At 41.8% G+C, this 123,289-nt stretch overlaps 2 protein-coding genes across 7 annotated transcripts; one reads left to right on the forward strand and one right to left on the reverse strand.

Moving 5' to 3' along the window:
- Nucleotides 1-32,392: 32,392 nt before the first annotated feature.
- Nucleotides 32,393-66,163, reverse strand: ATP6V1H (ATPase H+ transporting V1 subunit H). The gene is made up of 14 exons (XM_082233905.1): nt 66,030-66,163; nt 62,741-62,864; nt 59,315-59,417; nt 56,980-57,069; nt 53,726-53,839; nt 51,373-51,477; nt 50,412-50,453; nt 44,008-44,105; nt 42,183-42,375; nt 41,515-41,693; nt 40,341-40,466; nt 38,737-38,838; nt 37,398-37,511; nt 32,393-32,729 (listed from the first exon to the last, which is right to left on the reverse strand). Exons 2-14 carry the CDS (start codon nt 62,842-62,844, stop codon nt 32,669-32,671), a joined length of 1,431 nt encoding a protein of 476 aa, XP_082090031.1. The 5' UTR covers nt 62,845-62,864; nt 66,030-66,163; the 3' UTR covers nt 32,393-32,668.
- Nucleotides 66,053-117,418, forward strand: RGS20 (regulator of G protein signaling 20; the record flags this gene model as incomplete). 6 transcript variants are annotated; one of them, XM_082233992.1, is made up of 6 exons in its annotated part: nt 66,053-66,276; nt 72,123-72,183; nt 108,539-108,687; nt 113,858-113,935; nt 115,791-116,025; nt 116,967-117,418. In XM_082233992.1, 6 exons carry the CDS (start codon nt 66,053-66,055, stop codon nt 117,153-117,155), a joined length of 936 nt encoding a protein of 311 aa, XP_082090118.1. In that variant the 3' UTR covers nt 117,156-117,418. The 6 variants fall into 6 exon arrangements, with proteins under 6 accessions (XP_082090118.1, XP_082090119.1, XP_082090123.1 ...); XM_082233993.1 differs by having other exon boundaries at nt 66,194-66,276; nt 71,774-72,183; XM_082233997.1 differs by lacking the exons at nt 66,053-66,276; nt 72,123-72,183 and adding an exon at nt 93,964-95,278.
- Between the last annotated feature and the right edge of the window lie 5,871 nt (nt 117,419-123,289).

The raw sequence follows: 123,289 nt of genomic DNA on the forward strand, positions 1-123,289 counted from the left end.
TTCTCAATCCGGCCCGCGGACGGTATGGGAATCAGTGTGTTTTTTCATGAGTAGAATGTGTCCTTTTATTTAAAATGCATCTCTGGGTTATTTGTGGGGCCTGCCTGGTATTTTTACATGAGTATAATGTGTGCTTTTATTTAAAATGCATTTCTGGGTTATTTGTGGGGCATAGGAATTCGTTCATTTCCCCCAAAAAAATACAGTCCGGTCCAGCACATGGTCTGAGGGATGGTGGACCAGCCCATGGATGAAAAAAGTTGCTGACCCCTGGTCTAATAAGCTTTTGTACATGACATGAGGAGCAGAAAGCTATTTTGTCCTTTGTTTTGAGTAGTAAATTGTTTTGGCATGTCCCTGGTGCGGTTGAAAGGTTGGATAAATGCCTCCCATATCAATGAATGCTTTGATCCATTGATTAAACAAGTATCCTGCCTCTGAGCTCTCTGCATTTATTGAGCCTATAAATCTAAGGGCTAGTATTCATTTCACTTTATTACTTTTACCCCATTTTCTACAAAAGATATCCAAAGCAGCTCACCAATAGAAGATCAAACATATCACCAGGTGAAAACAATGTTAAAAACAAGCAATAAAAAGGTAAAGGGGCGTTTGTCCGCAGACAGCTTCTGGGTCATGTGGTTTAGACCACAGGGCCACCCGCCTCCCTTAAAACAAGCAATAGTTACCAATAAATAATAATAAAATATTCCAACCATATATTAATCAAAGCAATTAAAACAAGCACACACCTTTAAACCCCAGTAGTGAATGAAAACCTGGATCATACTCTTAAGGTCAACCAGAAGAAAAGGCTTTTCACTACTCATCTAAAAGTAAGTAAAGGAACCACCAGCAGATGGTTGCATACTCTTGGCAACACCAAGGTGGTTCAGTAGGTGACATAGAGCCTTGGAATAAGAAACTGAAGTTCAGATCCTAACTCAGCCATGGTTTGGCTAGCTTAGCCTTAGTTCAGTCCTGCAGGGTGGGGTGGGGAGACCAAGTTTTCTATAGAGTTGCTTTGAAGATGAATAATCTGAATCATAAAGCACTTTGCACACTCATCGTGCTATTGAAAGTATAACTAATGAGCTTCCCCATAAATATGTCATACGGGGCCTAATGTCTTGACCTGAGCGCTATATATGTGAAGTAAAAAAACTCAAGTAAAAATTTCGGTACTTGGCAGATCACTCCATTATTGTTAATTATTAGCTCTGTTCATATAAATGTCTTCAGACTAACATTAGCCAAAATTCATTTTGTCTGTTTTATGAGCTTTTAAGTAATAGTGAAGCAGCATTCTCAAGTGATAAATGAAGCATTATAATGCAACAATAAATAATGCTGAGAAAGGAGAAAGCTAATTAATAATGCAGCTGGTTTGCTGTTCTGGTTAGTAACAAAATCCAAGGCTGTGCAAGTTGTTTCCTTGCGTTCAGCTTGAGTTCACCCTCTTCTGCCCTTTTCTGTGCAGTGCCTCCACTTCTGAGAGGGAAGGTATACGGCTGGTAGACAGACTCCTTTTTCAAAAGGGGTAAAATCACATTGGTGGCAATTATTTTAGTATAGAGACAATGGTTGCTTCTGATGTAGAAATTCGGGGGGGGGGGGAATCATTATCAGTGGGACCAGTATCATGTACACAAGGGTATGGCCTGACCACAAAAGGATTAAGAACCCATTTGGAAGGAACCTAACTGAATGTTAGAGTGAAAAACAACTCCAGATAACATTCAAGGAGGGCTCTTATAGGACAGATGGAAAAAATGGGTTGGGTGCCTTTCCAAGTACTGTGGTTAGAAGAGAAATGGTGGAATAATGGGGTGGCCGAAGATGGCTGGGGAGAAGATGGAACAGTTTAGGTGACACATTCCCCCATATAAAACATGTATCATAATGGAAAGCTCTTACAGACTCTCTGGACTCTGGTAAACAGACTTAGGGGTTGTTCACATTGTATACTTAAAAGGCAGTGAAGTCATTCCCACATCTGCTGCAGTGTGGTGTAGTGGTTAAGTGTGGTAGTCTCGTAATCTGGGGAACCGGGTTCGCGTCTCCGCTCCTCCACATGCAGCTGCTGGGTGACCTTGGGCCAGTCACACATCTCTGAAGTCTCTCAGCCCCACTCACCTCACAGAGTGTTTGTTGTGGGGAAGGAAAGGAAAGGAGAATGTCAGCCGCTTTGAGACTCCTTCAGGTAGTGATAAAGCAGGATGTCAAATCCAAAACTCTACTTCTCTTCTTTCAAGCTATAATAATAATATTGATTGATTGATTGATTGATTGATTGATTGATTGATTGATTTATACATACATACATACCCCGCCCATCTGGCTGGGTTTCCCCAGCCTCTCTGGGCGATTTCCAACAGAATATTAAAAGCACAATAAAACACCAGACATTAAAAACTTCCCTAAACATGGCTGCCTTCAGATGTCTTTTAAAAGTAAGATACAGTGGTACCTTGGGTTAAGTACTTAATTCGTTCCGGAGGTCCGTTCTTAACCTGAAACTGTTCTTAACCTGAAGCACCACTTTAGCTAATGGGGCCTCCTGCTTGCCGCCGCACCACCGAAGAACAATTTCTGTTCTCATCCTGAAGCAAAGTTCTTAACCCAAGGTACTATTTCTGGGTTAGCAGAGTCTGTAACATGAAGCGTATGTAACCTGAAGCGTATGTAACCTGAGGTACCACTGTAGTTGCTTATTTTCTTGACATCTGATGGGAGGGCATTCCACAGGGTGGGTGCCACTACCAAGAAGGCCCAGTGTTGTGAACATCAGGGAGCAGTCAGAGAATGTCTTCACTAGATGGACATGATCTTAGTAGTTGTCCACTACCCCAGCAACCCCAGAACTATAAAGCTGTCATCTGCACAAGTGTCTTGGTTACCTCAAATGTATGTGCCATTCTTAAGTATGAAGGGAATGTGGCTTAAGTTTTCTAGTGCAACTACTGGATTAATATGGATTGTGGTGAGTGTCGTGTGAACTGGCTTCGAAACCTAGCAGTGGGAGCACACCAGATGAGGAGGAAGCAGTAATGTGAACATACCTTTCTTCTCAAGGCTGTACCCCACTAGCTGTAGTGCTGAAATCCAAAAAGTGGCTGTTTCAGTATCCTCTCCCCATGTTCCTCCAAAATGGATGGCGTGTCTGCCAGTTGGCTCCTTCTGTAGTAATAAGCAGTAAATTTAGATGGTGTAATAACTCATGCTGGCCAAAAATCTATAATTCCAGCTAGCTGCCTTTGCCTGCAATCCTAGCAGAGATGAGGGAGCTGATAAAGTAATAAGGCTTGCTCATATTTGTTTCATACCAAATCCATATGTTACATGCACAAAAATTGTCCTTTATGGCTCTAATCCTATGCACACTTATCTGAAGTAAATCCCATTGAACTCAGTGTGGCTTACTTCAGAGTAGACATGCATGAAATTGTACTGCCTATGCTTGTCCATTTTAAAATGCAAATCACTTGAAAATCAGTATCTAGATTTATAGCATCTTCAGTCTTTCCACTAACAACAGGACTATAATTATGCTAGCAACTGTTTCATATGAAACATATCCAGTAAATGAAGCCACTTTGCTTTGGTAGATATAAATATATATTCAGAAGTGACATTTGGTATACTGTAGAGATCATTAAATTTGGATCCACAGGCAGATTTGTTTCCTTCCAGATTTATTGTAAACTGTAATGCCAAAAGACTTGTGCACTATGTCATACAACACTGGAAATGGATTCTATCTGGGTGCTGGTAGCTCAGTTTTTCACAACCACTGTGTATTATTATTGTTTAGAAAAGCACCAAATGTTCACCTGTTGTGGACCAATACATGGCAATCATTTTTTTATATAGAGTCACATGAGACTACACATCTGTGCATAAGTACAGTTGCTTGAACATGGTTGCCCTGATGCGCTATGCACATGAAAAGCAGTGTGGAAGTTCTGGGTCAGTGTGTAGATATCCTTCAGCGTTAAGGTAAAAATAACCCTCTATACAACCGTCAAGAATCGTTAAAAAGGGAAGTCATCCAAAAATGTTTCATTTCGTATTGGATAATTGGCTCTTTTAATTGCATTATGATTTGGTATTGTATTAATGTGGCTTACATTGGATTGTTATTAATTAAAAATTAATAAAAAATATTTTTTTAAAAAAGCATTCCCCTGTAACTAAAGGAAATTCTAAAGCCTAAGAATTAGCCCATTAGGCTCAAGCTTCTCTTGAAGCAAAATCATATACAGAATTTACAGGCTTTTGAAGAGTAGGATGGAGAAAATGGGTCTTAAAATATACAGAGAAGTATAGCCTCGTGGTAATTTAACTATTATGTCCTGTAAATTCCTGTGCTGAACAAGATACCCTAGACCAACCTTTTTAAATGTATAGAGTTAGCTCTCTACAGGGAAGCACAAATATGAAGGCACCTCTGAGCCTAGCCTTAATCCTGGTTTCCAAAGTGACAGCTGTCATCAGAAGAACTTGGGACCACTTCAGGCTTGGTCACTGACTACACACCTTTCCAAAGAACAAGAATCAGCATGACTTAGTGTGTGTTACTTCTCCCACACAATTTCTGTTTTGGAAAGTCTATAAATCACCCTGCACCAACCTAGTGCCCTCCACATGTTTTGAACTACAATTTCTATCAGCCCCAGCTGGCATGGCTGCATGATGCTGGACCCTGGAGAGACCAGGCTGGCAAAGACTGCCATAAATGGTGCCATTTGCTGGGTCTCAAATGAGATCTACCACAATTAATCATTGGGCTACTTCCTGCTACTTCCTGTGATGCTGCTTCAGTTACTGAACTTCCTCTCCCATTGGAGAAACCATACAATCTCCCTCTTTTTTGCTATTAGCTTCTATCTGCTTTTAAATTCAACTTTTTGTGTAAAACTGCATATCATTTATGTCAATTTCTTAAATGTAATAAAGTCTAAACGCAGGCTCTGCCAGGGGCTAAGAACAACTATTTGCAGCATTGGCACAATATCTTCAAGCAGATGTGTTTGTACTTTACTGACATTAAACAAAAGTGTTGTTTTTTCTTGTTGCTTGAAGCATGCCATATTGACAGGAATCACGATTCGGCGTGGTATTAAACATTTGCAGCTTTCAAGGAGATCCATCGAATACCTGTTAAAAACATATGGTTATAACTGGTGGGACGTAGTGAGGAATAAACAGCACAATTACACCACAAGGGAGATAGGGAGGGAAAAATACAGAAAACATCCCAGAAAGGCTTCATGGAGCTTATTGTCTTGCTCAGGACTAAATGAATACAGCAGAGAATTTCTATAAAGCAATAAAGTGCCCATGAAACATTGCATTGTGGAATTCTTATTACATTTCTAAGATTAAAGAGTGCAAATAAAAACAAACCTGAAATTTTCACAGCTAGCCAAAACACAGTACTGTGGCTTTTATTTGTTCATTACAGCTGAATCTACAATATGAATCCCATGAAACAAGGGACCCATCAGTAATAAATGGCGTGTTTTTCCCAACAGCTTTGTACCTTTCTTTTTCCTCTTTTTTGTTTTGAATAGTGTTTTGAATTCAGCAGAGCAGATAGAAAAGTGAACAAGAGATCCCCCCCCAAAAAAACTAGACTCTTCAGATCCTCAAATTTATATCAATTAAAACACTTGGCATTCATTCCTGCTTAAACTTTTGTCCTTCATGATGATGATGTTATTTATCCTTAACATTTCAGTGTTCATGTGGGTGATCTGGCTTTTAAATTCAGTCAGAGAGGACTGCCAATATTTTTAAAAGTCACAGTTCATAGAATAATTTGAGGTGGGATCTTGAAGCTTCTTTCACTCCGCTGTCCTCTCTCTCTGTTACAGTGTATATAATAATAATAATAATAATAATAATAATAATAATAATAATAATAATTTATTTATACCCCGCCCATCTGGCTGGGCCTCCCCAGCCACTCTGGGCGGCTTCCATAGAAACCAAAACTACACTAAAATATCACACGTTAAAAACTTCCCTGAACAGGGCGGCCTTAAGATATCTTCTGAATGTCAGGTAGTTGTTTATCACTTTGACATCTGCTGGAAGGGCGTTCCACAGGGCAGGCGCCACTACCGAGAAGGCCCTCTGCAGAACAAAACTAAAAACAAAGGTAAAGCTGTCCTAGTACTACAGCAGTCCTATGTGTTTTAGATTTAGACATCCCTGTGGAGTCCATGGGGAAATCCTACAGGTGACATTGCGCAAGCAGATTTCTGCTAGTACAAAGTGACTTTCCCTTTCTCTCCTCCCCAAAGCCCCTGTGCCCCTCCCACACACACACCTGCGTGGAGTGGGGGTATCCCTTAACTCTTCAGAGAAAATTTGAGAACTAAGCAATGGGCTGTTTCAGGAGCAGAGGAAAAGGAAAATTCCAGCATGCAAGCAAAATCCATTCCACTGGTGGATGCTGGTCATCGTTACATTTGATCCTAGGTAAATATCTAAGAACTGAGTATAACTTTTATTATAAATATATAAAAAGTTCAGCTAGTTACTTGGAAGGTGTATAGATATGTAGATCCTTTTGCAAACTCCTTTGCCACTATTGGTCCTGGCAGTTGCTCTTAACCTTTCCCCCCAGTATGATATGCACTATCTCCTTCATACATAGCACTTCTACACCATGTGTTCAGATTCTTCACGTAGCTTTGTGATTTTTGTCTCACCATTCCTTCATCAACATCAAACAGCTGGGTTGTTTGCTAAATCCATTTGGAGCAGCCTTTGAGGTTGTCTTCACCTGTATCCTTCTGTCCTAGAATTTTTCCCATAGGACAGTTGGTGGTAGATGGCCACCAGAGATAAACAATTATATGACTTCATGTTGACCCCCCAAAATGTAGTGAGTAGCCTTGGTTACATATCTTAATTTTGAACCAAAATCTATCCTTTGTACAGGTTTTATATGCTAGGAATCCTTCCCAAGCCCATTTTTAGCAGCTTGGGGGGCTGGAGTGGCCTGTTCAGAAGTTTTTGACTCAGTTGCAGAGCTGTGCCTCTGAGCTGTCCATTTCTATAAGCAATGATAGCCAATTTCCCTGTCATAGGAGCTGCAGAATTCCCACCAGTTATCATGTAATTGCTTGATCTGGTGGTATGAAGATTCAATCATCAGGGGACACTGAGTACAGGAGACAAAAGGAGAAGGAAAGCCTAGTGGAGTAACTAGACTGGCTTTAAGCATGATGATGCTCAAAGAATCTTTAACTTACCTTCTTGCTTACCTGAGAAGTGAGTTATGATGCTGTCATGGTGGAAGCGAGCTCGGTGGAACAGGCCAAATGGAAACAATGAGCCCAGGCCCAATGACACAAGAGGAAAAAATTCTGTATAGCTGAATCTGTCTGTGGACCACCACAGATTGGGTTTTCCTGGCCTAGGACATACATCCAAACATAAATATTTGGAAGGGGCCAGTTACCTATATAGTTGCTCTTAATTTTTTCCAGAGCAGCCACTAAACAGAATCATCAACTATATCAACAGGCAAGTAGTAATGCAAATATTAGAGCTCTAAACACAACCTCTAGTCCCCATGCACAATCCAGGCATCCACAATCCAAGAAGAAAGTGAACCCAAAGTGAACCCAATGAATGGTCTGGTAGCACCTGCTGTTGCTGAAACTAAGTGGGTTACACACTTGATCAGCAACATGGGCAGATAACCCACTGGAATCCTCACTTAAGAGTGCGATATGGTGAATATGGTTTTCTTTTTTTACAAGCATATCCAAGCTGAAAGGCAGAACACTCTTTCAAATCATGTGAATCTGCCAGATAGGAAAGAGGGCAGTTAGGCCTCCTGTTTCTCATAAAATTAGTAACTTATCCATTCTTTTTCCATGCTCTCCATCTATTTCACACCTGGAATCCTAAGTGACTAATACTGATTGATGCCTTTGAATTCTCAGTCCATTCCTGACTGCATTCAAACTCCCTAATGCACACTTTCTGCAGTAGAAGAGTTCAGCCTATTGTATTGCACCAGAGTAATTTTCAAAAACTCTGTAGCAAGGTCCATCTGATAGATAATCCTACCCCCTAATGTGGGTATTTGGGCAAGAAAATGGCTGAGTATGGTAACTACTGTTCTTCATGCTGTGATCATTAAAGCAATTTTCACTTCAGAAAGTTCCAAGTGATGCAGAATTTAATAAAAACTTAGCTTTGTATCCCAAAACTCTACCTGCACAAAAAATAGCCTAAGGACTCCATCAGGTTTTGCATGCAGTAAAGCACATTTGAACAGCTCTAATTTGTCATCAAAATGCAATATGCTAGCACTTGTATAGAAAATTGCCTTAATCTCCCAGGAACAGGACAATAGTGTTAACAGTAGGACTAAATTCTTGGCTCTACGCTTTCAGCCCTCCTGTGAGACATTTTGTAAAATCTTTTTTTAACCAACACTTTATAACACACCCAGAAACCAACCTGATTTTACACATTATGCACATTATCAATGCACATGTTTATGAGGTAATTGCTCTACTACCAAGCCAGGTTCAAGGCCCATGTATTAATTTACAAAGCCCTAAACAGCTTAGGACCAGGGTACCTCAAGGGCTTTCTGAACCCTTATATCCCAGCTTGATGATTAATACCATCTGCAGGAACACCAATGGTTGTTCCTCAAGTTGGCAAAGCTCATTTGAGAACAAGAAACTGAACCTTTAGTGTCTTCAGCCCAGTCTCAACACCACGGGTCACTCAGCACCATAGCAACCCACATGTAATTGCTTCGGGACCCTGTGGTGTTCTTGGAGCACACACTTTATTTGTGCAGGTGGCCACTCTGAGTTCTGGAATAGCAATATCTCTAGAAATAAGTGCCCTGGCTTTCTGGAAATCATGTCCACTCCATCTATTGGAGAAGCCAGTAAACATAAATGACCTAAAATTCACCGCAAAGTTCAAGTTCCATCACCTGCCTATCTTTAACATGACTGAGTGGCCAATAACTTAAAAATTCTCTTTCCTGATGGTTGTTCTCACTAAAATAAGAAAATAATATACAAAGATCCCTGCCCCCCCCCAGTTTATTTTTTCTGTACACTGCAAACAGCCTACATGTTTGTTAGACCTGATGCTGCCAAACCTTTTTTTTATTTGTTTGTAAAAATGCCATTTACAGTAAAGTCCAGAGCTCTCTTGACTGATAACTGGCATTAGCATAGATGTAACTCTTCTGCTTTTGCCAGCTTCTCTACTGCCCTTTCTGTAGAAATGAAAAAGGTCAAGGTTTGAAACATGCCTGTCACTTAAAACTTTTCACTGCCACATCTGCTTCCATGGAAACCGTGAAAGGCTGCTGTTAGCAATAGCAGAAAAGCTAGAACTTTCATCAGTGCCTCCTATGACAATCAGCCAAGAGAGAAGCTTTTTATGGCTCACAGCGGTCCATAGCTTTAGATAATCATGCATGGCCTTGTTGGTGCACATAATTAGAGGTCACAGACAGGGATTTGGGATGCATGTGACCCAGAGAATGTGGGCTCAATGTCCACTAGCATCAGTGGTGAAGACCAGGGTTTCATAAAACCTAGATTTTTGTAGCAGATTTTGGCACCTGGGTAGAGTCTGCCGCAGAACAAATTCCCCCCAAATTCCAGGGAATGGGGCTACCCAGCAGCAATTGCAAGCAGAGCTCCTAGTCTGCACACTAAATAAATAAAATTTATTATTATTACCACACATGTACTGGCCAACAATGCAGTTCTAATGACTCCAGCCCAATACCCAAGCTTTGAAACATTGGGGTGAGGCTAGAATCAGTAGTATCTAAGAAGTAGCATCATCAACATAGTAGTGCCAGTCTACACATGTGCCATAGTAGCCCAGAACTTTTCTCAGCATAACCACAACCCGGCTGAGAAATTCAACTGTGATCGTAGGGCAGGTAGCTCATTGGCAGTGATAGGATGTCCGGGCTCCCACCCTCAGACTCTCAGCTTGAGGAAACCTGGAAGCTTTATTCAAGAAATGAGCGTACACTGTCTCAGCATACACACACACACACACACACACACACAAAATGACCTATGCTAACAACCCAAAAGTGCAGTAAGGTTGTGTTACATCATTCCATATACAAAGGAAGCAAACAAAACATAACAGAAGAAAGAAATGGTAACATACCAATAAAAATGAAGGCATTGATGGTGAATGTTGAGCATCTAAAGTTGAGGAAATAAAATCCCACCAAACGCACTCTGGATCCTCCATCCCTGTAGAGACACACAATTCATGTGTTATTTTTTTCCCCCTCAGCATAAGTTCAAAGTACAGGACACATGATTCATCAGTCTATAAACAGAGCTCTAAGATTCGTGGCTAAGCTCTAAGATTCATTTGACTTTTGAAGAGTGTGTCTGGGCCAGTCATTTGCACAGTTAAGCCAAGCCTAAAGACTGTACTTGCATGCACGCAGTCCTGCAGGTGGGCCAGGTCTGTTGGCAACAGGACCTGACTCACTCACTTCAACTGTCTTTCCACCTCTGACTCAACTGGCGCTGTCAATTGGGCAGTTGTGTCCTTGGCTACCATAGGAACTTCATTCTCAAAAGATGGAGTGAAGGCTGTTTCTAACTGCTCCCCTATCCCTTCTGAAATGAGGCAGAAACCTCTGCCAACTCACCACTTGGCCTCTCCCCACCTCCAAACTCATCCTCCAGATCTTGCTCTCACTGCCCCGTCCCACTTGGCTCCACAGCACTCCTGACATTGCGATGCTCAGGTGGCAAGTGCTGAGGGAAAGCTGGGAAAGGCCCCTCTCCTTGGCTGGCGCTCCTGAGCTTCCTTCTTGGAGGATCCTAACCCTGTCTTGCACCCTTGCAAGTAGCCTGCTGCCCTTGGGAGCAGTGGAGGACACTGTCTCACATTGAAGATTGATCAACTGCTAGTCCAGTAAGCTTCTAGATGCGAAATTGGGTATGGAGGTTACTATCTTGTCCTTAAACACTGACAACGAAATGTCTTGGGCCAGTCTTGCTGAGGACTCTTGAGAGTCTCATGTTGGTTCCTCCAAGCTATATGCTGGGCCCACAAACAACATTCAGATGAAAAAGCCATCTCCAGATTCACATTATTTTTACTTTCTTCTTTGTTTTCATTTTGTTATACTTTGGGGTTAAGTCCCAGAAACCCCAGCTCAAATAAAATCCTCTGTGTGGGCTTTCAAATGTAAGTGCCTGAAGGAAGAGCCCTAATTGTGAAGTTACTGATGGCCGTTGTGGTGATAACTAAATTACCAGTAGAGAAAGAACAGAGATGGGGGTTTGTGGGCAAAGAAAATGACGTTATTATCCGTTCTCACCACAAAGAGAAAATTTGACTTCTGCTGTTTGTTAGGACTTTCTTCCACTGAAAGGGCAATGGTTTCCTGATTAAAAGCTCATTTATCCAGTCGTCCTTGCTACTTTTCTAGAGTGATTTAATCAGGCCTGCTGAACTCCTGCTTCCAGTCCAGCTATTGATTCAGAAACACTGGTATCCAAGAGATAATTCTTTATGTTTGTTGCCTAGGGATCAAGCTTACACTACTAGGCAGGAATAGTTTTTTCTTTCTCTTACTTGGCAACCATGTTTAAAATGATACGTTTCAGAGAAGCTTCTTCATGAAAGAATTCCAGTGGAGATGCTTTTGGTGCAGGAACTGAAGAAACTTCACATAGATTTACAGTGTGAATGGGGGGAAAGTTGTGCTCCTTAGTTCCACTACCATTCTTGACCAAGAGGAACCAAGGTCACCAAGCTAGGAAATCATGTGTATACACCCAGAAATGGTTCTGTGGGGACTTACCTTCCTGCTTTGTGCACCTCATCTATGGTGCAAAGTAGGTTAAAGGATAGTGTCATAGAGAGTTGTGCACAAAGGAGCATCAAGAAAAAACATGGGCATGATGTACATGATCAACATTTTCTTCTACATCCCATTAAATGTGCCTGTTCTGTTCCTTTCTACCTTTTACCACATGCTTTGGGAAAGGATATGAAAGTCTTCTCAGAGTGGTTTCTAACCTCTTCAAAAATGGAAGAACTGTTTTTGGTTGGTTCATCCTTGGCACCAGTTGGATCAAATGGCTTTTGAATGGCTTTTGGAGATTTTTTTTGTTTCTGCTGGCATTTTCCTGCCATTTTCTGGACTGCTGTTTTACAGTCCTTACATGGATGGGGGTGTTCAACAAAATTGCATTGCACTTTAAATTAAAGTGCTACCAAAGAAAATACAGTCAGGAGCTAAGCAGATCCTACTTATTCTGCTTCTTTGAAAAGGATAGGTCTTATATTGTTGCTGCAAGGGGCGGGGCAGGGTGGTGAGCAGTTCCTTTGGGCATTGCTGAGTTATCTTCATTAGCTCAGGGGATGTCATGACAACTATTAGCTTAAATTGATAATTTCAATTTATGAAGGCTTTCTTCCTTTCAACTCTCTTGTGGTGAGGTTTTGCTAAAATTAGGGTCAGAGATTGTTGTGTTATCTAGAAATGCAACAATTAGTGTTGTTGATGGTTCTTCACCTTCACTAGGAAACCTAATGCTCTTTCATTGGGAAGAGCACTGGGGTCCAACAACATTTTTTCTTAAATTCCCTTTATGCACAGTTAAATAAAAGAAATAAACTGCTCACGTACTGGGATTTTGAATTTCTATTGCTGCAACTGGTTTTATTTGTAACCTAAAGTCTGTGGATTGTATCTAAGCTAAAAGATGACCTCCATACACACTGGGCAGTGGCTGTCAATTTGCTACCAAACTAAGCTCGAGGTGGCACCAAGATGACTGAAAAAGTTGTCTCATCCCCGATATGCTGATCAGTCACTGAAAGTGAAGGCTTCCTGCAAACACCGTCTTATCTGGAAGTCCATTCCACACAAAATAGGAATCAGCCTTTACTGTTGGAAAGACTCCACTTAGCTATAAAATAAAGGATTGGTTGATTAATTACCTAGTATTTTCCAGGCAGAATCAGTGCAGCCCCACCCCTCAACCTTATTATGTACAGTGGTGCCCCGCAAAACGAATGCCTTGCAAGACGGAAAACTCGCTAGACGAAAGAGTTTTCCGTTTTGGAGGTGCTTCGCAAAACGAATTTCCTATGGGCTTGCTTCGCAAGACGACAATGTCTTGCGAGTTCCTACTGGTTTTTTTTCCTCCCCCCCCCTTTTCTAAGCCGCTAAACTGCTTATCAGCTGATCCGATCAGCAGATAAGCCGCTAAAAGCCGCTAATAGTGCTAATCCGCTAATTCGTCAATGGGCTTGCTTCGCAAGACGAAAAAACCGCTAGACGAAGAGAATCACAGAACGGATTCTTTTCGTCTTGCGAGGCACCACTGTATACAGCTATCAAATCTTTACTCCGAATGGCTATTATTCCCAAAGCTTTATTGTCAACATACTGCTGTTATATTTCTTCTCTACAGCACATTGGCTCTCACTCCTGTGCATTTTTATATGCAAAGATAAGGTTTCTAAGCTTTTGTTAAGTGAGTGAGTCAGTCATAGACATACGATTATTGCATATTACAAGGGCACAGGTCTAAACATGATTCCAAAGCTAAAAGTTCACATGCTCCTGAAACACCAAAACAAAATCTCAGTTATGTTCCATCAGAAAGTCTGTCTACTGTTATCTGATGCGGTAATCCTTTTTCCTGATGAATACCACAGAATGTCACTGCTTTCGTGCAGATTACATTTTCTTTAACCGCTAATCATCTGTCAGTACTTTAAACTCAAGAGTTGCAAAGAATAGATTGTGGCACTGCAGCCACAGTGCTTTTCTATGATTGAGAGGGTGTTCTTAATATTTATTTTTATTTTTGCTACTGATACATTTCCATGTCAAAGATATGAATGGAAATAATGCAAAGGGCACAAAAAACCATCTGAAGTAGAAAAGAAATAAGTTTTAGAATATTGAAAAATAAAAATAAAACCAGAAAGCATTCCTCCACCGACTTCCCATCCTCTCCTTCCATGGTACCTTTTGTCTCCTCTTTTTCTCGCGGTTTCTTGGTTCACCCCATTATATACACTTTAGTTTTTTCCTACACTGCTGAAAATCTTACCATCCTGACTGGGAGGGTATTCTGTGAATCAGAGGGTTTTTGTGGTTCTCCCTCTCTATGGATGGAGAGAATATTCCACTCCTGGGGAAGGAGGTCCACCTTTGGAAGATCCCTCCTAGCTGTGGCAGAAAGGACTGCTATCATTGCCCCTGAAGTTGGTACCCAGCAGTGGAGAGGGAAAAAGGGAGCATTCTGGGAAAGGGAAGATTCCCCAACATGTCCCTGGATAAGAGGAAAAACACCAACTCTGGTACTGGCATATTATTTTCTCCCCATTCACCTATGAGTGTGTTAAGGGTAGCTGGATGGTGAAGAGATGAAGGATAGGCTGTGCATTGTATACACCATTGTATCCTTCTTCATTGTCTCATTGGCACTCTTCACCCACAAACATCTGACACTGGAAATAGCCTAATGGTAGAGCCTGTTGGAAGAACTGGACATGGAGGAAAGGGTTAACTTCTTTCATGGGGACAAATCACCCATGTATGAGATAAGTCAATAGGCAGGGGCGGAGGAAGGGGGCAGTGGGGGCAGTCTACCTCAGGTGTCATCACTGGGGGGGGTGACATTTGGTGTGCTGCCTGCCTGCGACTCTCAAGCCTACCCCGAGCCGTTGGGGGAAGGGGCGGAGCTGCACCACCTTGACAGCAGCCTTCCCCCTTCATTTTGACAGCTGGGAGGAGGCTGGGGACTTGTGGATGGGTGGCACGCTGTTGCCCCCCACTCCCAGGCTGCTTCTGGCGGTGGGACAAGCCTCTCCTGAGCTGTCAAAAGGAAGAGGGAGAAGAGAGGGAGGCTGCTGGCAAAGCAGTGTGCCCCCCCCCGCACCCAGGAAGCAGCCCGCCATGGACGGCTCACTCCACCCCCATGGGCGTCTTGCCCCCCAGGACACTCGCCCCACCCACATGCCCCCGTCCCTGGGTGCACAGCATGTGCATCACTCCGGGCGCCGGAGCAGCTAGCTCCGCCTCTGTCAGCAGGAGAAAGGTCAGCAAAGCAAGTTGTTGTGGCAATGTCCCAGCGTTGTCTATATAAGTGATTAAGGCATGTCAGTCATAGGTGCCAATCCCTTCGGACCCTGGGTGCCCGAGCACCCACAAAATTCTCCATAAAGGGGCCAGGCACCTGCAAATTTCAGGGCCAGGGCCATGCATGCTGCATGGCACCTACAGTTGCAGGGCCAAGCTGGCACTCCGGATGTCAGCTCATTAGTCAGTCAGTGTGTGCTGTTCATGAGCTGGAGTCTGTGTTACATCCTGAACTGCTGGAGCAACATAAATGTTTTATAATTGGGTGCATATATCTGCAAAGCCTACAAGCTGTATGTATATATCAGCATCTGAAACTGTATTACTGAAGCCTTATCTTCTGCTGCAGTAAGCTATTTTTGGACTTAAGCTGCCTCTGTGTTGTGACTGGAACTGGGGACAACATCCACTATGTGGGTATGTCACCTCAGATTCCCAACAGAGCCAGCCCTGGACAATTGAATGGGCTCATGAATCCTTTTTGTTCGTTTGTTTGGTCATCCAATTAGCTCTTCCCTTTCTGTTCTTTTAGGTCTCTGCTATATTTTGTAAAGCTTTTATTCTATTGTTTTTGTTGTTAGCATCCTGTATATGGTTTTGCTTTACATTGTTAACAACCTTGGGAGTCTTGGACTGAAATAATCTGTGTGATGCTGACTGATCCCAAAGCATCTTTCCACACGCAGCCATTTTCTCCATCTTCGGGTGGTGTTGAAGATCCGCAATTTCTTCAGTGAGGTTTTTACACAGATAACAAAAACCTGCCAAGCAAACTTTGTACCTTTGAAAGCTCCCTGTTCAGTTTATTGTTTATTAGTCTTGGTTTTTAAAAGATTTTTATCACTAATTGTTTGCAAACCTTTCAAGGACTTGTTTTTTAACTATTTGGATCAAGTCAGCATGAATAATTGCCATTTAACCACATTCTCCTTGCATATTGCTTCATTTTAATTAATTAGACATATGCTTGTTTGCTGTTATTTCCGATATGAATCTGCAACCCAGTTGAGCTCAGCCATTTGGAAAAGACCCCATTTGGGACTCACTAAAGTCAATAAAGCTGAAGCATAACCCTTGCATCCTAATACTCTATCTTAATAAGGTTGTGGAATGAAATGTTGATTTGCAGGTGTGCTTGGGGTTTTTTTGCTTGGTTTTAGGTGTTAATCTTCCTCTCATTAAGGTATCCCCAAATGAAAATGTCTGTCATAGCGCATGACAGATTAGGAAAAGACATGATGCTGTGCAACTAAGAAATAGCAAGCTAAGAGCCACAAACTATAAGCTCTATCAGTTTATTCAAACTACAGATGAAGTACCAGGCAAGGATATTAATCAGTTTAAAGCAATTTTCAACTCTGCTTCAAAGAGCATTCTCCAGAAATTTTCTAAGATTCATTGACATGCTTGGGGGGGGGAATTAATATGGAGCATTCTACAGAGGGGTGGGGAGATGTCAGGGAAAAGCTGAAAGATGCTTCAGGCAGAGGAGACATGCCCTACAGAATGAAACCAGTGTTAGTTTATGGAATCAGGGGCCTCCTGAAACTTTCTGATGACAAAACAGCCAATTGACATGGCTTCAGCTTCTATAAAACCACATGAATTCATTCATGCATGCATGCATATGTATATTGCTTAATCATTAGCATACCTGAGTGATATATCCCCCAGAGATCTCAGTGGCTGGGCTTGAATATGAGGGGCCACATGGTTCTTAAGTTATCCTGGACCCAAGATGTTAAGAGCCTTGAAAATTAATCCAACCTTGAACCTCACTCAGTAACACATGGGCAGCCAGTGCAAGATTTTAAGCACTGGGGCTATGTGCTGGCAATAGTCTGTGTCCATCAACAGTCCAGCTTTAGCATTTTGTAACAGCTGGAGGTTGTGGACCAAGTGCATGGGTAGACCACTTGCCATGATTCTATGTCTGAAACAGCACAAGATCAAGGTAGCCCACTGAAACAGACCAGCACCTCAAAGGGCAAAAGAGACTTGCAACTCATATGTTCATCTTGTTAGCAAAAAGCAGGCATGGCAGACAGGTAAGGCAAATCAGGACCCCAGCACTGTAAGAGCCATTTTCCTAATGAAAATTTTCACACCAAAACTGCTGTTTGCCTCACTGTATGTGTTAGGTTTCCCCAACAGGCAATAGGTGCTTCTGAGCAACAGCTTTGATTGGAAGAATAACATGATAAACCCAAAAAACCCTTCCCACAGCAAATAGCTACAGGATCAGAACTTCTCCTCTAGTTAGACACTGTGGCTAGTTATTTTTGTTTTGCTCATTTGCCATTCCATGAGGCTACCTTGAAGGCCAGAATGTAGTACTTTGGAATGGAATTTTAAACTCCTTCCTCCCATGCTTTTTCTCCAAAGTAACTTCCCATCCTAAGCTACATTTAGCTCCATCGTAGCAGGTGGAGGAGAGACAGATGTTCCTCTCTGCCAGCCTCCTTGAAGAGCTTGTTGCAGCTTTGTGGAGATGGTTTTACATTAGAGAAAAGGAATGGAAGGGAGAGTTGAACGCCTTCTTCCAGGGGACTTCCCTTTCTGCAGCCTGCTCTGCTTCAGCTAATATAATTAGCAAAACCAAATACACGATGAACATCCAACTGTGGACATATCCAGTGCCACCAACTTCATCATTAGTAGCCACACCTGATTTGGCCCCTCAGTGAAGGGGGTGGGGTGATTTACATTGATAACAATGTTGCTGTTGAAAAGCAAAGTGAAAGGAAGGAGTTGCAAACTGGGTACTATAAAAAAGTGAACTGCCAAGGTGGCTGGTCCACATTATGGAGACAAGGAAGCACCCGACTGAAAGAAAATTGATTTATCTCTTTCCTAAACCCAAGAAAGAAATTAGTGCTCTAGAAAGTCCCAGACGCAGCAAATATGAACTATAACGTCTTGCCACGGAGGAGATTTGAACTACTACTACGTAAACCTTCTCAGCACAGCTTTGGTAATAAGATCATTCATCACAATGTTCTTTCCACATCTCCCAAAGTGTGGTCTTCTGAAACAATGAGATAAGACCTCTCCAAATATGCTGATGTATAATTTCTAGAAACTGCCTAGGCAAAGAAAACATCACTTACTAAAAGATGATTAACATTACCCATTTTCCCATTCAGTGACCCACATGAACATCAGGTTCTCTTTTGTGATTATTATCTTCCTCCGCCACCAAGGAAACTTGAGGCAGCTAGCAGATTAAATAATAATAGATTATAAAACAAGCAACATTTTAAACGAAACTCAACACACGCACACACAAAAACAAATTAGAAAATCCAGCAGTCATTAAAATAAACACAACCTACACCAGCACAAGCTTTTATTTAATCAGTCAAAGGCCTGGTTAAAAGCCATCTCTGCACACAGTACATGGAAGAATAGAATGAAGGAGCCTCACTGACAGGGCATTGCATAGGGTGGGAGACCATGACAGAAATAGCCCTAAACCTGCTTGACACTTGCATCAACCCATAAGGTTGCAGGCAGCGGTGGCATGTCCTGTTTTGCCACTTGAGGTGTAACAGGAAGTGCTGGCCTGTGCTGCTGCTTCTGATTTTAGGTCTGTTTGGAGTAATTTCCTTTTTATAAGAAGTTGAATCTTTGCTGGACATGCACATTATATTATACAGCCATTTGGTTGTATCATTATTTGTTTTCTGTAACTGTTTTTAGAACAAGTTCTGTCAGGAAAGCTTTTAAACCATATTTTGGGTCTGGACAATTTTTATTCCAAGAGGAGTCAGGTTTTTTTATTCATCCTATTACTTCAAGCTGTGCAATATTAATCTCTGCAATAAAGGTCTCATGAACCATGAAATCTTAGTACCATCCCCAAAGCAGGAAAACAGAAATACAATTTGAGGACAATATACACAAATCCACAAATTTCACTCATTTGCATTAACTAAAGCATGAAAGCTTCCCTTTCTCCTCAGCTGGCATGTTACTGGATCATCAGAATGACTTATTGACTATAGATATATTGCTTTTCCCCTTCATGGATCACTATCTTGCTGTGGCGAAGGGACTTGAATAACTCAGAGAAGCTATGAGCTATGCCGTGCAGGGCCACCCAAGATGGACAGGTCATAGTGGAGAGTTTTGACCAAACGTGATCCACCTGGAGCAGGAACCGGCAAGCCACTTCAGTATTCCTGCCAAGAAAACTCCATGGACAAAGACAACAGGAATATAAAAGTTATGACACTGGAAGATGAGCCCCTCAGGTCGGAAGGCGTCCAACATGCTACTGAGGAAGAGCGGAGGACAAGTACAAGTAGATTCAGAGCTGATGAAGTGGCTGGGCCAAAGCCGAAAGGACGCTCAGTTGCAGATATGCCTGGAAGCGAAAGGAAAGTCCAATGCTGTAAAGAAAAATATTGCATAGGAACCTGGAATGTAAGAACCATGAACCTTGGTAAGTTGGATGTGGTCAAAAATGAGATGGCAAAAATAAATATTGACATCCTGGGCATCAGTGAACTAAAATGGACGGGAATGGGCGAATTCAGTTCGGATGACCATCATATCTACTACTCCCAGTAGTGATGTATGGAAGTGAGAGCTGGACCATAAAGAAGGCTGACCGCCGAAGAATTGATGCTTTTGAATTATGGTGTTGGAGGAGACTCTTGAGAGTCCCATGGACTGCAAGATCAAACCTATCCATTCTTAAGGAAATCAACCCTGAGTGCTCACTGGAAGGACAGATCGTGAAGCTGAGGATCCAATACTTTGGCCACCTCGTGAGAAGAGAAGACTCCCAGGAAAAGACCCTGATGTTGAGAAAGATTGAGGGCACAAGGAGAAGGGGACGACAGAGGACGAGATGGTTGGACAGTGTTCTCGAAGCTACTAACATGAGTTTGACCAAACTGCGGGAGGCAGTGGAAGACAGGCGTGCTCTGGTCCATGGGGTCACGAAGAGTCAGACACGACTAAACAACAACAGCAACAATATTGCTTTTATATATTACCTTAGCTAAATATACTACACTATTTTTATTCTCTGAAAGTCTAATGATATTGGAATAAAGGACTTAGTCACCTGTTTATCTGATCTCACAATGCTTTCAGTGGTGGAAATGCTTCTACAGCCCGAGTCCATTGTCCTTGCTGCCCTGATAACAAGAGAAATGCAACTTAATTTCATTGTTGGAATCTGCCAGAGCTCAACAGTTCTTCTGTATTGCATTTTGGTTTCAATATGCAGGCTGCAACACACACACATTTTTAAATGTCACATATGCATGCCTTAGCATTTCATTATCTAACCTAATAAAACCACAGTTTCAGAAGAATATCATTTTAGGTTTGGCAACTGCTTTCAACAAATGAACGGGTCTTCTTAAACAAAGCAAAAGTGGTGATAAATGAGCCACTTCATCATTATTGAAAGAAATAAGACTGTTATTATTAGTTATTTGAATGATTGAGTCATTCTGCATGCACAGATGAAGGTAATGTTATTTTCACAGAATGAATGCATCACAGAAATTTTAATTAGACTATTAGACACATCCTAGGTGATAGCAATTTGCCACACTAATGATGTTTAACACAATTATTCCTGGAGCCACAATGGCCCATTTGATCTCTGTATTTTTATTATTTTTAAAAGGGATAATCAAGTTTGCATTTTATAATATTTGGATTAATGGTTTCTTTTCTGAAACAACTAAAAGTAATGTTACTCTTCAAATCAGTTTTGTAATGATAGAAACTAAGGGGAGGAATGAATGTGTCACAAGAGTAGTTGTAGGTAGGAGAAACAGCTCTGCAGAATGAATAAAGGATAACAACCATGCACAGCAGCAGACATCTTCATAGCCATTGTAAGAACTGACTGCACAATTCTAGCCAAGTTCCTTTATGCCTGCTCCAATCTCTTGTTGGTATTGTTTCTTAAGTTTGCAACAATGAACACTGCAGTTTCAACTGAATACATGCTTATGATTAACCCTGCACGAATGACTAATCTGTGGATAACGCAATGCATGAAGGAAAGTAAGTAAGAGGATTGCGCTTCCTGGTCCCAACTCCGAGGGCTCCCCTCCAAAAATAATGTGAATTTATGCACAAAGTCTATGCATGTTGAAGGCTCCTTGCACATAGGCACCTTCCACATGATCGATACCTTGCAAAAATGTTTTTCACCAAGTTTGTGAGTTCAGGGTGTTGGTCCTATGTGCAAAGAGCATCCTAGAGAGGGAGCACTGCCCACATGGGCATAGCCATGATTTATATTGTGCAGGGGCATAAATGAGTTAACTGCAATGTGATTGGTCAGTTAGTTAAGTATTTTTATTTATTTGCTTGATTTGGGGCAGGGGAGCTGCACCCCTGCACCCCCCCTGGCTGCACCCATGACTACCCATCTGCCGTATGTGTGCACTGAAAATGTCATTAGACTTTTTGAAAGCACATATGAGGTAAGCAAAATCTACTAAGTACCTTTGAAATCCACTGTAAGTCAAGCCTCTGTATGGAACCACATGAGAAACAATTTTATTTAAGCTGTATCTCTGCTTCTAGTCTGTCTCTGTATTAGAATTGTTTTTAAATGTTTTTACTGTTTATCATTTCTTGTTTGCCACCCTAGGCCCTTGGGAGGAAGGGTAAGATAGAAAGATAATAAATACTATATATTGGCTAATGTTGCCATAAGGAGACAGAGTGGGGGAAAGGCAGGAGAAAATCAAAGTCATATAATGGTGCACAGGATAGATGATGCTGGTCTTATAATTAATGAGACAAAAAGCAATCAGTAACTGTTAGAACAAATGAATGTTTCCTCGTGTGCCGATGAATTAGAGGTGTAAGGATAATTGAACTCCTTGTTACTACATTATGGCAGATTCCCACAGTCTGTTCTGAATAAATTATCTTTGTTTTTGGTTACAAGACATCTCCCTGTAGTGCATGCAAAAGGTGGCTTCAAAACTCTCTAACTGTCCTTCTGGTTTCTGTGTTTTGGCATCTGGTACAGCACAGCAGTGATTTCAGGATTACATTCACATGGCATTTCCTTTTTGAGGCCTGGGATATATGCTGTGTGGGATAAGGGTACAATCTTTCCCTGTTTAACTGGTTTAATCAGAGCCCATCATGTTGACATGCCTTTACGATGTGTATTTGCCCTTCTATGTGTTGCAATAACATGTCAGTGACCAGCAGACAGGGAGATGTCATGTTTCTACTACATCTTTCATGGACTGGCTGGATGCAGAGGCATGGTGGGAGACAGCAGCTGGGGAACCCCCAAGGGAACCCCCAGGGGAAGAAGGCTCAGAGCCAGGGAATTGGTGGTGGGATGACGACAAGTGGTCAGAGGGAGAAGAGGGAGCAGACTGGGAAGAGGAGGGGTCAGAAACTGAAGACATAACAGGGTTTAGTGAGCAGGAAGAGACTGTGGCAGAGAGCAGTCTAGAATCAGAGGCAGAAGTGGTAGTCTTCCCCTCCTGCTGTGAGCAGCTCCCCTCCCCCCAGTGTTCCAGAACATGAAGAGGAATGCTTCAAAGAGCTAGCATGTTACATGTGATCACATAATAATAATAATAATTTATTATTTGTACTCCGCCCATCTGGCTGGGTTTCCCCAGCCACTCTGGGCGGCTTCCATAGAAACCAAAAATACACTAAAATATCACACGTTAAAAACTTCCCTGAACAGGGCTGCCTTAAGATGTCTTCTGAATGTCAAGTAGTTTCTGCTGTCTCCTATGTTGTTTTTTCTGCGTAAACATCATATATAAATTGGGCCTGAACTCTACTCTAAAACATGCCTTGCAAGCAAAAGATGCCAAGCTCAGTCTCCGCCATCTCCAGATAGCGAAAGCCCCAAATGAAACCCCAGCAAACTATAACCAGTGTAAGACACCACAGAGTTCAAAGGCTGGGTTTTTGTTTCTGTTGTTGCTTTTGGTTTGTTTGGTTTTTGAAACAGTACAAGGCGGTTTCCTAAATTCCCAAATGACTGGCATTTCTGGTTTTGTGTTTTCCACGCTGACTGGCAGCAGCAGTCTAGCCTTTCAGAAAGGTGTCCTGATGCCAGAGACTGAACCCAGAACCTTTGGCATGGTGGTTGCTCTACTGCTGGGTTACAGGAGCCCTTATGTAATTTCCAGCAGCAGGCTGCTCCTTGCCAGTATGGCATAGCATCCAGCACCCTGCCAATCAAAATCTACACTGTGTTTTATTCCAGGGCTATGACCTTTTGATAGCTTTAGGCCAGTTTCCAGTTTAATAACACAGTAACAGCAAACAGATATTTAATACCCACAGGACCACTCTCAAAGTTCACACTGGCGTGTGATTGTACAGGGGAAAGGGCAGGGGAACTTTACATACCTAATTTCAAAAGCTGCCTTCACCCATATTACATCTGAAATGTTGGCTCAGTCACTTCTCAGAGCTCATTTCCCCTAGCTGGCAACTTTAGTTCCAACTGGTGAAACATTTCTAGCTTTTTCTCCTTGAAAGATGGTAGCCTCAGTTTTGCTGGCATTCATCTGTCTCGAGAAACAATAGAGTGCACCTCTGGGGATGAAGTCAAACCACAGTGCCTGCTGCTGCTGCAGAGACTGGTAACTCGTAGCTGCTGTCTCCTATGTTGTTTTTTCTGTGTTAACACCACCAAAGAGACCTCTCTGGGGCGCATGCCTGCCCAGTGTGTATGGAGGTCCTGGGCTGCCCAGACAAGACTGCCCACCCCCTTGTTCATGTGGTCCAAAGGAGAGCAGAGCAATACATTTGGCATCAGCTTGGCTGCAGGAGTTGCCACAAGGAAGGGTACCATTCAATCATGTTATGGATTCTACTCTGGGTTAAAGGTGATCCTGGGTCTGAAATACTACTGCCATGGTCTGGTTGGATGCAGAGGAATGGTGGGAGGAACCAGCTGGGGAACCACTAAAGGAAGAATGTTCAGAGTCCAGGGATTGGTGGTGGAACAATGATGAGTGGTCAGAGGGAAAAGAAGGAGAAGCTGGGGAGGAGGAGGTGTCAGAAGCTGAAGAGAGTTTTGTGAGCAGGGAGAGTCTATAATGGGGAAAAGTCCAGAATCAGAAGCTGAAGCTGGCAAGTGGGAGGAGGGAGGTCAAGAGGCAGAGATGAGTTAGGCTAGTGAAAAAGCCCAAGTGTCCCTCCCTCTTGCTGTGGCAAGCTGCCCTCTCCCCTGGTCTCCCAGGACCAGGAGAGGCATGAAAAGGGCAGAGGAGAGATTGTTGTTGTTTAGTCGTTTAGTCGTGTCAGACTCTTCGTGACCCCATGGACCAGAGCACGCCAGGCACATCTGTCTTCCATTGCCTCCCGCAGTTTGGTCAAACTCATGCTGGTAGCTTCGAGAACACTATCCAACCATCTCGGCCTCTGTCATCCCCTTCTCCTTGTGCCCTCCATCTTTCCCAACATCAGGGTTTTTTCCAGGGAGTCTTCTCTTCTCATGAGGTGGCCAAAGTATTGGAGCCTCAGCTTCAGGATCTGTCCTTCCACTGAGCACCCAGGGCTGATTTCCTTAAGAATGGATAGGTTTGTTCTTCTAGCAGTCCATGGGACTCTCAAGAGTCTCCTCCAGCACCATAATTCAAAAGCATCAATTCTTCGGCGGAGAAGAGGAGAGATTAGCAGCATGCAAATGCAGTCTCCAATTGCTTGGGAAAAGCCCTGGAGAGAAGGAGACCTAGACAGTTGTGGAGAGGCGAGGACCTTCAGCCTCAGCAACTGATTTCTTGGAGGAAGATCCACCAGGAAGGAGCTGCTGTGCTCATTAGGCCTGATACTCAGACATGTCTGTGGAGATCATGCATTTGGTAATAAAGAGTTAACTCCAACTTTGGACTGACCGGCACATTGTGTGACAACTACTGACTTAGCTCATAAACTAGAAAAATGTTAGTGATAGGGAAATGATTGAGAGCCGATCCCTTACGTTTTCTGAATGCAGAAAACCTGGCTTCCTGCTCACAGTCCTGGATGAATTTGCATTAAAAAACAACTAAAATGCTCTGTTGATGCCAGCACTGACTTAATAGCTTTCCTAGGGGTCTCTTCTATTGCTTTCCCCCACCAAAACACAGCAGTCCTCTTTTATCAGCCATACAGCTGTGATTTCCCTTCTAGTACCCTGAAATCAAATTAAGCTGGTTTGCCTTTGGAAACCTTGGCTCATAGAACCCAAACAAGGTTAATGCAGGGGTCTGGGACAAGCTGTTAAAACTAGAGCGAAGGAAAGTAAGAGTGTTTTAGGTCTGGAGGCTAAGCTGTCACTTGCAATAGAATTCAGAGCTATAATCCTTGAATCAACTATTCCGTCGGTGAGCAAAGTAAAACCAGATTGACTTCACAGACAGTATAATTAATGACGAGAGAGAGATCACATGGCACAGCGGTAACATCTGGCAGCATCTTTTTACAAAACCATGGGAACAATCAGGCTTTGATTTCTGCATTGATTTTCCAAAAAACAACCACCCTTCAGCTCTGATTTCTAACAAAAGAAAATAGATTACAACAATATAACTCGAAAGAGGGTGGGTAGCTGTAACTCTGAAAACTGCACTCAGTTTTATGCAGCTGCGAACCACAACTATTATATGGATATTAAGGAAATGGGAAAGCATGCAGAGGACTAAACCTTGTTTCGAAATAAATAAATAAATAAATAATCTTACATTTACATAGAATTTTTTAAGATCAAGGAAAGCATAAGGAACTGATTTGCCTCTGCATGACTGCCACTTTATTTGCTTTAATTGTTGATTTCAGTGGAGTTTCAGCAGCCTGCAATTAGTGTGCCACTGTGGTGCCTTAACACACCATGCCAGCTGAAGGGCAAATATTGGGCACAAGCTAGTAAACAAACCATGAAATGGTTCTCATTGCGTATCTGTCCCCTTTTCTCCATGTGGGACTGAGAGGCTATTGGAATGACAAGTAGTCTCTAAAAGTTAACGCAAGCTGTCAGAGATAGCTCTTTTTTCCATGAAAAAGCATAGCATCATAGCAAGTCACCCTGATCATTCTGGAATGCTCCCAGTTTCTGTTGTCTTGCCAACTTTTTTGCTGGGCGCGCACCACAACCTGGTGGCTTTGCTGCAGGTTAAAGCAAACTCCACAAAAAGCAAATGTTATGCATTAATACATGGCAGAATATGCTGTTTGCACACTTTTTATTAAACATTAGCTGCAATGAACATTTAATGGTGAATGAACCATAGTGAGGCTGTTATCAAGCTGTTTAAAACAACATATTCACATTTCCACAATTAATAATTTCTTCGCTTCTTTCATGTTCGGCATTATCTTCTGGCATTTAAAGCTAAACCACAGAAATACATTAACTGCTAGTTCAGAAGATTCATTAATTGTTAAAGGAAACAGTGCATGAGTACGGCCATGCTTTTGTTTTGAGAACAACTGCCTTGTGCATACTATGGTTGTGCCATGTTGCCATTCTAGTTTCATCTTGATCCCAGCTGCATTAATGCTGAATATTCAAATGAAAATAACTACATTTATAGGGTAGCTTATAAGAGTTCTGTAGCATAAGAGGACAATCAATATAGAACAGATGAGAATCTAAAGTTATTTGCATTTTAGTTTTTTTAGCCAATATATTCCCCATATTCCCTGTAAAATTGAATAAACCAGATTATTAATTTATATTAAAGAGAATCATTACCCCAGATCACTGATCTCTGGGCATCTCATCTGTTTTTGTTTTTTTTTAGGTTCAAAGCAGCTGATGGAAGAGAACTGGATAAGGTAAGTGATGCTGGAGATTTCCAAACAATCACCCACACCACCTTTCAGTTCTAAGTTCCTTCCCCTTCCTAAAGCTGCTATGTGCATTACAGGGAAACATGTGGCCACCTGTATGATGTCTATATGGTTTTCTGCCATAGGTTAAATAGCTTCAGGGGGACTTTTAGACCAGGAAAACATCACTGAAGGGGAGGTTAAGCGCCATTCCATTGATTTAATGGAAGAGGCCCGCTTTAAGTTTAGCATACAAAAGCACAAGCTCAATCAGAAATTTCCAGTGTATGATCTAGCTTTTCCCTTACACTTTAAACAGATGTCATGTTGATTTCAGAGTGATGTTAAGTACCTCCTATGGGAACATTAGCACAGAGTTTTATTGGGTCCTGTGAAAGGAATGAGAGAACTAAAATATGGCTCGAATCACAGATGGAAGTAACTGAAGCATCTATTCAAGGTATTTCAATTGCCACATTTACTGTATCTAGTAGACATATTGATTTCAGATAATGCAATATGGAACTGGAGGATGGCACCAAAACACAGCATTACCATACCAAATACCAGGCATCTGTTCTAAGCAGCAGTCGATTTATAAATATAAGCACCCAGTGGAGAATGTTTAAGGTTGGCTCTTTCTGACATCTGTTTCACCAATATTGTTCAAAATCATCATTCTAGATCCCATCTATGGAGGATGGAACACAGCAGTAGATGAGATTTCATTGTTCTTCTTCATTATGTCTTGGTTTCAAACTATGAGCAGATGGAGAAAGTTATTACCAGGGCTCTGTGGACTTTTGTGCAAGTGTTACCATAAGAATTCTTGTAGTGCAGTGCCACAATATAATCTGGGGTTGTGCTCTATCACAGCATGAGAAACACACTAGATAAGGAAGGATATAGCACAGAAGCTGCAGTGGGTAATAAAATGGTTTCGAGAGAGATATAGAAAAAAGTATTTCAGAAGAGCTTGCAGAAACAGAAGCATTTCTCTGGATTTGGGGTCACTTTTCCCCAGACCACTGTTTCACTAAGCTCAGAAACTGCCTTTCTGTGAGAGGTAGAGGGACACTTTGGGATCCAACTCAAAGCATTCCCATCAAGGCCTATTCCAGCCTTGAAATGATCATTGTTAATAAATTTACCAAGCCTACATGCAAAAACAATACATAAATAAATGTACTGATATATAAACTCAGCTCATGGCTATTGTGTCTGCTTTAACAATAGAAAGGGGTCGTTTGCTTGCAACTAACTAATCTTTCCCAAAAGGAAACCATGTAGATCCTTTAATACATATTTCTTTGGCCTGGTTCACAAGAATTGGCTCATTACTCTGAGAGAGAAATGGACTAGTTTTCCACACAGGCAGGGAGGTCATGTCATGGAAGAGCATTTACCAGGAAAAACACACAAAAGGAATATGAACTTAACACAAATCAGTGTATTCTCAACATCCTCAGAGTTAAAGCAATGCAGTAGAGTATTTAATTGCTTCAATAATATGTCCGTAACTATGATTATAGCACCATATAAACTCAATTGTCCCAAACAAATATTTTGAGCTACATGCAAGCATTTAATATATGAGCTCATAGCTGCATTCAGAAGAGGTACAATATGAGAGTTGTGCCACAAGTATACCGCTAGGCAAAGTACGATACATAGTAGACCTTCATTGATTTTCAAACCAACTTCTAGGGTGGATTACAAAGAATTATAGAAGTATTTTAAGTACCCCAAGGCTATTAGGAAATGAAAAGACAAAGGGCCTGTTTGAAAAGGGGGTTGAAATTCATTTTAAATAGTGAAAGTTCTGCCACCCTTGTGGCTACTCTGGTCTCTTATTTATAACTGCCAAGTTGGACAAGTGCAATACATCTGCTTGACATGGGCTCTGGCAACCCCAGAAGCTCTTTACAGCAGCATAAAATTCCTAGGCTGTGCATCAGCCACTGCAATATCTATCCAAAAGTAAAGTCTCAAAGTTATAGGTCTTTTTTTCATTTCTTCTGCTGCGTAACCTGTTTTTCAAGATCTATTTAGTGGTAGTATTTGTCTCATTTATGAATCATTTGCCATGAGGCATCCCAAAGTGATTTACAATATAATAGAAAATATATAAAATACATAAAAAGTTGACACAATTGCACATGGAAGCAACTTAAAAACAAAAACAGTACATGCATAAAATCAATTCAAATACGCCACTGATGCCAACTGGAATAAAGGTATACTGCTTGGACTACTGCAATGCGCTCTACGCGGGGCTACCTTTGAAGGTGACTCGGAAACAACTAATCCAGAATGCGGCAGCTAGACTGGTGACTGGGGGCGGCCGCCGAGACCACATAACACCGGTCTTGAAAGACCTACATTGGCTCCCAGTACGTTTCCGAGCACAATTCAAAGTGCTGGTGTTGACCTTTAATGCCCTAAACGGCCTCGGCCCAGTATACCTGGAGGAGCGTCTCCACCCCCATCGTTCTGCCCGGACGCTGAGGTCCAGCACCGAGGGCCTTCTGGCGGTTCCCTCATTGCGAGAAGCAAAGCTACAGGGAACCAGGCAGAGGGCCTTCTCAGTAGTGGCGCCCGCCCTGTGGAACGCCCTCCCATCAGATGTCAAAGCGATAAATAACTACCTGACATTTAGAAGACATCTTAAGGCAGCCCTGTTCAGGGAAGTTTTTAATCTGTGATATTTTACTGTATTTTGGTTTCTATGGAAGCTGCCCAGAGTGGCTGGGGAAACCCAGCCAGATGGGCGGGGTACAAATAATAAATTATTATTATTATTATTATATTCAAACTTCTCATGGACACTAACTTAGGTATATTTAAATCTTAATATGTGTACTTAATCTTGTTGTTGTTGTTGTTTAGTCATTTACTTGTGTCCGACTCTTTGTGACCCCATGGACCAGAGCACGCCAGGCACTCCTGTCTTCCATTGCCTCCCGCAGTTTGGTCTAAACTCATGTTGGTAGCTTCAAGTTCAGTCAAACTCATATTGGTACTTAAATCTTAATAAATCTTAAATGTACTTAATACAAAGCACAATGATTAACATCCCCTGACACCAGCCAGCTACAAACGCCAAAATAAATTATAAAGGTCTGTATCAATTCATTAATTCACTAAGCAACCATTAAGCTATACAATTAGATAGCCACTGATTGTTCACTTTTGCTACTGAAAATTTTGTCAGTTTGACTTCAGCTATGTCTATGCAGAGGTGATCTCTTAAACAATGGATAGCTCAGTGTATGTGTGTGGCTGGTGCAAGCATGTCCACTTTGCTTTCCTGACCCCAAAACAATGTCTTCTGTCTACACTGGTGTTCCTTTATTCCAAAGTGGGTGGTCCTTGATAGGATGATATCTGCATGGTGTGTGCATGTTCTCTCCCCTCTGTTATTACATATCCACCCTCCGTTACTGGTTTTTTTTCTTCAAACTGGGCATGCACACAGATATTTGTTTACCAATGTGCACACTTTTCATATATCCATATATCCCCAGGAAGTATACAAGAGTAACCATTATGAACATATTTCACATAATGCAAAATGAGACATTAATTTGGGAGGGGGTGAGAGATACACAAAAAATAAATTTATAGTACGTCTCTTTTTGTGAAGATGACAATTCTTGGATCTAATAATAATATTATTATTTCACAATTCTAAATATATTATACCACCCAGTGTTACCAGTTCAGCTAGTCACGTGCACCCATACACTCATTCAGATGAGCTCTTAATACTTGCATTCACTAAAATGCTGTTTTTGGGAAATAAGCAATACTACTCTTGGGATCTTTACTGAAGACAGTTGAACTCATACATATGGCATTGCTCTTGCTTTGATTACCTTGTTTATTTGGGGAAAATTAGCACTGACCTCTATTAGCATGCTTGATCCAGAGAGCCAGCAATGACCACAACATTGTTGCAATTATAGCAATTTATTTATAACTCAATAAAGGTACTATGTCAATATACAGTGATATAGAGGCAACAACAATGGCTTTGTGCCTTGGAATGCCACTAGAGAAAACACAGAAGAGAAAATTCATTACACAGGCTAATTCAGCCATGCATTGCCTAGACCATACACTTAGTTACCATTACAGTGATAGAGGGAGGAGACCAGAGGTGGAAAGTCACCTAATGCAGAACTATGAGGCAACGTCTTAAACACCCAGTTTTGCTATGGGGAAAATGAAAGAATCCATTAAGTGGAAAATGTTAACATGCAAAATAAAGGCTTCCCCATCTCACTGGAGTCAGAGAAAACACAGAAGTTGCAGAAAAGTCAGGAAAGTGAGATGCAATAGATGCATTTCTTCCTGAGGAAGGTGAGTGGCATTGCTGAGACCCAAAGCTCTGAATTTCTGACAAGCACAGATACATGATCATAGCTGGGATTACACGCTTTGGCAAAGGAGGAGTAATTCATTAAAAACAATCCTTATGCCTATCAGAAACATGGTATTAAGTGGGGTGGGCTGATAGTTCAACCTCATTGTAAATCCCTTTCCACAACCATCTATCTCCAGGTTCCTGGCGAGCCCACCCAAATTTGGTTGAAAAACTGAAAGGTTTTCCTCTCACAAAAGACCCTACTGGATGTCTTTCCAGTCCTGAAACAAACAACAAGCAGAGGGCAAGGGAACCCATGGAGGGAAGAGGCAAGGAAAGAGTCTAGATAAACCTTAAGCAGAGGGAATAAAGAAGGCATCTCCCATGGTCTATCACAGGAGTACAGCATCTGAAAAGAAGTGGTGTGGGAGCATATTCCAAAAAGGAGAATGAATGGAAGATGTACCTTGTAAGGCCTCTCCCTGAATTCGATCCCGCCCCCCCAAAAAGGCTTGACCTAAGAGTCCAAGGTACAAAAGAGATTCCAAGGACATCCTAGGTCAAGTTAATGGTCATACCACATGAGAAAGTCCTCAATTTATTGTTATCTTTAGCATGATGCTCTTTGCCTTCATTGAAACTAGGTAATTTTGGGAGTTCTCTGAAAATGCAATAGGATAGTGCAGGATATGCTTATCAGGTAGAAGCTATTTACTCACAAAAGGAGACTAATGACCAAATTAAGGGTGTTTGTTGCATTTGATTTCTGGAGTTAATTGGGTGATTGGCGCGTGCCTACAGCTCACATGAGTGTGGTTCACATTGATGGCCACGACAATGTTTTCATTGCTCAGAATATGTACGTACAGAGTCCCAGCTTCTTGGTAACACCAGTGGGGATGAAGAATTGGTCTTTTACTGTTTTCATATGTAGCTTTAATAATCATTCTGTCAACCAAATTAATTGAAATGTTGCTTTCCGAACAATACTATTCATAGCCAAGTGAAGAACAGGCAACACAGAGACAATTAATGATATGGAATGATTATTCTTTAATGCTTTGTGTTCTTTTTCCCCCTCTTATTTAGAGACAATAAATACATAAAATAAAGGCAACATATATCAGCTATATTTCTTGTATATTTTTGCAATGTTAAAGGGCTTCAGCTAGCAAACTGCCAGAAACTGTTTACTAGATTAGTTTTTACCCCTGGCAACAATACTGGAAGAATAACAGGGAAGAAATCTACACAATAGCAGGGTAGGCAGTGAAGAAACTGCAATCACATCATTTTCTTACTCGCACTTCAAAATAGCAATTGTTACTCCAGTTATTTCCCGCCAAAGGACAGACTCAGCTTCGTGCTGTGGCAGTTTGAGGCTGCTCTGACTGTAGCTGTTTTCCAAGATACTCCCTGAAAGACAACAAGGGGTGGGCGAGACATTTTTAAAGGGACCAATGATGAATACTTCATGAGAGTTTTCTGAAGGAAATAAGTAGCGGTTACTGTTTTCAAAAGAAGTAGGCAATTTCTTGCCTCAACTAGCCCACAGCAGTTCCACTGAGATGTCAGTTTTGCTAAATGCCTCAGGTCTGAATTTTACATTAAAAAAGAACAAATATATATTCTGAACATTAGCCATGCTAGTTTATACCAGCAGAGTGTTTCATTGTGATAGTTTCAGATTTTACTGCTTATGTTAAATCTCAGAACATGTGCAACCATTTCCCAGAATTAGACAAACAGATCAGCTTAGGCTGGAGAATTCAGACATACTGTACAACTTCTTCTAGCAAAATGGCAACAATACAGCCTGCCTCAAACTGATGAGATGGTACTGTTCTGCTTGTGCTGCTCATGTAATTTGCCTACTCAGAGCTAGCTTTTTATTTGTGCTTTTTATTCCAGCTACCACCTTTCAAAAGATCTTGAAACACACCGTTCTGCTGCTCATCACTTAGTAGCTTTCCTTCCATCCAGTTTATGTAAAAGCATGGGAACATCAGAAGATGCCTTCTACAGAGTTAAAACCTTCACATACAATCCTGAGCTAGATGGACTGGGAACATCTCTCCAGATTATCAAAAAGATGTCTTTCCCATTCCTTCTTGGATATGCCAGTGATTGAACCTAATAACTTCTGCATGCTAAGCAGATGCTGTACTACCGAGATGCAGCCCAATGACCTTGAGAGAATTACCGTATTTTTTCGCCCTATAGGACGCACTTTTTCTCCTCCAAAAATGAAGGGGAAATGTGTGTGCGCCCTATGGGGCGAATGCAGGCTTTCGCTGAAGCCTGGAGAGCGAGAAGGGTCGGTGCGCACTGACCCCTCTTGCTCTCCAGGCTTCAGGAAGCTATCCGCAAGCCTTGGGAGCCCATGGGAGTTCCCGCCAGGCTCCCAAGGCTTGCGGATAGCAGCCTGTTCTGGGGGCTAGGGTCGGGGGAAGCTAGGGCTTCCCCCGCCCCAGCCCCGTGCCTGGGGGGGGGGGAAATATTTTTTTTCCCTTTATTTCCCCCCCAAAAAACTAGGTGCGCCCTATGGGCCAGTGCGCCCTATAGGGTGAAAAATACGGTAAATATGCACACTGAAATTTCAGTTGCTCACATCTCTCTGTACCAAGATTCTTCTACAACTAATTTGATACGCAAGTTTTCGGTTTTCGAAAGCATATCAGTACACATTTGCCCAGTCCGATTAAGAGAGGGGCAAAACTTTCAAAGGTATAAATGGGGGAGAAAGTTAGGAATGTCCCATTGATTTAGTGTAAAAACACATTCTTAACACTCTCTTCCATTTAAATCAGCATATAACAAAATTTGGCTGGTGTTGGACTTTGGCTCAATCATATCTAGGTTTTTATTTGTAAAGTGCTGTTAAGGTCTTCACTTATATTGCAATGCTAGATTAAAGATGTCTTCTAAATTAAACCTATCTCCTCACTAATTTAAATTTGACTTGATGCTTTATTTGCTTCAGTAATCCAATATGAATCTGCATGAATCAAGACACATTTACCAAGCTGAACAGAAAACAAATTTGTGCAGTTTTACACATAGCAACATACTTTTAAGAACCTGAAATAAATTGTGACTGACTGAACCTTAATTAAACTTTGCTTGAGACAGTCTAAAGTACCATTTCCTTCAATACAGAAATCTGAAAATAAATTACTGTCATTGGCAAACAAATGCCGTTTCAGTTCCCCTGTATGAAATTCTGGGATACTGAGACTGAAAAACAAACATTAATTAAACAAGAGGTGTAGAGCAGTAGCCCAAAATGAAACCCCAGAAACAGTGAAGTACAAGATGCATTTTTCAGCAGGGGAAATACAGGGATGTATTGAGAAACTCACAGGGGAAGATAGAGTACAGAATATTCATTTCAAACATAAAAATATTTTATGTGGCTTCACATGGCTGCAGAGCTAATTATGAGCCGCATAGCAGACATTCACACACTTGTTAATTTAGAAACAGCTTCATCATCGATGTCATATTGCTTCAGAATCCTATTTAAAAGCAATAGTACCTAAATTACTTGACTTTTCAAAACCAGTTAAATATATAGTCAATTGTTCATTTTATCGGTTCAGTTATTAAAGCATCACAGATAAATTACATAACTGTACCAGGTTTGGATGTATTTGCTGTACTTTCCACACTCAGAGGGTTGTGTTTTTTATAGAACCATCAATTGCTACAAAAGTAAATTTTTAACAGTGCAGACCTATACATGTCTGCTCAGATGTAAATCCTGTTGAACCTCATAGGGCCTTAAAAGGTAAGTAGAGTGCAGAATTGAAACCTAAGTGAAACACAGCTTGATGATCCAGCTGACCACAACCAAACAGATGCAACTCTTGGTGGGACATATATTGGCAAAGAGCTAACCACAACGTTCAACTCATTTTATGTTCCAATTTTCTATGATAGAATGGATTGAATTATGTAGCCGTCTCCCATGTGGATGAGAGATTCGAGACAAAAAATGTGACACAGTAATAGGCCTTCTTAGTAACAATCCACAAAGTTTTATTTCCAAACAGTGGGTATTTTCATTTTAAAAACTGGAGTGGATGGAAAGGAATATGGGGCTACAAGAGAAACAACTACTATGGGAGAAATGCTGGGTGCTGAAGTTTACTGGGGGGGGACTATTACTTGGAAGGGAAAGATCAGAGGCCACAGAAAGTGATTCTTTCTATATTGAGCCTTGCTCTTTGCCTGTGGTCTAAAAGGTCCATCCTCAAAATGGGATTGGGCCATAAATTGTACCTTAGTATGAATGTGGGCTGTTGGTCAATTAATTTTCTGTTTTTACGTGATGCTGAGGATAAAAACCAGGATGTGGGCTCTGCTCTTTGTCATTGCAGTGCTACCTCCGGTTGTGGACGGGATCCGTTCTGGAGGTCTGGTCGGATCCTGAGGTTTCCACAACCTGAGAACCGCTTCTGCTTATGCGCACGGGGCAAAACCTGGTAAAATACTTCCGGGTTTGCCGCGCACATCCCAAAGTTTACGTAACCAGAGGATTACATAAACGGAGGTACAACTGTATTCCTTGCACTTTCAATTGCACAGAAAGAGTACAGAGGTAAAAGCCTTGCAGGTCTTCTGAAAGGCCATGACAGGTAACGGAAACTAATGAAAAGGAGGGATGCAACACTACAAAGTTAGATATACCATGCTAAACTTCTCTTCTGCATAAGTTTCTAGCGTATACACAGGCCAGAAGCAGTTGATTATAGTGGTTAGGTAACAGGAGTAGTGGATTATGCATCTTGAAGAATGACATTAGGAAATTCTTTATTCCATTCCCAAGGAATAGGATGATGGTAATAGCCTGTAATGATCTGATATATACTAGGCAGGCAGGCTGCCTGCCTTTTCTCTAGTATATAAATTTTACAAAATATAATGAGGTAGTTTATGGAGGGGATGTGCTACTGATGTGTCTGTATTACTTGCAAAAAGTTTCAACTAAGTTGCTACAGCTGAAAAAGTCCCCCCACCCAGCCATTAAGAAACAAGGCTAAAGAATCTGTTTCCTAATGCCCTGCATATGTGCACAAATGTTTATAAAACTATCCTGAGAAATAAATTGTTTCGTTAGGCAGCACCTACAACTCTCTGCCTTTTGATGTACAGCAGGCTATACTCTCTTCGGCGCCTGCTTAAAACATTTTTGCTCAGGCAACCCTATCCAGACATTTAGAAGGTACATGTAAAAGGTAAAGGGACCCCTGACCATTAGGTCCAGTCGTGACCGACTCTGGGGTTGCGGCACTCATCTCGCTTTATTGGCCGAGGGAGCCGGCGTACAGCTTCCGGGTCATGTGGCCAGCATGACTAAGCCGCTTCTGCGAACATGTAGTTTATCTCTTTTTAGCTACTGTTCATTTCAATCATCTTCGAATGCTTACCGATACCTGTATCTAATCATGTTTTATCAATATATTTCATGTTTTATAAACCATTTTAAAAAGTTTCTGGGTTTTTTTAACAAGCAAGTTGTACATACATTTTGTTAAACGAAACAAATCAGTTCAGAAACTTTTAAACAACTTTTTAACAAGAATCTATTTCTTTCAGTTCAGCTATTAGAAAAATACAAATGCATCTTGCATTTCTGTTCACCAAAGATCTGCTGGACATACAAATGGATCCTGCTGCAAGAAATTCTAATGGAAACACAATTAAAGGCTGAAAATATCAGGCATTCTAAATGTAAGGAAACAAAAAGGAATAATACTATATTCTGTTTTATACAGTCTACTTCAATTTTCATTATATAACAAAATGGGGGAGGGTAGTAGTGAAAAAAGACAGCAGAAGAGCTGCTAAATTTCACTTAACAATGACACTACTGCCAGTTGCTGAGTTGTTATCATTTCAGTGGTAGAGGGTACCAAAGTTTTATTGTAACCCCCAAGAGGCATGTCATAATTTAGGACTTGAGTTTCACACATTCCCAAAAAGAACTCCTGCCCTGAGATCTTATGATGAAGGGTGGTAAGTAAATCTACTAAATAAAATAAAATAAAAACCCCGAAGTGGAAGTGAGTTGTCACATACCAGTTGTGGACCATCAACTTCTGCACAGCAAGCAAGGCATTATAGCGAACCTGTTGGTCTTCGTGGTGCATGTGGTTCATTACAAGCTGTTTTCCACCAAGTTGCTCAATCACACTACAAGAAGGGAAGAGAGCATGGGTAAGAGAGAGGTAGTGGTCAGGGGTGGGGGGGGTGGGGGGGTTGTGTGTTTTCAAGTTTCCTTCTGCTTCTGATTACTAGCAGCCACCAACCTCACACCATTTTAAGTGACTTTACAGTACCAACACCACAAATTTCCAGCAGACCCATGTGCCAGTTGGGGGAGGTTATGATCCTGACTGCCTGTCAGTAAAGATTCCCCACCACTGTCTACTACTTCAACTGAATTCCCCTCAACTAGCTTCAATATGCTGACTTAAAACTTCCTAATCGAAAGCTTAATAAGGCACATGGATTAGTCTGGAAAAACCAAACATTGAGTCAGCTGTAAATAAAATTTGCTCCCCCAAGTTCTATGGTTTAAATACAACAGGTAACAGGGTCACTTATATCTCAAAATAAATAATTCCAGCCCAATGCAGGGACTTTGTTAACCCAATTGAACGTTTTCCCCTCAGCTTTTGTCAAAAATGATAGACATTGCAAATGATATTTGAATGTGCCGGACACTGTAGAACATATACTTTTCTTACTGTCCATTGCCCAGTGAGCTAATAAGGCTTGTTATTCCCTTTTTTGGGTAATCTAACATCACGACATAATGAAAATATCAGATTTTATCTGTCTGACATTAACCCGGAAGTAACTGCAAGGGTGGCTGAGTTTTTGTCAATAGTCTCTCTTAGAGTGGTGAATGGTACTATTTAGCAGGAAGAAATCCCAATGAAAATCCTTATCATTATATATTATACATGGCTGTTTATTTGTATATTTTAAAATTTTATATATGGATGTTTTATGACGGCCTGTACTTGTAATGCCTAATAAAGGTTTGGTGACGTAAGATTAGTTTGGAAAGCAAATGTGGGTGCTTCTTCAGCACAAACATCTCAGTCCATTTTAGCTCAATTGATTTGTATGCCACTTCTCCATTGTGAACTATCATCAAAGCAGATCATATCATCAAAAAGTTTACATGACATTATTCACTAAAAATTACAATACTTAATAAAATTCAAATAGTCATATAAAAATGTTACTGAAAGCATCTCATACATAAATATAAATTCAAATTAAACCACCTACTGATACTTTATAGTAAGGTCTAACAAAAGGTTACACTAACTGTTCCTTAAGTCATAAGCAATGGCCCTTGTATTAACTCAGGCGCTAAGCAAAGATAAGAAAAAGCCTTCCACACCGTTTTCCTCGAGGATAGTGTCGGACATATTCTCCCACATCATGAGCAGCTACAGCCAGGACTTGAGGATCATCTGATACCTCCAGAAGCTTTGTCAAGATTCTACAATAGGATTGCAAATATACAAGATCCTTATTCACTATGGAGTGTACAAAATATAGCATACAAAAAATTGATAAAACTCAATAAATCTCTGCCATGTTACTTCAGTACTGCAAAACTTTTCTAGATTCACCCAGTATCACACAAATATTTTGAGAGATATTTCAAAATCACACTCAGGGTAGACCTAGGACTCAGCTAAAAAGGTAAAGGTAAAGGGACCCCTGAGCGTTAAGTCCAGTCGCGGACAATTCTGGGGTTGTGGTGCTCATCTCGCTGCAAATAAAATGTTTGGAATGTGTTGTAAAGTGCAATATACAATTGTGACACTAAATGGTGACTGTGAGCTATAGCAAATTCAATGCATTTTTCAAAATGATTTTTAAAAAAGCATTTTCACAACATTTTTAACATGCATGTAGATTCCACCCCAGTGAAATCAATGGACTTGGTCATGACTAACTTAACATCACTGATATCAGTCAGTCGGTTCCAAGTATGACTTAGTTGAATGCTATCCCACGTCATCTAGGTAATGAATGTCCAACACATATTTAGCAAATGTGTTCAGTTGTAAATTCTTAATGCATTCTCTGGTAAATTCTAATCTTATTAATCTGCCATGCAAAAATTCAAATAAGTCTTTGTGGGGAGAGGAAACTGTACTCATTTCACAGATATCTTTTCAGGATTTGTACACTGAACGATAAACTAAAGAACCAATAATATACTTAATTAAGTTAGCTCAACTTTCAATGAAGACAAAACCAGTGTTGCTGATAATTACCACTTTGCTTCATGCTCAGCTAAGCCTTTTGATCTGCAAGGCGTATCTAGAGACAGCTGAAGCATCGAAGCCAAGACATCACAGCACAGACACTTGACTGATTACCTCATTTGGGATGAATAATGCATATTCCTGAACAGGCAAGTATGACACTACTATGAACAGATATTTAGGCTACATTTGGATGTTACAGCAGTGATAAGGTTACCGATGGGGGGAGGGACATCATATCACAGCCATTAGCCGCAAACCCAATCTTTAATAGTAACCAGCAATCTGAAGGAAGTCTCTAAATATATCAAAACCATACATTTGCTGTTCTAGAATCAAGCCACATTTCACTTAAGAAGCAAGCCAATGCTCTTACAAATTCACCTGTGCTCAAAAAAGAAACAGTAGATTGTATCCTATGAAATTGTGTCATTAGCAGAAGGACTTCCACCTCTGCAACAGGACTTCCTGTTGTGCAGGCATTAATGGGACCTGGCTTCAGCCCTCTGAACTAAGGCTCCCAATTTAGTTTCCATACCATACAAAGCAACAAAGTTTTTTTCTCTCTCTGTGTGCTCACTTGGGACATTTTCAAAGACGGGAACCCTTTATTGAAAATGGTATTATAGTCCCTCTACCTTATGCAGATACCCTAAATGAAACTTTGGTTACTCTGAGCAACACAACAATTCAACTGAAGCAGGGATATATCAGAAGAACTTACTTCAACAGTTCATAATTCTTTTCATTTAATCTCACAGCATTCTCTCGCCAAAATTTCTCAGATTTGTGAACAGGGCTCCACTCTAGCCTCCCCGACTTAAGCTCAGAACTATATTCATCAAACGAACTGCAAAATAAACCGAATATAAGAGAATGAGGAATAATTCTGATGCACAAGGACAATATATGAAAGCAAACAGCACATCCAAACCTCCCACTGCACTTAGGATTCTTTGTAAAGCATTTTACAAAAATTGTAAGTGGCACTTACAAGCATAAGTATGAACACTTATAAATATGGAACTACAATTTACAAATGGCAGCATATTTTCATTGGGATGAAAATTCATTTACCATGAATTCTAATTTGGCCAGACTGAAGCTAAAGGAGTCAATTTTTCCAGATTTTTCTTCGCTGCTGACAGTTTTGCATTACAAGGATAGGATTGTAGCCTAGGACATTCAGATCCAATTTGGAGTTTGCTTCCAGGAAGTTGCCATAATAGGGAAAACATTCCTTACTCAGATTAACATGTGCTCCTCTCCCAGGTCACACAACCAGCTTTGAAAAATGGGAATCTAGCCGTTAGAATCTTTTAACTACGTATGTGCATGGTCATTTTCTAATAACCTAGGACAACAACAGTTTGGTGCTTAGCCAAATATAAAACCACAGAGCCGTTTTATTTTATTTTTGAAGGTATGGCAATTCTGATTTCCATTAATTATTATTATTATTAATTACATGCCGTGTCTGTTGATTTTTTGAAAACACAGCTTCTTCAGCACTTAAAGCACTCTGTTTTGGTACTTTATTTTGATATTATATAAGATGATGAGGTACTCCCAAATGAGGTGTAAATAAAGCCTACTTATGGTAATGACAAATGATAACTATTTTGTAGTTTTATGATTACTTGAATCTGATACCATCCCAAGGTACAAATCATGTGAAGTTGGTTTTAAAAAAAGAAAAGCCTGCTTGGTCTTACAGTTATTTCCTTCATATGGTCTTTGGAATCTACAGCATTGCAGAAAACAATCACTAGACAAGCTATCATTCTAATAACTAGGCCTCTATTTGATCTTGACAGGTGCTTCGGTGGGGAGCCTATACCCCAAGGAGGACCCTCCTTGTATCAATTTGAACATTAGACACCGAAGACAAAATTTACCTGAGGTCCTGCACACTCTCTCCAAGTTTGTCCAACAGAAACTTTATATCCTCACTTATGTCTTCATCATCATATTTCTGTTGTTCCAAGTTCTCCAGCTGCTTCAGAACTTTGCACTGGATCATGGCAAGAGCATACTCCTGGCGAGTTTCTCTTTCAGTAGACTTTTCTAGAAAATTCTGGAAAGAAAAACAAAACAAAATGGTGTCAGACCCTGATAGCCATGAATTAAAAAGGTAGTGACGGAATTCTCTGTGAAGTGGCACTCCCTCTATATTTTGACTGACCCTACTGTCATTTCCTACCACATTTTGCTAGCATCTTTACAGTTCTGTATCAAGAAGATGACATAGCATACTGAGGAGTGTTCAGACATCATCCTAGTTTCATGTGGATGGACTGCTGAATGTAAATTTTTACCTTTGTACAATAGCTGGTTTCTGTATACACACCTCTTATATCTAGGAAAGCAGAAGGCATTTTCAGTCTTCAAGAGCAAACTTTTGTCGGGCAAAAACAGTCAAGGAGGGTGTGAGGTAGTGCCAGTGGAAAATGTGGCCTGAGGAAAGTCCAGAGAGCCACAGAGGCCCAGAGGGCTGCATCTGGCCCCCAGACCTAAAGCCCCCCACCCCGGTATAAAGAATTTGTAGTCTACATACTTCACTCACCCGAAATGCTGCAAGAATGATCCTAGTGACTTTCTCTTTTACGGACTCCTGAAGGATGTCAGACAGGACTGGGACAATATTATAACGCCGCAAATATTCACACATTTGAGGACTGAATGCCAGCAGCCAGATAGAGAAAATCATCTGATACTGAAGCTGGAAACCACATTTGTTACTCAATACTCCCATGATACTAGAGAGCAGGGATAAAGCATAAGAAACATACCATTAGGCAGCTGCTCACTATCCTATAATTCAGAATGTAAATCTTCACTTCCAGACACATTGAATTTGTAAAAGAAAAGCCTTTCACAAATATACTTCCATACAAATTAGAGAGACACTAAAAAAAATAGCAAACACTAAACAGCCAAACAATAGAATGCAATTTAGTCTGACAGGGGTAGGGTAGGGTAGAGTAGAGTAGAGTAGAGGAGAGAGCAAGGGAGCAAAGCTCAGTTACTTTATTCACAGCAGAGGTGAAATCATCTGCTGGAACAACAGGGTATCTGATGGACCCTCCTTGCTCCAGCAAATGAACAAGGCAATACTGAGATTGCAGGGTTGTTGTTGTTGTTGTTGTTTTGTGACAAATCAGAATACAGAGGAAGTCTCGAAATGAGAGAAATAATCAAGCAGAGCCTTGTATTGCCTTCCTTTTCTTTGACGAAGTTCCTACTTCACAACAGGAGTTCAAATGGTAACAATTCTTTACAAGATGGTTTGCATTTCTAAGTGAAAGCTAAAGGTTACATTTTATCTGGCTTAAGATCTTTTGTTAAAGTGGAATGTGTTTGAAATCTGAACCTGTATACACTGATGTATATAATGGTGCTTGCTATCGCGAAACAATGAAATTATAGTCATGCTAGCCCTAATAAAACTACAAATTATGCTGCCAGAATTTTTGAACTTTCCTTGGGGCCTGTATATGGGCTGCTGTGATAAAACTTCAAAATTTACCACTGCATCTCTGAGCATAGTTAAGGGAACATTTGGAATAGGGTTTGCTAACATTTCACCCTCCATATGGCCACCATCCCAAACCACTAGCCATGTTGGCTGAGGAACTGGAATTCAACAACTTCCCAAGAGCCACAGATTTTTCTTGTCTCTCAGAATAGAATCAGTCTTTCTATCGCATAACTGCTAAGTTTACTCAGTAGCTATGGTTACGGACTGTGTCAAAGGCTTTTCAGAAGCCCAGCTATATTATCCATCACTCCTAAACATCTACATGCATTCTTGAGCAAAGTTACAGAAGTCCATGCTACATACACGATTGCGGCAACTGAAGTTATATGTACTGTGCAAACAAAGTGTTCTTTAAAAATATCATGGACTCTCATCAAGGGACTTATTTGGAAAGTAAACAGAATTTTGTGAAAGAATCCAGTCCGCTCACAGAACAATACCAAGAATTATCTAGGAAATAGAACTACAGTCATACCATAGAAGCCGAATGGAATCCGTTCCAGACGTCCGTTAGACTTCCAAAATGTCCGGAAACCAAAGCACAGCTTCCAGTTGGCTGCAGGATCGTCCTGCAGCCAATCATAAGCTGCAGAAGCCACGCCAGATGTTCAGCTTCCAAAAATCATTTGAAAACCAGAACACTCACTTCCGGGTTTTGTTCGTTCGGGATCCAATTTGTTCAGGAGCCAAGGCATTCGGGATCCAAGGTACGACTGTACAACACTTTTAGATCCGCAAACTTATCCTAAGGACTCTTTTAAGAGCTCAACAGAATGCATAAGTCAGGAGGAAAACACTTTCATCATGGATATACTAGAAGCTCATCTTTTTCTGTACAACAAATACTCACCAACTAACTCCATCTGATTCGACCCATGCAAAACGGTATTCATTGACCCTGAGCATCAACTGCAAGCACCCGGCGACACACTGGACATATTGCGAACTCTACATGAAATAAGAATACACCATTACAAAAAATACATATAGCCTGTTGTTGCACTGGAAATAGGTAAGTGTGAGAACAACTGAGAAGTCTCCAATTATCACTGTCTCTTTTACTGTAACAAAAGCCAGCCCACTGCCATCAGTGCCTGTTGTTATTCCAAAGTTGTGTTTAGTCACTAAGGCTAACAACATTCATGCCACAGTGCTAGTTAAGTGTCCATAGACAGAATCAAATTCAAATTATCAAGTCAATAATCAGTTTATTTACCAGGGCTCTCACTTAGGTGGCTGTGAGATCCCACACTTCAACAGCAAAAACCTAGCCAACACTGAACAAGAGCATAATGTTATTGTTAACATATTCTGCCTGATTTCCATATTTCCCCTCTGCTCCCAAGTAGGTCTTTTATTAGATGCTTAATGAAAAATACAGCAAATGGTCCTTCCTTCCTTTTAAAATTCCCTCATTTTCCCTAGCTTTTGGGAAAGTTTCCCACCTCTTCCTATATAGTTTCAGAACAACTATAAGTGGCAATTATTTTCTTGGATAATTATTTGTTATATATATTTTTGGTTGTGTGGCTTTCCCCCACTCAGCTGTTTGAGAAACAATTTGGTAGGCTTCTTTTGTGTTTGCATGTGTGTGCAGTGGTACCTTGGTTCTTAAATGCCTTGGTACTCAAACAACTTGGAACTCAAACACTGCAAACCCGGAAGTATCCGGTTTGCGAACTTCTTTGGGAAGCCAAACATCCTCAGTTTTGAGTGCCACACTTCCGTTTTGAGTGCCACACTTCCATTCTGAGTGTTATGCTGAGGTCTGTCTGTTTTTACTATTTACCGTATTTTGTTTTTGCAGCTCTTTTGTTTTTGTGACTGTGTGGAACCCAGCTACTGATTGATTGATTGATTGATTGTGTGACTGCAGTACATTGATTATTGCTTTCATTTTATGGATCAGTGGTCTAGTTAGATAGTAAAATTCATGTTAAACTGCTGTTTTAGGAGTTGTTTTTAAAAGTCTGGAACAGATTAATCCACTTTGCATTACTTTCTATGGAAAACCGTGCCTTCATTTTGGAACATTTTGGTTTTGGAACAGTTTAAGTTTGAGAACCAAGGCACCACTGTATGTAGCACTCACAACCTGTTGTCCTACAGATGTTGGTGGACTACAGCTCCTATCACCCCTGACCATTGGCCACAGTGGCTGTGGCTGATGGGAGTTGTAGGCCAGCAGCATCTAGAGAGCACCACAGTGGCTATCCCTTCCCCCGAGTCCAAAAGAAAGTACAGTGGTGCCTCGCAAGACGAAAATAATCCGTTCCGCGAGTCTCTTCGTCTAGCGTTTTTTTCGTCTTGCGAAGCAACCCTATTAGCGGCTTAGCGGATTAGCGCTATTAGCGGTTTAGCGGCTATTAGCGGCTTAGCGGCTAAAAGGCTATTAGCGGCTTAGCGGCTAAAAGGCTATTAGCGGCTTAGAAAAAGGGGGGAGCGAAAAAAATCGCAAGACTCGCAAGACGCTTTCATCTTGCAAAGCAAGCCCATAGGGAAATTCGGCCGGCAAAGCGCATCGAAAAACGTAAAACCCTTTCGTCTAGCGGGTTTTTCGTCTTGCAAGGCATTTGTCTTGCGGGGCACCACTGTACCTTCACTTGCTTTCTAGAAACATAGCTCTATTGGTCTGTTGTGCTAACGAAATCCCTTCTATATACTTAATTGAGAATAACTGCACCAACCCCAGTGGGGCTTACTTCTGAGTTTGCCTTCTTAGGATTGAGAATTCTAATCAGAGGCAGCCACAGGGGAAACTGAAGCAGGGCAGCCTTCCTTCCAGATGAGTTAAACCCATCGCTTCACCCAACATCAGCTTTGGCTCCACCCCAACTGGCCTGGGATCCCTGACAGATTATCCACGGGGCAATGCAGCCCGTGATAGAAAAAAAAAGAGGGTGCCCATCTCTGACACAGAGCAAAGTCAGTCTTTTCAGAACAATTTCTGAGTAACAACATTTCAAAGAATATAAATGAAATGGAACAGCAACAAATAAACATTAGCCCAAGCTACTACTGAATGCAGTTCACTGTCAGGTTACTCCAACAACATTATATAAAACAACAACAACAGGAATCCAAGGACCTGTAATTCAATAGATTATGTGTGCATTTGAAAGCATCACCTCTATTCCAAAGTTGTATCCAACCAACTATGGAACCCGGGGCAAATTTGTAAGGCTTCAACTGCATTGTCAAACTGCCTCAAAGCAATTACAGAACTGCATTGTTTTCCAGCACAACTCACAAACTCCTACTCTCTTTTCAAAGTCGTCCCTGAACTTACAGCGAGCAGCCATGACATTTTCAGAGAAAAAGAATACACACAATATACAGTAATCAATGTTTATTTTGCTATGAATACAGTAGCTAGGAAGCTGAAGAACTGTTTCCTAACCTGTGTACACACGACAGAAGGTATGTTATCTCTAATAATCTTTCTGCATTGTGGAAAACTTTAATAAAAAGCTTATTAAAAAGAAGAAGATACACTATCTCAATGTAAAGGATACATGCTTTTCTGTATACCTGAAGGAGCATCTACAACCCCATCGTTCTACCCGGACACTGACGTCCAGCACCGAGGGCCTTCTGGCGATTTCCTCACTGTGAGAAGCCAAGTTACAGGGAACCAGGCAGAGGGCCTTCTTGGTAGTGGCACCCGCCCTGTGGAACACCCTCCCACCAGATGTCAAAGAGAGCAGCAATTACCAGACTTTTAGCAGACATCTGAAGGCAGCCCTGTTTAGAGAAGCTTTTAATGTTTGGTGGATTACTGTATTTTAATATCTTGTTGGAAGCTGCCCAGAGTGGCTGGGGAAGCCCAGCCAGATGGTTGAGTATAAATAATAAATTTATTATTATTATTATTATTATTATTATTATTATTATTATTATTATTATTATTATTATTATTTTCTCTACACTTAGATTCAAAGTTTGAAAATGCACGTGAATAAGACCAACAGGGTTCAATTTTCTTTACACCTCAAAAAATGCTCCTATTTAAAGCAAAGTTATAAAGGGAACCCTGACCGTTAGATCCAGTCGTAGACGACTCTAGGGTTGCGGTGCTCATCTCGCTTTACTGGCTGAGGGAGCTGGCGTACAGCTTCCGGGTCATGTGGCCAGCATGACTAAGCCTCTTCTGGCGAACCAGAGCAGCGCATGGAAACACTGTTTACCCGGTACCTATTTATCTACTTACACCTTGATGTGCTTTCGAACTGCTAGGTTGGCAGGAGCAGGGACCGAGCAACGGGAGCTCACCCTGTAGTGGGGATTCAAACCGCTGACATTCTAATCGGCAAGGCCTAGGCTCAGTGGTTTAGAGCATAGTGCCACCTGTGTCCCCTAAGCAAAGTCATAAATAACCCCAAATCACCGAAACCACCATCCTTCCTGTATTGCACCAGCAAATAGCAGAAAACCAAAATCACTGGTAGTATTCTCACCATTCTTTAATATCCATACCAAACACATGTGGAAATAGGATCAAAAGCTCCAACCAGATATAGCCCTTTACTTTTCCTCATATCTAGTAGACTGTCAATATTAAAAACTTCCCAATAAAGGGCTGCCTTCAGGCAACACTTAAAACTCTTTGGTGGCACATCAGACTAGCATGAGGAGTCCAACCTTCCATGCTTTTCCATTCATGATTCCCAAGCACACAAATCCTAAGAGACCTGGACCACTAGGGAAGTAGTGAGAATTTCAAAGCATTCCTTTTGTCTTGCTCAACTGTTCTGGATGGAACTGTTTCAGGAACATGGCTTGGCTTGGCAGCAAGCCTTGTAAGCATGTTTTTATTTATTTTTAACAAAAAGCTGGAACATCTAAGAAAGCTGCCATCACTAAAAAAAAAAAGTGAATAACTTTTTCAGATTTTTTGATCCTCCTTGCATTTGTTTTTATTTATTTTCCTATAAACCAGACCCTTAGGATCCTTATGGAAGGCAGAAAATACATTTTAAACAAATAAACAAAGGATTTTCAAGCTAATCCATAACTGAGAGTTCACCAATCTTTTTCCCAAACCCTTCAACACATAGTATAGTATTGCAGGTGCCACATTTACGAAAAAATTAATTATGCTTAATTACATCCAACCATATGCAAATTAAGTGCAGCAGAAATTGTGTTTTTAATATATCTCCAGAGCTGCCCATTTATCTCAGGTTAGTCTCCATAAACTGCTTCTATGAAATAAAACCTCAAGCTAAACTGAAGGCATGCAAATTGTTGCTTATTTATTGCATTTATATCCCAGCTTTTTCTCCAAGGAGCTCAAAGTGGCATACAGGGTTCTCCCTCCCCTCATTTAATCCCCACAATAGCCTTATGCAGTAGGCTAGGCTGAGAGGCAGTCACTAGCCCAAGGTCACCCTGCGAGTTTCGTAGAGTTGCCTGGTCATTTGATGTGCACATCAACTCCAAAACCCCTCAGATTGTCAACTGTCAAAGAAAGACTTAAGTTGACTCAGTATTCATTTAAATAAGTTGAACAGGAAACTGAGTTAAAATCAGCTTCCTTTTACCCATTTTGGAAGCTGAGTACTATTGTTTTAAACATTCAGTTATTCCCTCCCTTCAACCCTGTGCCCCAGGATAACTGCACAGCTATTACATGAGTCCCTACTGATAATAAATATTACACCTGATTACATTTCTGATTCCAAGAACATTTGGTATAGCCTGAATTGTTGGGAATGTTTTTTATTTCTTAGAGACACCAAGTGGCAATACTGAGCAGTACAGCTTTTGAGATAAATGACATTTTACAATTGCTTTCTGAAGCATCTGCAGCTTAATGGACTGCTAATCCATGAACATTATAATATTAACACACCTAACAAGTATTCACAGAAGGAAATGGAGAGAGTAATTTTTAGCACAACAATGTTCTCTGCAGAGCTCTATTTCCCCTCCAAATTTACTGTGCCAATGAATAAGAAACACTTGTTTTATTTTTATTTGTTAACTACAGAACTGTCTTCTCCAGATCAAATCTCACAAAAACTTCCTGCAATATTATCAACAACAGAATAGTAACCTGCGAAGGCTAAACAGGTTGGGCGAGGCTGGGGATCACAGGTTGCAGTTTTACAGTACAGATACCCAGAGAGTGAGCCAAACCTATGCCTGGTTTCATTACTTTAAAAACAACCACCCCAGAACTGTGGGACTGCTCTCTTATCAAAATATAAGCTAAACAAATAAGATCTTCATAAAGGATAAAATATGATTGCACGTATAGTTTCACCCATTTCAATGCCATCATATCGTAGTGATTGTTCAATAGTGCAAAGATGGATAATATTCCTGTGGGATCTGATAGTACCACATGCTTAGGATCACCCTGAAAACAATCATGCCATAAACATCTGGCCCTCCAGATGTTGCTGGATTATAAATCACATCTGACTGGGGTTGATGAAATTGGAATCCAGCAACATCTGGGAGGACCACAAGCTCCTCATTCCAGTTGTAAATGATTGAGGAGCTGGCTGCAGAGATTTACAAGACAGAGAGATCCTGGGAAGAAACCTCAAACTCAGAAGCTAGTTGGATTTGATATATTATTCAAAGTCTCTATTGCTTTATTGGCCAGAGAGTCAAAGGACCTTGGGAAGCTAAAGCCTATTGCCCAGCCTCCCAGGAAGAACATCACGGCATGGGGAAGACCAAACTATTGGTCAGCGATGGAATAGCTGCATGGATCTTTCCCTCCCAGAAAATATATTCTGCTCCAAGTGCCAGTTACCCCAGGACTGTAGAATCAAAGAGAAGCATGCTCTGGCCCCATCCATCAGCCAGAAAACTAAGGGCTGTTGAATTGTGGGTTGGTTTGCAAGTCCCAGTGAATTCTGAGTTTATGGGTATCACCCATTGTTTGTAAACTGTCTTGAAAGTACAAGTCTTCTACATTAATATATTTGGAAAATACATTTCAATCCCGGTTACTGCACGAACCTTCCTCGCATCAGTGTCCCACAATAAACAATACTCTGGGCTGGATCCAGACAAACAGTGCAAGCCTAACGATGTCAATGCAGAAGTAAGTCCTATGAAGTCCACGGGGCACACTCCGAGATATATGGAGTTAGGACTACAGTTTAAGTTAGTCATGCTTTAGTTCCTTTGAAATCAACGGGACATGGTAGTCGGGGCCAACATCTCCCACTAATTTGAGTGCTTCTAGTCCACTGTATCAAGAGAAAGATTAACAAATTATGCACAGATACTTACATCGGTTCCAGGATCGTTAGCACTACCACTGCTGCGTAGTTTCTAGCATGGAAAGGAGAAAGTTACATTTAAAGATTCGCAAAAAGACAGCCCTTATGTACAAATCTACACATATAGCCTAATGAGAGAGAGATCTACATATATTTATTTTCCTACGCCTGACTGAATTGGAAATAAATTTCCGACCATCCCCTAAATATTGCTCACAAGTGTGGCAGTTAGTCACACATCTGGGCTGACTCCTATTCTGCTTCCAAATGGTTGGCCATGGCACATTTGCTCCCACTATCCAAAAGGGGAAATACTTTATTCTCTTTCAGCACTTCCCACATTTGACTCAGAGCATAGCCACAAAGTACCAACATTTCAAGCCAAGTAATTAGCATTTTCTGTACATTGCTACGCTTCAGTACATGTAGATATTCTGCACATTTGAAGTATTTAATCCTCTTACATTAATGAACTTGAAAAATGCTTAATTGGCCAAGTGTTTCAATAAAATATGTGTATTTTAAGTAATAGGGAATTTAGCTCTGACAATATATATCTGGTACCACACAAAGCAGCCAAAATATATCCTGCCCCAAGAGCCTGGCCACTGCAATACACACTGTAGGAAAAAGTTCCAATAGCTTAGTATGTACAATTCCCCACTGCAGCTACACACACTACTACTCACAAAAATCAGGTAAAGGACATTATTCAGATTTAAATGCATTTACTGATGTGAATTTAAGGGCTCATTGGGGCTTGCACAGGAGAAGTTTGTCGTGCAGCATGAGCTTATATCATTATTAAATACAAGTAGTTGAATTTGTAGATCTGCCAAATATACCTGTTTATAAATACTGCAATATCAGTAGTTCCCAACCTGGTGACCTCCAAGAGTTTTGCCGTACAACTATCATCATCATCCCCAGCTGTTGGCCAAGGGGAGCTGCATAGGCTATAATATAATTACCTGCGAACTAAGCTGGGTCTTTATCCAATTGAAATAATAATTTAAATCGCTGCCTTCCATCAGTTCTCTTCCCCAAGCTGCTAGCTTGGCAATAATTCTGGCTGCCTGAAAGAAAGTGCAGAAAGCATAAACTCAGACACATATTATCACAGATTTTGCAATAACATCATCAACGGATACAGCAGAGGAGCCATTGTTCAGCGGTAGCAAATACACCTTGCATGTAGAAGGTCCTGTGTTCAAGTTCCTACATCTCAAAGCAGAGATGGGAAAGACTCTTCTGAAACACTAGAGAACCACTGGCAGTCAATGTCAAGACAGTACTAAGCTAGGGATGCGGGTGGCGCTGTGCTCTAAACCACTGAGCCTCTTGGGCTTGCCGATCAGAAGGTCGGTATTTCGAATCCCCACGACAGGGTGAGCTCCCAGCTCCTGCCAGCCTAGCAGTTCGAAAGCACGCCAGCGCAAGTAGATAAATAGGTACTGCTGCGGTGGGAAGGTAAACAGTGTTTCCATGTGCTCTGGTTTCCGTCATGGTGCTCTGTTGCGCCAGAAGTGGTTTAGTCATGCTGGCCACATGACCCAGAAAGCTGTCTGTGGACAAACACTGGCTCCCTTAGCCTGAAAACGAGACAAGCGCCACAACCCGATATTCGCTTTTGCCTGGACTTAGCCATCCAGGGGTCCTTTAGCTTTTACCTTTTTACCAGCAGTTTGACTCTGTATAAGGCAGTTTTCTATGTTCCTAAATATTACCATATTTTTCGCCCCATAGGACGCACCAGCCCATAGGACGCACCTAGTTTTTTGGGGAGGAAATAAAGGGGGGGAAATTATTTTTTTCCCAGGCGTGGGGCTGGGTCGGGGGAAGCCGGAGCTTCCCCAGCCCCCAGAACAGGATGCTCTCCGCAAGCCGTGGGAGCCCTCCCACAGCTTGCGCAGAGCTACCCAAAGCCCAGGCGCGACTGCTCAGCGCGCCCGGGCTTCGGGTGTAGTGGAAGCTCTGCGCAAGCCATGGGAGGGCTCCCGCGGCTTTCGCAGAGCTACCCGAAGCCCTGGCGCGACTGCTCAGCGCACCCAGGCTTCGGGATGCAGGCAGCTCTCCGCAAGCCGTGGGAGCCCAGCGGGAACTCCCGCGGGCTCCCAAGGCTTGTGGACAGCTTCCTGAAGCCTGGAGAGCAAGAGGGGTCGGTGCGCACCGACCCCTCTTGCTCTCCAGGCTTCAGCGAACGCCTGCATTCGCCCCACAGGACGCACACACATTTCCCCTTCATTTTTGGAGGGGGAAAAGTGCATCCTATAGGATGGAAAATACAGTAATACCTTTTAAACAGGAGCGTTACAATCCAAGAACCTTAGCTGCATCCAAGGAAGAGGGATGCACTTCACAAACACTTATGCCATAGTAAATTTGTTAGTCTTTAAGAGCCACTAGACTCTTATGACAAGACAATCAAATAGCATAACCCCTCTACCACATCATCTCTCTTACTAATCCGGTGGTTCAAGATCTTTACTGATAATAATACAGTGGTACCTTGGGTTAAGTACTTAATTCGTTCCAGAGGTCTGTTCTTAACCTGAAACTGTTCTTAACCTGAAGCACCACTTTAGCTAATGGGGCCTCCTGCTGCTGCCGCACCACCGGAGCACGATTTCTGTTCTCATCCTGAAGCAAAGTTCTTAACCTGAAGCACTATTTCTGGGTTAGCGGAATCTGTAACCTGAAGCGTATGTAACCTGAAGCCTATGTAACCCGAGGTACCACTGTATATGGCTGTCTTAAATGTATTTAATTGCTGGTTTTTGATTAGCTAAACATTTGGAGCCTCTTGCCAACCTGAGGAGCAACAGCATAAAAGAGAGGCATGAAAAGGGGCATTAGAAGAAAAGGCTAGCAGTTTAAAAAGAAAGAAAACCTAGTCATTAGTTTATATTTATGAACTGTCGCATTCTAAAGGTTTGGGGAAAGAGAGAGGCTGAGCATTACAGCTAAATCTAATAATGTTCATATAAAACTAAGTCCTTTACCCTGGTCCTGTTTAAATCAACACTTCAAACAAGGTGACACTGATGGGTCATACAGCACATCCATATTGTACTCTGGCTTGGTCTCTGAAAATTTTATAGTCAGATAATGCAGGAATACTGCTAAGAATGCCTTCCTTCCATGGAAAACTTAAATACCATACTTTAAATAAAGCTGTTGTGTTGTTAATGGACAATTTATATAACCCTTAATTATAAAGTGCTGACAGGACATTGATATTGAAGGTCTAATAAATCTGTCCTAAGTTTTGCAACCAAAGGTCCCCTCTCAAACCCAGGCTATTTGACTGAGCTGAAAGCTTACCATGTGCACAGTGAAAAGATCTTGACGATTCAACATTGGAAGGAAATAGGACCATGCAGTGTTCTTGCCTCGTTTTGCATAGTCAAAGAAAATACTAACACGTTGGTGATTTTCCTGCAAGCAGCATAAATGGAAAGGAAACACAGTTAGAAAACAGACGGAGACAGTTTTATCCTTGGGGCACTTGGAGATCAGCTGAGATTCTTGATGCTTAATTTTATAAACATAGTTGAAACATAGTTCTATATAAACATAGTTCTATTCTGTATGGATTGTTTTCACTTGCATACGTACATTGTATTTTTTAAATAATAATTTTTATTAAGTTTTCAATTTTACATTTCAAAATAAGCATTTTACAAACTTTAAAATATTAATTGACTTCCCTTCTCCTTCCATGGTTCATTTTACATATTATACATTCCTGCATATTTTACTATAACCATTCAAATCAGTTTTCCACTTTTAGATCCATCAAAAATTATTTACTCTGTTGAATTTATCTTAGTGCTGCCAGCGTTCTCAACTGTATAGTTATTTTCCAAAAATTCAATAAATGTTTTCCACTCTTTTAAAAATATATGTTCTTCTTGCTCTCTTATTCTATGTGTTAAATCTGCAAGTTCTGCATATTCTGTCAACTTAAGTTGCCAGTGCTCTTTAGTTGGGACCTCACTCACTTTCCATTTTGGGGCTAACAAAACACAGGCCGCAGTTGTTGCATACATAAATAACCTTTTCTAACACCTAGAAATGTATGTCTGGGTTATTCCCAGCAAACAGGACTAGGGTTTTTTTTTTGGGGGGGGGGGGAGTAGTTTTAAACATTTTTTTTCAATTCATTATCAATCATTTCCCAATAGACTTTTACCTTTTTACATGTCCACCACATGTGAAAAAAGGTTCCCTCCGCTTCTTTACACTTCCAACATGTATCTGATTCTGTTTTATAAATCTTAGCCAACCTACTCAGAGTTAAATACCACCTATGAAACATTTTCAAATAATTCTCTTTCAATGAATAACATGCAGTAAATTTCAGGTCGCTTTCCCAAAGTTTCTTCCAGAGATTAAGATCTATATTGTGTCCGATATCTATTGCCCAGTGTGCCACTGAAGCTTTAACAAGCTCATCTTTTCTTTCCCATTCCAATAAAAACTATACATTTTAGACAGAAGTTTATTCTTATTCTTATTCTTATTTTCAAGTTGTGAGCTTTGGTCCAGAAATCCATTCTTTCTATCTAATTTAAACATGTTGTATATCTGGTGATATTGCAACCAACCCATAAGTTGGCTCCTTAGGTTTTCCACTGATTTCATTTTGGGGTCATCCCCCCCTGTAAGTCACCCTTTGTCTGCCAATGCATATGTACATTGTTGTTGAAGCTGCTTCACGAACAGACTTCTGTTGAAAAGTGGTCTTTAAATGTTGTAAGCAAACAAAACTAGATGATGGACTAGATGGATCGTCGTTTGATTTTGCAAGCCAATTCTTTGTTCCCCCTGCTTTGGAGAGGATTCATGCTTCTGGCAGGAGATTTGAGGCCCCTACCTGTTCTGACTCATTATGATTCTTTCACACTCAGTTTAAACTTTTCAGGTGGTATGCTTGCCCAGAATATCAGCACAATGTGTTAATTTAAAAGTAATTTGGTACAGCAGCCCAAGATCTGCCTGTAAGTGCACTTAAGAGATGCTGCCTGAGCTTGTATAATAACCATGCTTCGTGCTAAGCATGTCTTATTTTAAAAATGTAATTGCTACAAATCTAAAATATTAGAACACATTAAGGTAATTTTGCACTATTCAGAACAAAATGTATTGTTAAAAAAAAAAAATCAAGGAGGTCATCGGGCCGATAAAAGATTTGTTGCCAAGCAGACAGAACTGGCTTGCACATGTACATGGAAATCAAAGAAGTTATGCATATGTCCAGTGAGAAATGCTTTGCATATTTCATGCAAAATGTATTTTTCTTACTTCCTTTGAAGGGGAGAAACACATCAGCAAATATACAGCATACCTATGACAATAGCGTCACCACCAACCACAGCTTTCCTGACCACATGTACCACAATGTTTTATTATCCTGCTACTCCCCTCTTTACAGAGGCAATCAAAGCAACTAACAGATATGAAAAATGGATTACTAATAGGTAAAGATTTAATGTTATAATATTTTAAGATTAAAGATTAGGATAAACAAAGAGGGGAAGGATTTGCTGAACCAACAAACTGAACTGGAATACAAAAAAGGGAGGCGTGAGGAGGTCCGGGAAACAAGCTAATGAAAAATAAGTAATGGAAAGATTTTTAATTACCGTATTTTTCGCTATATAACACGCACCCAACCATAACACGCACGTAGTTTTTAGAGGAGGAAAATCTGTAGGCATGCCACCCGTAGGCATTCCCTCCATAACACACACAGACATTTCCCCTTACTTTTTAGGAGGAAAAAAGTGAGTGTTATGTTGCAAAAAATACGGTATTTTTATTTTGTATTTTTCTTTTTTCTATTTTTATTTTGTAATATTTTGAAAATCTTAATATCTTATAAAAAAAACCAAAGCAACTAACAGAATTCAAGAAATAGACAGAATTAAAATATTAATCCACATAATGAATATCATAAACAAATAACTACGGACAGCCTAAGAAAAGCCTTAGAGTGTCAACAGGCAAACTTAAAACAGCAATAAGATGAAAAGTTACTCCCCTAATATTTGACTGTTCAAGATAAAATGGGTAAGTGGGCTCATTAATTATATTTGATTAATAATGATCGTATACAATTTACGCTATATGCAATGGATAAAGCGCTGTTCTGTAGGATGTAGTCGGGAATGTTAATAAAAATAAATGCATATCTCTGTGGGTGTTTTTTATTTTTGAAAAAGGTTAACTGATTCATCTATTAATGGTTTCAGCCACACTTGTTCCAAGCTGTAAATGCAAACTTACTAACTGTATCAAACGTACTTTCCACAAAGTACGGAGTGTAGGCAGAACCTAGCAGATGTTGATCACAGAAAGCTTATTCCACAAGGCATTGCTGCTCAGCCACCGCTGATCATTTCAGCAGATAAAGCACACAAGCTCCACTAAAATCACTAAAGGCCACTTGGTGCATAGGCTCTAGCCTTGCAAACCAATTTAAAGTGGGCACCAAGCAGAAAGCTGTCTGCACTGAAATAAGATACCCACATACCAACAAGCACTGGAAATGGGGGAAAAACCAATTAACTTACCTGCAGCATATCATCCACCATTGTTAAAATGTACTGAACCGTTTGTTCCTTGGAGATGTGAGTCATGAGGTTTATGAACGTTTTAGCGCACTAGGGAGGAAAGAAGTAATCCAAAGAAAGTTAGAATTATTCGCAAGTGTTTTCATTCTTATTTTCATTTGGCAATTTTGCAAGCACAGCCTGTGTGAGGAACACTGAAACAATCCAAAGTTGCTTCACTGTAATAAACACAAGTATTGGGAAACTCCTCCCCAGCCTACTACTATTGCACTGACTACATTCATTTAATCAACAGTCCAAACAGAATTTGGCAATGGGTTCTTGACTGTTTCCTCTAGAATATAAAGGTATGCTGTGTTTAATGCATGCCCTGTGGACACAAGGCCACAGATTAAGAGAACAAGACACAATCCCATAAAATAAAGCAGGTGGTAATAACCTTTGTCCTTCCAGCTGTTGCTAAATGCTATCTCCCATAATCCCTGTCCATTGATCATGCTTGCTGGGGCTGATGGGAGTTTTAGTTCAGTAGCGTCAGGAGGACAAAAAGCTCCCCACACCTGAAGTTAAGGTCTACTATGGTTTCTAACAGGCACAAAGGGGAGACAATGATGAAGACATTTATGTATGCTGAGCCTCACTAACTTCAACAAAAATGTGCAAAACTGCCCGCTATACTTTTCGAAATTAACTAATATGGGAGTGGGGGAGATTGATTTTGTTCCTAGTCTGAATAGGAGAAGAGCGCTCCAACAAAGGGTTGCCCTATGTCCGGAATTTCCCAGACATGTCCTGTTTTTTGGGGGGGCAGTATGCCCCTCCAGGAGGAATTTGGCACTGTACTTGAAATGTCCGGGTTTTGGGGGAAGGGGTGTTTATTGGGGGAGGGGTTGGAGGGACACATGTATGCCACCGAAGTGTGGAAGAGGGCAGGCACTGTCCGGGAAGGTCATTTTCAAAATATGGCAACCCTATCCAACAACAATTACTGCATTAAGAGGAGTACTTATACAATGTGTGCCTATACTTTAACAAGCAACTTTTAAATAATATTTACAATGGCTGTAGCCAGAGATATACAAGTGTCAGTATACTCATGCAAGAAGGTTTTTGAGTTGTTTCCTTCTCACTGCAGCCCCAACTTCCCCCAAAGCTGCTCTGCAAAGCCAAGGCACCCTCTGGAACAGTATGGGGTGGGGCAGAGAAAGAAGAGAGTTGCAAGAAAGGAGGCGGCAAATTGCCAAGCAAGGCTGGGAAACTCTGCCTGAAACCCTGCAGAGCTGTTGCCAGTCAGTGTAGACAACAGTGATCCAGATGGACCAATGTTGCGGCTCAGTATAAGGCAGCCTCCTGTTGTCCTATGTAATTACACTCCTTCTCCAGCTACAACCCAGTACTCTATGGCACCCTAAGTCACATTCTCTAAGCACCAAGTGTGATTCACACTAGCATGCAAACGGCAAGCAGTTCAACTACATTTTTGGATTAGTTGTACAAAAAAATCTGACTGCAATAGCAGAACCCATAAAATGCTCAAAAAGAGGACTGCATATTCAAACAGCGGTCTAAGGCATTCTGACATGACTTATGGACTCGGGTGAAACTTCCATGATTTATTCTACCTTGGGCAAAGCACACCTGGAATACTGTGTCCAATTCTGGGCACAATTTAAGAAGGATGTTGACAAGCTGGAACATGTGCAGAGGAGGGCAATCAAGATGATTAACAGTTGAAGGAGTTGGGTATGTTTAGCCTGGAAAAGAGGAGACTGAGAGGAGATATGATAGCCATCTTCATATATCTCAAGGGCTTTCATATGGCAGAGGGAATAAGCTTGATTTCTCCTGCACTGGAGGGTAGGACTTGAACCAATGCCTTCAAGTTACAAGACAGGAGATTCCAACTAAACATTGGGGAAACTTTCCAACAGTATGAGCTAATTGACCATGGAACGGTCTCCCTCAGGAAGTGGTGGACTCTCCTTCCTTGGAGGTTTTTAAGCAGAGGTTGGATGGCCATCTGCCATGGATGCTTTAGTTGAGATCCCTGCATTGCAGGGGGTTGGACTAGATGACCCTTGGGGTCCCTTTCAACTCTACAATTCTGGCTTGCATTATTTATGCTTCTTGTCATCATACTCAGTGATAGAAAGAAAGAGTAGAAGGCATACGGTTAATTCACCAGGACATTTTCACAAATGATCTATGAGGAAAGCTGGCACAGAAGCAGAAATATAGATGACAAACTTTTAAAACCAGAATGTCAAAGACAAAACAACCACATACATTGGCTGTTCCTAGAACAGGAGATTGCCACAAAGAAATGCTGGGTTACCTGGTTGCCTTCATTTTTAATCAATTCTTGTTTCTCTTCTGGGCTCCTTTTCTGCTCAAATCTTTGAATAAATTCACAGTCTTCTGCTGAAATCATCTGCCCTCTAGCAAGGAAAACAAAGCTTTAAGGACTTCCTGTGCTATCATTGTTTTACTGCTTGTAGATTTAACAGAATATATCCTGCTGTTCAAAAATTTTTTCCCGAGGTGCTAATGTAATAATTTCCTACAGTGACTGTTTAGTGAGCACACTTCCCTTTCCAAACATATTAAATAAATTTGGAGCATGTACTGTGTTTAGCCCAAGAGCATGGATGCTGTCCAAAGCCATTATCTTGCAAGGAAAAGGGCAGTGAAGACTCCAGTGTATCTTTGACGATTCAAAAGCTTCTATGGAGCCAAGGCTAATGGAATTTTTGACTTTTTCCCCCTTGAAGCAGTAAACCCCAACTCCATGCCTAATCATAAACTGCTTTTGAAAGGTCTACAGTGGTACCTCTTGTTACAAACTTAATTGGTTCCGAAGGTCCATTCTTAAGCTGAAACCGTTCTTATCCTGAGACACGCTTCCACTAATGGGGCCTCCAGCACGTGATTTCTGTTCGCATCCTGGGGCAAAGTTCGCAACCAGGAGCAGCTACTTCCGGGTTAGCGGAACTCGTAACCTGAAGCATTCGTAACCAGAAGCGTTTGTAACCAGAGGTAACATTATACTTAGTTTCAAAAGAACTTAAGAACAGGCCTGTTGGATCAGGCCAAATACTCTTGTACAGTCTACAAGAACAGCATAAAGTTGACCATGTTTTGAGTAAACTGTTTTCAAGTCTTTATACCCTTGGGTCTGATTTGGAAGCTCCAGCTAATGTAGACTGCAGCAGCCAGATTACTGTATTTTTCGCTCTATAGGACTCACTTTTTCCCCTTCAAAAATGAAGGGGAAATGTGTGTGCGTCCTATGGAGCGAAGACGCCATAGCCCCGCAACCCTCTCCCGGCTGGAGAGGTGACGCGCGGCTATGGCAGGAACCTCTACAGCCCCGTGTCACCTCTCCAGCCAGGAGAGCACGCGTGCGGGGCTAAAGCAGCCCACCGCGACCCTCTCCTGGCTGGAGAGGTGACGCGCGGCTATGGCAGGAGCTTCCCCCCACCAGCCCCAAAGAGCAGGTCGAAAGGAACCTGAAGCCTAAAGAGCGAGAGGGGTCAGTGCACACCGACCTCTCTCGCTCTCCAGGCTTCCAAGGTAGCCACCTGAACGGCACCTTGTTTTAGAGCAGGAAAACAAGAGGGGGAAAGTTCTCCCCCTCTCTGTGCAGCGCCTCCTGCCGCTTCACTGAAGGGGCGCTGGGCAGAGAGGGGGAGAATTTTTTTTCTTGTTCTCCCCCCTCTAAAACAAAGTGTGTCCTATTGTCCGGTGCGTCCTATGGTGCAAAAAAATACGGTACTTTTTACCCTTGCTGGTTAAGAATACTTGACACCATTGTTAAAACAGCTGCAATGGCTGCCCATCTGCTACTGAGCCAAGTTCAGGGTTCACGTATTGATTTACAACTTGAATCCAGGATACGTCAGGGATCTCCTGAAACTTTATATCCCAGCTTGATCACCAAGATCATCTACAGGACCATCTTTGGTCATTCCCTGAGTTCGTGTGGCTCATCTGACAACAATGAGAAACTGAGCCTTTACTTTCCACCAGTCCTGTGGGAAATCCTGCCAAATAGTTCAGTGGGCACCTTCTGTGCCAGCTTTTAAACGCCTGCTGAAAACCTTTCGGTTCCAGAAGGCCTATGCAGGCAGTTAAGAGTACATCGTCCACAATGGTCGATTGATGTGTGTTTTTAATTTCTTTTTTGCTCTTAACTTGTTCTTAAATGTTATTGTTTCATTTTATGTTTATACATTGTTGCAAACCACTGTGAATTTTTTTTATGATACAGTGGTATATAAACATTTTTATAAATAAATAAATTATTCAGTGTATTTCTATGTAACATTAACACATATTGGGTAAACCACAGGAAACCATCTATTGATTGTGAATTTCAATGTACTGTACAGTGGTAACTCGGGTTAAGTACTTAATTTGTTCCAGACGTCCGTTCTTAACCTGAAACTGCTCTTAACATAAAGCACCACTTTAGCTAATGGGGCCTGCTGCTGCCGCCGGAGCACGATTTCTGTTCTCATCCTGAAGCAAAGTTCTTAACCCAAGGTAATATTTCTGGGTTAGCGGAGTCTGTAACATGAAGCGTATGTAACATGAAATGTATGTAACCCGAGCTACTACTGTACTATTTTACCTTCCCTTAAATTTAGAGTTAATTAGCAGACTGCTTAGAAAAGATCATGAAGCCCAAAGAAAAAAGCCTTATTAAAAATATATGTTTTTAAATTCCAAGATAATATTCATTCCTACCATTTCAGAATAGTAACTAATCCTGGACACTGGTAACAATAAATAAATAAAGATTCTTAGACAGCAGTCCTACATCTTTTGGTTCCCCAACACCCTGACAACTTTCCAATGACAGACCAACGTAATTCCAAGGCCATGAGGAAAAACAGCTGCTGATTAGGGATAAAAAACATGCCCTAAGTGATGTTATTCATTTATTTATTTTTAAAGTCCTCTTGCAGTCAGTCAGTGACACAGTAACTTGTGATTAAGTTTTCCTTTCAATTATAGATTTTCCTTGCAAGAAGTGTAGTTCTTCTGTTCACATAAAGTAGTAACAGTCATTATTTTATTTTTTTGCAATATTGAATTTGATCAGGCTGTAATCTCATTACCATTATTGAACAATATAATACTGTTCCAATTCTGTAATTATTTCGTCACACAGTGCCTGGTGAATATTAGGTGTTTGCTTTCCTGTGAATTTCACTGGTATTGTTTGTGAATTAATGAATCAAATGGGGGGGGGGATTGTAAGTGTATGTGTCCTCAACTATTTAGACATTTAGACCCTTTCACCTGGCAATGTTCTTTTGTGCTAGTTAAATTCTTCTTTGTGATCTCTATTTATCTCTTCTACAAACCAACATGCACTTATGAGCAATGGAGCTGTAGGAGGCCTTTTTGTGTGTAGTTAATTATGTAGTTAAATGGCAGAAAGCAATCTTAAGGATAGTGGAATTCCTCCACAAATTGGCATTTTAAAACCTGGATTTTGCCAGACTTCTGAAAAAGTTTAAGAAAATTGTTAGGAAAAATGTTTCTATCAATCATATCCATTCATGGAACCCTACCCTTATTTGTTTTAACGAAATGTCATTTCTGATAATAACAGTTAATTTTCACTAACTCGGTATTTTTCCAGTGCTCCTAACAGCATGCAAGACCTTCCAAAAGCATAAAAACTGTAACTAGTTTAGAAGCCTAGAGATATATGCTCCTTCTGGGAACCTGTGCCCAGATACTAACTTACTGGAGATATGACTGCCAATTCACTTTGTTGGCCCGAACCTCAGCAGCTTTGGCAGCAATGATATTGGTGGGGACAGCAGCATCTACAGCACCCCGGATATCCATTTTTATCTTGATGTCAAAACCTGTTAAGAAAATAAAGGCTGCTATCAGTTTACATTGAACAAAGTGATTTCAAGAGTTCGAAATTGTGTTTATAAAGCTGCTAAACCTACGAGAAGTGACTATAGTTCATCCAAAAGTTTAAACCCCACTAACTTCAAATAAGAATTAAGAATGTACTTAACTTTTTAACGTTGAAATTAATGAGGCTTACAAGTCTGTACGTTCCACGGGATTGTTCCAGGTGCAGGCATTTGCATACCATATTATTTGCTTATTTTCTACAGTTGCTCATTGAAGCTTATTCTGCATACACCTCAATTTTCCAGGCATTATATATTATGCTATCCTGACTGTACACTGATTTGGAATCAAACATCCTCTAACAATTTTCTTTTTAAGTCCAAGGCCCACATAGTTGCAGAAGTATTACAGTAATATATACAACATGATCAGCTTTGAAAAGATTTCCATGCAATACATAAAGCAGTTTTGAATAAAACAGAGCTATAATCCTATAATTCCCTTACCTGTATGATATAGGAGACGGCAGGCAGAGACCACCCCCTCCCACAACAAGGTATTAATCCACTCCCTGGCCCAGCCAGCTGTCCCCTCTCTGCTAGTTTTTTATCAGCCAGGATGGGTGGGAGCAGGGGTCCAGAGTACAAGCAGGCGTTCTGACCAATCCAAGTACCTTGTCAATGTCCTCAAGCCTTAACCAACTGAAGGCCAAAACAACAGGACTAGACAGTGCTCTGGACACCCCTTAAGGGTTATCTGCTGTAATAGTGGAGTCAAGATCCCAGTGGATGTAAGCGATGTTTTGCAAACAAGTCACAACAAGCTGCCATCAGGTCTATCACCTCCTTTGGGCCAGACTGTAAAAGGCCCTGCACTACCAGAAAAAGCTCTGTTGTACAGCACAATGAGGATGCAATGGAAAGCCTAAATCTCAACAGGAAGTGATCTGCCCCGACAAGGAAGTAATGTCAATATCAGATCACCTTCTTCCTGTTCAGCCAAGAAAGCAGGGACCAGAGTGTGACCTTCCACAAGCATTGGGACAGCCCCGTGGTCGTCATGGCAGCCATGAAGTCCTGATCCACCCCAGAGCTGACAGCTTCAACTTGGATGTTGAAGTCCCCCAACACCAGCAATCTGGGAGTCCTCAGCATCACCTCCAAGATCAGCTCTATCAGTTCTGCCATGGAGACCGCTGGGCAACGAGACAGACAGTAAACCAGAAGAATCTCTAATCCCAAAGTCAGCAACACATATACTCTAAATTCTCACACACACACACACACACACACACACACACACCTCGAGAGACAGCCTGGAGAGAAAGAGTGTTCTCACTTCTCACATTCTATCAGCTCTGGCTCAGGGCAATCCCCCCCCCCCCCCGAGGTAGCAGCTATTTTGTGGAACACTCTACTTAGAAAAGTTTGTTCACCTCTTTATTTCTTGAACAATTACAATTATTCCAACCAAGGTAATACAATTAATTCAAAAAATCCTCCCAGTGGGATATAGCTCCTCTGATGCTGGGTATTTTTATTATTATTATTATTGTATTAGGATGGGGTGGGGCTTATCACACTTTTATATTTACTTTGATACTGCTAATTCATTTTAGAAAAGTAGTAAGTAAATAAATCAACAACAACACAAGAAAAAATGTGCAGAATGACCTTTCATTTATCATAAACTATTCAGTATTATGTGACATGGGCATTGTTCCAAAAAGGATCTGCACATTTGAGATTGTAGATTTGTTGCCAAATAAAGTTCAGGCTGCTAACAAAACTCAGTTTCATTTTTGAGACAAACAGTTTCTGGTTCAGGCAGCAAGTAATTTTGCCCAGCGGCTAAGGATTAACTTGATTTCTACTTCCTGTGACCTATAACCAATGTCACTTCCCCTTTCCAGCTAAGGGGTAACTTTTCAATTTTTCAACCCTATGCAGTACACCCTTTCTAGCTGTAAGCACAAGTTCAAGCATGAACAAGATTGTGCTGCATGAACAAGATTGCACTGCACATCATCCTAAAGTGATACTTTTTTCTTTTCTTTTTACAGAATGGAAGTATAGTTTGAATACCAGAATGTATGACCTTCACCACTTCTGCTTTCTACTTTCTACTTTCTTAGGGGGTGTCTGGCCTAGTCCAGCTCTGATGCCAAAACAAGCTGCCTGAGTTTTTAATGCATTAAATCATTGTTAGGGCAGAACTCTCCATAAACATCAGATAACTCAGCCTGACTGAACCTGTTCAAACTTCATCAGGACCATTTGCCTACACACAAAAACCATATAAACTGTTTCCTCCCTTCCACTGGAAACATGCAATGACTGTTATTGGATGAAACATTTCCTTCTGCCCTCTGCGTTAGTGTCAACAAGATCAAGTCTTACCTCAGATGAAGGAAGTTGAACAACCATTTTTCATTCTAGCATACAACCTAAGTGCACCTATATGTACTCCAAAAGTCATTAGCAGTACCAAGATACCGCTTTGATTACAAGGAGCGCAAACATTTAACGAAGTGGTGAGAGAAAACCTAATGGTTCAGTAAGCTCAAGGACAGCAAGATTCAGAAAAACAAAGCTCTTATAGAAAGACTGAAATAACTAGACAATTCTAGTTGCCCTGTGCTGTTTTGCTTTTTTTAAATATGCACAGCAGTATCTCCCACTTAAAGAACATCTAGCCCAATAGCTGAGAGTACAGCAGAGCAATCAAATTCATGAATTCCAAGACTAGCAAAGGCTGGGATTAGCCACAACAGCAAGGGGGTTAAAAGCCAGAACCTCAGTAATGCCTCCCAAGAACCAGAAGCCTGGAGATAATAAAGAACCACCCTGCTCTGCTTGTGACCTTCCCTGCGGCATCGAGATAATCACTCGCCGCTTAAACAGATGTTGGGAATCCGCAAGAGCTTTCCTAGCTGAGAGTATTTTGCGTGCAGCGGGTACGTGGGTAGCTCGGGAGGCGAGAACGGGGCGGCCTTCCGTGAGTTCCAGCTGAGTCTCCAGGGCAGCGCGCAGCTTCCTTGCCAGCGATGCTCGCCCGAAGGCAAGCGGGCGCAGCGCCTGTCCCTTCCCGGTGCCCACCAGCCCCACCCCGAGGCCTTCCGCTCCAGCCCCTGTCCCTCTCCCGGGGCTGCAGGCCTCACTTACCTCCTTCGCTTCGTAGGCCGGCGATGAAGTCCCCGGAATCCGCAGAGGCAACGGATGACCCGGACTCAGCAGCTAAGCAGAAGAGGGACAGCCGAGGCTCACGATCATGTGACTGCGCTCAGCTGACAACAACAGCGGCCGAGATAGGAACGACGCTACGGGTCCCCGGAAAGCTCCGTTGGCGAAGCGGGAAATGTTGGCCAAAAGAGGAGGCGGGGGACGCAGCGAGGGCGAGCGTGCTGGGCCGGTACGTTAGAACGCTGTGTAGACGCAACTTTTATTTCCAGCGTCACAGGACGCTTTTCTTTTTATTTTCTAACGTTATTGGAGGGTTAATGGGAGAGTTTTAAGAGAGCATTTGCAGGCAGCTGTGATAAAACAATCATATAGCCTGGTCCGTGGCAAGTTCAGTAACGCAATGACCTCCAATGCACTCGTCCTCCCCGCAGCGCGCGCACGTACACAAACATAGAACTTTGATCATCTGCACAAGTTCCAGCTTGTCCATATCCTTATTAAATTGTGGTGCCCAGAACTGGACATTCCAAGTGTGGTCTGACCAAGGCAGAAGAGTGGTACTGTTACTTCCCTTGATCTGTTACTGTTACTTCTGTTGATGCAGCCTAGAAGAACATTAGCTTATTTTGCTGTTGCTGCATCACACTGTTGACTCGCGTTCATCTTGTGGTCTGTTAAGGCCCCTAGATCCTTTTCACGTGTACTACTGACAAGCCAGGGGTCCCCCATCTTATATTTGTGCAGCTGCTTAAAACCTGACATTTTTTCCTAGTGAAATTCATTTTGTTAGTTTGGGTCTTGTTCTCCAATCTTTTAAGGTCATCTTGAATCCCAAGAATTCTGCGGCAGACAGAAATGGGAGCTCCTCCTCCCATTTTGGTATCCTCTGCAAATTTGATGAGCACCCCCTCAATTCCTTCTTCCAAGTCATTTATAAAGACGTTGAACAATAGCAAGCATCTCACTTGTCACTTTTTTTCTCCATCAGTGAGTACTCTTTGGGTTTTGGTCAGTCAACCAGCTAAAAATCCACCCAACAGTTACATTGTTCAGACCACATTTTACCAGCTTCTCTGCAAGAAGATCATGGGGGCCTTTGTCAAAAAGCCTTTCTGAAATCAAGATATACTACATCCCCAGCATTCCCCTGATTCACCAAGCTTGTAATTCTATCAAAAAAGAAATGAGATTCGTCTGGCATGACTTGTTTTTGAGAAACCCATGCTGGGTTGTAGTAATCACAGCATTCTTTTCTGAGTGCTCATATACAGATATGTTCTAGCACCTTTCCTGGTACAGTGGTACCTCGGGTTACAGACACTTCAGGTTACAGACTCCGCTAACCCAGAAATAGTACCTCGGGTTAAGAACTTTGCTTCAGGATGAGAACAGAAATTGTGTGGCAGCAGCACTGCGGCAGCGGGAGGCCCCATTAGCTAAAGTGGTGCTTCAGGTTAAGAACAGTTTCAGGTTAAGAACGGACCTCCAGAATGAATTAAGTTCTTAACGCGAGGTACCACTGTATTGACATCAAGCTAACTGGTTGGTAGTTACTTGGGTCTTTTCCCCCTTTTGGAAGATGGGGACAACATTTACCTGTCTCCAATCTGCAGGGACCTCACCTGTTGTCAAAGAATTCTCAATGGTTATAGACAGTGGCTCTGAGATTACATCTGCAAACTCCTGTAGTCAGTGTTTTTCTGGGGGGACGCAGGGGTACGCATACCCCTAAACATTTTGTGAATCTAAGTTTGGCCTCATTAAGAGGCAGTATTTCAATATGAGTAGGAATACTAATAGTAATAGTAATAATAATAATAATAATTAATTTATACCCCGCCCTTCTGGCTGGGTTTCCCCAGCCACTCTGGGCAGCTCCCAATCAAATATTAAAAACACAATACAGCATTAAACATTAAAAACTTCCCTAAACAGGGCTGCCTTCAGATGTCTTTTAAAAGTAGGATACAGTGGTACCTCGGGTTAAGAACATACGGTAATTCGTTCTGGAGGTCCATTCTTAACCTGAAACTGTTCCTAACCTGAAGCACCACTTTAGCTAATGGGGCCTCTTGTTGCTGCTGCTGTGCTGCCGCTGCACGATTTCTGTTCTCATCCTGAAGCAAAGTTCTTAACCCAAGGTAATATTTCTGGGTTATCGGAGTCTGTAACCTGACGCATATGTAACCTGAAGCATATGTAACCCGAGGTACCACTGTAGTTGCTTATTTCCTTTACATCTGGTGGGAGGGCATTCCACAGGGCAGGTGCCACTACCGAGAAGGCCTTCTGCCTGGTTCCCTGTAACCTCACTTCTCGCAGTGAGGGAACCGCCAGAAGGCCCTCGGTGCTGGATCTCAGTGTCTGGGCTGAATGATGGGTGTGGAGACGCTCCTTCAGGTATGCAGGACCAAGGCCATTTAGAGCTTTAAAGGTCAGCACCAACACTTTGAATTGTGTTTGGAAATGTACAGGGAGCCAATGCAGATCTCTCAGGATGGGTGTTATATGGTCTCGGCGGCCACTCCCAGTCGCCAGTCTAGCTGCCACATTCTGGATTAATTGCAGTTTCCGAGTCACCTTCAAAGGTAGCCCCACGTAGAGTGCATTGCAGTAGTCCAAGCAGGAGATAACCAGAGCATGCACCACTCTGGTGAGACAGACTATGGGCAGGTAGGGTCTCAGCCTGCGTACCAGATGGAGCTGGTAGACAGCTGCCCTGGACACAGAATTGACCTGCACCTCCATGGAAAGCTGTGAGTCCAAAATGACTCCCAGGTTTCACACCTGCTCCTTCAGGGGCACAGTTGCCCCATTCAGGACCAGGGAGTCCCCCACACCTGCCCCCAAAAAACAGTACTTCTGCCTTGTCAGGATTCAACCTCAATCTGCTAGCCGCCATCCATCCTCCAACCGCCTCCAGGCACTCACACAGGACCTTCACCGCCTTCACTGGTTCTGATTTAAAAGAGAGGTAGAGCTGTGTATCATCTGCATACTGAGTAGGAAAATGAGAGTACCCCCAAACGTTTTTTTTAAGAAAAAAAGCACTGCCTTTAGTACCTTTGGATACAGCTCATCAGGCCTTGGAGATTTTAAATCTTTTAAAATAGCTAGATGTTCCCTTACCACCTCTTTTCATAACTTGGAAAATATTCCCTAATATTTGATATACTGTATGAAGAATTCAAATTCATCTTGCTTGTTTTCCATACTCTGCAAAGTGGTTGCAAGAAAGGAGAGAGTAGGACACACAGAATGCGGAATGCAGTTGAATATGAAAGCAGGGACATGAAAGGGTCTGCAGAATAGGAGGGAATGGTGGTTTCATAATTGGACAGAAGTTGAAAAGGGAGCTTAGTAACGAGGAGAAAGATGCAGAAGGTTGCCATGGCTTGTGTGCAAGGGGGAAGAGAGAAGGCATGAGCGTGGGGGTAAAGGTGAAAATAGGTGCAGTGTGGGGCTGCAGAACAGGAGAGAGAATTGGCATCAGAAATGGAGTTGGAAAGAGGAAAAGTAGGTGTAGCAGTTGCATAAAGTAGGAAGGAGAAGTCCTAGAGGGTTAGTGGGGGGGATACTTGGTAAGGGTGGTGATGAGATGACAATTCAGCCACAAGGGTGGGGAATAAATAATAAAATTGTTATTACAGTGGAACCTTGGTTCTCGAACGGCTTAGTTGACTAACAAATCGACTCCCAAACACTGAAAACCTGGAAGTGTTCGGGTTTTCGAACGTTTTTCAGAAGCCGAGCTTCTGATGTGGCTGTTGGCTATTGTTTCTGGGGCACCTGCACCTGCAAGTTGGTTTTTAAACATTTTGGAAGTCAAACAGACTTCTGGAACGTATTAAGTTCAAGAACCGAGATACCACTGCATTATTATTATAGCTGTGCATCCCTTTATTTCAAGTAATAATAATAATAACAATCCCTCTTGTGTATTTTGGAAAGTAAATGTTCAGAAATTGAAATCAAAGGCCCACTATACACAAAGAGCTCGCTCTCTGTTTCTCTGGATTGCACCTAATTCAGTGAGACTAATGGCCAGGTACAGGGTTGCGATTTGGCAGAGTATCAGTCTTCTAATGACATATTTCAGTTATATGTAATGTAAACCAACGGCACACCTTCCGGTGGGAACTGCTAACATGGAACAAAACTCAATAATATGATAATTTTTTATTATTATTACAGCAAAAGCAAAACTTCAAATACTTTCACCAAACACAAATTGCAATTTAATGAGATGAAACAATATTCCGTATTTCCTGATGTATGCCTTCATATGTTTTTATTTGATTACAGTATATGACAAAACATCAACAGTTCTCAAGCTTTGTTTTGGTGCTGTAGCTGGAGGTGTTTTACTTCCTGGAAAGACAATCACTTGGGTTGTCTGGCTTGCTAAACCTACTGCCACTAAATTCCAATTGCACACATGGTTCTTTCCTGTGTGCACATGTTCTTCCACATCACTTCCTCCCATGTGTGTTATTGGGGGATAGACAGGGCCTTGAGGCTAATCCCCATGTGCAACTGATCTGCTTGTGCAAACAAGACTTCCCTTTCATCTCCACTCTTGCAGCCAGCTGTTCAGTCTCCGAATCTGTTCCAGGAAGTTGGCGGCCCTCTAGAGCAAAGTATGGGGAGAAGGCTGAAAAGGAGAGGAAGGGCAAGACTGGTCACTTTTGCTGGCGTGATCTTGGATCTCACCCAGAATGTATAAAATAACTTGGGGTCAGCCCATCTAACTGTTAGTACCCACCCTTCATGGTGTTAAGGGTGCTAACAGACTTGTCTTATGCAAGGATGTGGAACTTGTGGCTCTCCAGGAGTCACTAAACTACAGCTCCCACCATCCTTGACCCAATGGCATGCTGGCTTGGAGCCCAACAATATTTGGTAGGCCACAGGGTAGCCTGTCTCTCTCTCTTTGGTCTAAGTCCAACACAACCCCCACACTACCGTGCAGCCTCCTGTACAACATAATACATAAAAACGCACCAAATATATAAATCACTCTCAAAAGCTGAGCTAACAGGGATTTTGTTCCTCAAAACATACGGTAATGTCTGTGCTGCTGTAATTAGATTATAGCAAGCACAGAACAGAGCGAAACCAAAGGGCACCAATTTGTCACAAATATAATTATGAAAGTATTGCTGACAGACTAAAGTGGTCATATCATTAACAGGTTCTAATGAATGAATCCATTATGACAATTTAACCTGGTTTTCATTCTGTAGTCTTCTGCTCCCACCTTTAGGCAGAATGGATGATGGATACATATAATTTAAATGGTGTGGTTTAACGCAACCAGTTAATCAGGTCTTATTTGTAGAGAGAGAGAAAAATTATTTCTGTGCTATTTAAGCTAGGATCAAAGACCTATTAATAAGCTACCTGAAGTTTCTCAGTGTTCACTTATATCGCTAAAGTCACATTTTCATTTAGACAGGAAGGATTAGTTAAATCAGTTGGCTACTCTGTGATTGACAAATACCACTGGTCTAAGTTGGACTCAGCAGTTCAGTGTCACGTTCCAATCCCTGTGGAACTGTGTCATCCTTATGCCTAATCTTTTCTGTACAGGACTACACGTAAAAACCAATTCACTGAACAATGCTGCTTTGCTCTCAGTGTTAATTGTCACAGCTACAATGAGTTTAGATGCTTCATCAGATATTCTGTATCAGGATTCATTTTTCTTATTGTTGTTGTTTTAGATTCTTTATCAACTTGCAATCACCAAGCTAAAGCAATCCACTAATACTTGGACTAATACTTTGTGGAATTCAAAGGCACTGCACAGACAACAGATAATCCTGTTTGCCCTCCCAGCTGTAAGCAGTGCAGCAAAGATTGAATAAACTTCAAGAGAATCAGATACTTGTCCCATTGATGCAAGGAGAAGTTAATCTTACGCTGCTTTCATTTGCTTCAGTGTCTGGATTTGAAGTATATTTTCTATAAAAAACCCTGACATTTTCCAAAGAAAACGGAGTGTGGAATTGGATTTAGAAATATGCCCTTTTATGACCTATCAGTGTGGAGGCAATATCTATTTTCCTTCAGGACACAGAGCACAAATACAGAAGATGAAAATGAAGACACCACAGCTCAGCTGTTTTTCAAGGTAAGAAAAAGTTTGGAATAATGAAAAGAGAGGGGCAATGAGTTAAATTAATGCTGTTGCATCACTAATGCTTGGTTCAGAGAGAGGTGGCAATGTCTACAATGTGATTTCTCCTATATGTGATAACAGCAGTAAAAAAGATTGCTGCAAAATCATAATGTATAGTTAGGGCCCTGTTCAGGTCTTTCGCCAGCATGGAAAATGAGTCCAGTAGTGCCTTTTAAAAGTTGATTTTCTTACTTCTCGGTGGTCTCATTTTAGCTCCATGTCAGTCCTTACAGAAGCACTGAGTTTACTGTTAAAGGGAGTAATGCATGTGCTCTCAATTGATTCCTAGATCAAACACAAGAATTTTATTTTGCCATGAGTTTAGGAAGCTGCTGCTGTGTCAGTTTTTCCACCTATGAAGTCATGATAAAAAATTTAAAAGCTGCAGTGCTTAAGAAAGAGAAGTAGTGCTGTAAATTGCAAACACTGTAGCATTCTTCACCACTTTCCTGTTTCTATATTTAATTCCTCCCTTCTCCCAGCCAGTTATCTGCTAAGCATCTCTCTGAGTCCTGCACTACAGGTGCATTGCTCATTCAGGAGATCATCCACAACCATTCAAGGAACACTGATGTTCTTTTGTCAAATCTCAGCATCCATCTGGAAACTTTTTTTTTGCAAAAACCACAGTGGCAGACCTGTTCACAAAAATCAGACAGCAAGCCCACAACACAGCCTTTGTGTGACACCAGGCGTGCCTTGAATCACTGACTCTCCCTTCCAATCAAGAGCCCTTATATGTCACCAATTCCTAAGGACTCCACCTTTCGTTTTTAAACTGCACATTTCTAGTCCTCATTGCTACAGAAAGGAATTCAATAATTTTAAGAAGTGGTACTGCTGGAGTGGAGAGTCATTTTGATGGGGCTTTCCGGTGGCCAAAAGTGAGGACTTCTATACTCTATGCACACACACCCTGCCTCTAGAAAGCAACCCCACTCCTCTCTATAAAACTGCCCTAAAAGGAATCCCTCCAACCTTTTCCTCTGACATTCTTTATTTTATCAAGGAGAGAACTATATTCAAAGAAGCTAATTTGCCACATTGAAATCAATCAATCCAGTTGAATTATTTTGTTTTATGAGTGCGGAAGAGGTGAGGCAAGGAAGTAGTACAGAATGTCTGGGCTGTAGTGATGTTCCTGCAGTAATTCTCTGTCCATGTAAACATACACTGCCCTTGCTTCACCTTATAACCTACTTCCTTCCTTCCGCTTTAGGACACTCTAAGCCTGTATCAGATCCTGAAGCCTCTTCCTGTTGCTTTCTAATATTTCCACAGGACATTAACTGCCTATTGTCTACTTGACAGTCTAGGTTTCAAATCCTACCAAGACTCCCGGACTTGGATTCTAGCAGCCTGAAATTGTTTTTGTTTCTAGTTTATTTTACTTAATCCTAACCTCGTTTTTTGCTATCCGATACTGACTTTACTTTATTAGTTTCTAGGTTAATCCTCTCTGGTACTGACCCCTTGGCCAGGTTCCTATTGGACTTATTCTGCCTTCCCCAGACTCCATTTCCCTTTTTCTTCTCCATCTTAGTATTTTACCCACAGAGATAGAGTAGCTGGATCAATAGCTTTAAATCCCTACGTAAACAGAAGGATTTTTATCCTTTCATTAGGTAAATTTAAAAATCTAAATTGCTAAAGAAATATTTTAAGCCTTACTAGGTGACATTTAAAGACCTTTTAAAATATTCATCATGAGACTTAGTTTAGCTCTTTGAGTCGGTTACATCTAGCTTTTATTTGCAAATGCTGGTGAGGTTAAAATAGGTCAGTTAAAATAGCTTTGTTGCTTTGTTTGGCCTAATTCATACTAAGCAGAGTTTATTATCACAGTCTATGAAAGAACAATCCAGTATTATTTTGGCATTTCTGTTTTGCATTTATTATATGCCAGGCTATAGTTTGGGGAATAAATACCACACACTTCCATTTTTTTCTGTTTATAATTTTACAGTGTAAGTGACTTCTTGTTGCATTTTGCTTTTCTCTTCTGAGTTTATTTTAAGTGAGATTGAAAGCAGAATTTGATAATTTTCTCTATAGATAACTGATGAATGCCTTGAATGTGAACCATTTCATATTGTTCAGGTGTTTTGCTGCTACATTATTATTTGTACAGTAGTGCATATTCTATCTTTCTATAACAGGTTCACTCAAGGGAGCCCACTGTCGTTAACTGTGGCCCTAGAATACAGACTCTGAATCAACCCTTTCATCCTTGCCCAAGGTTCCTGGTTTTGCCTTAGGCTGTGTGCACATTGCCATTCAGTGCATTACCACTGCTGGTGTTTGAAGCAAAGTACTTTACCTATGATATTACCAACAATTCATATGTGGCTTGTACTACTGTTTTATGTGTTCACCCTCAGACCAGCTTCCATATCATTTGAAAACATAAGCCATGGTTAATCTGAGATGTATACATTGCAGACAGGCTAATAATGGTGCTTCACCCTGTGCTGCCCATGTCTTCCCCACAACTCTGCCCCACTCCCCATTTCAACTATTCCCTCATGTAGCTTTGCTACAAATACACCTAGTGTATTTTGCACACGTTGCCACCATATTATTGCTATTATTAACCTGCCCTTCAACCTAAGGTCCCAGAGTGGATTACAATTAAATCACAATATTTAAACAGTTTGAACATATCTGTCACAATGGCAATATAGCTGGCACTCCAGCATAGTATTCTATAACCTCTTTGTCAGCTGAACTTAACATTAGATTGTGTCCTGAATCATTTTGGACTCTCCTCTGTATTCAGCATAGCTGTCAACATTTCCCTTTTCTTGTGAGGAATCCTATTCGGAATAAGGGAATTTTCCTTAAACAAAGGGGAAAGTTGACAGCTATGGTATTCAGCAATGCATCAGTAATATACAAATTCTCAACAATAAACAAATACAATCAAAAAAGGTTTTAAAAAAAAGTCTACATAACTGAATTAAAAGTTTGAACAAGTTGGCTGAAATAAAAACATTATAGCTGGGGTCTAAAACAATAGAAGGACAATTCCTGCTCAGTGTTCATAGACCAGGAAGTTCAGAGCACATGTGCTGCTACAGTAAAGATGGACTCCTCACAGATACCAAATGAACATGGCACTTTAAAAAGTGCTAGCTCTGCAGATGAAAGCAGTCAAATAGGGGTAAGATCAGGCTTCCTCAACCTCGGCCCTCCAGATGTCTTGGGACTACAATTCCCATCATCCCTGATCACTGGTACTGCTAGCTAGGGATCATGGGAGTTGTAGGCCAAAAACAACTGGAGGTCCAAGGTTGAGGAAGCCTGGGTAAGATGATTCCCCAAGTATACTGGGCCCAAGCTGATCAGGTTCTATATGCTAATCAGAATACGTTATAGCAGATCAGCAGCTGATGCAGGTCTTTGAACAGAAGTTTTAAAATGCTGTCACACCAATCACGCTGCAGCATTCTGCACTAACTGCAGCTTCTGCACCAGCCACAAGGGGAGCCCCACAGAGAGTGCATGGCAGCATTCCACTCATGAAATTACCAGGGCCTGGACTGCTATGGTCAAGCTATCCCAGCCCAGGAATGTCTGCGGCCAGAGCCGATGGAATCTCTTCCTGCAGACCCTCATTGAAATAAATAGAAATTGTGCAAGTGTTCAGCTGTGGATTGTACCTATTATTGAGATCTCTCCTCCCACACTGACTGAGGTTCTGTGTTTCCTGGCAAGGAGATGCACTGAAGACTGCTCTTACTGAATGGCTAGTGGTCATGCGTCTGTTAAGTGTTAAAGGCAGGGGGAAGTGGCAGCCTTATAGTTTCCACTTGCCCTAAATGGAACATGGCTTCTAAATATGGTACATGAAACAGCTAAATCTTCCTACTCCTGCTGACAAGAGGAAATTAGAAGCCAGCAGTTAAGTGTTGGGGGAAAGGCAGCAAGTGGCAATAAGAGGATCCCCACTGGATCAGACCAACAACCTGTCTAGCCCAGCATCCTGTTGTCCATATGTCTATGGGACCAGCCAGATGTCTATGGGAACTGGCTTCTCCTTTTCTTATTCCCAACAACTGGCATTCAGAATGCTGCCTCTGATTCTGGAGCTTTTGATGCATTCATTTATTAGTTAAATGATTTACAAGCAGGTCCCTCTATCCCGATGCTTGTTATATGAAATTTCACTTATTCAAGCAAGAGAAATTAGTACCCAAACCTCACTATAAATACTGCAGATTCAGATATCCAAACAGCCAGACCTGTGTAAACAAACCAGCAGCTTTAAACAAACCTTCATTTTTGTGTTTTGCTGGTCTACAGCAGCTGTTTTGCCAGAAACCATGAGGGGAGAGGGGAGAGATCAGACAAATAAGAAAGCATTTTTCCTTTCTTCGTTTGCCTTTCACAAGGTTTCAGAGGGTTTTCCTAGTTTTTCCCCATCATTTTCAGGTCAAAATTCCATGGTCAGAAACAGATTAGAAATTTCCCCATAGGAATCAAGGGGAATTGTCAACTCATTATGCAAATACTAACCTAACAAACATGGGACGCAAGTGGCGCTGTGGTCTAAACCACAGAGCCTAGGGCTTGCCGATCAGAAGGTCAGTGATTCGAATCCCTGTGACGGGGTGAGTTCCTGTTGTTTGGCCCCAGCTCCTGCCCACCTAGTAGTTTGAAAGCACATCAAGTGCAAGTAGATAAATAGGTACCACTCTGGCGGGAAGGTAAACGGCATTTCCGTGCACTGCTCTGGTTGTCCAGAAGCAGCTTAGTCATGCTGGCCACATGACCTGGAAGCTGTATGCAGACAAACGCCGGCTCCCTCGGCCTATAGAGCGAGATGAGCGCCACAACCCCAGAGTCGTCTGTGACTGGACCTAATGGTCAGGGGTACCTTTACCTTTACCTTAACCTAACAAACAATTTCCTTAGAATGTCTTGTGGTTGGATAGTGGGACCTGCATGTATAAGAAGAGGGAGGTCTTCAGGGCCTGCTTAAAAACTACCATAGAAAGGGCCTGTGTAATCTTCAAAAGGATTGAATTCCACAGTTGTGGGGCCAGCTCAAATCCCTTTCACTGGAGTTCAGATAGTATGTGTCTGTCATGATTCACAGTCATTGCTAGCCTCATTTTAAAGATATCAGGGTTGGTCATGTGTCGCCATATTCTGCATCCCCAGCAATGCAGTTTTGCTTGGCTCAGCGTTGTTCCTTGGTATCGCAGCCAATATTTTCTATTGAAGGTTTCCTTTTGGGACTTTGCAGGAGTTGATGGGAGGCAGGAGAACATAATGTTCCCCTTTGCTTTTAGGGAACAAATACAAGTATGTGGACTCCAATATAAAGGAAATTGCCTCTCTCCATTATGCGTATGACAGTATGGCCAAATATATATCATGGTGTTTTTTCCTGCACAGAATTTAATTTCCAGTGCTATAGCCTGTCTATATATCAGACTGCTGATAATCCCAGCACCTTCAAGAGGTGGGGGGGACTAGGGTACTTCCAGATTGTCACTATTTTGCGGTGGAATTCAGTCACATCCCAACAAATTTAGGTTGCGCAAAGAAAGTTGATTTGGAGCTCTTGCACAACAAACCCACTTCCCCAAAATATCAGACCTTTTTTGAGATAGAGAAAGTGACAAGAAAATGCACTGGCAAGGGTGGGTTAATGCTTGCTTTAAAGCAATGTCAACTACCCTCCACGAAAACACATCAGATTATTATTATTATTATTATTATTATTATTATTATTAATACTCCACCCATCTGGCTGGATTTCCCCAGCCACTCTGGGCGCCTTACAGCATATGAAAAAATGTAAGAACATCAGAAATTAAAAATTTCCTGATACAGGGCTACCTTCAGATGTCTTCTAAAAGTCAGATAGTTGTTTATTTCCTTGACATCTGATAGGAGGGCTTTCCACAGTGCGGGCGCCACTACCAAGAAGACCCTCTGTCTGGTTCTCTTTAACCTTATTGTCAGGATACAGTCCAAACCGGAGGGTGGGTGTCCAGCCAAATACCATTATGCATGCTTGCCTGGTTCTCCCTCCTGCGTGCTGTCCAGAGAAATCATCTGTCTCCTTTCCGACTGGACACCGTGACCGATGAGTTAAGATTAAAAAAGGATGTGTACAAAAATGGAAAAGGGGGGAAACCACCAAAGAGGAATTCAAACAAATAGCCAGCACGTGTAGACACAAAGTCAGAAAAGCTAAAGCACAGAATGAACTCAGGCTTGCTAGAGAGGTTAAAAGCAACAAAAAAGGCTTTTATGGGTATGTTCGTAGCAAAAGGAAGAACAAAGAAACAGTGGGGTCACTCAGAGGAGAAGATGGTGAAATGCAAACAGGGGACACAGAAAGGGCTGAACTCCTCAATGCCTTCTTTGCCTCAGTCTTCTCCGATAAAGAAAACAATGCCCGACCCGAAGAATTTGGAGCAAATGATTCAGCAGAGGAAACACAGCCCAGAATAACTAACGAGATAGTACAAGAATACTTGGCTAGTTTAGATGTATTCAAGTCTCCAGGGCCAGATGAACTGCATCCAAGAGTATTAAAAGAACTGGCAGATATGATCTCAGAACCACTGGCAGTCATCTTTGAGAATTCCTGGAGAACAGGCGAAGTCCCGGCAGACTGGAGGAGGGCAAATGTTGTCCCTATTTTCAAAAAGGGGGAAAGAGAGGACCCAAATAATTACCGCCCAGTCAGTCTGACATCAATACCAGGGAAGATTCTGGAGCAGATCATTAAGCAAACAGTCTGTGAGCACCTAGAAAGGAATGCTGTGATCACCAATAGTCAGCATGGATTTCTGAAAAATAAGTCATGTCAGACTAACCTGATCTCGTTTTTTGACAGAATTACAAGCCTGGTAGATGAAGGGAACGCAGTGGATGTAGCCTACCTTGATTTCAGCAAGGCATTTGACAAGGTGCCCCATGATATTCTTGTAAAGAAGCTGGTAAAATGCGGTCTTGACTATGCTACCACTCAGTGGATTTGTAACTGGCTGACTGCCCGAACCCAAAGGGTGCTCATCAATGGTTCCTCTTCATCCTGGAGAAGAGTGACTAGTGGGGTGCCACAGGGTTCTGTCTTGGGCCCGGTCTTATTCAACATCTTTATCAACGACTTGGATGATGGACTCAAGGGCATCCTGATCAAATTTGCAGATGACACCAAACTGGGAGGGGTGGCTAACACCCCAGAGGACAGGATCACACTTCAAAATGACCTTGACAGATTAGAGAACTGGGCCAAAACAAACAAGATGAATTTTAACAGGGAGAAATGTAAAGTATTGCACTTGGGCAAAAAAATTGAGAGGCACAAATACAAGATGGGTGACACCTGGCTTGAGAGCAGTACATGTGAAAAGGATCTAGGAGTCTTGGTTGACCACAAACTTGACATGAGCCAACAGTGTGACGCGGCAGCTAAAAAAGCCAATGCAATTCTGGGCTGCATCAATAGGAGTATAGCATCTAGATCAAGGGAAGTAATAGTGCCACTGTATTCTGCTCTGGTCAGACCTCACCTGGAGTACTGTGTCCAGTTCTGGGCACCACAGTTCAAGAAGGACACTGACAAACTGGAACGTGTCCAGAGGAGGGCAACCAAAATGGTCAAAGGCCTGGAAATGATGCCTTATGAGGAACGGCTAAGGGAGCTGGGCATGTTTAGCCTGGAGAAAAGGAAGTTAAGGGGTGATATGATAGCCATGTTCAAATATATAAAAGGATGTCACATAGAGGAGGGAGAAAGGTTGTTTTCTGCTGCTCCAGAGAAGCGGACACAGAGCAATGGATTCAAACTACAAGAAAGAAGATTCCACCTAAACATTAGGAAGAACTTCCTGACAGTAAGAGCTGTTTGACAGTGGAATTTGCTGCCAAGAAGTGTGGTGGAGTCTCCTACTTTGGAGGTCTTTAAGCAGAGGCTTGACAACCATATGTCAGGAGTGCTCTGATGGTGTTTCCTGCTTGGCAGGGGGTTGGACTCGATGGCCCTTGTGGTCTCTTCCAACTCTATGATTCTATGATTCTATGATTCTATGTCATTTGGGGATTTGGGTTTAAGTGTCACCAGTAGGTTGATGACACTCAACTCTTAACCTTTTAGTATTAATCATCTAACCCTAGAGAAGAACTGGAAATTCTGAATGGGTGTCTGGAAGACAAACAATTGAAGGTTCTTCTGCTCTTGGTGGAGGTTTGCAATTAATTTTGATTGGGATTGTATTCTTCCCTGAAGTATCAAGTTCATTTGGGGGTTCCTGTACCTCACTTTGTCCCTGGATGGCCAGGTAATGTCAGTGGCCAGCAGTGACAAAGAAGGCAGTTATTTGGAAAGGGCCTTATTGGTGATGATTCTGTAGATACGTTTCAAATTCTCTCACGGGGCAGGGATTGTGGTTCATCCACCAAACTAATTCCTCTTCGTGCTGTTAGGCAGGTGTTGAAACCCCTTTTATTAATTCCAGAAGACATTTTATAATTGAGCTCTACTGTCCTCATTTTATATCCTTTGGCTTTCATGCTTATGTGCTTTTAATCGGTTTCATTTATTTTGTTTTTTAAAACTATTTTTGCATTATCAGATTTGTCATTTTCTACTTATATAAGCCATTTTGTAGGTGGGGGAGTGTTTTTTTTAAAAGCAGGGCATCTTAAAAAAATAAATAGAAGGTACCACTTGAAATTACAACCAGAATGAGGTTCTGTGTTTGCAATTCAATTATACCACTTCTAACCACAACAAAAACAACTTTTAGTTTAAATGAATTTCCTGGAAGCTGGAAAATATTCTGTTTACAGAACAGACAGAGCTATCATGTACCTAATTACGACATTGTCTTATGCATTTTAATTTTCAGTTCATTCCCTCTGAAAGTACAGTTTAATGTGCATATGACTAATGCCTGTTTGGAGTTCATGTTGCTGAGGCATACCAGATTTTCACATGTCAGAAATTCCTTATTCATTTTAACTAGTAAGGAAAGAAGGAGAGAAACTCATCACTAACCTTAAGGAGAAATAAGGAAGGGAGAAATGAGTCTTTCTGGAACATCCTGTTGACTAAATGATGTTGGATTAAAGACTTAAAAGTATTGTTCCGTTAATTTACTTTATAGCTGTTGAAACATCTACTGAAAAGTTTGTCTTGAAACTGAAATTAAGCATCACAAGGAATGCCAAGAGCAGCATTTCTGGGAAAGGACTCATATCTTATGAGCTTAATGTATGTGCATTGAAGAAGTAGCTATTGCAATTCTGGCAGCTGAGATTTGCAGTGTAGAATGCCACTGTTCAGGGCTGGCTCCAGACAGCTGGCAACGTCCCCCTCAGGATACTCCATTCCCTGTTCTTCTCCCTATTTACCGCTTTCCCCTCCTGTACAGTCAATTAACATTTCATGCCCACTGAGCATACTCAGTCCTCATTAGGCTGCAGCATTTTTGGACCTCGCATTGGTTCGTTCTCCTAAACAATTTCTCTAATTCTTCACATCTTGCGGTTCCCACAAACCTGTTAATAGCTTTTTCTTGGGCATGGGTGGTGTCATTCTGACCACATAAGAACAGGCATTTGCAAGATGAGTAATTACGGGGTAGCAGTGAGGAAGAGAGGTGCCCACTGTGGGCAACTTGCCCTTGGGCCCCTCAAAATCTTGAACTGGCAACTCAAGATAGTGTGCAATAGAGATGCACTCTCCAATAGTTTGAATGTAACATGGCACATTTGACCCAAAAAGTTGGCAAATCTTGAAATAAGGCAGGGCAGGGAACCTTCCCTGGTCAGTGGGCCAGATCTTTATCTCAAAACATCTGTTGGGTCAAATTTGACAACCCCAATGATTAGGACTTTGAAGACCCTTTGGCAAGCAGCGCTGTGCTGCTCTTTGAACATCCAGTTTTCAGGGCTTCAAAGAGCAGCACTGGGAGAGAGAAATGGTTTCCGCTGAAGATGCTGATAAAATGGCATTTCCCCTTCATTTTAGCAGATGCTCTACCATTGAGCTATGGTTTCCCCCCTGAACTTGCCACTCCTTACAGCCCCCAAAATACCATGTGTGCAGCACATATCTATCAGGTCCTTTGGTCACACAGGTTGGGGTAAGATTTTTCCAAATGATAATCTGAAGTCAGTGGGAAATTTTGTATTACTGAATTAAAATACTCCAGCAGGTGTCACTGTAGGCATCGTCAAAGTAAGCAGAATCACTATGGCAAAGACAATAGCAGAAATGTTTCCTGCCCTGGAGCATTTTCGTATGCAGGGTTTGTACTGCCTTTGGGACTTCTCAAGTCATCTGTGTGAGCACCTGATCATATTCATAAGTGGAAGAGGATCAGAAGGGAGCAATTTTCAATGCAAATCAGCATTCCAGCTAATGGAACATTTATACTCCAAACTGACTAGAGGAAGAACTGCTTTGAGCCTTACGCCTGAAAACACAAATAGTCCCCTCCCTGCTTTTGAGCACCTGTATTTCAAACATAAATACATTTGCTTAGAACTAAGTCCCACAGATGCTGTATCCACACAAGGGCATCAGTGCATACGGCGACAATTTTTTCCTGTGTGCGCTTTCGTCAATGCACGAGCACTTTCAATTGTATTCCCCCAATATCTATATTTATGTTTCCTGACCTGTCCAAACTAGTGGGCAGTACTTGATGGGATGTATTTCTGCAGTGTGTTGTTGTAGCAAAAGGGGAAGCTCTGGTGATTGGCTATAGTGTGCATTCTTATAGGGCAAAAATGAATCCCTATAAGAGAAGAACGAAGGAAATGTGATGATATGGCTAAACCCTAACTGCTGGTCACCTAAAATCAAGGCTTTTTTTTAACAGCTGGAACTCAGTTCCAGCACCTCTCAGGTGGGTGCCATTGCTATTCTAAGAGAATGAGGGAGGTGTTCATGGTGAGTTTCGGCACCTATTTTTCTAGAAAAAACCATACTGCTTAAATTTAATCACAAGATTATATGGGTTTTATTTAGGGCAGCCACTTGCATATCACAAACAGATGAGGCTACACATTTGCATAAATTTGCAGGTGCTAACTGACACGCATAGCTGCAGATTGAGAAATCACTGCTGAAATTAAAAATCCATCTCATCATTGGGGAGAAGACTGTGAGGGCTTGTCCACACTTCTGCTTGTCTGGTGCATAGAAAGCATGGGTCGAAGTAGTTTTCCTGTTGTCCTGGTCCTTTCCTGGTAAAACTCGCTCTTCAGTGCTAAATCAGAGCAAATGTCAATCTGGAGAAAGTTTGAATTGCCGTTTGCTCCAATTGAGCACTAAGGAGCAGTTTTCCCCAAGGGAAAGCAGCAGGGATGAGAGGAAGGAAGTGTGGGTAAGCCCTGGGTGTGATCAGGTAACCTGTGTGCCTGCTCCGTCTACTTGTCCGGGTGCTAACTATTGAAATGCAACTTCAAAGATTCTGCTCTCCCTGCTTATGGACATTTTTTCTTAAACTCTTCACATAGAAGATTGTTCTCTACAGTCAGATAGACTGAGCACTGTCTCTGTAAAGCATTTGAGCACTCTGGTGAGGTCTCTGGGTGGAATGGCTGTAGGAGAGTCTGTTACAGCTGCCTCCTATATAGATTCTAATAACCCGGCAAGCAGATTAAAAGTTGAGTCTCAAAAAACACTGCTGGTATTCAGGCACATGGCTGACTCACATATTGATCTTTGTGCGGGGGAGGCAGCCAAGCTAATCCATACAAAATCCCTCAAGGAGCTTGATCTCAACCAAGACAGATGTTATTTGCTTCTTGCTTAGGGTCAAGCTCAAAGTGATATGCTAGGAAAGAACAGCTTGCTAATTGGACCATTGAAATCATAGTGGTACTGTTTAAGGCCGTGAGCTGCCAGGAAGGAAAGTGGATGGTTCTGTGAAGCCTCATCAATTGCTTCCTTTAGGTCGGAACTTGCTCTATACAAGTGCTTAATAAACATGCAGCCCTCCCTCTGGGGTCACTAACCTCTGTGCAGAACTGAAGGTTAGTCTGAAGTTCCTCAGAACACAGATAATTGTGTTAAACAATGGGGGAAGGTCACAATAGGATTAAATTAGGTTTCTCTCATATTTGCTGATACTGGGACCTCTTCAAAATGGTGGAGAGGTACTACACGGAAGACAACATACTCTGGCCTCTGCCATCAGCCAGGGAACCTCAGATCACAATCCCTTTTCCTTTTGCATCATTTCTTTTCAGTTATAAGCATGAAGGTAGGGAAAGTGTTATTACTGATCATTCTAAAGCATTCTAGGAGCTTTTTCACAGGCTGAAAAGTAGGGTAAACAAATAAAAATTAGCAACATCAAAGCTTACATTTTCCTAGTTCAGTACAAACAATACAACTCCAGATTTTAAATATGTAAGTGTGGCTGCTCTGAGCCAACCTCAGCTTGATTTGTTGGACCCTGATTTGGGCATTAATGTGGAAACATTTGCCTACCCACTATATAGTAACTGCTTAATGCCTTATGGTGGATGTAGATACCATAGTCTCTGCCCTAGGCTGTACTCTGAGCTTTACCAAGCTTTCCTGAATACTTAGCAATTACATGAGGTTGGTCATAGAATCATAGCACTGTAGGGCTGGAATAATGCAATGCAGGAATAACCTCAGGTGTTGGAGGCTACAGTCAGAAGGCACCTCTCAACAATTGTAGTTACCACACACTAAGGTATTAAGTGGCTACTGTGTCTTCTGTGTGCAGCCTATTCCCATTCAGCATTCACAGAGATAGTACTGATTTATGCAAGATACCTTGAACTGGGCCTGGTAGTTCACTGGCTATGTGATCCCACCTCACTGCCCCAGGTGGTAAGTAGTAGACAGAATCTTCTGTTTTTCAATTGCATTTCCCAGTCAGGAGGGTTTTTATACTCAGGGCTTTTTTAGACATCTATTTATTGAGCTTTGATCTTGAATGGTTTGTAGGGAGATTAGATGTTGGCTACTTGATGAGTATTCACTCTGCTGTCTGAAGGACCTACATTGGTTCCCAGTACGTTTCCGAGCACAATTCAAAGCATTGGTGCTGACCTTTAAAGCCCTAAATGGCCTCGGCCCAGTATACCTGAAGGAGCATCTCCATCCCCATTGCTCAGCCTGGACACTGAGGTTCAGCTCTGAGGGCCTTTTGGTGGTTCCCTCACTACAAGAAGTAAGTGTTAGGTTTCTATTCCCCCACTGCACCTCAGATATGTGGGACTGTTAACCATCACATGTCTGTACATTCTAACACTAGCTGTTGGAGCACAAGAATGGATGTTTTGCCTTTCACTGTTCCATTTTCGTACTGCTGTTGTTCCGTTCTCTCTGAGAGCAAGAAGGAGAGGAGACATGTTCCCTTTTGTTGTGAACTGTAAATAATAAAGTAGCTTTAGTGCCCCCTCCCCAGGCCTGGCTTCTGCTGATGTTTTGTTTACTCTGCTAATGTGTGCCCTACTGTCGGAAGACATAGAATCATAGAGTTGGAAGAGACCACAAGGGCCATCGAGTCCAACCCCCTGCCAAGCAGGAAACACCATCAGAGCACTCCTGACATATGGTTGTCAAGCCTCTGCTTAAAGACCTCCAAAGTAGGAGACTCCACCACACTCCTTGGCAGCAAATTCCACTGTCGAACAGCTCTTACTGTCAGGAAGTTCTTCCGAATGTTTAGGTGGAATCTTCTTTCTTGTAGTTTGGATCCATTGCTCCGTGTCCGCTTCTCTGGAGCAGCAGAAAACAACCTTTCTCCCTCCTCTATGTGACATCCTTTTATATATTTGAACATGGCTATCATATCACCCCTTAACCTCCTCTTCTCCAGGCTAAACATGCCCAGCTCCCTTAGCCGTTCCTCATAAGGCATCGTTTCCAGGCCTTTGACCATTTTGGTTGCCCTCCTCTGGACACGTTCCAGTTTGTCAGTGTCCTTCTTGAATTGTGGTGCCCAGAACTGGACACAGTACTCCAGGTGTGGTCTGACCAGAGCAGAATACAGTGGCACTATTACTTCCCTTGATCTAGATGCTATACTCCTATTGATGCAGCCCAGAATTGCATTGGCTTTTTTAGCTGCCGCGTCACACTGTTGGCTCATGTCAAGTTTGTGGTCAACCAAGACTCCTAGATCCTTTTCACATGTACTGCTCTCAAGCCAGGTGTCACCCATCTTGTATTTGTGCCTCTCATTTTTTTTGCCCAAGTGCAATACTTTACATTTCTCCCTGTTAAAATTCATCTTGTTTGTTTTGGCCCAGTTCTCTAATCTGTCAAGGTCGTTTTGAAGTGTGATCCTGTCCTCTGGGGTGTTAGCCACCCCTCCCAGTTTGGTGTCATCTGCAAATTTGATCAGGATGCCCTTGAGTCCATCATCCAAGTCGTTGATAAAGATGTTGAATAAGACCGGGCCCAAGACAGAACCCTGTGGCACCCCACTAGTCACTCTTCTCCAGGATGAAGAGGAACCATTGATGAGCACCCTTTGGGTTCGGGCAGTCAGCCAGTTACAAATCCACTGAGTGGTAGCATAGTCAAGACCGCATTTTACCAGCTTCTTTACAAGAATATCATGGGGCACCTTGTCAAATGCCTTGCTGAAATCAAGGTAGGCTACATCCACTGCGTTCCCTTCATCTACCAGGCTTGTAATTCTGTCAAAAAACGAGATCAGGTTAGTCTGACATGACTTATTTTTCAGAAATCCATGCTGACTATTGGTGATCACAGCATTCCTTTCTAGGTGCTCACAGACTGTTTGCTTAATGATCTGTTCCAGAATCTTCCCTGGTATTGATGTCAGACTGACTGGGCGGTAATTATTTGGGTCCTCTCTTTTCCCCTTTTTGAAAATAGGGACAACATTTGCCCTCCTCCAGTCTGCCGGGACTTCGCCTGTTCTCCAGGAATTCTCAAAGATGACTGCCAGTGGTTCTGAGATCACATCTGCCAGTTCTTTTAATACTCTTGGATGCAGTTCATCTGGCCCTGGAGACTTGAATACATCTAAACTAGCCAAATATTCTTGTACTATCTCCTTAGTTATTCTGGGCTGTGTTTCCTTTGCTGAATCATTTGCTCCAAATTCTTCAGGTCGGGCATTGTTTTCTTTATCGGAGAAGACTGAGGCAAAGAAGGCATTGAGGAGTTCAGCCCTTTCTGTGTCCCCTGTTTGCATTTCACCATCTTCTCCTCTGAGTGACCCCACTGTTTCTTTGTTCTTCCTTTTGCTACGAACATACCCATAAAAGCCTTTTTTGTTGCTTTTAACCTCTCTAGCAAGCCTGAGTTCATTCTGTGCTTTAGCTTTTCTGACTTTGTGTCTACACGTGCTGGCTATTTGTTTGAATTCCTCTTTGGTGGTTTCCCCCCTTTTCCATTTTTTGTACACATCCTTTTTTAATCTTAATTCAGTTAAAAGTTCTTTAGATAGCCACCCTGGCTTCTTTAGGCACCTTCCACATTTCCGTCTCATTGGTATTGCCTGTCGTTGTGCTTTTACTATCTCCCTCTTAACAAACTCCCAGCCATCATGAACTCCCTTTCCTTTTAGTATTGCTGTCCATGGGATCTCACCCAGCACTTCCCTAAGTTTTATGAAGTCGGCTTTCTTAAAGTCAAGAAATTGAGTCCTAGTATGGGTTGAACATGAACCCAGCGGGTTCATGTAGACATTAAAACTCATAAGAAGCTGGCTTCTGTTTTTTATCAATTGCTTTTGAGAAGCCAGTTCCCCTCATTTGACAGTTTGAAGGTGGTGTGGGTGGAAGACCTGGGGGAAACTCTAGGCCAGCTTTATGGCGGGGGGGGGGGTCTGGTCTACCAAGCCCTTCTCAGTTTTTGCCAATACGCAGAACTCTCTCAAAGTGGTGCATCTGTGATCTCACACACTGGCCAGGCTGGCTCATATATTGGGTCGAGGATCTAACTGCTGTTGGTGAGACTGCCCAGATAAAAGTGCTTATCGGCTTATGTTCTGGGGCTGTCATTTTGTTTCTGTTTTCTGGGGTTGAAGGATGGAGAAAATTACATCCATAATTGGTAAACAGGCAGTTAAAGAGCCAAAGTTATGTCTGCTCTCCATATTTGAAGGAGACAAAAACACCCTACTAATCAAACCTTTAATTATATTCCTCCTAATCACAGCCCATTTAACTATAACTCAGGGCTGGAAGGTTCCTTGACCATTATAATGGGCATGTGGTATAAAAATACAGTTTCCTTGAAGATGCTAACTCATAAATTTAAAGGCACCAAGGGTTCTGCCATGCCACAATATTTTGTGACCATATGGGTACCTCTCTCTCTCTCTCTCTCTCTCTCTCACACACACACACACACACACTCACTCTTAACTTATATCAACACTCACACCATGGATCGCCTTGTTCTAGCCAAGTGGGTTATTCATTTAGAAGAATTATTAAACTTATTTAGACCTTGTGCTCTTCAAACTCCCCCCCCCTTTTTTGCTCTGCCACTAGTATTAGTTGTAGGTACCCTTATCATAGTTTTGCTATAGTTAACGATTTTGTTTTCCATGTTTTTGTACGATTCTTTTTCAGGGTGTACTTTTTTGTCCTGATGCCCATTTTATATATACTGGATGTATTATACCTTCTTCTTCTTTTTAAGCACAAAAGGTTATAAGGAGCAGGAAAGGACAGGAGAGTAAATCTTACTGAATTGTTGTTAACTGCTGCTGCATTCAGCAGTATATGGACTTTGGAAACACGGATTAAAAGTAAGCACTTTGGGGGCCTATATAGTGCTCAGAGACCTAAAGGCATTATATGTGTGTGTGCTTTAAAAGCAAATAGGAAACAGGTGATATTAAAAAGATAAATATAACAAATAATGGCTTCATTTTTTCAATGAACATGAGCCTGGCTGGATCAGAGCAAAGGTCCAGCACCCTGCTCTCTACAGAGGCCAACAAAGTGCTTCTGGGAAGTCTGCAAGGTGTAGAGACAATAGCCTTGCCTCATTTTTGCTCCTTAGTAGCTATTATTCCATAGCATACTGGTTCTGAACCTAGAGGTTCTCATAGCTATGGCTCTGTCTCCCATGAACTTGTTTAATCTCTGTTAAAGCCACATAAGCAAGTAGCCATCAGACATCCTTTTGCAGTAAATTCCATACATTATGTGTTCTGTGAAGAGGTACCTTTTGGAGGGCTGTCTTGAACTACCAGAAAGCTGGGGCCTCCAGAAAGTAGCTTTGCAACCCTACAGCCCTATGGCCTACAGCAGTAGCAGCCAGAGTGGTGGATCAGAGCCATGGAGCTACCTTCCCAACACAGGGCTCGCTACAGCTTACCTGGAGAGGGCAGGGAGGGCAGTTCACCGGCACACCAGTGAAAGTGCTGGATTGACGGCTGGGGTGTCCATGTTGCCCTTCCCTTGGAGCCACCCTGCCCTGCCGCAGCCCTATCCCCATCCAAGTAGGTTGTAGCATCTCCTGTGTTGTGAAGGTGACTCCATAGCTATATCTGACAATTTCCTCTCCCAATAGCAGAGAAAGAGGGTCCAACCTCAAAGATGGAGATTTGGTTTCAGGTGCCCCCTCCCCACCCCCTCTGTGGCTCTTGCCCTACTGATGCCAGAAATCCAACATAGATAGTACAGCCACAAAAGTGGTACCAGGGAGTGGATTGACGTGTACCAGAGCATGGCATGGATCCAAAGGTCTTCCCAGTCTCTCAGTCTGCCTCCAAATGAGGGAGAAAACTGCACCATCCTTGTATCTGACATAATAAAATTCTATCCCTTTGGGGAAGGGTTGTGGCATCTGTTTTGCATGCAGAAGGCCCCAGGCTCAATGTCCAGCATGTCCAGGAAGGGCTAGGACTGCTGGTGAACCACCACTATGGACTAATGGTCTGGCTCAGTATAAGGCCACTTCCTTGGTTCTAAGTTCTAAATGGGATGGGAATTGTTGCTGGATAAGGCAGTTCAAGCACCTCTGGTTCCCCATCCCCCTGGCGCTTAGCATTGTAGCCTAAGTGTATAAATGCAGCCCTTTTCTATGCCTTTTTGCTTCTCTTCGGTGCTGTTTACTTCCTCCTAAGTGTGCCTAGAATGGCAACCATAATGGAACCTTCTTATTCTCCTTAAAAGCACAATAAAGAGAAGGGGAAGCTCTTCGTTACAATCACCTGCAAATGCATATTTCCTCTTGTTTATGGAGGAATATTATTAAGACTCTTATAATACAAAACTCTTCATCAGATTGCCAATTCTCAGCTTCAAATAAAGCCAGGTTCCATTATAAGCTCCTATTTCCTAGTGAAAGGGTTTACAATTTAGGAGCCAGGCAACCAATCAAGGTTGGAGTTAGCCACATTTTTTTAAGCGCACAGTGATTCATTTACCATTAATATCTCCAAGATAAGCAACAGATGTAGCTTTCCCAAAAATGAAGATTTCTGATTGCCTTGAAAACGTTAAAAGGTACCCTATCAATTTTTTAAATTTTTATTTATTTTCCTAGTACAGAAGATAAATTTTGAGAAAACAATTGCTACAACAAAATAAACAAACAAGTAACTTGTCCTGATAAAATTACAGACTTTGATCATGCCATGTGTTAAAGTTTCATTTAAACTCTCCCAACTCTACAATTCTATGAAACAGAATAATATTTCAAAAAGTGTTATGCATGACATATTAATCAACATGGAATTGGAAATCAAAAGTGGAATAGTAACCAAAAAAGAAAAGCAGTGTGGAGTGCTTCTGTTCAGGATTCCAGATACCCAGTCCTGCCATTTTCCAGGATAGCCCCTTGCTTTTTTTTAACACTTGGGAGCCACACACCCCCAAAAAAGAGGGGGGGGGCAAACAAACTGGGCTCCTAGGAGTTGGTGCCCCTGTGCCCAATCTTGGTACCTCTTGGAATTAAGGAGCTTTGGATCCTGTGGTTATAAGGTTGCTTCCACCATAGCACTGGAACACCCTCTTTCAAGGAGGGTGAGGACCGGCTGAGACTCAGCTGAGCCAAGGATGGGGATCTCCCCCCTATGTATATGGCCATGAAGGGCTTAACTGGCATAGCCCCATTGAGCCCAGACTTGGCTGGCCCAGCCAGAGGTCTGTGTGCTCCAAATTCACTCATCCTGGAGGATCTTGGGTTCAGATTGTGCTACAATTTGTTTTTCTGTAAGAAATGGATAGAACCATTTTCCTTCATTTCTCCCATCTCTTTTTTATAGCAGGGGCTCCCAAGCTGTGGTCCGTGGACCACCAGTTTTCTGTGAGCTTCATTCATGTGGTCTGTGTACTATTACTTATATCCTCAGCAGTTTTCAAGTGGTGAGGGAAAGTTTGTGAAGTCCTGTCTTATAGGACTGGTTCCTGAAACTGACAAGAGGTACTGCAATGCATTTATTATCAAACTGATGCATACTGTTGCATCCAGGAACAATCTGTAGGATGGAGAAGGGGTCTTGGTGTGCTCTGAAAGTGACAAGACATTAAAACTGTCCAACTAAAGCACAGGCAAATTAGCTCAAAAATCTGCAGAAAGCCCCCAAGAAGCACTGTGAATTGATACACACTGGATGCAATCTGTAGAGGCAATCTTTGAGTGTTCTTAAAAATGAGAAGAAATGAAAACTCCAATCTGAGGCATAAAACAATATGAAACTTGTGAGATTTTATGCCTTTGGGGAGTAGCACAGTGATTGCACATTTAAGGCCATTTAGATAGACAATGTCAACATTATAAGTGTTCACTGAAAGGAAATTGAAGCTAAGAAGATACTGCAAGTTTCTAGCCGCTTATAACATGGGGACCTCCATCACAAAAAGATAACATGACAGGCCTGAAACGTGGCAGGTCTGATGACTTAGGGGAGTAGTACAATACCTGAAAAATGAACGACATTTGGATGGAAAGTTCTAAAGTTGTAGGCAGCAGAAAACAGGCATTGTCTCCAATGTAATCAATATAGTTTTTATTTTATTTTATTTTATTTTATATTTATTAATAGCCCTCCTGTCCTCCCAAAGGAGTCTAGGGTGGCAAACAACCAGTGGTAAAATATATTTGAAATATATTTAAAATAATTCCAATACAGATGCAGACTGGGAAAGATCTTGACTAAAAAGTCTTATTGAAAGAGGAAGGTCTTCAGTAAGCAATGAAAAGACAACAGAGATGACACCTGTCTAATATTTGAGGGGAGGAAATTTCAGAGAATAGGTGCCACAACACTAAATGCCCAATTTCTACATTGTGGGGACTCGAGAGCAAACCTCCTGATAAGATGGCATCTGTAGGTTGCCCTCACTTGCAGAGAACAGTGATTGTCTGGATATACAAGGGGTGAGATGATCTTTAAGGTCTCCTGAAACTGAAGCAATTGAATGCAAGTTCCGTTTTTAAAAAATATTTTAAACACGAGGTGATGGCTATACATTTGCACTGTAGCTGGGATTGGAGATTCTGTCGACATAGTTTGGATGAATCACTCTTTGGGTGGTTTTCAGTAAAATATAGTCACACCAGCACACATGCCTGGGCACCATCAGATCAAGCCAGACATATGCCCAGCAGAGGGCAACAATGACAGAGCCAGCCAGCACATTAAGTCGCATAATTTTTGATACATGAGGTTGGCCATTTTGTATGTTCTTTTTCTTAGGACTTTTTCTAAATTTCCAACTGAGTTCTAAAGCCCATATCTGGTAATAGGAGATGCAAAAGATAAGATGCAGAAGTGTCCTAGAAGTGATCAGGAGAAGTGTTGATGCTGGATTATCATGCTTTATATTAACATGGTTCTTGTTTAAACAAACACAGTTTATTCCAGTACCCGGCCCTCTTCCTTAAACTGAAAGAGGATCCTGACATATGTTTGCTGCTTGCATGCCAAAACGGCTTCTTAGCAGTTTACAAGTATAAGATCAATTGTAAAATCCATGCATACACAATTGAAATACACAGTTAAACAATTCCATCAACACATTAAAAACATCCATAACTAAAATAAACAGTAAAACATGCCGGTGTAAAGCACAACATTTAAAACAGTTTAAAAACAATTAGATCAGAAAGTTCAAGTTCAGGGAATGCTGGCCTAAGCAGGTGTGTCCTCAAGAGCCTGTGGAATGCCAATACTGATGGGGCCTCTCATATTTTTGCAGGGAGTAGGTATGGTTAGGCTTGTACTGTTAAAGCCAAGCAACTTGGATCAAGCTAGCTGGGCATCTTGGTAATTTTTGTTTTGTATTTCTCTCTCTTTCCTTCCCCGCTCTGTCCATGTTTCCACCCCACTCCCTAGATTCTCCAATCCCTCTCTGTCCTCCTTCCCAGCTTCCCTCTCTTGTCCAGGCCACACTTTCAACCTTTAGCCTACCACTCATGCCTTCCATCCCTGCCAGCTGCCCCTTTCTCTAACATCTCACCCTTCCGAACAGGGACTCTGCTCCAGAGGGAAGCGGCAGCTCTGGGTCCGCTCGACGCCTTACTAGGAGGCCTCTTGGCAGAGCTGGCCTTACGCAGCTGCAGCTCCTCTGAGCCCCTGAGATGCTCTAAATGTAAAGAAGCAGCATTCAGGACACACAAGACTTTCTCAAAACAGCACAGTGATGTGAGTACCACTTGCTTGAACAGGATCCCCCTGGGGGAAATAGGAGCAGCTCATCCACATCCCAATCCCCTCTTTTTAAGGAGGTTGTGGGCAACACACTTGTTTCTAAATAGGAAAGCTTACCCATAAGAACATATGGAACGAAACACTCTGATTCATTAGCCTTCACCTTTGCTTGTCCTCAAACATATTTGCCTTCAGAAGTATACAGCCCCAGAAGATGAAGGAGCTAATAGCTGGTTTTCGAAAACAGAAAAGCAATGGTGTTCAAGCCTGTCTAGAATTCACTCGCTGACCTCAACTGGTTGCCGGCTGCATGGAGCTGGCTGCAACGATTGACTGTTAGTATCACACATAGTCTCAGAGCATAGGCTGCATGTTCACACATTGAGATGTGGAAACAGATGATTATGTGCCTTTACATATAACCTTAAATGTGAACTGGGACTATGTATGTACATTTGTTTGAGAGATGTTCACACAATCCATTTGCTATAATTATTGAATAATAAACGAATAAACGGGGTGATCCAGAAGTGGGGCCTGCTTGCGTAGACTTAGAATCAAGGTTACAATTATGGTGTGAGGAAGCGTCAGGAGCCCAACATTTGCTGCAGCACCCCACTGAGGCAATACAGGAGCCAGCCTCAGCGAGCAGCTAAAGCCACTTTGCACATGACTCTTAAGTAAACCAGGTTCTGAGACTGAGCCCAGGCTCTATTATTATTATTATTATTATTATTATTATTATTATCTGTTAGTCTTTCTTTTTCTTCTGGCTTACAAAACGACCTACAAACAACAAAACGAATAGGAAAAAAAACCCAAACAGATAGACTGAAACCAAGAAAAGAAAGAAATACAGTATAAGCATCCCGCCCACTTCCAAAAGGCCACACAGATAAGTTAAAGGCCAAAGGCCTGGTTATAGAGGAAAGTTTTTGCTTGGCTTTAACCCTTTCCACTACCACAAAGGGCCTCCCAACTATCCCCCGTGTTTTGTATCAGGGGCTGTGTTCCTCAGAGGAAAGGCATGCTCAGAGGCACTTTTTGGTTTGTTGCAACTTCAGGGCATGGAGTGAAAGTGTATGGAGTGGAGCAACAATGACATCATGACACCCGGATCCGAAATGTGCTTGTAAATAAGTCCCGAGTCCCAGCAGCTGATTTAGGGAGGTGGGGGTCAGCTTTGAGACCTTCCAGAGCTGGAAGGGCAGCGCGGCTTCTGAGCTAGGCGTGAGACTAGGAAGCCGTAGGGACGAGAAGCTGGTGGCGGCGGTGCTCTTTTTCCTCCTCGGAATCTCGGGTTTCCGAGCCAATCCAAACAGGATGCGAGCTGTCGTGGTCGCCGCGGCTGCCTTGATGAACGCGCTCGCCTCTGCCGGTAACCAGGGAGCCCTGATTCAAGCTCCCGAGAAGCAGGAGGAAGTGACGCCCAGGTTATTTATGCATCGAATCAATTTCAGTTTCGGGGAGAACAGCGCTGCTCTCTCGCCCTCTCCGAGCGCGAGCCAGGAAGCCCTGGAAAGAGAGGCAGGAAAGGCAGTGCCTGAAAGCAGCAGCCGACTCCTGGCAGAGCTGCATCACCTGATCGCTTCCATGCCAGCCTCTTCGCAAGGCGCTTTTGCTCGCCTCGCCTCCGCAAACAAATCTGGGGCAAACTTTCCCTTGCGACCGCGCGTTTCCCTTACAGAGGCTCTTAAGGGTTCCGTTTAGCATTTAAGCCTACCTAGAGTGCTGTGGGGAGAGGGGTGGGTAGGCGAGGCTTTTTCTCCAGATCCAATTTATGCCGCGATTTCTTCCACATTGCATTTTATTTCTTCTGCTTAACAGAGAAAATAAGCCCTCATGAGGTTTAGTGAAAGGAGACGTCCCTGCCCGTATCCAAGGGGGTTCTTCCGTCCGTTTAGATCGTCTGATAAAGCGGTCAGGATGTCAGAGGGGAGCGGGTGGCTGTGACAGGCAAAATGAATGCCTCTGTCTTTTCATCTCTCCTGCACAAACACCTTGTTTACCCCTCCATTTCTCCTCCCCGAGGGAGATCCGAAGCAAAGCCGGAGCCTCCCTCTTCGCTACCCACCTCTCCTCCCTCCCTCCCTCCCATCTGTTTTCACAATGTGTTTGCTGCAGATGTTTGTGGCTCCAGATGTCCGTTGCCTGGGCTGGCATCCGCGCGGGCACGTGCCCGTGTGTGGTGTTTTCAACAGCCGGGGCGCTTCTCCGGGGGCGGGCAGAGGGGGGAGCCGGCGAGGGAGGCGGGAAAATGACGGCGCGCTGCAGAGAGCGCTTGGCCGGGAGCTGTCCAGGGTGCTGAATCGCGCCAGCGGAGGCGAGCGGGCGCTTGCTTGGCCGAGGAAGGTCTCTCTCTGGGGTCCTCGGGCTCCGTTTCCCGGCCTCTCCAGTCCGTGTCTTCCCCTCCACGTCCACCAGAAAGGCGCTGGGGTGGAGGATAGGCGGCCACCTGGACATTGTAGTGCCTGAGAAGAAAGGAAGTTGGGGACCGAGCCGGGGTGTGGACGCTCCAGCAGCCCGGGCTTCCTAGGCGAAGCAGAGAGACGCATGCGCATGGCGGGCGAGCTGCCGTCTCCGGCTGAAGAGCCCGCTGCGAACGGATGTGAGCAATGTAAAGATTTGCACCAGGCTCCGGAGATCGAAGGGGAAATTGTAAGTACCCGGCAGCCCCTCGGACTCTGCACCGAGACCGGACGGGGAGCTGCTCAGGCTCGCCTGGGCGGGCTCAGCTACCTCAGGTTCAGCTGCCTGAATGGTGTGTGTGTGTTTCTGGTTTCTGGTAGAAGCCCCCGGTAAGTAAAGCTTGCAGGGGCGACTTCCCTCGCCTACCACTTGGGCTGGTGTGGGCTTCCTGAGCTTTTCAGTCAGGCGCTCACAGGTGAGTCGCCCAGCCTCATGCCACAGGCGTTTGAGGTTCTTGGGACCTGGAGGCTCTGCCCGGAGGAAGATATCCGTTCTGGGGAGGGAGGGTGCCAGGGTGGAGTAATATTTCCGACGGGGTGTCCGTCCGGGAAGAGAAGCAGGCCAAGTAGAGTGTCTCCGGGGTTGGAGAGGGGGCTTCGTGTCGGCATCTCCTCCTGAGGCTCAACTGGAAAGCAGCTGCGGGATGGGGAGCATTGCTGGGCATGGCCATTGGCAACAGGTGCTCTGTCATCCTTGGTGCTGAGGAACGGGGAAAGCGGTTTAGGAGTGAGCTCTACCATGAGAAAGGGTAGATGGAGAGGGATCCATATCCCTGGCCAGGTAGAAGGCAGTCTGGATCCCCGCTACGGGAGCTTGGCTGGTGGAGGCTCGGTGACCCCAGGGCGCTTGACTTGGCATTTCCACCCGACCACCAACCCAAGAGTCCTCCAAACACCAGGTACTCGACTGGATCCTGCCTGGGTCACGGAGGGGCTCTCCGTCCATCCAGCCCCGCAAGAGAGCCTGTCCTCAAGGCTAAAGGAGAAGCCGCCTGAGCGAGAGTCAGGTCTGCGGGCGATCCTCGTGAACGCGCAAAAGGGCTGGGAATAGAAGCGATTGGAAAAGTCTCCTGGTTACGTCCATGTATATTCACATATACTTAGCCGGGCGTGAAAGGTTGAGAAAGCAAATGTCTCCTTTTTCCTTTCCATCCTCCTTTCCTGCACAGCTGGTAGCAGTTCCGCCCTCGCGTGGAAACTGCCTCCTTCCCGGTTCCCGCCTTACCTGTCGGCTTCATTCCGGGAAGGCTTTCGGTCTAGATTGGTGCCGAGTCAATTTCATCCCGTTCGGCTTTGCTTTTTCGCTGAAGGGGGAATGGCAGGCTTGTTTTCGCCAGCACATGATCTTAAATGCCCCCTTTCTAAAGTTAAGGAGCAAAAGGACGAGCAGTAAGCGAACCCATAGCCAGATCTTTGCCCGCTTCTTCCGACAAAGTCCCTTGGAACCGAACGCCAGGGGGCGCCGTTTGAAAAGAGGCCTCAGGGACCCCTCCTTGCCTGTTAAAATTAGTTTATATGGAGTATTTTGGACCCAGAAACACGCAGCGCAAAAACCCCAAGCTAAGCAGAGTAATGCATATAGACAGGCTTACATACATCAATCACTGGGTGGATTCATAATTGCAGGAATAATTTCGTTTAACTGCACATCCCTATTATCTAGGCTCTTAAATGATGAAGGGTAGTTTAGCTGTTGACATTCTCACATGACTAGTCCTATATGAACACCTTGTTTGCATATGAATCATGGCCATGAGGGGTATCTGCCTAAGTCTTTAAAGTGTACATCTAAAATGTAAAGCATAGGTTTGTAAATGTTATGCATCATACAAATACATTCATCATGGAAGCAAGACTGGCTGCAGATCTCTGTCAGGCTTATGCCCTCAGTGGCCAACTTGGGGTTGGCGTGATCCTCAGTTGAGAACATTGACCTTAATGGGACTTACATATATTCAGCTAGCTCTGGATCACGCCTACAGTGTCAAAACCCAATCATTAGTTTCAGTATTAGTAGATAATATCCGAAGTATGCAACACAGCATAAGAAGAAGAAGAAGAAGAAGAAGAGTTTGGATTTGATATCCCGCCTTTCACTCCCCTTCAGGAGTCTCAAAGCGGCTAACATTCTCCTTTCCCTTCCTCCCCCACAACAAACACTCTGTGAGGTGAGTGGGGCTGAGAGACTTCACAGAAGTGTGACTAGCCCAAGGTCACCCAGCAGCTGCATGTGGAGGAGCGGAGACGCGAACCCGGTTTCCCAGATTACGTGACTACCGCTCTTAACCACTACACCACACTGGCTCTCCAGTGGCTCTCTTAACCACTACACCACACCAGAGAGAAATGCAAAACCACTAACCATACAATACAATCTATGGCTGATACTATATATATCACGTACATATGCACATTTATATCCTACATTTTCTCCAAAGAGCTTAAATTGCCACGCACACCTCCCCCTTTCCATTGCATCCTCAGAACAACCCTATGAGGAAGGTTAGCCTGAATGATAGTGACTGGTCCAAGTGAGTTTTATGGCTGAGTGGGCATTTGAACCCTGGTCTCCTGGTCCTAGTCCAACACCAAGTGGCTCTATGTTGTCTGTCTAGTTGTATGAATGCAATAGGCTTGGAGGTCAGAAGTTTTCTGACTATATACTGGTGCATACACAATCTGGGGTTTGGGCACAGCTCAACCAGTTGGCCAGTTATTGCAGTGGAACCTCGACAATTGAAAAGCTAGTAATATAACATAGCATGTCTTAAAGCTGCTCCATTCTTCTATTCCCACTCCAATACTCTGGAGGTTATGCTGCTTTTTATGATGTAAGTCATGAATTATACAGTGTCACGTTTCAGGGAAACTGGCCATTACCCCATAGCGAAAAGAGTACCTAGTGGGTATTTTTAAAAAGTCAGTTCTGTAGCTAAATTGTTGATGTTCCAGCAGCTGAACTACAATACAGTATTTCATTCAAATACAATTATGAACGTGAGTTGCACCAAGAATATTACTGGTCCACTAATGATTTTCTTCATTTTGGAGTCTTGTATTAAAAAATAAATTGTAGAATAAACTTGCTCCTAAAGGGCTGTCACTACGCTACACATCATCATAGTTCCAATACAAAAATAGGAATAACAGATGACCTTTTAATAACCTTGAGAGTTAAAATTTCCAAATAGCAGAAAAAAGATGGTGAGCCTAAATGGTTTTAAAAGTTCTGAACAAGTCTTTTTATGAGGAATCTTGCCTACCTAATAGAAGGCTGGAGGATATTAGAAAGATGCAGGTTTTTTTATAGTAATTGGAATCATTTTATATATTGCTGCAATATGTGCTACAACCACACATTGAAGTACTATTATACACTCTGTTGGAAATATTCAGACACAAACATTTTCCTAACATGGATTTTTCTGATATTTATTGAAAGTCCTTTTATGCCACCTCCTGGGGCAAATCCTAACCAAGGCAGATTAGAGCAAAATTAACTTCATATATATATAGTAGGCTTCTTTAGCTTCATAATGACAGCAGGAGCATTATGCTTCCAAATCATTCACAGAAAAATGCACTTGCAATAGATTGCATCCAGTGTCAATGCTACTCAGGGCAGATCCACTGAAATTAATGGATATAACGCTTAAGGTATACTAATTTCGATGGGTCTATTCTGATTATAACACAGTGGAAGTAGAACATAGCCATCATGGTAGAAATGACAAGCAGGTGACCGAAGGGGAGGAGCAAGGCAGCTAAGAGTTGTGCATGGTGTGGGCACAGTGGTGGAGACAATTTGATGCTCCTGACCCTGCACCCACACCGAGCCCCCCTCCCCGCCTTGTCCCAAACCCTCTCAGTAAGCGTCAGTGATGCACAGTGTTGGGAAGCTGAGATAGCAATGTCACACCATCTGTTAATGCATCATGATGAGCAGCCCTTGATAACCTTATTCTCCATGAATTTGTCATCATTCATACACATTCACACACACACATACACACACTGATTTTAACCAAAGAAATAAACATGCTGAAATCAATAGGCTTATAACCCAAACAAAGATGGCACTAAGAATATAAGAAGAGCTCTGCCGTATCAGGCCAAAGGTCCATCTAGTTCAGCAGGAACCCTGTTCTCACAAATCAGAAAATCCAGATTGGGGAAATGGTGCAGAAGAAAAGGGTGAACCCGTATCTTGGATCCATGACCCAGATCCAAAGAACAATTACTCGGCTACTGTTAATATCTTCCACCTCATGTCTAATGTGGTCCTAGCTAAAGTTTGGATTGTGCCACTGATTTTAATCTAAACTCATTTTAAAACACGGCATTAAAAACACTAGCAGGATAATATTAGTGGAACTGTAGAGGTTGCTTTATTTTGTCATACTGTAACATACTGTTGAAAACAGATAAACAGAGATTATCTTACCTGGCCATCTTTCTTATTTTCTGTTTTATTATGACAGTAACTGGCTCTTTTAGGTGTCTCAACTTTACAAAACACACTTCCTTCAGGCTTTCTCCTGAAGCTCCACTTGGCCAGCTTTGGGGACCCCGCAAAAGCCTTCAAATGATCATTGGGGGCAGTCCATGGGTGGGGAACTGGCAGCCCACATGCAAGATACAGTCCAGTCTGTGGGACCTTTGGATCTGACCTAGGGCTTTCTCTCCTTGGCTCTGCCCCACGTGGCATTTAGGCTTAGGCAGTTGGCACCCTTCATGGCAGTTGGGACAAGAGCATATGTGAAGAGCCTATATGTGGCACTAACATCCTTTGCATAATTGCCAATCAGGTGTTGATGTCATAACAAATGCACATCAGCATCTCCTTTGTGTTTAGGGGAGTCACGCCTTGCCACTGGGCAAGCTAGATTGGACACAGGATACCTGGTCCCGCATGCAATTTAGGATTCACCTGTGGACTCGTACCCAAGCATAGCAGTATGAGGATTTCAACAGAGGATTCCAACTCAAAAGGCAAATGAATATGAATCAATGATTGTGCACTCCATGATGAGTCACCCTGAGGCAAACCACCATGCTGACCAATACAGTGTCAGTTTCTATTTGATCAGAGTCAGATTTCAGCACTTAATACAATAAAATCTGAGTCATGGCTCATACACTGCCACATGATTTCAGCACCCACTATGAGCTGTCAGATTCCTTGGTGTGAATCACAACATACTACAGTGAAATTGGCTTTGCTGAGGCCATTCATAAGAAAGCCTGGGGAACAGAATGCTCATTGAATTAGACCTTGACAGGAGTCAGTTGAGAACATCGGCTTCAGCAGCTGTCTGCTCAGCTCCATTTTGTTAATTATCAAGTGGCTCATAGAATCACAAAATAAATGTATTCAGCAATATATATATATCATACCCACACATGCCCACACCCACCCACTCAAAGTGAGTTTAACTAAAGCAGCAAACTCAGATGTAACTATTTCAGTGACGGTCAAACTAGCTAATGATTTTTCTGCATTTAGAGTTCCTTAAACACACACACATACACACAGGTGCGTCAAGCTGCTGCCATGTTTGGGTGTGATTCAATCAACTACGAGCAAATTCAGGTTGCACAATTAAACCTGATTTGCTGCTCTTGCACAACAAGCCCACTTCAGCACTGGATTTTTTGTGCTGTAAGGAAAGTGATGGAGAAAATACAGTGGAAAGTGTATAACACTTGCTTGAAGCAATGCCATTTAACCTCCCTGCAAGCAAAAAAGAATTAATGCTCAATAAATAGCTACGGGTTTGAAGCCTGCACCCCAGACCACTGAGGATAATCTTGGCCAGTTTCATCTAACATCCCTGCAAACTTTGTGCAAACAAATCAACATAAATGTTCAATAAACAGGTCATCTAGAAGTACCCTATGTACCTAAGGACTTCATTTTAATTTTACCTTCTGACCTTCAAATAGTAAAAATATAAATATATGTATAGTTCCAATAAAGTTGAGAACTTGAAGGTTTGGAGTTAGTATCTACATTAGCCAGTTTTCCAAAGCAGCCTACATTTGAACACATAATTGTCCCCGTTTAAACCCTCTTCATGCTGTCAGATTGCTGTCAAATAGATCGTGGATAAATCGAATGCAAGCTTGAGCTTATTAGTGAATAGGGCAGTGTACCTCTTGTTGTGACTGTGTGGGTGGGTGTTGCAGTTCTGACTAGCATTGCCTTTGAAATGTAAAGCAATGCTTATAATGCCTGCAGAAGAACAAAGCTTTTCAGAGCTAAAAACATCATACTTGGGCGTAGGCAACCTAGTTTCTGGTATTCTATAACTTTTTAATATGAGGCTTCCATATTTGTACTGAACTGAAGATTTCTCTTCCACCATGAATCACAGTTTCCAACTGCTTGGTCTGTGGTACCCAGTCTTGCACAAAATTCCTTGATAGGGAATAGACTGACCACAGTCATATATGTTCTGGCACTCTCCTGACAGCACTGATGTGTGCAACTACCTTCAAGGATTATTCAGAAGCTACAATTTACACAGAATACAACAGTGAGGATTTTAGTGGGGACCAGTCATTTATCTCCCATTTTGCCAGATTTGAAAGAACTTCCTGAGCCTCCTGTGCACTTCCAAGCCTAATTCAGAATGCTAATAATACTTATCTTTAAGACCCTATATCAAGGGTGTGAACTTGTGGCCCTCCCACCATCCCTGCCCATTGGCCTTGCTGGCTGAGGCTGATGGAGTCTGACAATATCTAGAGGTCTACAGTCTCTTGGGATACAGGTACCCTTAAGAAGAAGCATCTCCCATGTCAACCTGCCAGTGGCCTTAGGTTGTCAGGCCCTTTTCTGACCACCACAGCCGAGCCTTTCTAGCTGTGACTCTTTGATTGGGCAACACTTACCAAGAAGTCTTGCCTGTTGCTTTCATTGTGGATGGGGAACCTGTGGCTCTCTGAATATTGTTGTACTATGATTCTTATTACCCCTGACCATTGCCATGTGAGCTGGAGCTGATAGGAATTGGCGTCCGACAAGAACTGAAGGAAGACATGTTATCCCTACCCCCATTTTTTACCAGCAAACACCTTTTTAACGTTCACCCAGGCTATTAAAGCTTGTTCTTTTAGCTGCTGCTTTATTAATTATGTGTATTCTTTTAGTTCACTATGTTTTTACTTTTTAAATAAAAAAACTCTGCCTTGGGATAAATTTTGATGAAGAGTGGTAAAAAGTAAATGACATACATAGATAAAAATGAATAAATAGTGTTCCTTTGTGCATCGTGCAGTCAGCTTCCTTGTATCTGGACAGTAGTAGCAGCTGCAGAAGGGAGCCTCAGTCTTGGTAATTTCATTCACTGGTAATACCAGTGTCTTAACTTGGCTACTGTAATCTGTGCTCTGGTCAGCGGCATTGTGTGAGCAGAATGGGAGGCAGGAGGTGGGGGCTGCCAAATTTTCGCCTTGCACAGGGTGCCACTGAGGACCTTCAAAGTCTGCCTCAACCTTATGGATTCAGAGGAAGCAAACGATCTTAATCTAGCAAATTCATCATCAAATTGACCAGCAAGGACCCAAGGCAAGTTACAGAAATTTGAAATTTAAAACTAAAAGCAGTTAAAGCATTTTAGAATCACAGGAATAAGGTGGACCCCAAAAACCCACAAGTCAGGTGTTCTTTGGCATTCACTAAAAGCTGTGCAGTATCATGAAGAAGCAGACACTCCTCTGTGGGGAGGGAAATGCACAACCTAGGGGCTGTCCCAGAGAATATCCTCTCCCAGGCCACCCCCACTTCCAAACTTCTGAGGGAGATGGAACTTCCAAGAGCCCCCCCCTCCCCCGCTGAGCTTAACATCTGGCAGGGTCTGGAGGGAAGGAGGCAGTCTTTCGGATATTTGGGACTTTGAACACTAAGGTGATCACCTTGAATTCAGCCCAGAAATGAACTGGCAGCCAGTGCAGCTAATTAAGCACATCCTTCCTTTTAACTAACAAGTAGTCACAAGTGCTGGCAATTAAATTAGACCATTTTTTCCAGTGTAAGCATCTGCCTTTGTGATTTGCTGATTTGGCTTTAGGGAATAAAAGGAAACATGATGTTTGTGAGTGTAATAAACAAGAGCTTCAGAGACAAAGAAGCGCTCCTAACTTCTCAGCGAGTTAACCATTTGTTAATACACACATTATCATAGGTGGTTCTTCTTCTTTTCAAATGGTCTGACATCTTGATCAAGGAAGGGAGGCAAAGCTAATGAGGTAAAGTGAGCTCTGCAAAATTCTGCTTCTAACAGGATGCCTTGCCTGTGGAGAGATTGGCAAGCGGCACAATGTGACCAACCCCAAATCTCTCTGCTGAGCTATGCTTCTTCTGGCTTTGCTTTTGTTTTCTCCTTCGTTTCCACTCATTTGCCCATCTCTGCCAACCTGTATACTTCTGTCTTCTTTTCTGTACATTTGCTTGAAGGTAAGCTAGGGAGCAACAGGGGCCCAGAAAGACAACGAGGGATGTGTCCTCATTCAAAGGGGATGCAGGAGTCAATATCCACAAATATATGGATTCAGGACAAGGTTCTAGTGTCTCAAACCAGCATCTACCTGAAATGAAGTGTGCAACAGAAAAGTGTATCTTTGGCAGGGGTGGGGAATCTGTGGCCCTCCAGACATAGTTGGGCTCTAGCTCCTGTGGACAATGGTCGGGGATGATGGGGATTGTAGTACAACATTTGGAAGCCATCCAGAGTAACCCAGCCAAATGGGCGGGGTATAAATATTTGTTTGTTTGTTTGTTTATTACACCAGAGGTTCCCCATCCCTGATTTATGGCTACTTAAATGTGATTATGCTTTGGATATGTGTTCTAGCTTGCCATTTGAAAGTTAGTTTTATTGCACAATACATGGAATATTGAATATAACTCTGTTTGATGTAAGTTGTTTATTTTAAAGTCCTAGTTTTTTTATGACTTAGCTGCTGGCATATTTGTCAAGCAAAGCAGGGTCCAGTATGGTTTTTGTTGAACTGTATATTTTGTTCTTTCTACAGCTTGTAAACTGCCTTGTGTATAACAATATAGAAAGGCAGTATACAAACTAAAAGTGAAGTGAAAATGAAATTTCATAAGCAATGGTCTTCTGCTGTGCAGGCTGATCGTGAGTTGCAACTACTGAATTTCCCCTTGCAGTACAGTTATTTAAAGTGTGCCTTTGTCAGATATAGAAAGGAAACCTCAGCCTGAACCACAGCAACAATAGCAAGGAAGGTATGCAAACTTCATTTATTTAGGACACAAAAGAGGCACATGACCTGAACAGTATTTCCCCCTACATTTCCTCCAAAAACCTGTGCTCCCTGAATATGTATGCAAGACCAGTTCCTGCTTAATTTAGGAACAAAAGTAAGCAGGAATAAAGCCACATCGAACAATATACCATCTGCTTTATTATAGCTCTCGTTTGCTGTGAGAGCCAAAGTACAATTGAAAATAAAGGCCAGGCCAATCATCTTGTCAGTCTTGAACACACACAGCCCTTTTCAGCTTCAGCAGTCTCTGTGTATGCACCATTCACAGAACCCTCTCTCGACAAAGGGGCTCACATGGAACAAGGAGAGAACCAACAGAGAAATGTGGGCCTTTGTTTGAGATCAAATTGATTTTCTTCTCTTTCCCTTTTTGACATTTCAGGTTATTTTTCCCACAATTAACACCTGATCGGACAGTGGTCTATAAAAATGCTTTTGCAAGGCGGGCAACAAATCTCTAACAGAATCCTCACTGTTTTCATTTCACAGGGCTGTTTGCTAAGCTCATTTATTTAATCATAGAAGCAGGTTGAGAGACAGTGACAGGCCCAAGGTCTTCCAGGAGCTTGCTGGTTGACTGAACAGAGATTTGAACCTGGGTCTTCCCAGTCCAAGTCCAACTCACTGTCAGCTACACCACAGTGGTCCAGTTACACTGATACACCTATAATAAGTGTGCAGGGTCCTGTGTTGCTGCATAAGAATGGACAGGTTTGTTATTAAGTGCTATTCTCCTCTTTGTTCACTTTCGTATGGCATCTTCTGATGTATAGATCACTTCTTATAAGCATATCCAGCAGGGGAATCCTGTTAAATGTGTTGTAGTGATAATTCTTGCAGTGGCTTAAAGACTAAACAAATTCATTGTGGTGTAAACTTTTGTGGATTATACTCCGCTTCACTATTTGCATGAAGTGTCATCCCAAATCAGCAAGCAGAGGTACATGTGGGTTGGCAGTGGGAAGGGGAGAATGCAGGAGAGTGAGGTCAGAGGGTGAGAATGATTACCTAAACCCAAAATAATCCCTGTGACCATTTGAAAAGGCTGTATGTGCGATAAACACGGGATGTTTAACAAGGATGGGAAAACTTTTTGCCAACATTTTGGGGGCACATGCAAGTGGCAGACAAGGCCAGAAGCAAAAGTAGGCAGAGCAACGAATGCAAAGTTTACCTTTTTACAGCAGGCTAGTTTCTACACATGGTCACCCACACTTCTTTATCCTTCAACCAGGGAACCAAGAGTTGTAATCAGAGTTCAAGGACGCATTCTAGCCAGGCAAAAGCACTGGTTCAGTGCTCTTCTGTGTAGACATGTTTAGGATTATGCTATATTCTCATGTGCTGCTTTAGATAAAAGCATAGGGATAGTGCCTGTGTTGAATACCAAAGACCCCAGACTCAATCTCTAGTATCTCCCCTTGAAAGAATTAGGTAGCTGCCAATGGGAAACACCTCCGGCTGAGACTCTGGAGAGCTACTGCTAGTCATAATGGGCAATGCTAGCTAGATAGACGTGGCAGCCTGAGATGAGGAGGCAACTGTTGTTGCTTCTGCCTCAAGCTCTCTAAAACAAGAAGCATTCTCGCTGTGACCTTTTCTCTGTTGCCCAGCTCAACTTTTGGGGGAGTGGAGGCAGGATGAAGACATTCAGAAAGGTGTCTGAGCTCCCTGAGAAGAGCAGCCTGGGCAGTGTTGCAATGAGGACATTTTAGACTTAAATGGTCAACATTTCAATCAGGGGTCGGCAAACTACAGCCCGGGGGGCCGGATGCGGCCCACCAGGCTCATAAATCTGGCCCGTGGACCCTGCTGCCCACTTGGTCAGTCCCTGGGCTGAGCTTAACTGGCGTGGCATGGCGTTTCCTTGAAAAGAAGTCGCAGACGCCTCACCACCTGGGGACTGACTTCTGCAATGCTGGCACGGCTCTGGATTGGCTGCAGGAAGTTCCTGCAGCCAATCCGAAGCCTCGCCGCCCACACGCTGAGGTAAACACGGTGAGGCCATGGACCGAGAGGCTGGCAGGTGGGCCTGTGGTCTGCACTGCACCATGGGCATTGTGTCGGGTGCGTTGTGGGGCTTCAGCCGCACCTTGGCACGCCCGCTTGCCCCATGCCTGGTGCCCAGCTCGGCGCTGCTGCTGGTGGCACACTGGTGCTCCTGAGGTGCGGCCTGCCCACCAACCTGGCCTCATATGCTGGGCTGCAGCACGTGGTTCACGCCGCCTGGGAGCTCCATGGGGACGGGCTGATGGAGTGGCTGCTGCTCATCAACAATGCCAGTGAGCGAGTGGCGCCAAGACGCGCTCCTGAGTGCGTGCAGAGTGTGTTCCTTCTCTAGGTCCAGAGGCAGCTGTGGGACTGGCCTGCAGGGTATTAATTTTTTTCAAAATATAGTCAGGCCCCCCCACAAGGTCTGAGGGACAGTGGACCGGCCCCCTGATGAAAAAGTTTGCTGACCCCAATTTAGATAGTAATGTGTATTACCTGCGTCTGCAACAGGGCGAACTAGAAACCCAAATTTTGAAAGATGGCAAACCAGCCCTGTTGCTCTCGTGGTGGGATGGGGGTCCCTCCTGCTCATTTTGCTGAGTGGGGCCTTGAGAATCTTTCCCACTTCCCCTGCTCTCTCAGAAACTCTGTTGCATTGTGCTATGGATGAAACAAAGACCTCAAAACAATTGGCAAATTAAAAATCAATGACAAACAGTCACGGTGGGTTTAAAGACATTACCGGCCCAGAATTCCTCATCTGATTAGGACCATGAATTAAGGAAGCAGTTTCTTCTGACTGCTCCACAGGCCACTTCACCTATTAGAAACAATTAGGAAAGCCACTGGGTGCCAAGACTATGAGTGAAGCAGTAAACCTGATGCCTGGGCTTTTTCCACAGAGTCTAACCTTCTTCCTGTTTTTTCCTCATGCAGCCCATGGGATCCGAGCGGATGGAGATGCGCAAAAGGCAAGCATCTGTGACCCAGGAGACACCGAGCTCTGTACAGCCACAGCCAGGGATTGAAAACCGTGGGTCCAACGCCTGCTGCTTCTGTTGGTGCTGTTGTTGCAGCTGCTCCTGGTATGCCTTTAAACCATATTCAAACCTCTTGGGGGAAGAAGGGGAAAAGATGACACCATGTATGCCCTTGAGTAATCAGATGAGTTTTACAAGGGGTGGAGGAAAGGCGATGCAGCTGTTGCCTACTTTTCCATAGATGAAAACACCAAACAACATTTCTTCCAGTTCTTTAAATCTTCTGGAAATACATAAAGATGCAAGCAGAGCTGGAGCCATTCAGACCTTATGTGTTTCTCAGCTGCAGGTCAATGCAGGAACGTGTTTAGCCTGAATAGCTCAGTTGGTTAAAGTGTGGTGCTGGTAACGCCGAGGTTGCAGGTTCGATTCCCGTATGGGACAGCTGCATATTCCTGCATTGCAGGGGGTTGAACTAGATTATCCTCAGGGTCCCTTCCAACTCTTATGATTCTAGAACAGCTGAGTCAGATGCTTTGGGCTCCAATACCCATCACTCCTTACCATTGACCACACTGGCTGAGGCTGATGTAAGTTGAAATCTATCGATATCGGCCAGGGACCAGTTTGGGAAAGGATAGTTTAGGAAGGGGTGCAGCTTATCAGCAGAACAAATGCTTCACATATATTAAGTCCCAGGTATCTCCAGAAAATCTCACCTAGCAGGGCTAGATGGATCAATGGCTAATGGGGGACAGCTCTTCATAATAATCAGCAATGTGTGGATTCCATTATTTAAGGAAGGAAGCATTTCAGAGGCCATACCCAGAGGCTCTAACTTCAATGGACCACATACTTCTAAAAGTACTATGAAACAGCTATTGCTGAAAGAAACAGAAGAGTGGATACCTAGTCACCATTCCAGAGAAACCAAGAGAAGGCTGATAATTTGAAGATGTGCAGGGCTTTTCTTCAGCTGGAACTCACTGGAACTCGGTTCCCGCACCTCTCAGGTGGGCACCATTGCCATTACAAGAGAACAAGGGAAGCGTTCAGGGCGAGTTCCAGCACCTCTTTTTCTAGAAAAATAGCACTGAGGATACGACCTCACTCTACAGCTAGTTTAGCTATCCTGTGTGCTATCTACTAAACCTAGACACTGCAACAAAGAGAAAAGGAACAAAGTAGCACGCATAATTTTCAAAAGGAAAGCTTCTGAACAGCATATTCTTAGCAGGGATCTTTAAAATGCATAAGCTGACATATCTGGGACTTATCCTCACAGGATTCAGCACGGAACATAATGATTTTCTCCAGAGCACTTGGTCTATATAATCCAGTTCCCCATTGCAAGCAATCAGGGCAGCACAGAATCAGCAAACTGGTGTATAGGGATCACTTCAGAATCATCTTATTGAGTTCTCATTTTAAAAGTTTTTGTTGCTGCTTTCAGTAAGTAGCCTGTAGCCTATAACCCAAGGTCATGCCCACGTTAAGGATTTTTATTTGAGAAACAGATGGACAGCTAGAACTGAACAGTGTACTTTGCCCCTCCCCTGGCTAGTTTTTGTGCATGGGTGCACTCTACAACATGTCATTAATGCAATAATAGTGTATATGTGGTGGATTTCTACCAGATCAATCCACACATCATTTCCCTTTATTCATTGTTCTGCTATGCTTCCACAGTTGCATTATTGATATCTAGAGGGACACTCCTGCACTATAGCACAACAAAAGCAGGGCATAAAATAAGCCAGAACATTTGTTGTATAAAAAACTATAGGTTTTCAGCAGGAAGCTATGGAACATTCACCAATTGCAAATAAAGCAGTACACCTGCCCCAGAACTTCTGCAGGTACAAACAGGATCACTTATTATTCATTCATTTATTTGTTTGTTAAATTTATATACTGCCCTTTTCCAAAGATCACAGGGCAGTTCACAACATAAAAATACAAAATGAGAACACAAAATACATAACAAAACAAAAACAGACCAATAACCTCCCCTCCCACAAACTCATTTAGAAAGATATTAGAATGTTTAATCAGCCCAAGGCCTGGTGGTAGAGAAACAACAATTATGTATGTACAGTCAAACCTCGATTGTCAAACGTAATCTGTTCCAGAAGCCTGTTCAGCTTCTGTAATGTTTGACAACCAAGGCACAGCTTCCAATTTGTTGCAGAAGCTTCCTGCACTCAAGCAGAAGCCACATCGGATGTTCAGCTTCCGAAAAGCATTTGAAAACCGGAGCATTTACTTCCATGTTTTCAGAGTTCGGGAGCCAAAACGTTCCAAAACGGGGGCATTTGGGATCCAAGGTTATATAACTGTATATATAACTACCCTGATCCCATCACAAACACAAATCATGAATCCACAATAAAAAGGATGACCATACACTACCACACTTCTGTCAGTATAACATCAAGTATCTCTCAATCAAAATGTTTATTTTAATGAACTGAATAGGATGAAAGATTATGAGTCATGGGTGTGTGGAGAATGTGCTTAGCTTAGCTTAGCTTAGTTTAAGGTAAAGTTAAAGGGAACTCTGACCGTTAGGTCCAGTCGCGGACGACTCTGGGGTTGCGGCGCTCATCTCACTTTAGTTGCTGCTTTGTTAATAGCATTTTATAGATTACATTATTGATGATCTGTTAATAGAACATCACAAATACAGCATAAATATAAAATAATTATGTTATTGCTATTTGTTGTTTACAAGCTGCTTTGGGTTCATTTGAAGGAAAAGCAGTATTCAAATACAATCAATCTGGAAAGTTACTCCTTTTGTCCTGACGACAAAACATACATATCAAATACTCTTTCAAGCATGCATAAAGGGGTCATCCATATTGGGTGGGATTGCTACAGAAACATGAAACTAGCTTGGACAGATGCAGGTGAGAAATGGCTGCTTACCCTTTCCAAGGGATGGGCAGCGGTTGCTGCACGTCATCTCAGATTCCCAGGGAGCAACGCTGGGGCAGGCAGTGAAAAATCCCTGGGCTGGCCACTCTGATTGGCGGGCTTTCCCACCACCCAGTTGTTTGAACCCTGGCCAATTTGGCCAGGGTAAGTAGAGGGGCTTGAGAGCAGACCAGACCAGGCTTCACTCCAGTCCACCCTTGGCCAATAAAAGCTGACTGCACTCGACCCCCTAGGAAATAGTCGCTCACTTCAAGAACTTACTGCTGAAAATATTTTCTAGTGTAACCACTTCTGCAATATTAGAGTATCACCTTTCAAATATTGTTACTGAGCATGGCTGGCAACAGGATTTCTTCATGTGCAGTTATTTCAACTATTACAGAAGGAAATAAAAGCACAATAGGTTTTTGCACGACAGGCATACATTTGTCTTTAGCTTGGATATAAAGTTCACAGTCATTTTATTCCATTTTCTTTTTAATCCCATTGAAAAATATATAATGAAAGTTAAAAAAAAAGTTGCTCTGTTGGAGGTTTTAAATTAATTTATATTCATGACTCTTAAAAATATTACTTGCACTTAATAGCATCCTGCCCAAGTAAAAAACCTCGTTCTACCATCAAAATTATATACTTCTTCAAAATTACTGTTTTCAAGTCAGGAGAAATGTGAAAAACGGCGATTCAAAGCTCTATTTATAATCCTTGTTTATAGAAAGGATTTCCTCAAATAACCTGAATGGGCTGCAAAGAAAAAGAAAAATATGAATAGGAACAGAAATAGTACCCCAAGTTACAAAATCTCCAATACTGAAAGCTCTTGTGGGGTTGGAATTAACCATTTTAGAGAAACTGAGGAGAAAGAACAGTCACCAGATGGGCTTTTGTTGGCTGAAGTCATAACTTATGCTCCATCTTTTCATCAGCAATTCAGGATCAATTATACTTTTAGCCAAGCAATTATGGTGAATGGTCTGTCTTAGGTGGCTTAAAATTAAAAGGCCACAGCTGTCTTTTTGAGAAGCATGAGAAATACAAAAAATAAAGCAGAGAAGGAACATGGTAGTCTCCTACACTGTTTTGCATAGAATTTATTTTTGTCCAGATAAGCTTTGTTAGTGGCAGTACTGATAGTCTTGCTGAACAATTTTCTTTCATTTATATCCCACCCTTCAGTATTTCCATTCCCAGGATGTCTTTTATATATAATGTTTAGACAAACAATGTAACAATGCAATTAAATGCAATCAAACAAAAGGCAGCAGGGAAGCCAATGGTTCACCATTCAGCAGATTATTATTTTTTTAAAAAAGGAGTATATGCAATAACACTTGTTATGTAGTAAGTACTAAGGAGATAATGGGGTTATATAAAATATGGGTTATTGAAAAAGATGCAGTAGAAAAGGTTAATAATAGGACCCACAGAGGGGAAGGTGGGAAGTCCAGAGATTCGGAGGAATCTTTAAATGTGGATGTATATGGCTGTATTGTTATAATTTTATACTTGTAAAATCAAATAAAAATTATATATATATATATATATATATATGCTTTCGTAGATTTTCACGGGTACAGGAATGCAGGTTTTGGTGTCTTCGGGTGTCTTCCCGTGTAAGAGTCGGGGTGTCTGTGCGACGTTTCGACGAGGTCTCACTCGTCATCTTCAGGCTGGTGCTTTCGGCTTCTTTAACAAGAAGCCGAAAGCACCAGCCTGAAGATGACGAGTGAGACCTCGTCGAAACGTCGCACAGACACCCCGACTCTTACACGGGAAGACACCCGAAGACACCAAAACCTGCATATATATATATATATATATATATATATATATATATATATATATATATATCAGGATAAAGTTGGGTTTTTGTTCTGCTTTTAAAATCACAAGAAAGAAGACACAAAGCAGGAAGCAATTCTGCTGTGAAATGTCCTATTCAATTTACCCAATTCAAGAGAAATATTTTGGTGTAGGAGTGCATTGTTCTTATACAGTGGTACCATGGTTTGCATACGTCTTGGTTTGCATACGTTTTGTATTACAAACACATCAAACCAGAAGTGTGTGTCCCAGTTTGCAACCTTTTTTTGGATTACAACCCTTTTTTTTTTGGATTATGAACAAAAAAATTTTGGAGGCCCCATTGGGTTACAACTTGTTTTGGTTTACAAACGGACCTCCGGAACAGATTATGGTTGTAAACCAAAGTACCACTGTACTGGGGCGAACTTCTTTGAACATATGATCAGGTTTGAAAACTAGAGGAACAAATTCAAAGCTTCAGCAAACTTCTTTATTTCAACTTGATTAAACTATGCTTGTTGCCTTGCAGTCTTACTGTTAGGAATCAAGATGAAAGAGCAGCATCACATGAACTCAGAACAGAAGCTATTCCAAACTGTGAAGAAAGGTAAGAACTAGCTGGGTAACAAATCAACACAGAAGACTAATTTTTGTTTCTACACTTGTGTCTATCCATCTAGGCTGCATAAACAACATGCATTTAAAGCATGTGCATGCACACACACAAAACAATCCTGGGAACTGCAGTTTCTTAAGGGTGCTGGGAAGCTCTGTAAGGGATAAACTACAGTTCCCAGGATTCTTGGGGTGGTGGTGATGGAAATGCCTGATAGGTATGCAGTCTTAGACTCCTACAACTGGAGGTGGCTGCCACACTCATAGCTACTTGCATAGAACGCATGTCCATGCAACTCTGATGATCATTTGCCTAGTTGCAGAAACAGGGAAGGCTAATACTAGCATCTTTTTTTAAAAAAATCTTCCCCTTTATTTTTCCATAAAATTTTAAGAGAAGTCAGTCGCCATTGTCATATTTCCTAACAATTTAAAACATGGCAGATATATGCCCTGGAAATACATGACAGGTTATAGGGATGTGCACAAGTCGCAATGTATGCCTTATATCTGCAGTTTTAGGAAACCTTATCTGTTTGCAAGTAACTCTGTAATTTGAATTCTGAGCTGCTCTGTTGAAAACAAAGTTCTGAGTTGTATCCAATGTCAGTCATACTCCAAGTAAACTCTCTGAAATTAATGGAAATGTCTAACTTATGGCCATTCTTTTCAATTCTTATCAATCAAAAACAGAGCCTACTGTGAACAAAATTTATTTGGAGACATCACATTGTGTTTCCCCATTTATTATAATAGGTAGAATAAAAATGATAACTTTTCCATGTTTTGACCAAAGTGGGTAAATTTTTTCAGGCACAGGAACCTTACCAGAGTAGTTCAAACCCACCAATTTGCAGATAAGGTCCAGGAGATTTGTATGGGGGAAGTAAAAAGGATTAATTTTCTTCCATAATCCCTTATGTGGAGAACAGGGGCTCGTCTATTACTTTACCTTAATTAAGTGGTGGCTGAATGGTTTGTCTTCCTATTAGTACATCTTTTAACACTTTGCAGCTTCACTCCAGCTTCTTTCTGGATGTTATTTGTGTTCTCCAATAGGCTTTAAAAGCTTTTATAGGTCTCCAATAGGCAAAGAGCTCTCGGTTGTCATTTATGTTGTTTAAGCAGAACAACTTAAGTGTTTTTAAAAACTTAAAATAATGCTTATTCCTTAAAAATGTATTGTAACAGAAAAAAGCCTGTTTTAACAGAAAACAATCCAGAGCTCCTCAGTGATCTTCATGGCAGCTTGAAAAGCCCCTGGACATAGAGAAACATAGATATTATAGAAGACCACATAAGAGATGTTATATAGGGACACATAAGAGCCGTATCTTGTACAGAGTTATATGAGATTTTGTGGGCACTCTGATCTGCTCATGAGGGATTATTGACATTTAACTCAGGGCGAGGAAAGACCCTCCCAAATCACCCCAATTTGCCTCATTATTCAGCCCACACACAAGAGGTGAGGCATACCTGTAGCAGTCTATGGCATTGTTCTGCCCAATAATTAACACTGCTGCTGGCATGCATAAGATGAATTTAGCAAGTCATGTACTCAAATAGTAACTTGACACACGGTATATTTTTAATTGGTAAGTCAGTCGTTTGCATCTTTAGCCGAATGGTGAAATTGTTGTTCCTCCACTTTCTTGGATTTTCAGTTAGCTCTAGGGCAACAGCAATATTTTCTCCTCAGCACTTGGAAAAGTAAGGCTGGTATTGCAGCATGCCATAACATGCATTTAATCTCCCGATTTCTACAAAATTATCACCCACTAAAGTTCTCCTCTTGTACTGTTAACTTGGTAATGCCCGGTCTCTATTTTTCATTCATATTACAGCTCAACTCCAACTCTTGAAGAAGTGAGTGCCTGGAGCCAATCCTTTGACAAATTGATGAGAACGCCAGCAGGTAGAAACGCTTTCAGGGAGTTCCTTCGGACAGAATTCAGCGAAGAAAATATGCTTTTCTGGTTGGCCTGCGAAGATCTAAAGCAGGAATCCAACAAGGCTATCATTCAAGAGAAAGCAAGACTAATATATGAAGATTATATTTCCATTCTTTCTCCCAAAGAGGTTTGTAACCCTTTTCACACTATTTTGTAGTATACCCGATTTCAAAAGGACTAAGCCAACAATCTAAAATGAAAGATCTAATTGATATTTCAAGATGTTTCCATTCAGGTATGTACCTAGTTCAGTGTGTGTGTTTTTTTTAAAAAACAACTGGCTAGTTTTTTTTAAAAAAAGCTGTTCTATTCTCATTTTATAACAAGTTTTTCAGTTTGCTGGAAATTTGGGGGGGCTCTTTCAGGGACAAAAGGTGGTCTTCTGAGATGAAAGGAACAAAATTATAGTGAGGGGTAAAGTGTGACATTTGAAACTTTGTGAGTTGTAGGTCTAAAATCTTAAACTGCCAAGGAATATAATTAGTCTGGCATTCCAAAATTAGTTTGGCTGAAGCACTTTGAACATACGAGGGTGTCTGACTGTAGGTAGGAGACTCTTCTAGTCTCTGATGGGTGTCTATATATAGCCAATAGGTTATACTTAAACATCTGAAGGCAGTCCTGTTCAGGGAAGTTTTTAGTGTGATGTTGTATTGTGTTTTTACTATTTTTTGTTGGGAGCCACCCAGAGTGGCTGGGGCAACCCAGCATATAAATTATTTTATTTATTTATTTATTTATTATTATTATTATTATTATTATGCAAACCTATTTAAATCCATCCTGTCATTCTACACAAGTTAAATGTTTCTCCTTCATCTGAAAATAATTTTAGTGTGCTTATCATTAGGTCATTAGTGTACATCCTAATCATTAGGTAAATCCGCTGTGAGACAATAAAAACACAGCAGAAAAGGCCTATTTTTATCATTATTTTTACTTTTCTTAGTTCTGTAACAGAATGCCTACATAGGTTTCAGTTCCACTACGGTCACATTAACTCTTTTCCACAATTTTCAATAGAGAAGATTAACAACTGCTCTTAACAACTGTTTTCTTTATTTACAGGTCAGCCTGGATTCCAGAGTAAGGGAACTTATCAACCGGAATATGCTGGAACCATCGGAACATAGTTTTGATGAAGCACAACTTCAGATTTATATGTTAATGCTCAGAGACTCTTACCCTCGGTTTATGAACTCTGCCATATATAGGGACTTAGTTGAGTCTCTCTCTCAAAAATCTGCTGAATCGTAGAGTTTTAATATATTTCACACCCAGTCATCTAAATAAACAAGGGAAACTTGGGGCTACCATACTGTCCGTCAACATGGAAATTAGAATTATTGAGTTTATTACCCAAAAAATAACTCAAGACATATTGCATATATTAATACAATGTCAAAAAAGTGTTCTAAGATGGAAGGTTTCCAGAACCTCAAGCTATTTGCAGTTTTGGATAAGAGTTACAGTAAGCTATGATAATGGGATATGGAGATATTTTAAAAAGTCTTCAAAAAGGAGCAGCATATATAAGATACAAAAGAAAACCTATTGGAAAGAAGCTTTAAAAATTTCTTACAACTAATTAGGAATAAAATAATAAATTGAATTAGGAAGTGGAGGAAGAATAGTTGTTGCGCCTTTCCCCAAGAATCATATCAAAGTGCTGCACCACTGGGATCAGGGAAATTGGTGTGTAGGTTCACCTTAATGCTATTCTGTCTCTGAACACTTTACAGAGATGAAAGCTGTGCACTCAAGGGATCATAAAGTACATGGTCTAATACTGAAATAACCATGAGATAAGTACTGCATGTTCAAATAAGCTTTCGGAAGTATGTTTCTTCAATGGTCATATTCCCCATCGCTCTCACCCTCTCTTCACTGTCATGGAGTTCAGCCTTAAAACACATTCCTGGAATTCATGCATAAAGAGAACACTCCTCTTCCATTAACATCATTTGGAATTTTGCCTCCAATTTCAATGGGAGCCGAATGTCAACCTTTCTTGGACATAAGCAGCATGTTTGAGGTCAATAAGCCAAATAGAAGTACAAACATTTAACATATAAAGGACTGAAAAGCACTGGTCAGAATGCTATCACCTATAAAGTGTTATTTTACTATTAGTATCTATGGAATGAATTTTAGAAGTTGCATTGTTAATGTTTCTGGAAAAATTAAAGAATTTATTTAGAAGAGGAAAAGGAGTTGGGCATTTACTACTTTAAATAAAGCACAAAATGCATGTCAGCTGTTTTCATTACACAATTTGTCACCAACATACATCTGTATTCATGTCGCAGCTATGATATGTATGTATTAGGGGATGTCCACCAACTGGATTGGAACAGCTTCATCTTAACCAATTAACAGATGAATCTATTATGGTCACTTTCAACAGTTACTGAGATCAAATACTTAGGGTTGTATAAGTATTTCGGGGTTGTAATTGTGCCAGTGGAACAATGGGACATCCATTTTTGCTCCTCCTTTATGCACCCCACCACCCACAGCTGATTTTCCAGGTTTCACAGGGGGCAGAGACAGTTCTGTCATACTCACAGAAGTCCTTTGCACCAGAAGAGCTGCAACACTGTATACGGTCCTATTCTCATTTGAACAGGCAAATAATTTAGAAATTAAGTTTTCAAGATGCATAGTTCGAGGTTTGAAAAATGTATATTAATTGTGGAAACTATCTGTGATGTACACACTTTGTAGGAGACCACTTTCCATTTTAAATCCAGTTATTTCTCCTACTTCCATCCAAGCAGCAGTTAATATGCAAGAGAGGTCACAAGGTTCAGTTAAGTGTTGCACTTAATCTGATTGCTGGTGAATGTAACACAGTGTGTGCATTTTAAAGCACAGTTCTTCATAAATTCCAGAACCCACAAGTTCAATATTTGAGTCCCAAATCTGCTTCAAATGAAGGTTAATATTTGAGTGGACATGTTGGCTTAGTACTTCAGGACACTGTTCTGCTTAAGCGTTGTATGCTAACATAACTACAAACTTCTTTTTTAAAAAATAAAATGTAAATAAAAATGCCCAAACTTTTTTGTAGATAATGAAAAATATTTTAAAGCCATCTTTTAAAACATTGCAATGATCTATTCAGCAAAACCTGTTTAAAGTTGAATGTTAACGTGACAGAAAATGAGTGACAGCATTACCCAAGGGTTTTATTTTTCATAAAGAAATAATAGTATGCTTTGCTCAATTTTTGCAGGGGGGGTGTTACTTGGAAAACAGCATGGATGAAGAGGCTTAACCCCCTCTCCTCCATGGATAGTATCACTTTAAGAAGGATCACGGATCACCTGCTGTTATATCGTGTTGCATCCTTAAAGTGAAAGGACAGGGACTACAAAAAGATTATTCTAAAATATAATCCAGGCTGGAAGATACTTGTTACTTTCTTCTTCTAGCCTTTCATCAGCATTCCCATCTGGGCACTGCAAAACAAAAGCATTAACTAAGACTCCTCCCCACTGGGAGAAAAATATGCATATACACTAATTTACTTGATTGTTCAATGCAGCATGCATTTGCCATGTTAACCCCATTTTTTAAAAAAGTAACAACGAGCTGTGTCATCACACAGTATCAAGGGAGACAAGCTGGAACAAAGTATATATTGTTAGAAACACTTCACCTGTGACCAGAAGTTCCAACACCTTACTCCATAAATAATGACAGTTACAACCACTTGACTCAAGCCATAAATACCACAGCAGTATTGCACTTTGCAATTCAAGACAAGTCCAGGTTCATTTCCACCCACCCTCAATTCACTACTTGGCCACTGGAATCCTAGATCTGGGGTAGAGAATCCATTTTCTCCAAGTGTTGTTGAACTCCAGTTCTCATCAGCCTCACCCAGCACGGTCAACTGTCAGGGATGACAGATGTAGTCCATCAACATCTGGAAGGCCACAGGTTCCCCAGCCCTGTACTAGATCATATAAAATAGATGAGATAAACGCAATACTTGTATTGTTGGTTTATGACAGATTTATTGTTTTATAAACACCACTTAAACATTCTGATTTTATACGTTTTTCTAAATAAAAGTCTAGAATTGCCTCTCAGACAGAACTAGTTGCAGCAACTCAGGTAAAATTAATCATCCTTATTCTAGGGAAAGCATTGCAAATGCATTGGAGCACCTAAGAAATGGTTCTATAAAAGATTCACTCAAATCTTTGCTGAATAATAGAAATTTTAACCAAATCTGGTATAATTAACTATAGGTGCAATGCTATATATCTGGAAACAAACCACACTGAACTGAACCAGTTTCCAAGACAACATGCTTAAGCAAGTGAACTTGGTTTAACTTCACCCATGAAATCTGAATATATGGTAAGAGTCAAGATAAAAGCCCAATGTGAGATTAAATATAGAGCAACCCTACGTCACTATATGACTGATGCATATGAATGCATATGAATACCAAGCTATGTTAACATTACATCCATACTGCATTATCTTTCTTTCCATGTCTTAGCAAGTTCAATAGCAGTGGGCGAGTCTCATGCTAAGAAGTAACATATTGAAGGAATAAAGCATATCCAAAAAGCTTGCCAAAAGACAGGGGAAGGTAGTTTATGTCAGAAACTGAATTAGACAAAGATCTACTGAAGAGCATACCGAGCACAAGCCAGACGTACATTATCTTGCCCTCCCACAGACACTGTTGTACCCCATTCTTTCAGGTATAAAAATAAATGTGCCTCTCCTCTCTACTAATGCAAACTTTTAAGCATGCCAGATAGACTGCACTATTCTGGTGCTTTCCCCCTTTAATACCGAGGACTCGGTGACTAGTTACATTTAATAGAAATACATCAGAAATACATCATTAATTCATTTAGTCTGAAAGCTTATTCTGCAAGAATTGCAAATGAATGCTAAGCAGGCACATATTTTTTACGTTCCTCATTTCTCATTCAGAGCAGATCCCCATAACATCCTTGACTGATTTTACACTTTATATTTTAAACATATTAATTATATTAAGCGTCATACACTAAAAATAATAAATTGGGTTAGAATCCAAAGGGAAATGTGTGCTCAGGAGTACTGCACACACAATCTGGAGTTCAGGTTTCTAGTTTTGCTGCACCAGTTTTCATGGCTGCAGAAAAGAGCTGATTTCTAAAATTAATGCAAACATCTTTCCTCCCTACAATGCTACAAATCTTGGTGATTTTACAAAAACCATGAAGAACTTGTCCAACAAAATACTGGATAGTATTTTTGTTTTGCTGCAACAGGAAAGCCTGCTGGAATTAAAAGTTTAGCTAGTGTTTCTAAGTTAAAATCTCATATTCCTAATAGACACAAATTACAGTCTGAACAGACATGCATAGGATTGAACTGTACGTGATATAAAGAAAGCTAAACTGGTTTCACTTCTCTAACTATGCTCAATTGATTGCACATTCCAATTTATTTTTAACAGCAACTTATAATGACATTTGCATCTTCAAAAAGTGGCTTGTCATGCATAATGAAAGCTTGTGGTACAATTGTTTCCCACACATGCTGGGTATGTGGAACTAAACTGCTTGGATCCAATTCAGTTCACATCAACAGACCCTAACCAAGAAGTTACTATGGCACTGAATATTCAGAAGCTAGACAAATAAACAAAAATGTCCTAATATACTTGAATCAGAGTTCTTATTTTTATTCAGCCATCATTTGTGATCTGAGGAAGCCATTCTTAGTTTCAGCTTCCCATCTGCAAAGCAGAAACATTAAACTCTCAAATGACTGGTGCAAAGTTAAGCAATATGTGGTACTAAGTATACTGCAACAGTTATATGAAACAGTCATGTAAGTGTAAGCCCATTAAACAAGTTTTAGAGAATGGGAGCCCACTGTGCATTGCAGAAGCCTTGCACATGGGATCCCAGCAGCAAGAGAAAGCAAGTGTGAGATCCAGTATCATGCAGTGTTGGACTAGGATCCAGAAGCCCAGGATTCAATTTCCCACTCAGCCATGAAGCTCACTGTCTGTCCTTGGGCCAGTCACTGTCTCTCAGTCTAGTCTATTTCACTGGGTTCTTGCGAGGATAAAATGGAAAGAGGGAGAACCACTTTGAGCTCTTCAGATAAAAGAAATAATATAAATATAAGAAACAAATAACTGCAAGCTAAGGAAAGTAGCCTTCAAGCAAAGAATACAATCATCATGATAAGCATCCAAAGAAATGTGGTAGCAAAGTCTATTTAAGAGTTTTTAACACAATATTTTGCAGCAGATTCATATTTACCATCACAATAAGTCAAACCTACTGTCACAGAATCAATATACCCCAGGGTTTGGGGGATGAAAGCCATTACTACTTCAGGCTTGGTATTTATCAAGCAGCAGGACACCCATTAGCAACTTGCAGCATTTTAGTCCCTTGACATTATCAGTTAGAGGTCTGCCCTTTATATACACCAATAACTTCAACAGAACATTTCTACACCTATTCTTTTCATTATACAATATTAAAATTGTATGGACACCTCCAACTAGGACAGTCAATTGATCCTGACCTCAGGTGCTTACATTCATTGCCCTTTATTTTTTTGGCTTCATTAGCAAAAACTACAAAGCAGCTAAATAAATCTCTAGAGAGCACCGTTTACAAAATGCTTTAAAATTGTTATTGTTGTACTGTATATCAAAACATCTCAAGTTCCAAGAAGAAAAAGCTCCAACGAAAGAAATTTAGGACACAATTTTTGCAGCTTGATTAAGCTTCCCACTGTTTCCCAGTCTGCTAGAAACCTTAGTTATGGATCAATATGTTTTATAGATATCAGCAAGTTTACTCATGTTTACAACATTTGGCATCCTATCCTCCTCTTTATTACTTGAATTAGTATATTCTGTCACTACAAATGAAATCTTCACATTAATAGTGTAATAGCATTCACATTTTAGCATTTGTTTTTATTTGCAAACCAACACATTTGGGTACATTTTATTCAAATCACCAACACTAGTAATGGTATTATGCAAGCTGTATTTAAACACTGACCTGGGTCGCTTCAGACAAGATTTTGTAGCTAATGAGGTTTATCCACATTTTTATACCTATGTTTAGTATGCATGGAACAAAGCTATTTCTAAGAAAGTTTGGGAGCTCTTGTTTCAAAGTATCTAATTGAGAAGATCCATTTTTACCAATTAGACCCCTGTAAAAGCTTCTTTTTTACCTACAGAAATGGAATTTAAAGATAAATGGATTTTCAGATTCTCATTGAGACATACTGCATAATTGAGATATACACTGCTGTCCAAAGCCAGCTGATCTTTAAATAACTGTAGGCCCAGGAAGCAAGACAGGAAACAATGGCATACAGTTGGAGCTTTGAGA

This window comes from Podarcis vaucheri (assembly GCF_965113315.1).
Source record: "Podarcis vaucheri genome assembly, chromosome: 8".
Taxonomy (NCBI): domain Eukaryota; kingdom Metazoa; phylum Chordata; class Lepidosauria; order Squamata; family Lacertidae; genus Podarcis; species Podarcis vaucheri.

What these genes read in the sequence shown, in the direction of transcription:
- ATP6V1H (XM_082233905.1), bottom strand. Translation starts at nt 62,844, where the DNA reads ATGGATATCCGGGGTGCTGTAGATGCTGCTGTCCCCACCAATATCATT. An exon ending in TGGTGGATGATATGCTGCAG is followed by an intron (nt 53,840 to 56,979) that starts GTAAGTTAATTG and finishes TGCTGCTTGCAG; the next exon opens with GAAAATCACCAACGTGTTAG. An exon ending in AGACCCAGCTTAGTTCGCAG is followed by an intron (nt 50,454 to 51,372) that starts GTAATTATATTA and finishes TTTCCATGCTAG; the next exon opens with AAACTACGCAGCAGTGGTAG.